The following is a 134805-nucleotide window of genomic DNA, read 5'->3' as shown; positions in this document are numbered from 1 at the left end:
ACAGAATGACACCCCCCTTGCACATAGTGCGAAACAACGAAAGAAGGAAGGAAAACGAGTTCTTCTTCAAGCTAAAGTCGATGAGTTGGAAGCTCAGAACAACAAGATAGCAATAAGGAATGAGGTCCTCCAGGAGCAATATGAGAAGCTCTTCGAGACACTCCACGAAGCTAGGCAAGCTCAGACACGCGAGCTTGTTGCCCCCGTGGAGGTCAACCATCAACTGGGTGCCCTCCAACATGGAGGGTCACATGCATTCGACATAGATATCCCTGATAGGGAACAGATTACCCCTCGACTTGATAATCAACATGAGGCTTCTCTTAACCCAGTTGCTTCGACCCGAACCATGAGAAGTGGAGGGAGACACCTCTTTACTGAAGGGGCAGAAGGATCGAAAGCAGTCTTTCGCGATTGTCGGGATTTCCTGAAGCAACGTCGAGAGAATTCCATCCATATAAGCTCAAAGATTAATGACCCAAGGATTTCTGAGAGACTCGGTCCCCTGCCACGGCCCAAGCCGGCCACCAATTTGGGGAAGGGGCAACAAGTCCCAGAGAGACATGAGGGTACAGGGGACTCAGAGGTGTTCCGACAGACATACCCTGGAAGCCAGTACAGCGAGTCCAGGGAAAAATCACATGCCCTTGATCAAACCTTCCTAATTCCAAGAGGAGATGGAGATTTACGAAAGAAAGCTCCAGTGACACATAACTCCGCTCAGGACCCCCTTGTCCTACAACTTCTTGAGGAAGTAAACAAGTTGAAGGCTGAACGTCAGGCTGAAATACCTGACTGGAACCAACCCAGGCCTGGCCCTCTTACAAGGAGGATCCTCAACACCCCCCTTCAAGCAAAGACAAAGCAAAAGCTTGGCTTGCAACTTTATACTGGAAAAGAGGACCCGATTGAGCACCTTAACCTCTTTGAGTCCACCATGGCATACCGGATGCACACCGACGAAGAGCGATGTCTTCTCTTCCCCTCCACCCTCTCTGGTGGAGCTCTAAATTGGTATTGTCGTCTTACACCTGAGACGGTAGACTCATTTGAGGAATTGAGGAAACTATTTGTTTCCCAACACATTTTCCAAACCGATCGCTTGCACTCTGCAGATGACTTGTACACTATCCGCCAGAAGCCAGACGAGTCATTACGTATGTATGCTGGCCGCTTCAGCCATGAATACTCCCGGTGTGCCGAGGCAGATGACAAGACTGCCCTCAAAGCCTTCACGGCAGGCCTACGTGATTGTTTCTTTAAATACATGATCAATGCCAATACTTGGAAGACTTACTCTGAGGTGATGGCGCAGGCTTATAACCATGCCTCCGCCGAGGCAAAGACATATCAGGGGAAACCCCCTACAACCATCCTTTATCAACAAGTGGGAGGTGGAAGCCAGACTCACCTAAATGAGAAGACCTCGACTTCCTAAACAGCAGTGGCACCTCCCCATGCCTTGCATAATGCTTCACCGAATCAACAGACATATCAATTTCAAGGCAAGAGGAAGGATTTCCATCCTCACCACTCTCCTTTCAGTAAAAAGAGTAAGGGACACTATCCCGATAACCAAGGGTATCGCCACAATAACGCTCGCCCCCAGGCAGTCAATGCAGTGGGTCAAACCCGCGTCAAGATACCCCCTACCCCAAGGTATGAGACATACACGCCCTTGAATGCCACATGCGCGGCCATTTACCCCAGCATAGCTCACCTGATACCAAAACCAAAGCCGAGGCACCCAGATTACACGCCCCCGAATAACGCGGGCACGTTTTGTTGCTACCATGAGCATAACGGCCATGATAGCGAGAAATGTATCATCCTCCGTGATCGTATTGAAGCTTTGGCACGAGAAGGAAAAATTGATCAATTCCTTCTTCACCCTCAAAGGGATAACCGTAACCAACGCCAGGTGAATGTCATATATTCCATAAGCGGCGGCACACCCATATCTGAATCTTCCAATAGGGCCATGAAAAACAGTGAACGAATTCTGAGGCCTGGTCACCAAGTGTTTCACGTGGAAGACATCAGGGGAGGGAAGTATCAAAAGCCTAACTGGGATCCGATATGTTTCTACCCTGAGGAAGAAAGAGGCATCATCTACCCTCATAACGACCCATTGATCGTGGAGGCTCACATAGCCAACTTTGATGTTCGACGAATCCTCGTAGACACAGGGGCTTCGGTCAATATCATGTTTGCCGAAGCTTTCAGGGCACTCAGTGTAGCTGAACACTTGCTCGATCGCTCGATTTCTCCTCTGATAAGCTTCTCCGGTGATATCGTGCAACCCTTAGGGAGCATACATTTACCCTTTACTATTGGTACAGGCCCTTACACGGCTACCATTACCACTAACTTCCTAGTGGTTGACTGCCCAACGGCATACAATGTCATATTTGGGCGCACAGGCATCAATGATCTCAAGGCTATGGTATCCACGCATATGCTGTTGATGAAATTTCCAACCCCCCATGGCAACGGCTACATCAGAGGAGATCAGCTTAGTGCACGATCATGTTACAACACTTCAGTTAAGCAACAACACTTGCCCGGACCCAAGGAAACCCTGTCTGTACATGACCAAGTCACAAAGACCAGCCTAGATGAAGCGAACTTGGATCTTCCTGATAGCAACAATCAACCCGATGATCCTCGAGATGACTCTTTCACCCAGCAAGCCCAACCTGCTGAAGAGTTGGAGAAGGTACCTATCTCAAGAGATTATCCAGATCGCATGGTGAAGATTGGCACCACATTGTCACCACCCCTTCGGTTAGCATTGATATCTTTTTTGAAAGAGAACACTGAAGTCTTCGCCTGGTCATACGAGGACATGCCAGGCATCTCTCCCGATGTCATCTGTCATCGTTTGAGTATTGACCCCAAGATCAAGCCGGTGAGACAGAAGCGAAGATCTTATGATGCTGAACGATACGAGGCAATGAAAGCAGAAGTTGAAAAACTCAAAGGCATAGGCTTTGTCCGCGAAGTCAATTACCCGACATGGGTAGCAAATGTGGTCCTTGTTAAGAAAAATTCGACCAAAGAAAGTCTTTTGCTTCAAAAGGTCTTGTGGAGAATGTGTGTTGACTACACCGACCTAAACAAAGGGTGTCCGAAAGATAGCTTCCCTCTTCCTCTTATTGACAGACTTATAGACTCTACGGCCGGGTGTGAACTCCTGAGCTTCATGGATGCTTACTCAGGATACAACCAAATCCTCATGAACCCTTCGGATCAAGAACACACAGCTTTCACTACCGACAGAGGACTATACTGCTATAAAGTCATGCCTTTCGGCCTAAAGAATGCAGGAGCGACTTATCAGAGACTAGTCAACTCAATGTTCGCCGAGCAGATTGGGAAGAGCATGGAAGTTTACGTTGATGATATGTTAGTCAAGAGCAAACATGCTGACCAACACATCACCAACCTATCTGAAACTTTCACTATTTTGAAGAGGTATCGAATGAGGTTAAACCCCAACAAATGTGCCTTCGGCGTAGGCTCTGGCAAATTCTTAGGTTTCATGATTAGCCAACGAGGCATTGAAGCTAATCCCGAGAAGATCAAAGCAATCCTCGACATGAAGGAACCGGTAACTTCAAAGGACATCCAGAGCCTTACTGGCAAGGTGGCAGCCTTAACCAGGTTCATTTCTAAGGCCACAGACAAATGTGCTCCCTTTTTTAAAGCACTTAAGGGAAGTAGGAAGTACATTACATGGACTGATGAATGTGCCGAGGCATTCAAAAACCTCAAGGAGTACATGAGTAAAGCCCCTCTACTCTCCAAGCCCGAGGTAGGAGACATTCTCATTATCTACCTATCGGTATCAGCTTCAGCCGTAAGTTCCGTTCTCATTCGAAAGGATGGGAATATTGAGCGACCTGTCTACTACGCTAGCAAAGCCTTACAAGATGCGGAGACACGGTACTCTAACATTGAGAAATTGGCTCTGGCATTGGTCATGTCTGCTCGAAAACTCCGCCCTTACTTCCAAGCGCACTCCATCATCGTGCTTACCAATTATCCTCTTCGACAGATACTCCAAAGTCCTGACACTTCAGGGCGAATGATCAAATGGGCAATAGCGTTGGGTGAGTTTGACATCTCCTACCAACCAAAGCCAGCTGAGAAGGGCCAAGCAGTGGCAGACTTCATTGCCGACTTCACATATCCGGTTGACATTGCTTCTACACCTGAAGCAGTGGCTTCATTACCCCCGGAAGCTCAGAAGATAGAACCAACAACCCCAGCATGGAGTCTGTATGTTGATGGCTCATCCAACCAACAGGGCTGTGGAGCGGGACTAGTCTTGACTACACCCGACAAAGTAGCAATGGAGTATGCTCTTCGTTTCAAATTCAAGGCATCAAATAATGAGGCCGAGTATGAAGCCCTTCTAGCAGGATTACGTTTGGCCAAACACCTCGGGGTTAAACAAATTGATATTTTCAGTGACTCCCAATTGGTGGTCAACCAGGTTACCAACAACTTTGATGCTAAGGACAGCTCCATGGCAGCATATCTTGCGCAAACACAACTTTTGCTCAAGCACTTCCACTACCAGATCACCCAAGTTCCTCGAGCGGCAAACAGTCATGCAGACGCCCTGGCTCGCCTCGCCTCGGCTGTGGAAGACAAGATTGGAAGAAAAATTCATGTCGAACTGTTGGCAACACCGAGCACCATGGCCGCAGAAGTATGCAACTTACAACAGGGGGATAGTTGGATCACCCCGATCTATAATTTCCTTGCTCATGGCACCCTCCCAAATGATAAAGTCCAGGCTAAGCAAATTCGATACAAGTCTACCCGCTACCTGATCATCAATGATCAACTCTATAAGCGAGGTTTTAGCCTGCCATACTTAAGGTGTCTTACGCCTGCCGAGGCGGAAATCGTCCTTCGGGAAATACATGAGGGAGTCTGTGGAGATCATGCTGGATCTCGGTCCCTAGCACACAAGACTTTTCGCCAAGGATATTACTGGCCAACACTCCACCAGGATGCTATCAAAGTATCCCGCTCATGTGACAAATGTCAACGATATGCGGCTATTCCTCATTCCCCTCCAGAGCCTCTTACTCCTATGATCAGCCCTTGGCCCTTCGCCCAGTGGGGACTTGATTTGATCGGCCCAATGCCGGCAGGGAAGGGCAAAGTCTGTTACGCAGTCGTTGCAGTGGACTACTTCACAAAGTGGGCCGAAGTAGAACCCTTGGCAACCATTACTGAGGCAAAGATAGAAGACTTCGTGTGGAAGAACATCCTTTGTAGATTCGGCATTCCCAATGCGATAGTCACTGACAATGGGCGACAGTTCGACAACAAGAAGTTCAGGTTGTTCTGCTCTAAGTTCAACATCAACTTATGCTTTGCCTCTCCAGCTCATCCCCAGTCTAATGGACAAGTTGAGGCCATCAACAAAATAATCAAGCGCACTTTGAAAACCAGCTTGGACAAAGCTAAAGGCTGTTGGCCAGAATTTGTACCCCAAGTTCTTTGGTCATATCGCACTTCATATCGGACTTCAACAGGAGAAACTCCATTCTCACTTGCCTTTGGCACAGAGGCGGTTGTCCCTGTTGAGCTCGAGCAAGCAACATTCCGAGTCCAGAACTACATTCAAAGTGAAAATGACAAACAACTCACCCTCAACTTGGATTTAGTCGAGGAACACAGAAACCAAGCTCACTTGAGGAATGTCGCCTACAAGCAGCGCATCTCCAACTATTATGACTCTAGGGTCAAGCCTCGTTCTTTCACAATAGGAGACTGGGTCTTAAAGAAAAGATTACTCTGCGACAGAGTCCCGAGTGAAGGCACACTTAGTCCAAACTGGGATGGACCGTATGAAGTCATTGGCATCAGTCGCCCTGGCTCTTACACACTTAGAAGCTCCGATGGCAAGACCCTTGGCCATCCATGGAACGCTGATCACTTGAAGTACTACTACAAATAGACTCACGATGTACAAGTGTTGAGCTATAGCCGTTTGGCATCCTATGTAATGAAGGCCATTTGGCAATGAATTCAATAAAGAGGTAATTTAGCCAACTCAGCCCTCACTCTTTTACATTCATAGCAAGCGATGCCGGAACCCTTCTCAATCAGAAAGCAATCCGTCTTCCACAGTCACTACAAAACAAGCAAATGAAGACCGTGTCAAGCGCCAAAAAAAAAAAAAAAAAAAAAAAAAAAAAAAAAAAAAAAAAAAACAGCTTCATCCAAAAAGCTTCACCCGAAAAGCTTCACCTCCAAAGCTTCACCTAAAAAGCTTCACCCGAAAAGCTTCACCTCCAAAGCTTCACCCACAAAGCTTCACCTAAAAAGCTTCACCCACAAAGCTTCACCTAAAAAGCTTCACCCGAACAGCTTCACTTAAAAAAGCTTCACCTACAAAGCTTCACCTAAAAAATCTTCACCTAGAAAGCTCCCTCTACATACTTTCACCATCAAAGGTTCACCCACAAAGCTTCACCCACAAAGTTTCACCTAAAAAGCTTCACCCAAAAAGCTTCACCATCAAAGCTTCACCTAAAAAGCTTCACCCAAAAAGCTTCACTTAAAAAGCTTCACCCAAAAAGCTTCACCATCAAAGCTTCACCTACAAAGCTTCACCTAAAAAGCTTCACCCAACAAGCTTCACCCGAAAAGCTTCACCTCCAAAGCTTCACCCACAAAGCTTCAACACCAAAGTTTCACCTACAAAGCTTCAACACAAAACCTTGCTCCAAATAAACAAATTTTGTTCACAAAACCCAAGATGCCCTTGAACTTGTACAAAAACACTTGGGTAAACATAAACATTTTTTGTTTTACACCCACAAGGGCCCAAAATTTTCCTTCTTATTTATTCACTTATATATGTTCTCAAACATATTATAATAGATCCAACAACAAGCCAAAGTCCCAAATTTCATAATGGACAAAAGTACAAGCAATTCATCAATAATGAAGGTGCTACAAAAATTGGAATCTGCCCCAAAATAGAAATCCAACCCAAGAGACTTTTTCTCTCTCTCCCTCTTCCGCCTCCTTTCATCTATCAAATTTCTGCAACCTCTGCTCTTCTCCAATGGAGCTGAATTTTGGACACCCTATAGTTCTTGAGCATATGAACAACTTTCAAGAAGGAACCATTTCTGTTTGAGCGACGGAAATTAAAGTGTTGAAGCTCCAAACATGATAGTCGGCTTCTTGCAGATTTCGAAGCTGTTGTGATGTTTCGAAGATCTGGAAATATTTAACCGTTAGTTCATCCTGAATTTTTGATATGTTATGAAAGAGTCGATGAGGAACAACTTCAATGAAGAAAGCATACCGATCTGAACAAGAGAAAATGGAGTTTCGAAGCTCACAACAAATCTGACGGGTTGACAGACAAATAATAACCAGTCATTCATCATACCTGAATTTCTTGAGTTATACAGCTCCGAGGGATCTCAAATTTGGATATGTTGTAGTTCACAAGCTGAGGAACACCTTCAATGAAGAAAGCATACCGATCTGAACAAGAGAAAATGGAGTTTCGAAGCTCACAACAAATCTGACGGGTTGACAGAAAAATAATAACCAGTCATTCATCATACCTGAGTTTCTTGAGTTATACAGCTCCGAGGGATCTCAAATTTGGATATGTTGTAGTTCACAAGCTGAGGAACAACTTCAATGAAGAAAGCATGCTGATCTGAGCAAGAGAAAATAGAGTTTCAAAGCTCACAACAAATCTGACGGGTTGACAGACAAATGATAAACAGTCACTCATCATACCTGGATTTCTGGAGTTGTACTGCTCCGATGGCTCTCCAATTTGGATATGTTGTAGTTAAGGAATTAACGAACAACTTTCATGAAGACAACTTTGTGATTCGACCTACAGATGATGGTGTTATGTTGAAAAACAATTCCGGTTGTTAGGGGAAATGAAAAACAATTCCACCAAAGAAACATCATTATGATGTTTCATCATTATGGTGTTTTCATCATTATGATGCTTTCATCATTGTGATGCTTCCATCATTGTGATGCTTCCATTATGATGTTAATGCACCAACGGTTACACCTTCTGCAATTCCACTTATTCGGGCCTAGCAACCTTCATAAACAAAATCTATGAAGAAAAAGTCCGGGGCTACCACTTAGAAAACAAAAGAATGAAGTTTTGGTACTTACGACATGGACTATTAGCAAGACACCTCATTCGTCAACTCCCTCGACTAGAGACTTGGGGGACTCCCACCATATGCTACTACGCCTTGGTACTCAAAAGTTCGTGACTACTCAGTGACTTGGATTTTTCAAGTCTCCAACCGAGAAGTTTTCCTCACTCGGGAAATTAAGGGAACACTACCTCAAACTACATGCTTCACTCACAAAGCTTCAACAATACAGGTTTCAACAAAAGCAAAAATTCAAAGAACTTTATGAAGAAGGCTTTGGTGTATTTAACACAATATGTTGAAATGAAGCAAAGCTTATTTATTAATATTTTCGATAAGCCACAAATATGTACATATACATGAGTCAAAATAAACAAACAAAAGGGAGCATTCACAAAGGTTGCTTAGGGGAAGTCTCAGCAGTCGGTAGAGCCCCAGAAAGAGAAAGCACCGGAGGGTGGTTATCCGGAGCCTCAGTACTTGACAAAACCCCAGAAGGAGGAGGCATTGGAGGTTCATCATTTGAAGCTTCATTACCAGGTACAGCCCCAGAGGACGAAGGCAATAAATGCCTTTGGAACAAACCCACAAACCGCTGATGATCAAGTAAAACCTTACCATCAGATTCCTTCATCTGGTCAAGCTTCCTCTTCATGTTTGTAGCATAGTCATGGGCGAGCCGGTGCAACTGCTTATTCTCATGCTTGAGCCCTCTAATCTCCTGTTTGAGACTCATCACTTCAGCAGCCAATGATTCAACTTGGCGGGTTCTAGCAAATAGGCGTTGGGCCATATTAGACACAGAACCTGCACACTGAACACTAAGAGCCAGAGAGTCCTTAACAGCCAACTCATCAGACCGTTTGGAAAGTAGTCTATTATCTTTGGGAGTGAGAAGGTTCCTGGCCACCACTGCAGCGGTCATATCATTCTTCATCACAGAATCCCCAACGGTAAGAGGACCAGTAGGGGATATGAAGGATGGGCGCCATATGTTGTCTGGAGAAGGCGTGGCTGTCTCTTCTCCAAGGTTCAAGTCAAAACGACGGTCGGAGGGTCCAGACATTTTCAAATGTGTTGAAGAAGGAAGAGGTCAGACAAATCAAGATCTTAGAAGTGCAAGAAATGAGCTTCTACTGGTAGAGATTCAAGTGTGCTGTGGAACTTAATGCCAGCCTCTATAAAAATCTGCACTCGACGGAGCTTCATAAATCGAAGAGGCGTTTGCTTTCTCAAAAGCTGGGCTGCTCAGAGACCACGAGGGCCGATCTCAGAAATCGAAGAGGCGTTTGCTTTCTCAAAAGCTGGGCTGCTCAGAGACCACGAGGGCCGATCTCAGAAATCGAAGAAGCACCTGCTTTTTCAGCCTCGTCAGCACCTGTCACATGCACACTCAGCTTTGCGGAAATTACGGGCAATCTGTCGAAGATTTCTGGTGAAGTAGAAAGCACGTGAATCTTACTGTTCAATCACCGCTCTCCATATGCACCATCAACTCCTCGGGTACCACATATAACTTTGTCAAAGATCTCTGACAAAGTTTAGGCACGAGAATTTCGAAGTTCCAGCTACCCTACTATTACCCATAAGGGTAAAGGAACAGCACCACTGCTTGACAACTGGAAAGTCCCTATGTGTGTCGACCTCCGGGTTTTGCGGCAAGACAGGTTGGCAAGAACGTCCAACCTTTACTCACATTCGAGAAAAGACTCCCAACATAATTACTTTCTAAAAAACCGGAGTAGCACCGCTTTCCGAATCTCGAGAGTCAGATCCTCGACGGGATTGCTTGTTCGAAAACCGAAGAGGCACAACTCTCAGAACTTCGAGAGCCAGATTTCCTTAGATAAAGCTTGTCTGTAATCTTCACACGTAACATCAGCTTTCCAGATACCACATACCACTTTTTCAAAGTGCTCTGACAAAATTAAAACACGTGAAGCTGGCAGCTCCCACTACATTGCTGTGACCAAGAAGGGTAAAGGAATAGCATTACTACTTGTTATTGGGAAATCCCTATATACATTGACCTCCCTCCTCAACGGACAGGCAAACCTGCAAAAATGCTCAACCCTTTCTCGCATTCGAAAAGGCACCCTCAACATAACCTCTCGAAATACTCAGCTTTATTTCCCCCCGATAATACCTCAGCAAATAAGCCACACCAAGAACAAGAGTATCTCATATCATCAGGGTCGAAAGCAAGAGTATCCCATATCATGCTTTCTCCCTATCTTTGTCTTTGTCCTTGTCCACACCTGCAGGACAAGGAGAAAGAGAGCAGTCAGTCGGAACCTGAAATCAAACCTCCAATTTGGAACTGACTGCCTGGAGCCTTTGCCTGGTTGCTTACTTAGCATTGCTCTCGAGTACTCATCCTCAACTGCTGTCAAGGTCACGAATTCCACCGGCAAATACCTCATGACAGTTGATCAGATATTGGCTCTTTACACTGAAGCTGCCAAGCGTGGATGAGTCACTATGAAGGAATGTTCTGAAGGACCATTTAAATGCAAAGGTTGCACACCACTTCTGCCATGCAAAAGATTGAAGCAGAAGGTTCAACGGTGAGCTGAAACAGATCACTACAGCACGACACCTTTCCATACCACATTCATTATTCCGTCAACAGCAAAAGTATCCCATATCATCAAGGTCGAACGTACTCTAGATTTGATGGACTTGTTTTGACCCTCAAATTTTTGAGTCGGCCTTATACTCTGAAGGGCACCAGAAAACCCTCCAGCACAGTTCAAGAATAAGCCTGTGGAAAGTTACTTCTTCAAAAGCAAAAGTATCTCATATCATCTCTTATCCATTTGCTTCTCCTTATCCTGGCAGTTGAATGAGAGACAAGGAGAATGAGAACAATCAACCGGAAGCCGAAGTCAAACCTCTGATCCTGGGTTGCTTACTTGGAAGTTTGACTGCTTACCTTGTCTGTCACCTCTTTCGGCAGATCTCCTAGCTCGGCGACTTGGGGGACTCCTACTATAGGGTTTGTATCACACTTGACTAAGCCCGAAACTACAACTAAGCTTCAAGTGAAATTGATACATTACCTTGTGCGTCAACATCAGCTAAATACACCATTCCCGGATGGAGGAAAAGTACTTCCAGAGAAGGGCAGATGAAGATCAGACCACACTTCGGTACTTAGAAGTTTCGTGATTACTCAAGGGATTGGATCTTGCAAGTCCCCAACCGAGGAGTTTCCCTCACTCGGGAACTTAGGGGAGCACTGTTTGTACCATACTTGACCAATCCCGAAACTACCGAGCACCGGCCAACGCTATACTGTCAAGGACCCAGAAGAGTTCCCCTCCGACCAGGAGGCCAATCACTACTCGACACGTGTCAAGATTAGAAGCCAATCAGAGCGCAGCACGTGTCAACATCAAGAACCAATCATAACATGACACATGTCAATGTGACAAAGCTACAAGTTTTTCTATAAATAGGGGTCATTCCCCCACAATATGGCCTAATGCCATTTTGTGTTAAATCATTCACAAGAACTCACTAAATTGAGAGCTTGATCCTTTGTACTTGTGTAAGCCCTTCACTACTAATAAGAACTCCTCTACTCCGTGGACGTAGCCAATCTGGGTGAACCACGTACATCTTGTGTTTGCTTCTCTGTCTCTATTCATTTACGTACTTATCCTCACTAGTGACTGAAGCAACCAAGCAACCAAGCGAAGGTCACAAAACCTGACACTTTCTGTTGTTCCAAGACCTCCGGTTTTGTGCATCAACAATATTAGTTCACGAAGAAATTCGAATTCATACCGTCATGCAAGCGCTCAACTCATTTTCACCATTATGCACTATGATAAATGACATATCGCTTTGGTGTGTGAAATTTCAACATGCATTAATTTTTTTTGGTCCGGTAGACTCTAGCACGTTAAAAGCTCGGGTAAAGAGCAAGCACTGTATGATCAAAATATAAAGAAAAGAAGATACAATACTTCTACTTTTCTCAAGGTTATTGCCTGTCTTTTCTACGCTCATTTTCGACTAACATCAGGAAAAAAAAAATAAACTAAGTGGTACATAGATCTCATTCCCCTTCAATCTTTATCAAAAGTTTTCTCTCAGTTTTACTTATTTATAACACGTTATCAGCATAACGCCCTAATTAGTTTTTCATTTTCCTCAAAATGTTTCCCATAAGAATTTTATGGTTTCTCTTTCTTTTCTTCATCACATGTTGAGTGCTTCATCGCCACCACGATGAACATCTGAAACCTCCATGCGTTGTTCTAATCCTCATGTTACTAATTCTGTTACTAACTTGAATGTCGTAGTATAATCGTCCCCTGCATTACATTATTCCAATAAAGTGATGCACCACAATCGCACTCCTCATCAACTTTTTTGTGGTGGTAATACTAGATACTAATGGCAGTGTCTGTGTAGCAAGTATCACTAATTATCTAACCATTTTTAATTAATATCCTTATAAGTTATCCTGGAATCTGAGTTTCAATTGCTTATCAGTTTGTTCTGGAGTTCAAAAATGAAAATTTTGTAAGAACCAAAAGTTTGTCATAATTGACATCACTAGAAAGAACCACCTTACATTGGTTGTAGATGCAAAGATCCATCTTGAGGCGGGAAATTTTGGGGACACCATTAGGGAAGAAAACACTACAACCTCCCAAGATCGGGCGAAAGCCATGATATTTATTTGTCGCCACATCCATGAAGGATTGAAGAGCAAACACCTGGCGGTTGAAGAGCCATTGGCTCTTTGGAATGCCTTGATATTGATATAATCACTAGAAAATGGTGACTCTCTCTATAGCTCGTTATGATAGGACACACTTGTGAACCTAGGATTTTAAGTTGGTTGCTGAGTATAATTCTGCAATTTTTAGAATTAGCTCCCAAATGAAACTTTATGAGGGAAATGTCACTAAAGCATACACGCCAAAAAAACATTCAGTACTTTACAACCTCTAATTTGTTCCCGCGGTAGCAATATAAAGAGTGCGGGTTTACATAGTACAATCAGCCGATATCAGTACTCTTTGTGATTGAGCAGAACAATATGTGTTTTGATAAAATAAAATAAAAATCATTAGTCCCAACCAATTGGATTGACGCCATGCTTAGAAGTGAATGATGCTTCCCTTGAAGCAAACACTTGAGCTATTTTGTGAACTAATATTGGTTTCTTATCTGATACGCATAAAGCCCGCTCACAAACTGGAGATGTGTTCACTTTTAAAAATACTGCAATATCATGGCGCTTAACAAAACAAACTCTAGTTGCTACATCTTCCAATCACCCAAAAATACTTCCTTGTTAATATCAATGATCCATAACATTCGGAACTCATGTGGTCTATCTTCAAAAGGAAACACTTCAACTATCATTCATGAAGATAATGTATCGTGTATTGCTCAAATGAAGGAATGATTCATCAAAGACAATAAGACTAAACACATATCTTTAAAGTTTTTCAATACACATGAGTTTCAGAAGGTTAAAGTTATGAAGTCAAACAAACTCGTTCTAACAATAATCTAGCAGACCAATTCATCAAATTTCTACCAAAGTGTACATTCCAGAAGCTGGTGCATGATATTTTTTTAGGGGTATTTTGATATGGGTCCAAAGTAAATAAAAATTGGACATATTTCAAAAATCAAAAGTCACTAAAAATTAGACATATTTCAAAAGTAGGCCTATAAAATTGGACTTATTTCAAATTTTCCCTTTTTTTTTTTAAATTGCATTTTGTAAACCACATTTAATTGTTGATGGTTGATCTCCATTTTTTAATTCTTTAAATATGTCACCAATAGAAAATAAGTATGTTAATTAACACTTAATAATCTAATCATCAACATCTACATAATTTGGTTTACAAAATTTGATTTAAAAATTTGGTTTCCCGATTACCCTTTCTTAATTGGGTAATGCTAGAGAGAATAAACTTTATAAACTAAATAACATAAGTATTGATGATTGGATTATTACTTAACGGGTAATACTAGGAAGATTAAATTTGTAAACAAAATGACATGGAAATTGATGATTGGATTATTGTTAAGCATTAATAAACATGCTCATCTATATTGATGATAAATAATTTAGTTTGCAATTTTTGTCTACAACATTACCCTTACTTAACTGTTGGTACTGTGGTGACTTTGTGATTTTATCCATAAAAAAGATGACATGTGATTCTTTCCTTTGTTTTTAAAAGTCAAAGATAAATACTTTCTCCTCCATCCTCGTCGGAATTCCCAAACCAGACAAGAAGAAAATAGTGTACTTATTCATTTTTTTACGTGGAACCATCAATGTCATCCATGGAGACTTACCTTTCCCTTCCCCATCTGTAGCAAACCCTCCCTTCCCGTCCCTTCCGAATGATTACTTTTGTTTGTTGAATTCTGTTGAATTTTCATTCTTCTGGGTATCGGCGTTGGCATTGGGCATTGCATAATAATGGATCCACACACAAGTGAAGGAGGCACCCTTTGAAGAAGAAGAAGAAGAAGATTTTTCAGCACATCTCCAACCCCGTCATTGCAAAAATGATACAGGTAATACAAAGCATGCCTTTCTTTACACAACTAATCTTAAATTGTTTGCAATCAATAAGTTTTGCTATATATATATATATAGAAGGAATTTGAGATATTTCAATTGGCCAGCACCCAGCAGGCAGCAGATTTTCATTCTTCTTATTATCATTACCTGGAAAATGGAAATCATGATCGTAATTGATATGAATTGTAAAGAGTAGATAAGCATTATGAATAACAGATATTGATCTTTGAACGCGTTTAGGAGAATATAATGTCAAGAGTAATGTAATTTACTTGTATGTGAAAATCAAAGGATTTGGTTTTTTGTTTTGAATTTGAGGATGAAGAATTCGACTTCAAAATCGTTCGTTGAACATTCTGATGGAAAATAGAACTTACTGGTTAATTTGGTGTATTAAGGGCTGAAATTGTTTGTAGGAATTGTCAACCATTGATGATCTGCCTGCGAGTAATGTGGAACTCAAACCGGAAAAGATTGAAGAAGGGAAGGATGGAGGTCCTTCGTTTCATTGTGATCTTTACGACACAGAATTAGTTTACAAGATAGCTCAAGTGTTCATCCCTGGATTAGCTACAGCTTGTGTTGACAACACATCTGGTGATATCTTCAGGACCGCTGGTTCAGTGGCTGCTGATCTCAGAAAGGAAATGGTGGAGTATATTACTCAGAGAAGCGAAAATTTTGTAGCGGAGTCTGTTATCTTAGAAGGTGGGACGGATGCACAAGTCTCTGATCATCCGTATGACATCATTTCTGATTTTGTTGATGACTTTGCAAGTTCCAAGAGAAATCTGTTTAGTCGGGTTACAGGATGGCTGCTAAGTGAAAAAAGAGAAGATAACATAGATGATTTCGTTCAAGAGATGGAAATAAACGGGTTTTGGTTGATTGATAAAAGAGAAGCAATAGCACAGACTCTGCTTAAGAATGTCGACTTTAAGAATGAACATCACTGCAACATGAAGTTTAACTCTCAAGAAGCGGTTGCCGAGCATGCTTCAAGCTGCAGTTTTAGGTCTATGACTTGCACAAATGAAGGGTGTACTATTGTATTTTGTGCAAGTCACATGGAGAAACACGATTCCGTTTGCCCGTTCAAGATAATTCCATGTGAACAAAACTGCTCCAGTACCATCATGAGACGCGAGATGGACAGACATTGTATTACCGTCTGTCCAATGAAGCTTGTTAGTTGTCCTTTCTATGCAGTGGGTTGTCAATCTCCCGTACCACACTGTAAAGTTGAGCAACATCGTTCGGATGATCGCCATTCTCACTTGCTTTTCATTCTTCAAACTATTCACAAGGAAGCATCTGCAGAGGATCTAAAGAAACGGGTGGAGCAAATAGAAAAGGTGAGTTTCTTCGTATTTTGGTTGCATTTTTGTTGGACATAAATTTTAATGGAGATTAAAAACAATCATCTACTAAGTAAGATGAGCACATTTCATGTTTACATGGCAGGCATCTTCATCGAGTCAATTAGCTGATGCTCGAGATGTGAGATCGTTAACATCTGCAGTCAAGGGTATTGAAGAGAAACTTGGTCCAATGGAGATGAGCAGCAAACACCCAGAGGATGTTGAAGCAAAGCCAGGACCAGCAGAATTGAACGGCGAACATCCAGAGGATGTTGAAGCAAAGTTAGGGCCAACGGAAGTGACCAGCAAACCCACCGAGGATCTTGAAGCAAGACTTCAGCCGCACGAAGTGAACAAAAGAACCCCAGAGGTTGTTGAAACAAAACTAGGGCCAAAGGAAGTGAGCAGCAAACCCCAAGAGGATCCTCAAACTAAACTAGGGTCAAAAGAAATGAGCAGCAATACCTCCAAGGATCTTGAAGCAAACCAAGGGTCAAAGGAAGTGAGCAGCAAAACCTCTGAGGATCCTGAAGCAAAGCTTGGGACAAAGGAACCGAGCAGAAAAGTTGAAAAAAAACAAGCGCCAAAGGAAGTGGACAGCAAACCCCCAGAGGATCATGAAGCAAAAATTGGGACAAATGAAGTGAGCAGCCAACCCCGAGAGGACCATGAAACAAGCCAAGGGTCAAAGGAAGTGAGCAGTAAACCCCCAGAGGATCCTGAAGTAAAGCTTGGGTCAAAGGAACTGAGCAGAAAATCCCCGGAGGATGTTGAAAAAAAACTTGCGCCAAAGGAATTGGACAGCACACTACCAGAGGATCACGAACCAAAAACCAGGACAAAGGATGTGGACAATGAATCCCCGAAGGATATTGAAGCAAAACGTGGGCCAAAGGAAGTGAACAACGAATCCCCGAAGGATATTGAAGCAAAAGTAGGGCAGGATTTTGAAGCAAAAGTAACTCCTAGTGAAAGCAGCAGCAAACCACCAGAGGATCTTGAAGCAAAACTGGGGCCAAAAGAAGCGAGCGGCAAACACAAGGATAGTGAAGAGAGTAGAGAAACCTCAACTTCGAAAAATGTCTTGGAGGAAGCTCAAACATGAAACCTAAGTTACCTAACCTGCCAAGTATCCTGTTTTATGTAACCTTATTCGCGTTTGATGGAGCCATCGCGTTGCCAGAAACTGACAACATCTGTACCTGTCCACTTGTTTCCCGACCAGTAAGTTTGATCATTACGTAGATACTTTTATGATCAGCTTATTTTTTGCCTCATTGTTCATTCTTTGTTTACCTTAATCATTCTTTGTTTGTGAAAAAGTTTATACGTTTAACCATGGGATTTGCTTTAATTATTTTGACTTTTGGCAAAATGTTGTAAACAGTTTTGTAAATGAGAGTTTGAATGCAATAATTTCTCAATCTTTTTGCCTGTGATCTAAAGCTGAATATACCTGGACGGCTTCGAATCGTTTAGTGTTTGATCGTGCAATCTTCTTCTCGGGTTAGTGATACATTAGGTGATATGACTGTGATGTTATTTTTATTTATCAATGGTCTGTTTGGCTGGGGAGAAAGTGGAAGAAAATGGAATGAAAAAATGGTTCAATTCATTAAGCCGCCGAGTTAAAACATCGGTGGCGGCGACATCTCTTTCTGTCCAACTTTCGTATTCTGGAATGAGAAATATTACAGAAACAAGAGGGAATACTCATAGTATAGCAAGAAATGTTAAATCTTTCCAACAGCTTAAGTTGACAAATACTCACAATTTCTTCGACTATTTCAAGACGAAAGTAGAGCTGCAAATTTAAACTCGAAAGACCAAATGCAAACAGAGGCCACGCAAGGGAAAACAATGACATTATAAAGAGTAGGTTCATTCGATAGATAAATGGAGTTTGTGGAGTTTTATCTAACTCGTCTACTGAACCTTCAAGAATGATCCAGCTTGAAGTTTACAACTCGGAGAAAGAAACATGGCTCCGGTACTCCGTTATTCTTTGCCAACACAAGGCATTTGCTCTCACGGATAGAGTTACCGGCAAATCTATGCATACAGATCAACGCCCCAAAACTTGGCAGGTTGATTTGTCCGGTGTTTCCTGTCTACCTTCCCAATCAGGTCCATGTCCTCTTTGGTAAGCTCAAAGTCGAAAACTTGGATATTCTCTTTCAATCTCTCAAGTTTTGATGTCTTCGGGATGACAACCGTGTTGCGTTGGATGCCCCACCTTAGAACAACTTGGGCGACAGTCTTTTTGTATTTCTCAGCCAGATTCTGACAAAAGAGGAATGTGATTGAGAGGAAACTAATCTTACTATTAGCAAAGAAAATTAATTTATTTTCCTCGTAATTTGAAAATAAACCTAGTAATACAAGTGATAAAAAAGAAAAAAGCAAGCTTACCTTGATAACTGGATCATCCAGACATGAAACTGAACCAAACCATTCGATGTTGGCGGCAGCACCTCCAAGAGGAGTGTGGGCAGTGACACAGATGCCATGCTTCTGACAGAATTTGACAAGAGATTCACGCTGGAAGTATGGGTGAGTCTCAATCTGATTCACGGCCGGCTTCACTTTGGAATAAACTAAGCAATCTCTCGTTAGAAAGATATCATAGTTACTGCAATTAATTGTTTCATCAGAGCACAATTCATAAACAAAAGAATTGACAAATGAATGAAATTTAAAAACCAGAATATAAAAATAGGAATCTTCCACTAGGGCCAGTGCACATTGCAATAAGCTGATCAAGGAGATAAAGAAAGTTGCAAACAGGGCCACAACTCAGAGAATGCCGGTTTATTGACATAAACCTAGTGATATTGCGACATAACTTATAATCTTCTAACTGCACATCATGTGTAAGTTTGTAACATGCAGCAACAAGCAATAAGACACAATAGTTAACCTCTTCCTGAACTCGACTATATAATCTCCACTGAAGCTCTAATTGTAAAAATTTATTACCATTTTAACGTGCACACACACAAGGTTTCAATTTTCTTCAGCACATTCACTTACATTTTCCTAAGTTGTATAGCTAAAACAATAATAATCCATATGGAATAATAGGGAAAGCTACTCTAAAGACACAATATCATTAATTTTGATTCATGTAGTCGTTGAATGAGCTAAGCTTTTAAGATCACCTAATTCCAATGCTACGAACTAAACCCATAGAGACCAGCTCTTCCATAGCATGCCAGGTAGTTTCCAAAGATACAGTGGTGTCTATTTCTAGCACCCCATCCTCATCCAAAGCACTGCCAGTCGTACCAACTCCTGCATGTATGTAAATTAATAGACAGATGAATTCAATAATCAATTTAAGGATGAATAAATTTGAAAACTAAAAGAAAACAGTTCATATGCTAATTCAAGATGGGAATGAACATATATATTTTTATCTTAATCATCAAGCCGCCATTTTAACTCAATAGAGTTTTTTGAAATAGTAAGTCATTTGTAAGCCAGCATGCATGAAGAAGAAACTAAGGTCGTGTCTGGTACTCTTGATTCTTGAATTGGTTCTCCAACATATGGAAAGCCCATTTCCCCAATATAATAGAATGAGCACCCACTAACATTTCTCCCCCACATCAATTCCATTCCTATTTAACACGATAGAAAAGAAAAGCCTAATAACTTCATCAACTCCTTTCCACGACCTTTCATGCCTCACTTGCCCCTCAATGTCTGATTCTCTCTTCACTCTCCTCACATACCATAATCAGTTTATCCTTTCTGTCCCTCCCAAATCACTCACATTCACTTTGGCTCTCAGCCCTCAGCGAGTCATTGAGTTTAGAATTATTCCTTAAACCCTGGTTTGGTTTGGATTAGTGAATTGGAATAGTATTGCTTTCTGTTTCTTACTGAGCTCTTTTAGCCTGCAGTGAGTTTGGCTAGATAACTTAGATAACTCAGGAAAGGTTATACCCTGAATTTTCTTTCCACTTATCAATCATGTCCTTGACCATCCAAGCTGTAGAGACATCAGTTGGTAACATGTAAACTGTTTTCACTTTTTAGTAATCCACAGTTTTCAATCACGCACTATTATTGTCAACAAGATTTCAAAAATAGTGGAGTACATATACATAATACAGAGAATTTTTGCATAAAGCATGAGAAAAGCAAGAATAAATACCGGTATGCTTGGTGGCAACAGGAAAGTGAACAAGGTACAGATCTAGATAATCCAACCGAAGTTTCTTCAGACTATCTTTACAGGCCTCTACCACATGTCCATGATCTGAATTCCAAAGCTGCATTAAGGATGAAGAAACAGGGAGAAAAATAAATGCCATAGTCTGGACAATGAAGAATATGGACTAGTGAACTGGAGCAGAAAAAGAAATCTTGATTGAAAAATCAACTAGCCTTGGTGGTGATGAAGAGATCCTCTCGCTTAACAAGCCCAGTCGAAAGTGCTTCTGCAAGTGCCTCCCCAACTTCTGGTTCATTCTTGTAATCAGCTGAAAGCAGCATTAACTCATCAATGTATATTACAACCACACAGGTAAGTTGTGCTACAAGCTACAAATAATTACCGCCCATATAGGGCAAAAATGAGTAGAACCTAGATTCAAATGTTTTAGCAAGCACAAGAAAAGCCAAACCCAAAACCTGAACAATAAACTGTTTCATGACTTCTTGTACTCGGTGGGCGCAATATCACAGTGAAGAGGCCAAATACGGTTCAGACACAAATTGGTAACTGGCAACCACCCCATGGAGAATGCTAATAAGCGCTATAAGCCTAATAGCTTCAATTTTACTATGCAATCTTCTTAAATTTGGTGAACTTCGAATGCATGCATCATGCATGTTTATCATCAGTCATCATACACACGCGCACTGATGGAGGAGCCAAGTTAAAAATTCAATAAACTAGTCTCTTTACTTTCTTTTGTAATCAATGCGGTTCAGTCTGCAAGTTCTTTGCGTTTGGGTCTCTCTATGTTACAATGTTAATAGTTATGTGCCATAAGTTAGTCTTTAGAATTCCTACGTATATTAATATGGATTTTTCCAACTTCATATGCCAACTAGCCTATAAAAAGGGCTACTTTGTAAGCTTTTAAGATTAGTGTTGGTGACAGAAATTCTGGAAATTCCGGTTTCTTACTTGTGCGCAAGGCACAACAACCTTGGAGTGATTCCAAGGAACCTTCAGCATGAGGCTGAAGGGCATTGTGATGCCGGAATTTTTCTAATTTCCCTATCGGAGTGATTCCAATACACCTTTGGTTTAGTGTGATGCCAAAGGCCGGTAGTGAGTCCGGACTACATCAAGCAAACACACTGCTTTTACTCTACCAGAAGTAGTTGATGCAACTAAAACCCAAATCACAAATTAATTGAGCTACATCACAATCTAATTCATAATTTCATATCGAAACCGAAGTACCAATAATCTAAGGAACCCTCTTGACATGGTGTAATTTGAGCATTTTGAACGAACCCAGATCACAAATTATGAAATGAAAGGAACGAAATCAAACCCATATGAACAAACAAGAAAATGAATGAGAGAGATATGGGATGATGGATACCAGCGCAATCGAAATGGCGATAGCCTAGGTTGAGGGCATTGAAAACGAGGTCTCTGATTTCTTTTCCTTCCATGCGCCAAACACCCAGCCCCACTACTGGCATCTTGAATCCACTGTTGAGTGTTATCGCCATTTTTCGACCTTCCTTTCTTTCTTTCTTTCGAGTTTGCCTCTGCCTCTGCCTCTGCCTCCTCTGCCTCACTGTGCTAGTATAGCTGCTAATCCTCCGTAAGAATGGGATTGAAAGAGGATAATGATATTCACACAATTGCTTAATGTTTAGCCATTGATTTTTAGGAAAATTAAGAAAAAGTTCAAAAAAAACTTCTTTTTTAAGGAAAAACTCTTTTGACAGTGAATAGTATCAGTTAACGGTAAAAATGTGGTTTTTCGTTAAAAGTGAACAGTACCAAAAGTGTTTTGTTAATACTCCCTTGATTTTTTAGGGTGTTTTACCAAAACACACGGTACTATTTATTTTTAATTAAAAACCACATTTATACATTCTCCTGATATTATTCACTATTTTTCATTAAAAGGGAAGTTTTTGTATTTTTCGTTAATTTTATTTTTTTTGGAAGTTTTAACAAAAAACTCCCGGTCCTGTTCATTTTTAACGAAAAACCACATTTATATCTTTTCTGGTACTATTCACTATACTTTTAAAAATAACTTTTCATTAAAAGGAAAGTTTTTCTGGATTTTTCGTTAGTTTTATTGGCACCCCATATTTTGTTGATTACACTTCACGTACTAAAAACACCCCACATCTACATTTTAAATTAAAAAAATATCTTAATACACCTCACATTCTATCCCAAGCTACCCTCACACTCTAAACTCCTCACATACACCCCACATCAAACCCGCGTATTCGTCTTCACAAACTTGTTTCCTCCAATTTTCTTTTCAATTTTCATATCAGTAACCTATATAATTCTTCAATCTTTCTTTTAGTCGAAATGAGTTTTCATTAAAGCAAAGACAAAAGGACACAAGCCTCACCCAAACTGACTTGAGGGCAAAAGGGTTTAAGTCTTGCAGTTGTATGTATATAATATTGAAGTGATGGAGTTTCACATTGAGTTTTTAAACTTTTACGGAAAACCTGTTCATTTTTTTTTGGAAAAAATAGTCATATTGCTTATGTGAGAGCATAGAAGTAAATTTTAGGCATAACTAAAAAAAAGAACTTAGGGTGTATTTAGAATATTCTTTTTAAATTTTAGAACATTTTAGGGCTTAAATAGTATTTTTATGAGCAATTTAATATTAAATTATTATGTGGGGTGTAGTCAACAAAATATGAGGTGCTAATAAAAAAATTCCTTTTAAATTCATTTAATTTGATGACTGAAAATTGAAACGAATGTGTAAGAATTAAAAATAGATATGTAGATAGGAATACATTTAAAGATGGGAAATGACTAAGGATGTAAGGAAATTAGATGTAATAGAAAGATTTTAAATTTAGAGTTCTAAAATAGAAAAAACGATATGAATGACATGAATGACATAAATAAAAACATTGAAAATGTCTAAATACCCTTGTTTATATTTCAATAACGTTGACTAAATGACTAAGGGACATGTATTCAGTTAGAAGTTTAAAAGATTTAAAAGACTTTACAAATTCATATGTATTTAATCAAGATTTAAATGAATTATGGAAGTCCACGAGTATTCAAAAAAGATTTTAAAGGGTCCCTTTATAAAATTCTACAGAAATCAAAGTGTATTTATTCTGAATATCAAAGTAATTCATAAAACTCTATGGGCTCGTTTAGATGCGTTTTTAAAATGACTGAAAGCATTTTTGGTGAAAATATTTATAGAATCAATCTTTAGTAAAAATGCAAGTAAATCATAGATGAAGCACATAAGCACTTCAAGTGCTTTTGAGACTCAAAAATATTTTCTCTAAAAACGTTTACAGTCATTTTAAAAGCACATCCAAACAAACCACATATGTATTCAATTATGATTGGATTTTAAGTATTCTGAAAGATGAAATTTTAATGGATTCAAAGAGATTTTATAGTGTTTGTTTCCTAGGCATTAGGAAATCTTGCCTTCCCTAAGATTTCTAATGATTTCATCCATCACATGGAGTGTATGAAACTAATTAAACTCCATGGATTTAAAACCCTGTTTTAAATATTTCAAAATCTCAATTCAATAATCCAAGAGACTAAAGGGGTTGCATCCAATTGAAATTTTAAAGGTTTTTAATGGAGCTATAAATCCCTGAAGTTTGATGAAGGTCTAGTGGAGTTTCATGCACGTGTAAGATTTCAAAATCTTAGGAAGAGAAACCTGATGTTAATGCGTTATTCGACAAGGGCGCAATAATGAAAATGAAAACGTTCCATATAAATCGCTCTCTAACTTTAGGGCCACATGTAGTATTTCTATTCTCCGAGGTGGGTTTGGTTTTCTTAAATTCATGTCTTTGTTAATCATTTTACTCTAAGGGTAATATTGTCCTTTACCACTAGGGTAAACTTTGAAATCTGAAGAGTAAATTGTAGTTATAGTCGCTTAACTTTAATTTAATTGGAGCAATGGTCCCTCAACTAAAAATTAATTAACATTGGTCCTTCAACTCATCAAAACGTGCAGCTATGATCCCTCAACTAAAAATTCATTATCATTGATCGCTCAACTTTAATTTAACTGGAAAAATAGTCCCTTAACTTTAACCCAATTGTAGCAATGGTCCTTCCAACATAACTCGTTGACACAAATTTTGACGTAGTTGACAAAAATGACCATAATCACACATTTTGATGAGTTGAGGAACCCTAATTATATAAATGATTATTCCTACATAACTTATTTTGACAAAATTTTGACAAAATTGATGAAAATGACTATTGCTACATATTTTGATAAATTGAGGGACCAATAGTAATGGATTTTTAGTTAAGGAACCGTTGCTCCAATTTGATTAAAGTTAAAAAATCATTGCTACAATTTACTCATCTGAAAATAGTTAAAAGGGTAGGTTAAGCAAGGACACCCTTACCAGACGACCGATATCGATATCCATTAAACATAACTATTGCAATTTAAAGGACATCACAACTGTGGAGAAACTTTGTTTAGGGTTTAGCGCTACTAAATTGGTCACCCTTCTCACCAGAATCCGGTCACCAAACTTGTGGCTTAGCTTACCTGTACTGCTGTACATACATATTACCGCCACAACGCCGGCCAACACAAAACGATTGTATAGCGCCACAAAAACCGGCTAGAACAAAACGATTGTTTAGCGCCACAAAAACCGGCTAGAACACAATGATTGATTAGCGCCACAAAAACCGGCCAGAACAGAACGATTGATTAGCGCCACAACACCAGCCAAAACCAAAAAAAAAAAGGGTTGGCGCTACAAGTTGATCCTCAAATTGCTAAGAGCTATTCACCTGTTAAGGTTAGCAGTTAGCCATGTACGGCAGCTTCAACTTCTACGTCCTCAGGCTCCCCGTCCGTTGCTGACATTAACGAAGCAGACTGAATCTTTCCAGCATGATCAAGCCGCATTAAAATAACTCCCCTGCAAACATGTATATCGATATAAAATATGTGAACTAGCACAATTTCAACCATGGCCACAATAAGAGAGAACAAGGGTTTGACATTTTAACACATGCAAATCCTATTGTTCCATCATACTGGTATTTCAATCTAAATTTCAGAATACAAGGAAAGAAAATACCGAAGTTGAAGTTTACCTCGCATAGCGGGACTGTATTGAAATATCCTGCACCTTAATTCTGTTGACTGTGCCGCTTTGGCTTACTAGAACCACTTGTTCATCGCTTTCTCCATCTTCTGTTAATTTACATTTAAGTTAAAAACAGCTCAAGAGAACACTCGTAGCCATCGGAAAATAGACTACAAAGTAATTTACAAACATCACCTGCCACAGAGAACCCGACCACAAAAACTGCTGCCAAGCAATCCTCTAAGGCAAACTATTTAAGAGCAGTGAGAAAGGAATGAGCCCAAAAGCTGAAGACAAAGAACAGATCACAAAGCTTTCAACAAAAAATTTTATATGATCATAAGCATACCTTGTACCCTATCAGACCAACCCTATTCAAGCGGGAGGAGTGAAACCTGCTCAAGGGAACACGCTTTCCAAATCCACTCTCAGAAACAAATAATAACCACGGGCCCTTCAGACTTCTAGTACTGTGGAAAAAATCAACACAAAACATAAGATTAATGTATCAGATAATTCTGGTTACACTGCCTCTGGAGAATAATTGATTCCAATAACTAGGGTCAACTTTCCTTCAGGTGATGATAATTATATCATTGGTTACAGCTTTAACCCATGCTACTTTTAACCTCCTTCCAGCCATTTTTGTTTGCTCAATTTAAACTATTGGTTCTTGGTAATTATCCCACTAGTGGTCTATAGTACAAAATACCAACTCATGTCGAATGACTCTAACCCCGATTTTTTGCTAATCAACCCCTACCATAAATTAGGTTTACTTTACATCTTAATCTAACTACAGATTGGGTAAGTAACCCAATCATCCAGGAAAAAGCACTTTATTACTAGGTTTTGGTCAGTCAAGCTAACCCAGCACCCCTAAAGTCAAGTATCAAGCTGATCAACAATTAGTTAATGACAAGCGAGAAACAACTCATTTTACTGGTAAAGGAATTACGTGTCTTGGGGAGCTTCAGACACCCTCTCCAAGTCTTTCCACATAGCTGCTGGTATAATGTCCACGCTAGCCATCTTATCCCCCTCTCTAAGTCTCATGGCCACTGCACCCCTAGTGTTTCTCCCTTGTGCTCGAATCTGGTACAGAACATGAAAAGATGCAAAATGGTAAGTAAAGATATCCTTCAGGGATTTTTACATCAATTGTTAGATAAACTTTGTGATAAATCGGATCGGAGCACAGATAGTACTACCCATGTACTAGTTCCAATGATTTGGGACCTGCAAGATGATGGACACTTAAACATAAAAAGGGAACAAAAGTACAAGGGAGATACAAGATGACCCCAGGAAAGAGAATATAAATGCGAAAGTACAAGGGAGATAAACAAACTGATAAATCCTTGATCTTCTCTTCAAGAGTGTTCACATTAGACACCACGAGAAATTCCCCAGATAAAAACTCTTACAACTTCCCTAACCTCTATTTGAACTAAGCAACAGTAATGGCACAGCCTTGGCATCACTTGTCATCCGGTATAAAGAAAGAAAAAAAAAGAAAGATATAAAGCTATCCATGAAGGCTAAATTAAAACACTGATAAAAGAACCGAACTCCAAATTCAGCTGCTATAAACTATAAAGCACTTGACGTAACATATGGATGACTTAGATCAAAGGTAATCACGATGCAGATGCATCTACAAAAACAATCATAGGGACACTGGTTTACTTGAATCTCTTGAAAGTAGCATAAGCATGACTGATATGAAACAACTTTTAAACCGAGTTTTTTACTAGGATATCCAGAAGTAGCATAATTATGACTCACATAAGTCTTCTAGAAACTGTTTACACCATCCTAGCATTGAAATTCTGAAATCATTTAGGTACTTTCTTTTTTGGTAAAGAATTTTAAAGTATTTTCTCACTTTCAAAACATATACAATTTTGGTAAGCACATAAATTATCAAATTTGCACTCCACTTCTGCGGTCTTTTGTATCATTGCTTTCTGTACATACAAACAAACTACAGGAATTGATATAACAATACTGATATGTGAATAAGAAAACAAAATCAATCAAGGGTAACATTTTTTCAGAACTCTATTGGGAACCGCATGTATATCCTCGTATTTCTTCCTGTACCTTTCTTTCTAAAAGATTATATGATGTGATGAATCTTACTTAACATTACCTATCATATCCAAACTTATTTTAAAGTAGTGTAAATTAACCATATTGTTTTACCCTTGCTCGACCACATAGGGGTGCAATAGGAATATCCGATTCCGACCAATTCCGAGCCAAAATATTCTGTCCGATTCATATCCAAAACTGAAATTCCGAAAAAAAAATCCAAAAATTTCAAAAAAGATGGGTTTTGGCCTGTTTTGTTTATCTATAAAAAAAAAAAAAAATGACTTCTTCGACTTGTCTTCCAGCTCAAACTAGCCAAGACTCCTAAGCCATTTCCTTTTATGCTACCAATTTCTTTTATGCTACGCTACTCGAAACTTGCATAACTCTATTGCATACACTTAATTATGTACTTAATTGACTTTGGATTTGTAATGCAATGTACTCAAATATGTAACTATTTTTTCAATTACAACTCCCTTGAATATATTAATACAAAAAAAGAGAATTTGAGAACTATAAAATTTTATACTATGTAGAGAGAGCCATGGAGATGACATATTTTTTTCTCTTGGTAATAGATGAAATCAGACAACTCCCATAATTTTGAAATTGCGAAATAATATGATTTTCGAAAAATACTGGATTCGGCATGAGTTTATGAACTTCCGAAATTCTCATATATTCCGATCCGATCTGACCGAAAATCAGGCCTATGACCTCCTTCTATAAGTAGCAGTTTTGCATCAAAATAAAATAACAATTAGCAGTTTTGCAAGCTCCCATTTTTGCTGTCGCAATGTGGCAAATCATGTTTCATGCAAACAATGATCAGAAATAAGTCCTGGACTTAAATAAAAAAAGAAATGATCTTCTTTCACTGGTCATGAATAACTACAGTGCCGCCTCATAGAGACGGAAAAAAAAAAAGTTGTAGTAGTACTAGTAATTATAAAATAGTAGTTAATAGTTTTAGTAGTAGTTGTAAAAGTAAAAATAATGTTATAGAGGTTTGAACTGCAAATGAATGTATGAACGAGATGGAAATTGCTGTATACTTACTATACCAGAGGAACTTAAGATGACCATTCCATTCTGAGAGGCCATCGCTACAAGGTCATCGTTTGTGCAGCAACGAACCCATTTTAGTTCATCACCAGGAACCTGTCATATAAATGATGAGCTGTGAGCCAAAAGAAAATTTTATGGATGACCAGTAATCAAGTCAAAAGCAGAGAAAGAGAACGAACCAATTGGATTGCTATGATTCCTGTTGACCTGATTGACGAAAAAGAACTCAAAGAGACCTTCTTGATGTATCCATTCACTGTAAGCATAAGTAGAAACTGATCTCCAGCAAATTCACTCACAGGAATAACAGAAGTAATCCTTTCACCATCTGACAGTGCTAAGATCTGGCTCCAGTGTAAAAACAATGATAATAATAAGTAACTTTTAAATGAATGTCTAGAAAAGAGGGATTGATTAGTAAAAGCCAAAGGTAAAAGGTAAATTACCTGAACCAATGGCGTCCCAGCAGCTGTGCGAGTGCATTCAGGAATTTTATATGCACGACCAGAGTAAACTGTTCCTTTATCACTGCAAATAACTTTCGTAAGTCATCCATCACCAAAATGTATCACAACTCTAATTCTGGAACCAGATGGACAACAGCAGATTCTTTGATAACTTTCATTGGGCAGGCCATAGGGCATGACACCAAGAACTAGGTTTGCAGTCTTTTAGGATTAGGAGCTCCCAAATCAAATACAACTACCTATAAAGAAAAGATTTCACTCAAGTGACACCCTTACAAGCACCAGTAAAAGCATTTAACGTTACAGAATGTCAAATCTACATTATTGATTGTCCATTGTTGATTTATCAATATATTTTCAACAACTTGATATTTTCTGGGGTTCAGCATAAAGTAGGCTATAATTAGTAAATGCATACGGAACAAGTTGGAAACCTCTGAAAATCATTACTGTTTTTTAACTTCTGATATCCTATGTGACGACAGTAAACAATTAGATGCATAGGGGAATGTCATGATGCCCCTGACATAACCATACAAGGAACTAATCCATACTTAAAATCAAACCAGATGGGGAACTAACACAAACATAGAGTATTGCGATATGAAGTGCAAGACAATAAAAACATGGTTAGAGGGAAATAATAAGGAGACTAGACATGCCAAAAATGAGTATATTAAATGGGCTAGAACCCAAGCTAAAGACGGATGCATGTCTCACAATCTATATACAATCAGCTTTCTCAGTTCTAGCCTTCTAGGTTAACTGGAATGCTGTAGGTTGTGATTAATAATCTGTTTCATGATTTAACATGTTTTATGCAACATCTTGTGTGTGTAGATTTTAATCCCTCTTAGTTGATCTTGTTTATCAATAGTCTCCAGTGTTATGCAAACTTATAAGATGATGCTATGCGAATATATGAGCCATGAAGTAAACACGCCACACACAAACAAAAAGAATTTAGCGCGGCTCGGCGAACTTTGCCTACTCCGATCTCTCTTGAGAAATCACTTGCACTACGGAGAATAACAACTCAATTGCAAGAATTTAGTGAAAATCTTAAGCTAAAGCCCATAACCTTGCTTTAGATCTCTCTACCCTTGTATTCTCTTTAATGTTCTTGTGAATAAAACAGCCCCCAACAAGCCTATTTAGAGTACATAGACCGATGGTTACAAGCCTTACGAGTATAGGATTCCTAAATCCTTATAGAATAGGGAAAACTAACTTATTTCCTAATACTAACCTGACTGGACAAAGACATTGTTGAGAAACCGATGGCTTTTCCCGGATGAAATGAAAATTGGATTCATGTAACAAGAGAAAGATTTCCCATTCCTTAGCCGGAAAGATATGGATTACAAAGAAAACCTATTTCCCAATTCTTATGCGAAAAAACCCGTGCATATTCCTTTTTATCCTTTCCCAACACTGATTGGAAACATAATTATGAATAATCTAGGGAATGAGATCAGTATGCATTTTAAGTATGTTTCGTGTGCATGATACCTAAGTTCCTATGTGGTGGCATTGTGGTAATGAAGAAAAGTCATGTGCATGATTCGGCAACTATTCATGATTCCTAAGCTCCTACATGGTGGCAGTGAAGAAAATTCCAGTTGGTACAACAAAGGATATAGGGCCTTATAGTGTCTCATCATGTTGAATGATGTGAACCAACCATTGTGATATATAACATTGGTAATAATAAGGACAATTGGATCTAATTTTACTTCTCCAAATACCCCTTTAGCAAAGGAAGTATTATGTTTTCAACGTCAACTGCACCACATTATGATGCTCAATGTACCACTTTACAAGTCCTCGAGTACACATAGAGAGTATGTTAATCCTTCAAATCATTAGACAAAGTTAGGGAGAGAAGTACCTAAAGTATAGAACATGATCGTGCGCGCGACAAACAATAAAGTCTGACATTGCATCATTTACCCTCAATTTCCCAACAGATTTACCAATGGTTCCTCTATTTTGAAGATTGAAAGTGTTAGGTTTCATCCGCTTAACATAGCCCTTTTCACTGAAGGCCTGAAAATTATATGCCAAGAAAACTTGAAGAAAGAAATAAATGGTTTATTTTATTTTATATTTTTTTTCTTTGGAAAAAGGGCCAAAATATAAATTCCATGAAAAAGATGATATTAGCATGTACCAAAAGCATTTCTTCATTAGGAATAACATCTATGTCATCAACGTGGCCACCATCACTGTCCTCTAGCACGGAACGCCTCGGACTGGAAAACTTGCTTTTTAACTCGTTTGCTTCTTGTTCAATCAACTAATTGAAAGAAAGAAAGAAAAAAGCATTGTAATTCAATCTGAACCATAAAGCTTTCATACATGTTTCTTTTTTTCAGTGCAGAATGCTTCATAAATGTTTCATAATAATGGGGACAAGATGAGTCCAACTGGGCCATAAACTTAGCCTAATTAGGCAGAGGTACGGCACAGGAGGTTAGCAATAAGAGGAAAATCAATAACATCCTATTACTATGTGACTGAAAAATAAGTAAATGCATAAACACCTTTGCAATACACGCAACCAATTGGAATTATATTTTTACCTGTAACATGGATTTCTTGCTTGACAATAGTTGTTCTAATTTTGAAATTTGCTCCTTTAATGATTCACTTTCATTTACAAACTTTTTCCTCTGCACAATATGAAGAATAGGATACGGAATTAAGAAGCAATGCATCTCATTAAGCAATCAAAAAATGCATTTGAATAGCACAACTGTTATGCACCTCAAGCTGGGTAATTCTTCTTAGGCTAATATCTAATATGGCTTCAGCTTGTTTCTCAGAAAGATTGAACTCTGTATAAGAGAATACGAGAAAAATATTAGTGCTTTCACACCTACTGCTGAAAAGCAGCCATCACAATTAAGTAAATGATATGAAAACAAACTGAAAAAGATATTCACCGTTAGTGAGAATAGGAAACTTGGAAACCAGCTAAGGTGTAAGTTGACATATATTGCAGTTAACACATATATTGCAGTTAGACATGTATATGGCTTCACGAATTATTGGGCACTTTTAAAACTAGCGCATCCAACCCAAAATCAATTGGCAATGGACTGAGACTCAGAATTTTGTGGCTTCAGCTTGGGAAGTAGATTTTACCCACAGTTGATTAAGCTAGATATCCATTTGAGAAAAATGAAAAGAACATATCAGGTTATGGACCGAATACGGATTAAAGAGTACGCATTCCAGAGATGATAGAACTCCAAATATCAAAGAAAATAAATGCCAAACCCCAGACATCAAGGAAACGTGAAATAACAAAATTGAAAAACATGATTAGATTAACTGTTGCTGAATTGGAATTCTAGCCTATTACAGAAAAAGTCTCACTAAGTGAGGCACAAATGAAAATTTACCCCTAAAACCCAAGTTAGACAAAAATAAAAGCTCATTGAAAGGTTCTGACTGGTTAAACCATCACTTTCCATAACTTTTGTTGCACTAAACCCCAAATAAGTGCCAAAAAATTATCATCTTAGCAAGGGTAAGTCTCACCACAGAAGCAAGAAAACATAAATACCGCAAAAATTATAAATCCAAAAAACATAAGTTCAATGACAATGACAGAATATCATGTCTCAGTTCTTTTCAAGCATAACTTATCTACTTAAGTTGATGACAAGAGAACACCCAAAAACATAGGGGAACTAACCAGTCCTTAAACCAGCTGATGCAATTGCATTGCTCGAAGCTTCCCTTAGTATACGAATTACTGCATCCAAATTATCAAGGCCCACAACAATGCCCTATTTAAACAAGAACATACATATGAACAATGAGTCTGTAGTGTTGTGGCATAAATATGGATATATCAAAGTAGAGTCACAATAACACAGCAGTGCCTAAAGATAAGCTAGAATAATATGAATGAAGTCTTCTCCAAGTTCTCACCTGTGGTTTAAAACACACATACATGGATGTCCAAAAATCCCTTTATTATCATTATGACAACTTAAGAATAAAATTCATTAGAATTAGGAAAAAGAACAGCATACCTCAACAATATGTCTTCTGTCCTGTGCTTGTGAAAGTTTGAACTTAGCACGTCTCTCAACAACAAAGCATCTGAAGTCTAAGAATGCCTGTCAACATTTAATAAACAAAGTAACACTGAGCACAGCCTTAACATTTAAGAAATTGAGAACCTTGTATCAGGACAAGTACCAATATCTTAAATCTAGAATATGATACTCTCTAAAAGACAATGATTGAAAATAGATTAATCTTCAACACTTAGGAGTTAGGAGTGATGAGCCAAATTAGGAGAGGTTCCATCATAAAACCAATTGGCAATATGGGGAGTAACCCAACCTCTTATAAACCCTTGCATGGTTTGGTCCCTCACCAATGTGGAACTTTGTCCTCACATTCTCACATGATGAACCAAATATCAACCATTAGTTGCATGCTTTAGAACCAAAAAGAATAAAGGTAAATGAAAAACAGTAACAAGATAGGTTTGAGTTAAGAAAATTTATCCAAGCAGTTACAATAAAATCATTGCAAATCAAATCAGACATCTAAATTTCCCAATGACTGCTGTGCTGACTAGATTTATAATAGGAGCAGGGGAACTAAATGGCTAACTAGAAAAACCTGGAGCCTCAAGGATCTGAACTACCCAACCCGTACAAGTGAAATATTTCTGAATTTTGAGAACCTTTGCCTTTAATGCAAGTATAGTTTGTCGAGGAACCAGCCCACCTACTATGTACTGAATTCAGTTACAATTTGGAGATAGTTTAAATATAAGGAATAGGAATTTGAATCACTTTGATTCCTTAGTTACCACTGTTTACTAAAATATGGTTAAGGGAATCATTTTCATTCCTAAATTTTTCCCTGCATGTACTTACACGCAAGGAATCGGAAAAGTTCAAGTTTTCCTTAAAATCCGTAATCAAATACCTAAACATAAGGAATTAGATCGACTAGGAAGGACTCGTTGATCTGATTCCCTTTCCTTGCTTCTTCTATTTTTAAGCTCTCCTATTAGTTCATTTTTCCATTTCCGTTAAGTAAGCATGCCCTCGGTGCAAAACCATGAAACCGAAATAAATTCAACTATCAAGTATCCACTAATGAAACAACATCAGCCCCTATCCTAATGAAACAACATCAGCCCAATTAGCATTAATGAATTCTTAAGGGGAAAAAGGAATCAACATTTTCTTAAAAGAATTTACCACAATAAACCAAAACAGTCAGGTTTTCCAAGAGAAATTTTGAAGAAAATTTTTGTTTAAGCATTATATTTTCTATGATATTATTATATGCATGAGTGAGAAAATGGAACAGTGCTTGGGCATGCATGCTATAGAGTCCAAACATACGTACCTGCAGCAATTCCTTTAGACCCATCTGCTTAGGTTGCCCATTATGAATACTGTGAATGGTAAAAAATACTAAATGAAAATCCAAGTAATGTGATGAATCATGTGCGCAGAAAAGTTTAATAAGAAAAATACAATGTAATTTTCAAAAAGAGAAAACAGAAGTTCACGAACACCAGAATCATTTAGAAGGAAGAAATTCAGCCCATCGGATTGTTTATTAATATATTGTGTGACATTGCAATAAAGGCTACATTGGACACTTCGCCAGTTTGGTTCTAAACAACTTCCCTATGATACAAGAATAGATGAAGTCAAATCCAAAGATATGACATCGATATGAAAATTGAAAATATTTGGCAATATTTCGCTGATAGTTCTGCTTTACAATGAAGAACTAATGGCAGTTTACAGCCATCCGATGCAAGCATAGTCGACAAGTGTTCCACAACTTCACAGATTTAATTACCTTGTGTTTGTCTGATTCTATTCCCAAAGCCTGCTTCAATCTCAAACTCAATGGCCTAAAGTCTAAAATCATTACTTTGGATTGAACCCTTCTCATTTTGCAATAAGACATGTGTAGTTGGTTGTTGCAATTATCACCCCATCCTTTTGAACATTACAAAAGCTTTCATTAAATTTGCCTCCAAGAGATCCCGAGTTCTGACTCCCAACAACATTAGAACAAATACAATGACAACCCATAAGGCCCTGGGCCTTGAAAATGATGGCTTTGTGAGTAATGTGATCAGACAGCCTTGTACACCACTACAACATTTGAGAATTTTTTTTTACAGGTTTTAACTGAAATAACTTAATCCAACAACAATAGACTAATTTCATTTTCCTTACGAAATTAGTGTACAAATAGGAGTTCCAACCATGTATCTTGGTTCCTTGAAGTCATAACATTTGAGTAAAAATCAGTTAGTTTCAATTTTAGCTCAAAAAATCAGCTAGAGCTGTTTAGGAAAAAAGGGGAATTGTTATTGGCACTCCAAAATCTCATTTTGCACTCCAAACTTTCTATTATTTACACCAGTCAAGAACCAAGAGCCAGAAATTTTAACTCTCTACCTGCATTCGTAGTTATTGAGAAAAGAAACCACTCACCCCACCATGTTACAACTAAAACTGCATTGAAGAGATGTGAGGCGATAGAGATTATTTAAAACAATTGATGGGTCGGATCCTCGCTTGAGCTGAAAAAAGGATGTAAACAGATCACTATCAATTGCAGAATAATTGTTTTTGTATTTGACAAGAACTGCAGACCCATTTTACAAACTAAATTTCCCAAAGTATGTGAGTTCTTAAGCATGTTTGTATTTAAAATCTACAAACTACACAGAGCAACACACGGCATAAAACTAATTTCATACCTCAATGACTACACGCATTCCAGAACGATCACTTTCGTCCCTAATATCACTTATGCCTTCTAAAATCTGAAGGGAGAAAAAGAAAAAAAAAATTAAGAAAAGGGAAACATCAGAAGAAATAAAAAGGCAATAACAGTTAACAACAATGTATGACCTTTTTACTTTAAGTGAAGAATTCAGAACTTTTGAAATGATCGTTTGCTACTTGCAAGAATCACCTTATTTTCCACAAGTTCCGCTATCTTCTCCACAAGAGCTGCTTTGTTGGTTTGGTAAGGGATCTGATTTATTCACAGAGCACAATCAACAAAACAAGTAACTCTTTGATGAAAACTAAGACTGCATATTTAGTGCAAACTATACAATGACCAAGATGGTTACCTCTTTTATGATAACTGCATTTCTCTTTGTTTTAGAATCAAGCAATTCAACATCAGTTTTCCCTCTTACAACAATACGTCCTTTTCCGGTTCGATATGCATCTAAGATTCTTCAAGAAATAAGCATATATCCAAAATTAATGAATGCATAAGGAAGCAGCCAGCTAAGAAGAAGTGATAATTATGCCACCATGGCATTCCTATATTTCTCTCATAAACTTATTTGATATCTTCAATCACAGTAGGTACACTATTCTTCTCTATGTCATTCAGAAAATGTAATAAAACTGTCTGCATACAAACTACAAACATAGCCATATCCATGAAAATAACAGCACGTGTGATATCACCACTTCCATCAAACTATTCAAACGAAAACGTTGAAAATGATAAGAACTAGTAAAAACCAAGGAAAGAGCTATTAAAAGGAGGATGCTATCCATATTTCATATGCTATCCATACTTCATCTGAGCATATTACAATAGATCGTGTTTCTAATTGCAAATTATTAACTGGTTCCCACTTACCCAAGGTTGCCCATAATCAGTCCTCCAGTTGGAAAATCGGGTCCTGGCATGTATTCTAGTAATTCTTGCAACTACCACAGGGAAAACAAAGTGTCAAAAATTCAAAAGCCAAAATGAAAGGGAAAATAAAGAAAAAACAAAAACAAAATAGAATTAGTGGAAATTAAAGATCTCTTTAGTTAAATCGAGGGTTCAGAATATCCCCAATCAAATCTCTTACTTCAATGAAGAAAAGTGACAGCAATGCAATAGTCATACTTAAACGTTAATGTGTATGGCACAATAATGAGATGCTTTAATATCAAAGTTTCAAATCATCCTAATAAATGGCTTAACTTCAAGAGCAATTCGAAAGATATCAAAGCCCACTGTAGCCCATGGTTATATTCATAATTGCTGCATTTCTACAAATCAAAAGAAGTACTTTTGAATGGAGAATAGGTTATAAGTCTGTTTGACAGAACAAGGGTTCCTGCACCTATATAGGATGAAAGTATATCCATCAACCTCGTCAATGGAATAGGAGCTGCCACTGTGTGAGGAAAAGATAGAAACAATAATGTGGCTGGAGATAAAAGAAGAGATGGTCGAGCTCTGTTACAGTTGGCTTTTGTTAACGGACTCAATTTTGTTATTTACAATGAAAGTCTTTTCAGGAATAACAAATTGTGATAGTCATTTGAAGGATACAGCACATTTTTATAAGTATTATCAACATGCACTATGAACCAAATGAAAACTTAAAGTACAACAGAACTTCTATTTTCCAAAGGAATAACTGTAATATACGGTATACCTACACGTAAACATGAAAAAGATAAGAGAAAAAAAAAATTCACCACTTACCGTGGCTTCTGGATTGTGAATTAACACGCTAAGAACATCTACCAATTCCCCAAGATTATGCGGAGGAATGTTTGTTGCCATGCCGACCTGAAAATATATTTACCGATGCGAATATAGAATTACTGAAGAAGAACAAAACAGAGGCAGCAGCTTTTGATTATGAAGGACAATGTAATCTTAAAAAAATTACCGCAATCCCAGAAGCACCATTCAGTAATAAAGTTGGAAGTCGAGCAGGTAAAACTGATGGCTCTTTTTGTGAATTATCAAAATTTGGAGTAAAATCAACCTGCACCACGTTATTCACATTGTGCACAAACATATTAATGATGTAAGTATATTAGCTGTATGACTAGATAATGAACGGCTCTGACCGTATTTTGATCTAAGTCTGCCAATAGCATTGCTTCTGTCAGTGCCTGCAAAAATAAGCATATTAATGACGATTTCTAAAGATGAATACATTCCTTACAAACGCAAATCCTATAGGAGAAAGGGGACTGATTGAACGACTAATGCACCCTAAATATCAGCATGCCTGCTACAATATCATGTCATAACTTTAATGGTTATCCGTAACAGATTTTTTAGGGCCTGAATAATGACTTTTAAGCAAGAGTATTACTGATGATGGAAACTATTCATGATGGTTGATGACACATTTACTTGGACAACCAGCTATGTAGCAAGAGAGGTGGTCATGGAAAAAGCAAAAACAAAAAAAGCAAATGAGATGGGGAGGGGGACACGAGAGAGAGAGATAGAGAGAAAAAAACGGAGAGAGAGGTTGACCGATTGCTGAAGTAAACATGTATGATAAAGATCTTAATATTCATTCCAATATCATAAATATAAGAATAGCCTGTAAGAACCAATATGGTATTCAAGGTAACTACAGCATATGAACATACTTCCAATCTGCATTCCGTGTAACGCATGGCAGCTGCAGGATCAGCATCAATAGAACCAAAATTCCCATGCCCTTGGATTAGTGGGAATCGTAAGGAGAAATCCTGGAAAATTATGATTCAAGGAAATTAGAACACTTGAATTAACTAATTACGGTTTGATCACATCAGAATTCAGCAAAGAAAAAGAAAATTAAAGAGAAAATTCAGCATAATCCAGAAGCTGGAATTTCTGGAAACGAGGTTTCCTTAAGTAATGGCATTTTACTGTAATGACATTAAGGGGACATTCCCAAGTGTACTAGCATACAGACATTAATATCCATAAAGAGAGAAAATCAAAAGATGCAGCAAAGGATGGTGTAGCCTTTCTTGTGCATTCAAAGAGTTATCAATGACGTTGTGCTTCTGTTCTCCAAATTGATTATTCTACCGTCAACATCTATATTTCTTTCCAGCCATAAATACCAAAGATGTGCAAGTTTGTTGGTAAGAAAAAAAAATTCATAAGCAATCCACCAAGAGCAGAAGGAAAAATAACCCACAGAGCTACATCTGTATGAAGAAATTAAGATTGAACAAGGCACCGCACGCTTCCAATTTAGTGTAAATGGCCAATAGGGGAAAAAACTCTATTAAAAAACAAAATAACATATACTGGACAGGTTATCCACCAAAACAACACGTCAACATAACCTGAACAACAAAGGAAACAGTACACTTTCTCTCATAATCGGAACAAAAAACTACAAATTGCAAGCCTGATTTCCATTCAGTTACATAATAAAATAACGTAGAACAAAACTCAATGACACAGAAGCCAAAAGTGAGGACCAAAATCTGACTTTTTTCCCAATAACACCTCAATCCCCACTTCACTATAATTCTCCAAATCCTCTTTTCCATCAAACATTGAGCAAAGTTGTTTCTCAATATATATTGTGATTACACTTTTCAATAAACTTACAATGTCATCCAGAAAGAAATATTAAAAAAAAAAACAAGACAGGCACACAAAGAACCCCAAAATGAAGAAAGAACATATTCAAACGTTTCGGAATAGTTCTATAGAAACTAACTCCTAAAGTTGAGAAAACTCAAAATTTGTAATAAATGAGAAAAATGAAACACTACAAGGAGGCTATCCAGAAAAAATAGAGCACATAAGTTGCGGTATTTTGTACATCCACAACTAGCTTTTCCATTTTAACTTTAGCAATGTATTCACTTGTGGGTTAATAGGAAATGCTATAGTTACCTGAGCCATTCGCACCAACGAATCGTACACAGCAGTGTCTCCATGGGGATGGAATTTTCCTAGAACCTGCATTAAAGCGTGATGATATATGTTAAGCGTAAATGTAAAGATACCGGGCTTCAAATAAAAGAAACAAAAAGGTCTCGGAATGTCAATAACCTCTCCAACAACTCTAGCACATTTCTTGAAGGGTTTCCGCGACACAATCCCCAATTCGTGCATTGCATACCTGTAGTTTGAGAGATATGCAGAATATGAGGCATCAATCTGAGTCTCTGACTAATAATTAGTTAAGATGCCAAAAATTACTAGGGTTATTAACCATTTCCTTTCCCTACAACTTCTCTCAGAAACCAGACAAAGTATAATCAAACAACACTTACAAAATCCGGCGGTGCACGGGCTTCAAACCATCACGAACATCAGGCAGGGCGCGGCCGAGCAGGACAGACATAGCGTAGGCCATGTAGGCTTCAGTGGCCTCCTTGTGGAGCTCAACACGGACAATCCTTTCGCTATTCTCGCCTGTGTCCTTGACCAGCACACTCCCGTTCCCATCTTGCCCCTCGCCAGGGTCCTCCTTTTGGGGTTCGTCAAGGAGCGTCGCTTTAATTGGGCGGACGCGGGTCCTGGGGCGGGAGGATGATGCTGAAAGGAAGCGGAGCTCCGAGAGGTTGTGGCGGAGACCGGAAAGTCGGGTCGGGTTGAGCGGGGCGGCGAGGCGGTAGCGGAGGATGGAGGAAGACAAGCGGAGACCGGAAGCTAGGGCCATGGTAGGGGGGTGGAGGGAGACTGAGGGTTTCATAGAGATAGGGCAGAAGGCGCCATTTGGGTTTTGGGGGGTTTTAGACTCTAATCTAAAACCCTGGCTTTGCGAAATGCTTTTGGAATTTCGAGGTTCTTGCGCGCCAAGATGGATGGGGTTTCGATTGGGAAGCATGCACGTGGCTTTCTAGCCGGAAAAGTTTTAGGCTAATACGTACATTTTCTTCCTTGGTAACATAACCGTCAATTAAGATGAGCATGGGGTGGATTAGTCGAGTTAGATCTCAAGTCTCAACTCGTTGGCCAACTCAATAGGCTCGTGTTGGCTTTGATGAAATTCAATTTCAATCAAGAAAATAAACAAACTAACCCACCTAAATCACTCTTAAGCTAATTAGGTCGAGTGAGTTCAACTAGGGGTGGGCATCAGATGACTCGGCTCAGTTTCGACCTTAAATCATTGGCTGACCCAATATCTTCGGTTTGAAATTATTTCAAGAGTAAATTGTAGTTATGGTCCCTTAATTTTAACTCAATTGGAGCAATGGTCCCTCAACTAAAAATTTGTTACCATTGGTCCCTCAACTAAAAATTTATTATCATTGGTCATTCAACTCATCAAAACGTGCCGCTATGGTCCCTCAACTTTAATTCAATTGGATAAATTGTCCCTTAAAGTTAACCCAATTGTAGCAATGATCATTCCAACATAACTCGTTTTGACAAAAATTTTGATGTAGTTGACGAAAATGATCATAATTACACACTTGGATGAGTTGAGGGACCCTAATTGTATAAATGGTCATTCCAACATAATTTTTTTTGACAAAATTTTGATGAAATTGATGATCCTTCCAACATAACTCGTTTTGAAAAAAAATTTGACGTAGTTGACGAAAATGACCATAATTACACACTTTGATGAGTTGAGGGATTCTAATTGTATAAATGGTCATTCCAACATAATTTTTTTTTAACAAAATTTTGATGAAATTGATGAAAATGACTATAGCTACACATTTTGATAAGTTGAGGGACTAATGGTAATGAATTTTTAGTTGAGAGACCATTACTTCAATTTAATTAAAGTTGATGAACCATTACTATAATTTACTCTTATTTCAAACCATTTTCGTCCAAGACAATAGACAGACCAACCCACCTAATTCCTTCTCGGTCGGGTTGGGGGTTGAATTTAACGGGTTGAGTTTCTAGATGCAGTGCATTTTACAGATGAATTTAACGGGTTGGATTTTGAAAGGGAGGAAAGATGCAATGATGTTTGTGGGCCAATTAAATTTAGACACGTACGCAACATAACTATGAATGTATTACACTGGTGGGTTGGTATCCGTCTGTGGGATTTTTCAAACCGTCCATCAACCGGTTCATATGCGGGTGGCCGGGCCACAACCCATTATTCATCTTTTAAATTCTAATCGACTCAAACTCATCCAATTCAGTTGGGTTGATCGGTTTGGACGGTTGATCTGTAAAAGTGCCCATGGGTCGTGATTCGGGTCAGATAACCCGATATCTTTTTCATTTTATTTTTGTGAAAAATTAGGAATATTTAGGGGATTTGTAGAATGATCATAATGCCCCTTCCCCTAATGTTTTCAACTTCTTTGTTCAAACTCGAAATCATGGGATATAGATCTATTTAATTAGTTGAAAATCACAATCAAAAGGTCAATAATACAATCCTATTTAGGTCAAACCAACTATAATCTGGTTGTTGATGTAAATTTTGTACCTTAATTAGGGCAAACGTATTTATTACCAAATAGCGCTTAGAACATTTACAAGGAAATACCAACTGAGTATCAAACTAAAACTTACTCTATCGCGTAGAAAAACATCCCTCCTATGGAGATAGCAACCCGTTTAGCATAATAAAAAAGTAGTAACTGACCTTGTGTAGGTCAGTTGTTACTTTTTCAAGTTAGGAAATTGGATATTGTAATATATTTTATTCGTAAGTATGGTTTAGTAAAGAATTTGGACCCCACAAAATAAGATAAAGTTAAAATATTAATATGTTATAGTGAAAGATAAAATTTGAATAGATTGTAGTTATATGTTTTTGTAACTGACAATATTATCTATATTAAGAGAGTGAGTTAAGCCTCACAATGAGTTAGCAATAATATGGGTCAAATTCGTCTTTGATGAGAATCGAACCGAAAACCTCTCACTTATAAATGAAGAGAAATATCACTATACCACAATACTAAGCGATTGTAGTGATAAATTTTTAAATAGCATGAAAGTGCCAAATGAACAAAGAACTCATCGAAAATTACTCTTTTGGAGATACTGTGCAGTTGCCGAAAAGGGTAGATAACTTCTTCAAATCTATACATCCGGAGCCCATGGATCAAATAGTCATGGCCTTAAAATTTGATCATACGACCAAAAGCATAAAAGTCAGTGAAATTTTTTAAAAACTACAATAATTTTTTGTCACATGATCAAAATTTAAAAGTCGAAATAATTTGATCCTTGATGTATAGATCCATAGATGATCTATTTCCTGCCCAAAGGGCCAAACCCATGAAAGTAACTAACTATACATACACGGCAGATACTTCAACTTCTAAAAGTCTGAGGATACATACATACATACACAACTCGCAGATAGAGAGAGATAGATTCTCTTTTGAAAGCTTAATAGGATGGAAGAAGGGCCAGCCAGCGTGGAGAGCAATTTGGGAATGGTAGCATGGCTGACTGCAGATGCCAAGTGTAGGGTGTTTAATTAACTCTTGAGTTAACTTAACCCACCCCCCAACTTTAACCCCTGGTTAACCTAACTTCACTTAAACCCAACAAAACCAACAGATTAGCATGAGGTGGATTAGTCGATAAGGATGAGCATGTGGTGGATTGGTCGACTAGGGCAATGTATTCATTACCAAATAACGCTTAAAGCATCTACAAGGAAGTATCAACTGGGTGTCAAACTAAAACTTACTCTGTCACGTAGAAAACGCACCTCCTATGGAGATAGCAACCCATTTAGCAAAATAAAGAAGTAAAAACTGACTTGGTATATTTACAAAGTCAATTGTTACTTTTTCAAGTTAGGAAATTGGGTCTTGTAATATATTTTATTGGGAAGTATTGTTTAGTAAAGAATTTGAACTCTACAAGATAAGATAAAGTTAAAATATGAATATTTGATGGTAAAAGATAAAATTTGAATAGATTGTAGTGAAATTTTTTTTTAACTAACAATATTATTTATACTAAGGGGTGGGATAATGGGCTAAGCCTCACAATATGCTAGTAATAATGTGAGTTAAATTCATTTTTAATGAGAATCGAACCGAAGACCTCTTACTTATAAGTGAAGAGAAACACCACTATACCACAATACTAATCGAATGTATTGATAAATTTTTAAATAGCATAAAAGTGCCAAATGAACAAAGTTCTCTTTCATTGAAAAATTTGCTAACTCTTTTGGAGATACTGTTAAAGAAGGCTGCCGAAAGGGGAAGATATCTTCTATGGATCTATACATCCATAGCCCATGGTTCAAATGATCATGACATTAAAATTTGATCCTACGACCAAAAGTAAAGAAGTTAGTGAAAAATTTTAAAAGCTACAATAATTTTTTACCGTAAGATTAAATTTTAAAGATCAGGATCATTTGATCCCTAATATATAAATCCGTTGATGATCTCTTTCCTGCCCAAAGGGCCAAACCAAGTAACTAACATACATATACGATAGATACTTTTACCTTTTAAAAGTATGAGGATACATACATGCATCAATAATGTTATTTTTACCATATTTTTGTACCATAATTGTATACCACCTTAGGTGACATCTGATGTGGACAACCACATCATCTAAATTAATTAGCATTTAATTTCAAAATGTTAATCAATAATTAATGAAAATATTGTTAATTAAATGAAGATTGTGGTATACAGACGAGTTTTCTTCTGACACCTAAGATTATTTAAATGTTTTAATTAATAAAAAAAATTAAAATTAAATGATGTAACTTGTCCAACTCATCTGCCACCTAAGATGGTAAATAAATATGCTAAGAATAACATTACTCTACATACATACACAACACGCAGAGAGAGAGAGAGAGAGAGAGAGAGAGAGAGAGAGAGAGAGAGAGAGGGAGAGAGAGAGATTCTCTTTTGAAAGCTTAATAGGATGGGAGAAGGGGCCAGCCAGCGTTGAGAGGAAGATCGGATTGGTAGCATGGCTGACGGCAGATGCCAAGTGTAGGGTGTTTAATTAACTCCTGAGTTAACTTAACCCACCCACATCTTTAACCCCTGGTTAACCTAACTTCACTTAAACCCCACAAAGCCATCAAATGACTAATTAGTCCTTCTGCTTCTTTACTTCCACAGTATCTCCTCCCTCCCCGCTCCCTTTTTTGGTAAACCACTTTTGAGCTTTGGCTACCAAAATGCCACTTCTTCTCATGCTTCTCAAAGCACTCCTCCTCCTCCCCCCTCCAACATTCTCACCATAAAACCCCTCCCATGCTTTTATTTATACCATCACCCCCAATCCCAACACTTCTTTCTCCATAAGTCCTTCAACATTCCTCATAAATTCTCCTCCTTTCTTTTCTTCAAGTCCTCAGAATCTCCAGATGAAGAGGTCCTCCAGTTTCTCCTGCTCTTCTTCTTCTTCTTCGTCCTGCGCCGGGCCGGAGATTCCGAACCACTGCGTCCAGCCGGAGATTCAGAAACCGAAACCGAAACCGAAACGCGTTCGGAAGAAGAGAAAAACCTCCGGAGCAGCAGCGGAAGAGAAATGCCAGAATGCCAACGCCCCGAATTCAGGAACGGCAGGCGGAAGAAGCTCCGTTTACAGAGGGGTCACCAGGTAAACCCATCTTTTTTAATTAATTAATTTTCCAATTTCTGCGCTGAAATTGCATGACAAATTCTCAATTTGCATGTAGGAAATTATATTACATTTTTTTTTTAAATTTTGGTTCGGTGCAGGCACAGATGGACCGGGCGGTTTGAAGCTCATCTGTGGGACAAGAGTTCATGGAACAACGTCCAGAATAAGAAAGGACGGCAAGGTAGTAATTTTAATTTCTAAATCCGGATTGGATCAATTTTTCTTGGTGTTTTTTTTCTTTCAATTTAATATAAAAAAAATTTCTTTTTATTTATTTTTTTCTTCTGTTTCTGACTATGTTTTTATTCCTGTAAATCTCTGTCAATGCAACGTTCATCCGCACCACTTTTGCCGCTGCTTATTTAGTTTATTTGGGTAAGTCAGACTCTTTCTTACTTACTCACTTGCTCTTCTGTTACATTATTTTCCAATCTTAATTTTTTATTTTTTTTTATTTACCCTTTATCTTTCCATTTTTTTATTTTAATTTTTTCTTATTTAAGAAATCCAAAATGATTTATGCATAATTCTTCATTTTGATTACTGAAATTTAAAATTGATTAAAAGTGGTTTTTGAGATCGTCCATCATCAATTGTTTTGGTGCTCTTGTGAGATATGTATTAAATTGAATGGGTTTTTGCCAAATCAACATCTCCCCTTAAAATGATAGTTTCTTCAATTAATGGAGATTTTTCATAGAAGAACCAAAATAATTGATTGTAGATATCATTTTTATTGATTTTAGTTAAAAAAACAAAAAAACAAAGATTATTCTCTTAAGTAATCCTTAATTATATGGCCATGGTGGCTGCCGGTGTGGTCTTTAATAAAATTTGTTAAACTTCCTCTGCCTATGCCTGCCTTTTGACGTACCCACTATTTTTATGTATTATTTTGTTAATAATATATATATATATATATATATATATATAAACATTTAAAGTTATATATAATTTTATATAAATTTATTAATGTGATTGGTGTTTTGCATACAGGGGCCTATGATAGTGAAGAGGCTGCTGCTCATACCTATGATCTAGCTGCCCTTAAATATTGGGGTCCTGGTACAATACTCAACTTCCCGGTACATTTATTCTCCCACCCTCTCTTTCTTTTCCAAATAACGCAACTCTTCTTTCACATTAAAACGTAACACACGTAATTCATCTATGGTGTGACTGTTGAGCGTTAAAGATTGTATTCATTACTACATAATAACGTCTACTAATCTTACCGCTGATTAATGATTGAATGTGAATTTATGTTGCAGCAAGAAACATACACTAAGGAAATTGAAGAAATGCAAAAGGCCACCAGGGAAGAATACCTAGCATCATTGCGCCGGCGGAGCAGTGGATTTTCAAGAGGAGTTTCAAAGTACCGTGGGGTAGCGAGGTAAGTAAATTCGCACTTGCACGGCGAAAATTGGCCAAAATGCAGCTAGCGTTGCTCGAGATCACGATCTTACTTGTTGAAATCAATGTTTAATTTCTCGCAGGCATCATCATAACGGGAGATGGGAGGCGAGAATCGGAAGAGTATTCGGAAACAAGTACTTATACCTCGGAACATATGGTATGTACTTATAACCCCCATCTTTTTTCTTTTATTATGTTTTCTGCACTTTTAGATGCAGTTTCCAAATTGCTTCATTTTTCATTCACTTTGCATGCCTTCTCGTTTTGTTTGTCACACGCATAAATATCCGGCCTTCTGTGCAATTTTCAGAACACAAAATTTCAGACCAGTCAGTCGGTCCAGCTTAATTTTAATTTGGATCTTTCTGAAAAACTAGATGCTGCCAACTGCTCTACTGACTTTCTGTGTGAGTTTGTGTGTCTATATATATATATATATATATATATATATATATATATATATATATATATATATATATATATATATATATATATATATATATATAAGCTTTTGGGTCAGTCAATTTTCACAGAAGTGATACGTGGATTTAGGTTTTCATTCCGGTCCAAAACTTAAAATATACATGTCAAACTCAACCTGTGTTTCTTTTCTGTACAAATAATACTAATAATAAATTATCTTCTGTTTTCTTTTCTGTACTAATAATACTAAAAATAATAATTAATTAAACAGAATAGTTACTATTTTGTAACTAAAAAATCAGCGTTCGAGTTGTCGAAACAGCTTATTTGATAGACGCTCGCAAAGCGGAAAACCTAAGCTGAGGTCACCCATGTCTTCTAATTTATGGGTTTTATTAATAGTTTGGAAAATAAAAACTAACCTTAAAAATGCAGTTTGGTAATAAATGTTAATTAATTAGTAACTTTAGATTGCTACTTAGTATTACGATCTGGTGATATTTCAATTCTCTTGGAAGTGAGAGGTCTTAGGTTTGAATATCGTGGATAGAGAATTCGATACTAAATTAGGTTATCTATTATGTGATTTAACCGAACTTTCTCTCTTTTTAATGTAAAAAATATCGATGTACCAAAAATAAACTAGTAACTTTGGATTGAATTACAGAACTTTATAGGTTGCCAGATACAGAAGGTAGGTAGTCCTAGGAACGTCCCACAAGTAAATTCCACAGGTGAGACGGGCCCACTAATTTTGCTACAAAATTGTTTTAGCCGAATTTGGTAGATCTGCCCCTAAATAGTAGTACTTTGTGTTGTGGGGTTTTGGGTTTAGCACGGCACCGATCTGGTACACCCGGAACTACAGTAGCAGGCGACACGCAAGCATTTGACTAGATCTGGGTTTTAGCGGCAAAAAGAGTGAATTGGCAGCAGTGGTGGCGGCACGTGACTTCCTTTTGTGAGGAAAATAAATTAATTAATTAATTAAAAGTCGACTGTTTTCCTCTTTCTTCAAAAGACAGGATCAGATTTCAGACTTTTTATTTATTTATTTATTATTTTTTCTTTTCTTTTTCATTTTTAACTTTCGGTTTTGATCCGAAAAACATTTTAAAAAGCGACAGGCACGGGTGGTCACGTGTCTTATTGCTCCCCTTGTGGCTCTCTCTGTGTGTGCCAAGTCTTCCGGGACCTGCGTTTGCTTTCCTGCCAGATCCTAACCGTCCAAATCTTGTCTGTGTTGAGTGTCTGCTTCCCATTTGTCCCATCTTTATTTCTTGGAGAAAAAGAAAACTAGAAACCTTGTGTCCATTCTCATTCGCGTGTGGGCGATTTTCAACCGTTGATGGATGCAGCTCTCGTTGTGTGGATAAAATCCGTTAACGGATGGCAGTTGCGCACGCGCACAAGGGGAACAAATTTAGGGTTTGAAATTCAAGATAAAACATATTTTAAAGCATGAATTATGCAGTGTTAGGGAACATAGATTCATTGCTTTAGGTTCGGTGTATCTTATTTTCTCTGTATTTTTCAAATTTGTTTTCCAATTTTTATTTTGTTGTTTGAATTGAGACCCCAAAGGAAAATTAACAAAAATAAATAAATAAAAAGGAGAAGGAATTTGAGAAACTTAGATGTGAAAGTGTACTAGTTGTCTTCACCTAATTCCTACCTTCTTTTTGGCTTTTTAATGCATCAAAAATTAGGTATTGTGGGGCATATAAATTCTCAATAGATTAACTGCATGTTGCAATTGTACGGATGAATCTTCACGTATATGTAATTTTTACTAAAATATTGTCGTTAGAAAATTATAACGCTACTTATGTATTGCACTGTAGACTGCGTCACTGGTAGAGATGGGTATGTTGCACAAATATATGGAATTACGTTTCTCGCCTCTGTTTGGGGTTGTGGACTACAATGTAGTTCACGGATGTAGTTTTATTAGTCGTTTAATGCTCGTTAACTGTTCGTTTTTTCGAAGATACACAAGAGGAGGCAGCAGCTGCATATGATAAGGCGGCGATAGAGTACAGAGGAGCAAATGCAGTGACCAATTTTGATATCAGCAACTACATTGACAGAGTCAAGAAGAAAATCCATCCTCTGGATCATCAAGAATCAGAGGGTCAACCGCCTTCCACATGCTCGAACATTGGACCACCCCAAGAAGAAGAAGAAGAAGAAGTCGACCGCAAAGTGCACCCATTACTACCACAACAGCAGCAGCAGCAGCAGCAACAAGAACAATGCAAAGTGCACCAATTGCAACCGCAACAGGAGCAGCAGCAGCAAGAAAAACAAGAGCTAAAACAAGAACGAATGATCTCGCCGCAACTTCATTACCCTCATCTGCTGCATTGCATCGAAAGCAATACAATGGAGCAAGTAATGGATCCTGAGCATGCAAAGGAGCACCAGTTTAGTTGGAACTTTTTGGACACCGGAATGATAACTCAGCAGCTTCCAGTTCCCGAAGACATCCACCTCGACAAGTCGTTGGAGTTACCGGACTTGTTCGAGGACTTGGGGTTCGAAGAGAACTTTGACTTGATATTTGGTGCAGCTGGGGATGGCAGCTTGGGTGGCTTGATGGAATCTGCTGGGAGCGGGGTGGATCAGGTGGGTGTCCAAAGAAACTTGGAGGACAATGGGTCTTCTTTTTCTCCATCATCAACAACTACCTCTCTTTCTTTTATAACTTAATTGTGTTTGAAGTTTGAAGGGTGTTGGTCAATGTGGGAGGGTTGGGGTTGGTCTCAGTTTGTTGTGATTCCATGTGGGTGGGTGGACAGGGAAGATTGTGGACCAACAAAAATTATAAAACAAGAGAATGGTTCTGGCTTTTTTGTGTCTTTGGTTTTGGGAGAAAGAAAGAAATTTTCTTTATTTTATACAAGTAGATAATCGCAAAGGGAACAAAAAGTGGGAATCTTGATAAAGATTTTCTCTCTTTTTAACCCTAAAAAATTAGATTCGTATGTTTTGGTGCGGAATTTCAGAGTAACGAGATTGAAAGTCAAAATATAAAGAAAATGCTCACAAAAATGTTGGGTAGGGGTATTTAAGAAATGCACTTTTGAACGTTACAAGGGCATGGAGGAGAAGAGAAATGCATTTTCTAATCTCTCTTACCCAACATTTTGCGATATTTTCCTTTGTTAAATGGTTTATACTTAAAAAATCTGTGTTATTGCCAATCAGTATTACAGTCTGGTGGTATTCATCTTCACTTAGAGGTGAAATGTCTTAAGCTCGAATCTTGTGGATGATGAATTTGATACCAAATTAGGTTGTTTATTGTGTAGCTTAGCCGAACTCTCTCTTCATCTAATGTAAAAATATCGATGTACTAAAAAAAAATCTGTGTTACTAGCACTTTACAATTTATAATACTTATTGGTGTCAGCTAAAAAGTTTGACCTGACTTTGAGAGCAAAGAGTTACAAGAGGCTCTCTTCAAGTAGCAAATCGGTAGTTACAGATGGAGGTTCAGTCATTGAATCATTATTTACAGGAAAAACCAGTTCAGTTTGAAAAAACTAACGGGCACGGCAATGAGCTGCAACGTTTGCTTGGAATCGAATCTTCCACAATTTTTCCAACGATCAACATATTAGGAGAGCTTTCGTTCGAAGTAGAGACAATTTGGAAAGAATCACTCTCAAAAATAAAATTGTGGAAATTGAACCTCATTTCCTGCACCAAGCCATGCATGCCTTCTACAATTATATTTGTACGCGTGTTGTACGAGTTGTTTTAAGGCATTCATCTAACAAAAAGTACACAAGCGCTAACTTGTAACTATCCTCTACGTCCATGTAATTCAAAACTTTCATTTCTAATCTCTCATTGTAATTTTGACCAAAAAAAAAAAAAAAAAAAATCTCTCAATGTAATTAATAACTTCCCACCAAAATGACTATAACCATCCTATTAGGATTTTGACATAAAATATCTATACTCTAACAATGTGATTAAGAGTATCACTTTAGAAAAAAATCGAATTGCCTTCTAATTCTAACTAACAGGTTTCCGATATGTTGTATATTGGCTTGAGTAGTCATGACACACAACTAGGTGTCACTCATGGCTTATGAGGTCTTCTTAATGACTAGTCATATTGTGCGACATAAGAATTAAAATAAGGATTTAATTGTATTAGTATTAATCACCTCACAAATTAGAACCTTATGGATCCCACACCGAGGCTAGTGTATTGAGATAAGTACAATAGAATGATGGAACTAATTAAGGGTGAGATTAATTAGATAGTCTTAATTAATCACATTAACGATTAGCCGTTGACTACAAGCCTTGAAATAGTTTGCATTTCTAGGGTCAATTAGCTTATATTTGGACATAAAGATGACTTAAGTGTAAAAGGCCCAAATAAAGGCCCACTACACTAGCTTCTTTCGATCATTGGTTCCACCTTGTAGCTTCTCCTATTAGAATCCAAAGTAGAAGCCCTTTACTTTTCGAAATCTTCTTCATACGTGAGAATACCACTAGACTGTAGTATTAAATGCCTTGTTTACTTGTTTAATCCCAATTGCAAAAGGCTCTCTTATGGCTCACTAACTAAACCTGAAATTTATAGGATAATGTTATCCAGACATCCGTTTTTACTTCTCACACACAACTCTTAATTTTCGACCTTAGGGATCGAATGAATAAAAGAAGGGTATATGAAAAGTACAAATAAGTGTGTGAATAGCACTATCTGTTTTTTTATATTGATACACAATATTATTGGAACAATAGCATTTCTTTCTCTTTGCTTCCAAAACCCTAGATATTCATACCTTTGCACCATATATTCTCATCAAGTTCATCCCACTCTTTTGGTTCACCCTCCTAGAGAAGATAAATAAGTCCTCGAGGACTCTCGACTATGAGTGAGATCTAGATGTGTATCATTGCTCTCTCTTTTTCGTCAATAGAGGTTTTAATCTGGAGAACAACTTACATAAAATGAATTCACTATCACGTGGCGTCTCGATTCAATAATACATTGTTATGTAGAGAAAAGCCTGCACATAACAATGTATTATTAGACAAAAAACAAAAAAATCATAGTAACAACAAACCGGTTCCATACGAGTTCTTATTAGTTTGAATTATTTCTTAGTTACGATTTTTTTTAATAAACGATATTATCTTACGCAAAGTGAAAGAGGGAGTGGGCTAAGCCTCCAATATGCTAGCAATAATGTAGTTTAAATTCGTATTTAACGAAAAACGAATATAAAATTTCTCAGTTACAAGTAAATATAAATATCACTACATCATAATACTAAACGACAATTACGAATATGATATCTAGTTAAAAAAAGTTCTGTAGCACTCAAGTATCGCTGTTGGCAAGAGTACACGTGCACCAGACGTACACGTAATAATTACCAAACAGTGAAAAAAAACATAAGAGATGGACAGTGAAAATGTCAACCCGAACAAAAAAAAAAAGAAAAAAACGAAGGCGGAGAGTGCAGCAGTGACGAGGACGACGGCGACACCCTCTTTCTTTTCTGGGTTTTTGGTTTGGGGCTTATGCTTTATGCGCTCGCACTCTGCGACTCCTTTAACACAAACAATTGGAGCTCTACGCTCTTATACTCTTGCAGGTACTTTAGCCCCAATTTGACAAACCCTAATTTCCAACACTCTGTGGAAATTCAAGCGGCAATGGCACTTCAATTCCCAGTCCCAAAATTGAGGCTCGAAGAAACCAGGTGAAACTCTGGTTTTATTTATTTAATTATTCTTCAATTTTTTCTGTGCTTCGTTTGATCCCATTATCTGTTCGCAGAAATATCCAATTGAAAACGTTTTTGGTTTTGTTTTTGAAATGATATCTGAACTGAATGTTGCTTTACTTACTGTTTTGTTTGAATTAGAAAGGTAATGAATTACTGTGAATGATTTTTGTTTTTTGCTGTTAAATTTATCTTTTTTCTGTAAACTCAAGAAATCAGGAATCAATGCAACACCGTGACCCGATTATTTTCGGTTTTGTTTCAGTTTTAATAGATTTAATTTGAATAGCAAAGATTTTTGCACCTCAAATCGTTCTCGAAATTGTGTTGTGAGCATATCATGGTAGAAGTGGTACATTGGCGAGAATTCTTATTAAACACCTAAATTGGATTGGAGTGGGAAAAGTGAAGTAATTTATGAGGATATTCATTAAAGTTTGGTTATTTGCAGCTAGTTTCTGCTCTTCTCATCCCAAGGAGTGTTCCCAGCCAGGATATTTGTGAACAACCACTTACTCCTTGGCGTTTGGATCTCAGTAATCTTTAACCTTTTCATTTGTTTTGATGTTTTTATATATAATAACTACCTTCTGTTGATATATAATTTTTTGTATAATTAATCAGCTTGTTTTATTGTCCCTTCAGTTGGCGTAACTGTGAGGATTCTTCATAGTTAAAGCTAAGGGAATGATATATATGTTCATATCATTCAGACAACTGTAATGGAAACTGAAGTGCTGGTAGATGCTGAGGGAGAAAACTTGGAACATCATATGGCAGAAAACAATGAACCTGATAAAGGTCAAAAGCAGAATGTGAAAGAAAATTTTTCAGGGAGAGAGGTAAATATTCAGGATGATTCTAAGCCACATGTGGGAATGGAATTCGAGTCCGAGGACGCTGCCAAGATTCTGTATGATGCATATGCGAGGAATGTGGGCTTTAGCACCCATGTTGGCCAGTTTACTCGTGCTAAGCCTGATGGACCTATAGTGACATGGGACTTTGCATGTTCGAGAGAGGTATTCAAACGAAAGAATGTAGAAAGCTGCAATGCCATGCTACGTATAGAGAGAAAGGATGCAAACAGTTGGGTTACTACAAAGTTTGTTGAGGACCACAACCATTCTATGGTAAGTCCTAGTAAGGTCCATTACCTTCGACCCCGTAGACACTTTGCTGGTGCTACGAAGAATACATCTGAGACTTTGGATGCCACTACTGATTCATACTTTTCCATGGATGGTAATCATGTCTCTTATGAACCAAATCGTGGAGGCAGGAGCGTCTCCCCTGTAGAACCAAACCACTCAGCAAGGAACCTTCGGCCTGTTAACTGTATAAGGCCGTGTAGCCGAAAGAGAACACTCGGGCGAGATGCTCAAAATCTTCTAAACTATTTCAAGAAGATGCAAGCTGAAAACCCTGGCTTCTTCTATGCTATACAGCTTGATGATGAAAACCGCATGACCAATGTCTTTTGGGTCGATGCAAGATCTAGGACAGCTTATAACCACTTTGGCGATGCTGTAATTTTTGATACAATGTATCGACCAAATCATTACCAAGTCCCCTTTGCTCCTTTCACTGGTGTAAATCATCATGGTCAGAAGGTCTTGTTTGGTTGTGCATTACTTCTAGATGAGTCCGAGTCTAACTTTACATGGCTGTTTAGGACATGGCTTTCTGCCATGAATGATCGGCCTCCTGTTTCTATAACTACAGACCAAGACAGAGCCATACAAGTAGCAGTTGCTCAGGTTTTTCCAGAAACGCGGCACTGTATATGCAAGTGGCATATTTTAAGGGAAGGCCAAGAAAGATTGGCTCATGTATATCTTGCCCATCCTTCCTTCTACGGAGAACTATATAGTTGCATCAACTTTTCGGAGACAATTGAGGATTTTGAATCATCGTGGGCATCCCTTCTTGATAGATATGATCTACTGAGAAATGATTGGCTGCAGGCAGTGTATAATGCTCGAAAGCAATGGGCCCCAGTTTATTTTCATGGAACTTTCTTTGCTGCAATTTCCTCAAACCAAGGTATTAGTTCTTTTTTTGATGGCTATGTGAATCAACAAATGAGTATACCTATGTTTTTTAAGCAGTATGAAAGGGCTCTTGAGCATTCGTTAGAAAAAGAAATAGAGGCGGATATTGATACAATGTGCACTACACCTGTACTGAAAACACCTTCACCAATGGAACAGCAGGCAGCTAACTTGTATACCAAAAAAGTTTTTGCGAAGTTTCAAGAGGAATTGGTTGAAACTTTTGTTTATACTGCAAATAAGATTGAGGGCGATGGGATAGTCAGTAAATACAGGGTTGCAAAATATGAACATGATGATAAGGCATATATGGTCATATTAAATGTCTCCGAAATAAAAGCAAGCTGCAGCTGTCAAATGTTTGAATATTCAGGCATCCTATGTAGACATATTTTGACCGTCTTCACAGTAACAAATGTTCTTACCCTTCCATCACATTACATATTGAAGCGATGGACAAGAAATGCTAAATCTTGGGTTGGACCAGATGAACAAAGTTCAGATCTGCAAGGTATTGAGACATTGACTATGCGCTTTAACAATCTATGTCGGGAAGCCATTAAGTATGCAGAAGAAGGGGCAGTTGGTCTAGAGACTTACAATGCGGCAATGAGTGCTCTACGAGAGGGTGGGAAAAAGATTGCTGTTGTAAAGAAAAATGTTGCCAAAGTCACGCCTCCTAGCTCTCAGGCTAGTGGAAATGCACAGGAAGACAGTTTGAAGACAAGCCAATTGCCACCTGGTGAAATTGCCCCCTCTTTGTGGCCTTGGCAAGAAGCATTGCCACATCGCTTTAATCTTAATGATGGAGGAGTTCCTGCTGCTGATTTGAACCAGCCCAGCATGGCTCCTGTCTCCATTCACCCTGATGGTGGCAGTCTTGATAGCACGGTATGAATCTAGGAGGTTTATTGTTATTTAGTTTGTTTCCATTTATACCCTTTTCTCTGACTATGTGTTTATTTTATACCTGATATCTGGAGAGTCTTAGTTTTGAATACGTTCTCTAAAGATATAGGATTTTGACCCATTCAAAATTTTTAATTTGATGTAGTTGGTCGTTACTTGTTTCAAGTCCATGACATGGATCATAGAAAATAAGAATTCAACATCAGCTGGGAAAGTGGCTGTTATCAACTTGAAGGTATGCATATCCATTTTGTATATGTGAAGAATATTTCTAACTTTGCTTCTATAGGTTTGAGGTTTCTTCAATTTCACTCAAGAAGAGTATAACAATTTTCATTGGCTTATTCATTGAATTGCCGCCTGAAACCGCCATATGTCACTTTACCTCCTGAAACTGGATTTGTCTCACATTACCCCTTGAAACTGCCAAAATCGAATCATTTCACACCATTTATGTCCACATTGGCAGAGATTTGACAGTTTTAGAGGTTAAGGGCAGTCTAAAAATTCATACCATGCCAACCACAATAGCTCATCTCTGCCAGCATGGTATGCAATGTCCATAATGCCTTTCATTTATCCTTGAGACAGAATTAACGGAAATGGGGTGAAATGGTTTGATTTTGGCAGTTTCAAGGGGCAAAGTGAGACAAATCCAATTTCGGGGGTAAAGTGAGTCACTGAGACTAATAGGCAGTTTCATGAGGCAAATCAATATATAAGCCAGTTTCATTCTCATGATACCTTAATCATTAGAAGTGCTCAACTAAGGGATTTAAGTTGAGGAACAATGCACTAAAGGGGCTAGATTCAGTGAATTATTTATTTCAAAAGTTGTGTCAAATTTAACCATTGAATGCATTGCCCCTCATCATAAGTCATTTTAGGTGATAAACTTTTTCCTTAAAAAATGCTACTTTAGTTCAGAAATGATTTATCATCTTTTGAAAACCATTTAAATATTTGTGCTATTTCTGTTCAATCCATTTAATTATTCTTCTTGCTGTATTTTCAAATAACTTATGCATGCTGAATTTGGCTCCACTAGAGTAGCCTTCTTGGCTTGCTGTTCTAATTTCTTTTACTCCACCTGTAGCTACAAGATTATGGAAAGAATCCTGCAGGGGAGAAAGAGGTACAGTTTAGGCTAACAAGGGTTACACTAGAGCCTATGTTAAAATCGATGGCCTATATCAGTCAGCAGCTCTCTGCTCCAGCCAACAGAGTTGCTGTCATCAATTTGAAGGTATGAAAACTCAAAAATTTCAACCTATCTCCCATCAATTTTTCTGAGGAAGTTCAGTATGTTGAGATCTTATAATAGTTTTTTCTTTGTGTTAAGGTAATCACAATTTAATTTCTAGGCTTTCACCCTAGTTTTACAATTGGATTGGCATCACAGTTAGACTTTTGACACAGAGTTGTCGAATGTGAGACGGCTCTGATATCCAGGATTGGCATCACATCCTGCAAAAAATTGTGGGTTTAGTTCAACAAAGTTGAGTTACAGGAATTGTGCTGTAGCTTGGAGGTAAGATTTTGGGCTTCCAGAATAAGGATTTCCTGTCGGTAAAATGTTAGGGAAAGACAGACTTTTGGTTGTAAAAAGATATCCCTAAAGGGTCAAGGTAGGAAATGCCAAGCTCAGGGAGGTTTTTGGGGCTGTGAACAGTATCTTGAAAATATTGTTTCCTATTCCTTTTGTCTTTCTGCAAGCTAATTAATGTTGGGTAGTTTTGGGGGTTTTAGAATAGGATTTGTATGGGTTGATGCAGCTTCTTTGAGTCACATTAAACTCTGTTTCCATGAGGGGCAGGGAGCAGATTTTCCCTTAGAGCATTTGTTATCTGGAAAGAAACTCATCAAAATATTTGTGACATTATGGATACTTCGAGGACTAGAGGGATAATTTGGCTCATAGATGGTAGGGAGGTGGTTGGAACTCTGGGGTTTTCTGTTCCTGTATTTTTCAGTTGGGATTAGAATATTTGTTTTCGTTGTTTTGCTAATTTGACATCCAGCTCAATGCATATTTTTCAGTTTGGTAAATGATAAAAATTTAGGTGAATAGAAATAGAGTTTAAGTATAAGAGCTTGGTTGGAGTAAACAATAACTAACTAATTGGAAGTTACACTAAACAAGTACAATTATTATACTGTCTTTTTGTTTTTTAATGTATCGTCAAGTTCTTTTTCTTAGAGATTGTGAAGTTTGTTCTCGTAGAAGTTTATTGGAATTAATTTGATGAATACGAGATTGTTTGGTAAAAAGTTAAGGGTATGTTTGATAATTATTTTGTATTTAGTATTCAATTTTCGTGCTAGAGATGGAGAGAGAAATGAAGGAGATTATATGAAGCAAAAACTTGAAAGTGCATACAACTTAAAATTGTTTTCAATTTTTGGTTTTTAGTTTTCATTTTGTGTCATTCCATACAGATTTTTTTTCACTTATCTTTTACCATCCTTCCTTCACCCTTTTTTTGTTCGTCCTTTCACTGACATACTTGTCCTCTATCTATAGCACAAAATGGAAAATAAAAACTAAAAACTAAATGGTTATGAAATGAGCTCAATTGATGTATCACTGATCATGTGACATTTGGGGAAATATATCATCGTGGTTTCTAAATGTGTTAACATCTGAGACACATTAAACAAAAAAGGATAACCAGTTAAGTAGTTTTCCCAAGTGTTTCCTTTGTATTTCTGATACCATGAATGGATGTAATAGAACCTAAAAACCTAAATCTGACATTCAGTTTATACACAAATCCGTATCTAGTCACAACTGCCAAGTATAAACTGAAACCAAGTTCATCACTTCATCATTCAACGAACAACAAACAGAGAGGTGCGAGCGGAAGTGGCCAGAGGCGATAGCGGTCATTGGGGATTTGATGGTTGAGCTCTGACGAAGCTAAAAGGGTCCTTGTTTTTTGGTCAAAAGCTGATATGTCCTGGATGTTATCTCAGATTTTTTATGGGATTCATAATCCTATTATATTTAGGGTGGGCCTAGCCGGATTGCACATAATCCGGTCTACCAGGGCACTAAGTGGTCAACATATGATATTTTTAAGTAATCCAAATTTATACGAAATTATTCAGTTTCCTTAAATTTGTCAGCACAAGTGTTCATTGTACATTATTGTGGTTTCTCAGCTTCAAGATACAAAGACAACTTCTGGAGAAATGGAGGTCAAGTTTCAAGTTTCCAGAGACACACTAGGCTCCATGTTGAGATCAATGGCTTGCATACGTGAGCAGCTATGACAAATGTAAGCATACTATTTGAAGTACTATTTTGGTTTTATATTATGAAATGATTGAATGACTTATTTTGATGCATTCTAGTTTCCATTTCTTTTGAGGCGTTGTTCTGTCCCTTTCCCTTTCTGCCATATTGTTACAAGTTGATTGGAGAATACTTTTTAATGTCTTTTTCTTACATCCGTACTACCAAAACATCTAGAAAAATTGATATCTAATCCTTGTTTATATTTATATGTATAACCTAAACCTTTCAAATAGGAGAAGCACATAATATAAGTTGTTTAGCTTTCCAACCGAGACCTAAACATTAAAATATTTCTTTTCAACGTTGCCTGGCCTATGCAAATCCACAATGTCAAATAGGTTCTTAGTCTGCTTCGCCCAAAACCTTACAGGAAATACCTTGTGATAATCACATTAGATAAATAGACAGCGCAATACTCTACACAACTTTAAAAAAGTTCCCCAGTATTATATTGTCTTTCAGTGTATTTCTACAGCATGGAATATATCAGTAGGAAGGTTAATTTCCACAGATAATCAGTAAAAATAATTTACTACCTCCTCCTCAGCACCAGAAGCAGTGGGTTGAAAGGGAAGTTCCTTACCACCAGGGCAATCCACCACTTGAAAACCTTACCAAAATTGAATTAACATTCGACGAAATGTGCTTCATGGAGTTTACTCTCCTTGCACAAAGCATTAATAAAGACAGAGAGAGTATACGCACTTGGACACACATTTTTCCCATTTATCTCCTGCTAAAGCTGAACATCTTTTCCAGAGCATAAGACAAATCTTGATATGTAGAGTAGGTTCTCAAAACCCCAAAGTAACATAAAACCAAACCAAATTCAACAAAATTGGATGAATCTATGAACCTGCGGGCGTATTCCCCTTGCCGAACAATGTAGGGCAGAGTCACCAGCTCTCCCGTCGTGTACACGACTGTACACGGTGCAGTTGCCTTTCCCATTGCCGTTCACGGTGGCCTCCTTGGCCCGGCGGTTCTTGTGTAATGCTTAAAGTTCAAGGAATTCAAAATCAAACTGTCTATAGCTCCCTGTTAACACAGAGGGATTTCCAATTCCATCTCTCGTGTTTGCACTATCTGGGAACTAGGAAGGTGGAGTATTCCGCTATGACATCTAACAGCAGTAGAAACTATTATCTGCTCTCAAGCTTCCATCGCTCTCTGTGATGCTGAAATTTTCTGAGGTTTGAAGGGTAAAGATTTCCGTTGAAGCTTGAAGTTTAAAAAATAAAAATAAAAAGTAAAATAAAGGATGTGGTCAGCTCTCAGTGTCGAGACCTTGATTGTTGTGGTCACTCGGGGCTTTTGAAATCCAAAGGCTCGTACGAGTTCTGTTCACTTGTCCTCTTTGAGTTGTCAACTGGAAAGGCTGGTCCGGCAGAGAAAAACAGTATCTGAAAATCCAACTTCCTAACAACAATCTGAGAATCAAGGATGATTGGTCTTACAACCTACCTAGGGTTAGCCTGGAGTAATCTTGTTTGCTAGGTTTGTTAAATAGGAACCTCTATGAGCGCTCACCCCACTACGAGTCTAACTGACTGTCTTCATGCTGCTGCAGCTGCTCAAGGTTTTCGTACTGTCGAGACCATCATGATATCTTCAAAACCACACTAGGATACTTTAGCAATTTAGCATTTACATATCATTTCCTACTTATTGTATTTATTCGGTATGATGAAGTAATTTTTGGGAGAATGGATTTGTTCAATTTTGGTACAAGTGTTATAATTGGTGACTGTATCATGAATCTGTGTTGAAAACAGAGAGCTGCATTCTGATGTGAAAGTCTATAAACAAGAGTTATTTCATCTGCTTTGAAGATGCCTTTGCCAAGCCCCGAAGCCAATAACCGTATCACAGTTATCGTTGCTTGAAAGGCGGCACTAGAGATAGACAAGTGAGGATGTATTGCCCCATAACCAACGGATCCGTGTTGATTGAGTGTTGGATGAAGAAATTTGGTTTAGTTGTAGTTAGTTGGAGTCTTGTTTAGTTTTAGAGTCTTGTTTAGTTTTAGGTAGGAGGTATATAAATTGTTTCCATGTAACCATGTTTTCGTTATATTTATATGTACATTGTTAGTTGTGACTGTCCAGATGCAATTGAGCCTCGAATGCTTTCGTTATATTTATATGCACATTGTTAGTTGTGAATGTCCAGATGCAATTGATCCTCGAATGTTTTCGTTATATTTATATGCACATTGTTAGTTGTGACTGTCCAGATGCAATTGAGCCTCGGATGCTTTCGTTACAGATGCAATTGAGCCTCGAATGTTTTCGTTATATTTATATGCACGTTGTTGGTTGTGACTGCCCAGGTGCAATTGAGCCTCGGTGTATATTTTGGGAAAAGGATCCGGCGGGGATCCTTTTCCTGGGGATGCTAGGGATCCCGTGATCATGATTGTTCATCGTATATCGTGTGGTCAGTTTTCGTTAGATACTATTTATATTTAATTTTAAAATTTAAATATTGAAATGATTTTTAACCGTACGATATACGATGAAGGATCACAGCAGATCATTTTCCTATATTTTGTATCTCAAGTTTTGGACGGGTGCTTCAGTGTTGTAACTTAGAGAATTGGTCTTTGGACTTAAACCTTAGTTTAGATCTTGTCCCTAAATTAAAAATCCGTTAATTTAGATTCGTGAATTTTATTTAGAGTAAAACGAGGCATCTGTTAGATTTTTTGTCCAAATCTTTTTTTTTTATTATTATGAAAATTCTCCACATTTTGTGAAATTTAAGGACTTAATTAACGATTTCTTAGTTTAGGGATCAAAGGTTTGAGCGACCGATTCTATAATTTACTCATGTGGCATTACTAGAAAGATTAGATTAAGATTTATGTCTCTTTTAGTTGCCGATCAACGAATTGAATCGAATCGAATATGTAGGGATTAGTTTGCCTACTAATCTTGTCTGAGATTAGTTGGTTGTGACCATGTGATATCGAGTTTAAATCATCAAATTAAACAGTTTCATACTTAGCATCCATGTGTTTGAAAATATGAACGTGCAGCATTGATCGTTATGGCCGAGGCCGAAACCCCTTCCGTCCAATAACATGACGCGAATTTGAGCATCGTTTTGGAGGTTTATAGGTCAAAACAAGGACTAAAGAGTGAAAATCTTCATCTACTTTACCATCGTTGTGGTCAGCGATTTCCCTCCCATCCAACCTCTGACTTCATGTGATAGTGATACAGTACTTTATTTAAGAAAGAGTTTTTATCACTAACCGTCCTGAAATTTACCTATTCCATCAAGATGATCTCTAAAATTGAAAATCGATTAATGTAGTTTCTGAAAATTGATGTCGTAAATCAACGTGATCCTACAATTATAATTTTATATTAAAATTTCTGTTATGTGCTATGGCACATAACTAGGTTCCACAATAATTAAACATGGCCATTAAAAATATTTAAATAATATAATTTTTTTTTTATTTTATTTTATATAATTAAAAACTTTAAAAAAACCAAATGAAACAAATCATCTTATCCGGAGCCTATCCCCTCCACTGAGCGACCAGGCCCACCCCACCCCACCCCACCCCGTCGTGCGCACCCCGAGCAACCACTTCTTTCCCTCATACATTGCCACAAAATGCAACATCCCAGGCCCCACCCTCATCCTCACTTTTCCCGGCAACGCAATCAGTCCGCAACCCGAATCGCTTCGGGGACATCCAATTTTCTTAAGCTTTGGTGCTGTCACACGTCAATAATGGCCTCGCCGGCGACTTGAGTCACTGGCTCCCTCACCAAGACCTACTCCCTGATTCGCAAGAAGAAGAAGACGGTGTGCTTTCCTCTACCGTTTTCGCGCGTCCGATCAGCCATCCTCGACCGCACTTATTCTGATTTCGGACGGATGGGCGTCTCGGGTGGTTGGTAGGAAGAAATTTTTAGTTGTGACGTGAACACTGATGGTACACCACGTGTTTTTATGCAAGTGGTGGAAAATTTTAATTTTTAAGTTGTTAACCTTTTAATACATATAACCCACAATTTCTATGAAGACACGTAATGTACCATCTTATGTGACGGTCACACTGAAAAATCTCTTGTTGGTAGGGAGGGGAAATCATTATCATTTTTTTTAAATTTCTAAAAATGAATTTTTTTATTTCAATAATTAAATAATAATATTTAATTAGATTTGTAGGGTCCAGTTATTTGTCACGTTAGTACGTAACATAATTTTTGACATAATTATAACGGAATGACCACATTGATTTATGACACCAATTTTCAGGGGCTACATTGATCGATTTTTAATTTTAAATACTATCTTTATGAGATGAGTCAATTTTTGAGACCATTTGTGATAAAAACCATTTAAGAAAAAGTTTGCATGTGTTCATAATATATAACCGGATACATTAACGGCTCAACCACATCTAACCCGTTAAGCTAATTAATCATTCAAACCCAATCTGTTAAGTTAATAGGTCTAAATGCAAAGTTAATAAGTCTTGCAATTGGCAATACACATAAGTGAAATCGAAATCCTTTAACACTATCCCCAAATTGAAAAACCTAATTTACATGTCGGTGTACTCTTCCCGCAAAATTTGATGGGCCAGAGAAGAATGGAGAGAAAGTAGAGAGCGAGAGGGAACCAAACGCAAGGGGCGAACATTAGCACAAATGGCGGATAATGTGCAACAGTGCGAGATAAAGAGAGTCAACACTTACGTCTTTATTGAAATTACACACATACACACTTAATTAACGGATGCTAATGAGTTTCTAACACTTTGACATGCTAATCTTCACATTGTGGCACGCCAAAACATCGCTACTATCCTCCCTTTAAATTATTCCGAAATAGTATGCAAAATGTTGGCAAAATGCATGTAAAAAAAAGGATCTAGGAAAGAGTAGACCCGGAGCCTTAAATTATTTTTTTGGAAATTACTATTACATAGTAGGCAATTATATACGAAGAGTTCTTATTGGTAAGAACACATTCACAGATTGAGTTGAAAATTTACAAAGATTATTACCGGTAAAAACGTTTGTAAATTTCAACTCTACTAATGAATGTGCTCTTACTGGTAAAAACAAGTGTTAATTTTTAGTTCTACCGATGAACATGTTCTTATGGTAAGACCACGTTCATATATGACTAGCGTCCTACTTTGTACTAATTTCTAAAAAAATAATTTTAGGCTGCAGGGTCTACTCTTTCCTAGATCCTTTTTTTTTATTTTTTTATTTTTTTTATAACATTATTATGAAATAGTAGGCATAGTGTTAGAAAAATTCATGTCATAACAAGCCTCGCAAGTTGTCTCTAGAATGCAGGGCATGACATGTCTTGACAAGTCATGGCTTGTCTTGACATGCTAACCCTCCTATTGTGCCACGGCATAACACACAGCTTAAATTGTCGACTAAATGCATGGCGTGCCTTGACATGCATTCTGCCGACAATTGGCGACGCTTGTCATGTCGGGGCCAACAACGATGTTTTGGCGTTCAACAATGCAAGGGTTTGCATGGCATGCCATGCATTTTTCTAAACTTAACATGCTAACCCTCGCATCATGGCATGCCAAAACATCGTTGTTGGCATACAATGACAAGTCACATGTCAAGACAAGCCATGACTTGTCTTGACATGCTAACCCTCTCATTGTGGCATGACATAACAAGTCTCGTGAATTGTTGACATAATGCATGGCATGTCATGACATGCATTCTGTCGACAATTCGCGACGCTTGTCATATCGGGGTAAACAAAGATGTTTTGGCATGCCATAATGCGAGGGTTAGCATGTCATGCCATGCATTTTTCAATCTAGTTTTGTTCAGATTTGACTTGTTTAAGAAACGAGTTACATTGTAAGTAATGGATGTCATGATGATTAATTCCTTTTCTTTTTCAAATCACTACATCCCCGCGTTCAAACTCTTCACATCTCCATAGTGCAGTAGAATATCTTTGTACTAAAGAAGAAACAAGTTACGTTTGAGCTTATATATTTGCCCCGAGTATCAAGCCAGTCAGAGCAAAAAAGTACCATTTATGGAGTTTGTTATAGATGCTAAGGTCCTTCCTCTCTCTCGCGCGCACACACAGACACGCACACAAATTAATTACGTACTCTTTGAGGGAAATGATATACACACTTGGGAACTTAGGATTTGTTCAAACATGTTTGTTGTTTTCATTTGATTTATTCAATTCGATGACAACAAAAAAATAGGGGTGTGTGAGAACTTCTTTGTTTCTTCTTCTAATGGTGTTGATGTGATGCAAATTTATAAATCTCAGATGCACCTTCTTCGAAAGTATTTGCTATGTGTGTTATCTGCCTTGTTTGGTGTGCAGATGCACTGTTTTCTTCTTTGAAAGGAAAACACAGCTTAGATTTGTTCTTTCAAGTCGGATAATGTAAGTTTCACTTAACTCTGGTACATGCTTTGATAACATAAAACACCTAAATGCTAAACAAAAACTCAGCCCTAAACAGAATATCTTCTACGGCTTGTAGAACGTAAACGATAAAATGAACTTGGAGCGGCTTTCGTCATTGATGCTACTGAAATTTTCTCCTCAGTTTACCAGGCTAAGTAGAATACCTTGGATTTTCTATTTTCCTTGCACTGTAAGTTAAAGCAGCAAGGTGCTCCTATTTTGCATGGCAGAAGTTGGCATACAGTTTAGTTTCAGCTTTCTGGTCACTGGTCTTCCAAACACATTCCACAGTTTACTGAAAAAGTTAACGGCGACAAATGTGGATAGTGGGAAAACTATATTGGTCGAAGATGGGAGAGGACTACATCTTGGAGAGAGCTATCTCTCTGCATGGCAGCTTTGAACTCATCAAAGGTAACTTTTCCATCACTGTTTGCATCCATCCGATCAAATATTTCATCTAGTTTTCCAGGTTCGGTGATATCAGCTGGAAGGCAGTCATCTGGTAAAGCCTGCGAGGTATAGTTTTATTTGGTCATAATCTTACAACAAACAAGCAGGATACACCGTGTGATATGAATTGAAGTGATAGGGAAAGAGACTTTACCCTGAGCATAGATGCTACTTCTTCTTTGCTGATGCATCCAGACCGATCCGTATCATACATCTGGTTGTGAATCAGAATAGTTGGACTATTAAAATATGGTTCATTGAATAATGACAGTGAATTAGGCAGAGCAATAGAGAAGAACTATGGATCATAATATATATATATATATATATATATATATATATGATTTTCGATTAGTAGTAGTTTCTTTAAGTGAGAAAGGGTTAATTTTCTCAGGAAACCTTATGGTCCAAACTAGTTGGTTAGAGTGAGTTTTCATTTATGTACTTGTACTAGATGAAAACACAGAAGAAGTGCACCTGGAAGCACAGGCGGAGAGCATCGTCTCCTTGTGAGTTCTTGAGATTAGAGAACCCACACAGTATCTCTCGCATGTCAATGGTGCCATCACGATTGTTGTCAAATAGGTCAAAGATTCGGGGTGCTAGAGGCATTAGAGACGACATTTTCATTGCTTTCAGTACCTCCTCGAATTCAGAAAGAGTAGCATTGTCACCTTTTACACATCTGTACTTTGAAATATTAGTTTATCATAATTTATAAATATTGGATTACAGGAGAACTAAGCTTAGGCTCTAGCCAGTGTAGTTTAGGATTGCCCAAGTGAATTTATCACTTAAAAAGAATGCCATTTTTCGTTTGATTATCTCAATAAGTCTTAGTCATTAAACTGAACTTACGTAGAGAAGTGATCCATATAACTGCTATTACTATATATGCAAACTTTTGGCAGAAACTGGATGCTAAGTACTGATAATTCTCGATCTGACCTACATTTTAATACCACATTCATAGACAATATAGGAAGGTGCAAAATGTGCTTTTAACTACTCACATTTTCTTAAAATGTGAACTCAGATTCTTGATTTCCTCTGGTTTAAGGTCATAGGATCCTAGTAACGATTTTAGCTTCTTTGTCCTTAAGAAAATCGAGCTTGTCCACACGCTTGCTATTGCTGCAGCACGGAGTTTGCGCCGAGCATTAAAACTCTGCAGTCGTGATACAATCTCAGCATCCATTTGATCCTCTCTGGCTGAAAGACCGACAACCCATGGATGGTCCAGAAGCTGTTCAACACAAGAAATAAATTAGTTAGGCTAACAAATCTAGGAGACTGCATTTTGGTGCTACCAAGAACTACTATAAGAGTTCATATAGTCTCTATATAGCTCAGACCGATGTTGACATTCTCTCGATATTTTAGTTTTTTGTTGATGCTTAATCTCTTGCATAGATTTCCAAGCATACCTCTTGAGCACTAGGTCTCTTGTCAGGGTCGACTTTGAGGAGGCTCGAAATCAATTGCTTTGCTGACAAAGAAATCCCCTTCCAGGTTTTCTCATAGAAACTGAATTCTCCCTGCAGGATCACAAGCATTTTCTCTTTTAATTTGAACGAACCTTCTGACAAATCAAAACATACTAACTTCTGTGTTCTAATAGAATGTCAATGCTAATTACTTACAGCCATAATCATCTGTTGCTTTTGCCGATTCGACTGAGCAATAAAAGGTGGGTACCTAAAAAGTAGATCATATTATTTGTGTTGTAATATGCTTCATACGCTACTAATGTTACCGTCTTCTGTTTGGTTGCCCAGAAAATCAAGAGAAAAATATGAACATACCCGGAGAGAAGGATATATAAGATTACACCAAGAGCCCACATATCGCTCTTGGAAGTTACTTGCCCCTGAGAAAGAGCCTCTGGTGACACATAATCTATGGAACCAAACAGTCCCACAACAGGGTCAGTGAACTCCTCCACAGAACTCAGCCCAAAATCCATAATCTTCAAAGGAGAATCAACGGTGTTGTCCAAGAAGAGGCAGTTTTCCGGCTTCAAATCCCGGTGAACAATATTCGAGCGGTGAAGAGCTGCCAAGCCTTGTGCAATCTGCCTCACCACAGCTGCAGCTCCAACCTCAGAATACCTTTCTTGCTTCACAATCCTATCAAACAGTTCCCCTCCAGAACATAGCTCCAGCACAAGGTGAACCCCGTTCTCATCCTCGTACACATCATAGAGGTCAATCACGTTCGGGTGCGGCGACACATTCTCAACAATCTTCCTCATCACCAGGATTTCATTCGTGAGCAGCACATTCGATATGGACACCTGCTTCCGGGTTTGGAAAGCGGCAGCAGCAAAGCTATTCTGGTCGTTCCGCCGGGCGTGGGGCGGCAGAGGAGGAGGGTTCGAGGGTGCAAACGGCCTTTTGAGTGTTTTGATTGCCACATCGGTTTTGTCACTGCTGCTGCTTGACTTTCTGCTGATGCCTTTTCTGACCACAGAGAATCCTCCTCTGCCTAAAATCTCTGATATCTCATACTCATCTGCAAGTCTTCTTGTTTCTTGTATCATGGTTACGATTCCGATGAAGACAAAGACAAACAAAGCTTGATGAAATCGAACAGGCAAAGCAGAGACCGAACCAAGAGGGAAGAGATGGAATCTTGGAAGCTGATGAGGAGGGAAGGAAGGAAGTAGTCTTGCAGAGACAAATGGTGTTTTTAATATTGTCGAAAGGACAAGTTGGTATCGTTTGACATCAGCTTGCGAGCAGTTTCTTCAACTTGTTTAATGCATAAAATATGGAAGGAATTATTCATACGGGGAGGGAGGGAATATATTGTCCAAGTTAATTGCTGAGGAAGAAAAGACAGACACAGTCAACTAATAATAACCATGTATGTCATGCGCGCATGTCATTTTTGTAGTAGGTTTTGTATGTATGTATGTATGTATGTATATCTATCTGTCTGTTCGATGTGATTTCAATGCTACATATCATATAATGGTACGAGTATTTTAGCTGTTAAATTTTACTTTTACAATTATTTAGATCTTTAATTTTTAATATTAGCTATTTAGTTTTCATATCATTAAATCGTATTGATTATGGAGTTTGCACTTATTAATTGTTCATATATATATATATATACAGGTCCTTCAACAAGAGGGATCTGGGAACACCCTCTTGACCGTTGGATTGACTTTAATGAAATTGTGTGGTTGAAATTAAATCATAGGCCATACAATCTCAACCACACAATTTCATTAAAGTCAAATCGAACGGTCAAGAGGGTGTCCCCATTTTTTTTAGAAAAATGAGGATCCCTCTTGTTAAAGAATTTCTGTATTTATATATACTAAAACTCAAACTCCCTTGGTACTGTTCTAGAGCAGTAAAATGGCGAGAATGCCCCTAATTTTTTCCTTCCTCTTCGTTTTAGTGCTGATTTTGTACAGTGATTTGACCGTTTTGTCCTTGCTGCATGCGCATCTCTCATTCCTCCGCCTCTGGTCTTTTTTTTTTTTTGCTGCATGTATTGAAAAATACATGCTTTCCATGTGTTGATCATCGGCAATGTTTCTATTGAGAGGATTTTTCCCTTTTTGTTTCGTTTTCACTCCTCTCTTTGTTTACTTTTTCCTTTCGTTTTTCTGCTTCTCTTTAGCCTCTTTTTGTTTCGTCTTCAGTTTTCTGTCTTCGTCTTCTCATCCTTGGTCCAGCGTTTCGCACGCCGCCTTCTTTGCGTTTCAAGTCTTGCCATTTTCTGGTTAGTTGTGTGTCTTTTTGGTTGCCCTTTTTTTTGTATTGTTAATTTTGTATTTAGAGTTAGGTCTTTTGTTTGAATTTGGGTTCAGTTGATTTTCAAGGTTTCGAGTTGGTTGCCCTTTTTTTGCCCTTTTTTGTTTTTAATTTGTATTTAGAGTTAGGTCTTTTGTTTGAATTTTGAAGGCTTAGAGTCAACTATTTCCTTTGAATTTTTTATGGGGGTGAGACTTACAGAATAATAGGGTTTTCTTTCTGTGTTGGGATTGTAAGTGTGACTGTGTGGTTTGATTCTCATTTTATTTTTAGCAAACGGTGTTCTGCTTTTTTTTGTTTCTATGTCGTGGTTGTGATCATGGGTGTATGATTTGGTTTTGTTTTGTATTTTCAGGAAAACGATGTTGTTCGTTCTCCTAGCTGTTGTGTTGGCGTTTTCATGCTGGTTGTGTTTCAGGTATGTCTTTTTTCTTTCTATTTTTTTCCGCTTAATTTTCCCTATTTTCTGTTCTGGGATGAATCTGGTGTTTAAATTAGAGCAGAGAAAATAGAGAATAATAAATAAAGAATCAAAGAGAAGGCTTTCTTGCGCTTAATATGTTTGTAAGAAATTGTTTAGCAAATTCATTAACAACAATACATTAAATGTTGCAGTACTTAAATATTTATTGGTGAGAATTTTATTAACTTAATGAAAAGTTGCAGTACTTAAATATTCATTCTGAGTATGGAACCAACCATCCTTGCATTATCCATTTCTGTGCCTGCATGCCTGCTAACTTTCCAGCTTGAATTTGACGATATTGGAGAGTTAGATCCATCAGGGAACATCTCTTGATAGTATTTATACAAGGTTTTGCATCCCATGTCACCCAGCATTCATTAATTTTTTGTATGTAAATGTTGGTTCCACTTGAGAGGTAGGTGCAAGTGTTAGAATCTAATCAATCACTGTAATATTTTTTGTCTATCTGTAAGGAAACAGGTTTTAATCTTTTGTATCTGGATTGGATTTGATATCATTCAGGTTTCATTCGTTCAACGGTCTTGATTGTTATTTTCAAGCCAACTAGTACATTTTCCAACAAATTTACAAAGAACAACCAAGTTGGATTACAGCCAGATTCCGTCAAATTATATCACTATTGGTATTGCAGCTGCCCACCTTACAGAAATTACAAGGTTTGCTCCACTCTATACTTTGAAACATTTCATTCAAATTCGTATATTTCGGTAAGAAACAAACTTTTATCTATTCATTGAGTTAGACAGAGTTGTAAATAGATTGAGTTAAGCAGAGTTGTAAATATAACTTTCTACATGTTGTATGCTATTTAAAAACCCGCAGCATCGCGCGGGCACCGTTACTAGTGTGTGTGTGTGTATATATACTGCAAAGTGGATGCTTCACAAAGATTGGGACAATGATTGAGAGAAACAAATAAATTTGGTGCAGGTTTTGTTTAACTAGATTTTCAAAATTGATTGAATTATAAATAAAATGACAAAAATATCTTTACACTAATTTGATTTTTTTACAAAACGATTTGGGCTTACAAGCCGCACTGTGCATATATCTGGAACAAGTGTGATTTATAGGAAGCCCATCTTAAACATATCTCTTGAGGCTCAAGTAAAAGAGACAGAGGCCAAACCCCAACAAATGAAAAGAAGTTACCTAAAGCTCACTCTGTCAAGCCACAAATCGAATAGATAGTCATTGCAATCCCGAGGCTGGGTGTGCGGATGTCGTGAATCGGGAAGAGGAAGAATGCGAATATGATGAACTATCGTCAACGAAACAGAAGGGAACGGAACGGCGGTGCCCGCAGATGCCTTGGCTGCTTGGGGTGAAGGATGATGTTTTATAGCAGCACCAGTAGTAACTGATTACTTTCTTTCTTGCTTGTTTTCTATGCGTATACGACTTGATCTAGACCTAAATAAGAATAGGGAGACTCAAGAGTCAATGAGAAGAGAATTCATCTTTCCTTTTCATGTTTTTACTATTGTCAATCGTTATCATTTATTTGGTGAAGAGAATCTAACAATTTGAATAAATAAAAAGGGAGATGTATCCAGAATGCTGATGTGACCGACAATATTCATAATCAATCACACAACGGTACATGAATAAGTTAAAGCAAATGACGACAACGACATTTAATAAGCTCAAGATACTTGGTTGCATGTGAGTCTCTCTGCGTGGTGCAATTTCAACGGTACATGAATAAGTTAAAGCAAATGATGACAACGACACTTAATAAGGTCAAGATACTTGGTTGCATGTGAGTCTCTCTGCATGGTGCAATTTCAGCATAGCCACCAATTCACCTCTCATCGCAATGTGTAAGTTTCTCTCACCATGATACGGGCATTGCTTATGCAACAAGACTACATAGGAATGTTTTAAAGCATGCAAATCTAGCCATCCAGCACCCACTAAAGCGATGCACTCCATACATCGATGCACTGTAGAAATTTCGACAATAAAGATTCGTCCAGTACATCAGTGTACGTGATGCAATGTACAGGAAGAATAGTTGATAGCACGCAAATCTAGCACATAGAATGAATACTGTTGATAGCAGAAGAAACAAAGCAAAAGGTACATAAAAACCACCACATATATAGATGTCTTCTGAGTATACATTACTTAACTACATGCCAACATTGACTTTCAGAAACCGGAAAAATGTTTCCAACCACAGAACATCAGATTGCGTTTTCCGGTCCTTTATTGGGTCTACTCAATACTGCAACTAGATAACCTATACTTAAATGAGAAAGTTGCAGTACGAGAACCCCCGAGTTTTTGAGGGTTATAAACATCTAAGGAGTTCCGACAGACGTATAAGCAACTAAACATGAAAAGAAGCTTCGTCTATTCGTTCCAGAACAAATGACCCCACCCCCATAGATTGGAACAGTCTAAAAGAACCTAACAAGTCCGACATACAAGAAGAGCAACTAAACTTAAAAAAGAAACTTCACCTATTTGGTCCGCAACTGTGCAACTCCAACACATATATTGGAGCAGTCAATATGAGAGAATCCCACTTCATTGGAACCAAAGGGATGCATCTTGCTTCGGCGGCTGGTCCATAACATTATAATCAGCCGGTGCCAAGTGCAAGGGGGACTCAAATCTTATGTCAACATTTTCATTGGTATTGTTACCAAATGGAGAATCAAATGCCAGGCACTGATCAAACTGAACTTCCGGGGATGCAAAACCTGGATGAAGCATAGGCATAGGGGCCAGTTCAGACATGTTGATGTTGCGTCCTACATCCATCCCTTGACCAAAAAAGTTATCATTCATTGGAAACTGATATTTTGACTGCTGCTGGTTGCGGTTATCTACGATATGGAGGTTTGCAGGATTGCAGTTCTTATTCTGATGAATATTACTATCATAAAATGACATAAGCTCAGATTTCTGACCATTATCGACAAGTCCAAGTCCCGAAGCATTAAACCTACTTGCCTGGTTCACTGGTGGTTGACTTGCTGGTGCAGGTGGTTGAGCAATGGGTTGAGAGAATCCCACAGGTTTCTCATTGTGAAGCTGAAAGCTTGACATTCCGCTTGACATTCCAAACACTTGTGTAGAATTACTCCCGAATGAACAATTCAACTGGTGATTGTTTCTTGCAGTTATATCGAGAAAGCCTAGGCGATAATCATGATACGGGCACTGCATATATTCGCAGGTGAAAATCTTCTGATTTAACATCATTTGTGGTTCTTCAGACAGCTGCTTCCTCTTTTGACCAAAATCCGAGTTGATCTCAATCAGCTCTCCCTTAATCTGAGGCACCAGCCTCTCTCTTTGACCAGCAGTTCCAATGTTGAAGTGATTAAGAAGAGGTTTGCAATCCTCTATTTCAACATTTTCGTCATCATCAACACCCTCAACGTCATAATCACTGGTACCACTGATTGCAAGAGACCCGCCACCACCAGCCGGTGGAGGTGGACATCTATCAGGATATAACCTTCGCGCCAAAGCTTCCTCCTGGTGTATAATGGCTAGCCAAGTGGCGCTCTCCTTAGCAGTCATTTTGTCTTGCAAACACTTGGACTGACGAACAAGCTTGCGGATCTTGGCGATATCGGGTGACATGTGCTTTATCACAGCCGTAAGAACACTCACCTTCCAAGCCTTCTTCAGATCATGAGGCTTCTTGTATGGGGGAGGACCCTGATCCTTGGGAACATTTAAATGAGGCCACCATTCCTCATTACCAGTAGGCCACCAAGGTGGGGCAACACCTTTCTCCAAGGGGAAACGTCTTTGGGGTGGATCGCAGTGCTGCATCAAAGCCGACAAAAGTGAACCAAGAGTGGTGTCTTGCAACTCCTGTAGAGTGTGAGGAGTAGATACCACTGCACTGCAGTCTTCATTCTTCCCAGGGATTGAATGATCTGCCTGATACTTAGAAATTGCAGCCGGACCATTACGATCAAATCTTACTTTTTCCTTCCACCATGCTCGCAGATTGTCAGAGGCGCCACTCACTGGTTTTCCCTTTTCAGGGATAATTCCATAAACAAAACCCTGAGCTTTGCAAACTTCCATCATTTTCAGCATATATTTCAGGATTCCATCTTGTGCCCGTGACATCTTCTTCCTTCGAGCTTGTTCCTGTGACTGACGCTGTCTTGCATTGTCAACCCTTTCCTTTCCCTTAGTTTGTTCTCTCAACCTCTTCAATAGCATTCGATCTCTCCACATCCTCCTCTCAAGCTCATCAACATCCATTTCTTCATCACTATAATCCTCCTCCACTGCTGCCTCTGGTTCATGCTCTGGAGCTGCATCACCTTCCCCAGATGGCGCCGTAAGAAAGTCAAGATTACCACAGAAACCCATTTCCTCAAAGATCCCCATTAGGACCGACACAGTCCTTATAAGATTTCCTCTTGCGCACAGTTATTAGCTTTAAATTTCTGAAAGCCAAGATTTGCCGATCAAGGATGCTAAACCCCGAAATGTCAATGCTGCAACTACAATAAATTACAATAAATCAGTTAACCCCACAATTGTCGCAAATCATAAATCAGGTACATAGAACTAAAAGTAATGATAATTCAATTAAAGTACATAATATTATGAATACGATTAAGCACAAACCAGTAACACAACAAAGAAGTCGGATCCACTTACACAATCATGCCATAAATTAAATGGGTATCAAACCAAACAACTAAAGCAGCAAGCAAACAAAGGAACGTAACGGATCTCCTTGTTTTCACATGAAAAACGTAAGCAAAAAAAGAACCAAAAGATAATCCCAACACATGGTCCTCGTCACTACAAGCACCAAAAGTGGCACTCGAATAACCGAGCAAAAAGAGAAAACAACAAAAAGGAAAACAAGGTATCCATCATCATCACGAAAATCACGAGGTAGTCACAATAAAATCCAAATTTAAGTTACACGTAATACCCTGCAACTGCGAATACCGCTAACATGAAGAGAGCCAGGGATCTCCAGATCTACTATCATCCAGATTCATTTCCTTACAATAACACGTTATTGATGAGTATTGAAAGGACCAAGTTTTGGGTTTTTAAATTTTGTTTACACAAACTGATATAGCTTATAACACAGGTTTACAGCAAATTATCGCATATCTAAGCAACACAATTCACTTATTAATACTTTTTCATCATCATTTAATATAAATCCGAAAATTCAGATAAAAAATCCTAGGGTGCTCCAGAAAATGGATACTCGTGTTTTAATCATTAGATCTTGGTTTTTGTATTTTAAAACAAAGATCTAACAGTTAGAACACCCGGAGAGTCTAATACTCGATCAAAAGTCTGTTCAAACGCATCCCTCCATCCAGATTCAAACTGATCACATTCAAATTTTATGGAACAAAAGCTTAAAACAAAACAAAGCAGAAAAAACCCTGCAAATAAAAAGATCAAACAAAAAATACAAAAAACAATATATATATATATATATATATTTTTTTTTTGATATACGGTAAACGACTAAAACAAGACCCAGATAAAAACTATCACATGTAGATGCAAATGAATAACAGAAGAACCCTAGAGTGTGCTACATATCAGATACAGTAGAAGCAATCAGATCAACCATCATAAACCTTGAAAAGTCACAAGATTTAACAACAAACATATATTAATTAATGAATTAATTATGCAGATAAGAACATGTTAACATAAACCCAATAAGCACAACAATCAGAAATGAAACAACATAAAAAAAAAATAAAAAAAAATAAAAAAACAGAAAATGAAGGTACCTGATTCTGATTGATGGATATCATGAGGTGGTAGGAGGCACTGAAGCTCCTCAAGCACTCCCTGATTACTCAGAGAGAGAAAGACAGACAGAAAAAAAGAGAGAATTTTTTTCCTCTTCTGGTCAGAGGAGAGAGAGGGAGAGAGAGAGTTTAGTGGGTTTTCTTTTCCTTTGTTAATGGAAGAAGAACGTGAGAGGAAAAGATAGAGCGGTGGCTGGCTGGCTGGCTGTGTAGGGACAAGGATATGAACAGTGGCTTTCCTTTTTCGAAGGTGAACTTATTTAATTAGGATTAGGTTACGTTTTAACCGTGGTTAAGACGTGGGGTAAACCTTTTGGGTTTTTTATTTTTTTATTTATTTTTTATAAACAAACGACATTATTTACATTTAAAAAAAATTGTGAGCTTAAAGAATATTTTATGGATCTTTTGTCACTTCATATTTAACATCAATTTTCGTATTAACATTATAAAACATGTGTAAAAAATATAAAGTGATAGAAAGTACGAATAGTTCAACTTTTCTGATAACCTCTTTTAAGATTTCTCATTTAGTAAATTATACAACTTTACTGACATAATTATATACTTTCTCTCCCTTAAGTCACTTGATGCCTTTACGAAACGTGCGCATTCAAATAGTCAAGTCATTGATATTTATGTTTGGTCAAAGCAAACTTTACTTTATGTTTAGTAGATTAACAAGCTTGTATTTATATTTTGAAACTCATCGCACAAGAGTAGACTTTTTACTTATGTATACATTTTTATTTTATTTTTTTAATATAATACTAAGTGGATATTATACATTACTATTATCTATCTATCTATTATGTATTAAGCGAGAGCCCCAATTTGTGGTCACACATGACGACAAAATTTTGAGGTCACTCTATTCGACAAAAATTTTAGAACAAAATTGTCCCTCAACCAAAAAAATCCAAAAGCAGCACAATATAATATATCAACTAATGTAGGGTATTTGGTAATTTGGTCATCATAAAATATAATATAAATATAAGTGGGAAGAGAGAAAAGAATAAAAAAAATGAAAGGATAAGTGAAAGTTGATAGTACCCATGTGAAGGGGAAATAAAAATATAATAAAAAATAAGAAAAATCATGAATATTGTGTTTAAAACATTTTAAGAGACTCGTAGTGCTGGTGATAAATTAGTAAAGTTTTTTTTTAATTTTTATTTTTAAATTAGTATATTACAATAGGCCAGCAATAATGTGATTCAATCAAATATTATGAATAGTGATTTTGGTGTCACCAAGCCGTTCAAAACATCTTAAAAGGCGTGTAATGCTGGTTATAAAAAAAAATCTTTCACATGTTGATAATAATGTGATTATATTACATTAAATTAGTTGCCAAATGATTTTTTTTTTAAACAAACGATATTATCTACACAAGGGGAGGGGGTGGACTTAGCCTCACAATGAGCTATCAATAATGTAATTCAATTAGTTGTTCATTCAATATTATTTTCTCTATTTTTAAACGCGTTCAAAACATCTTAAGACGCGTGTAATGCCAGTTATAAAAAATGTCTTTCACAATCGGATAATAATGTGATTAAATTAGTTATCAAATGATTGTTTTTTTTTTTTTTAACAAACGATGTTATCTACACTAAGGGGGAAGGGGTGAGCTTAGCCTCACAATGGGCTAACAATAATGTGATTTAATCAAATGTTTATTAAATATTATTTTCTCCATTCTTAATGTAAATTCTATAGAAACCGATTTTATTATGTGAATTCAGCTGCTTTAATTGATTTATGAAAGGTTTCTTCTAGCACGATCTAAAATTATTAATTTACTTCAAATATTTAACTTTCCTTTTGTCAATTTACGCATATAAATACATTTAAAACGTGTAAATAGCGAGTAGCACGCCGTGATTCAAAAAATGCATTCTGCACGCGCGTGAGGGCTATTTATATATTAAGCGAAAGCCCGGGTCACACATGGTGACAAAATTTTGGGGTCACCCCATTCGACAAAAAAATTAGGACAAAATTGCCCCTCAACCAAAAAAATCCAAAAGCAGCCCAATATAATATATCAAATAATGCAGGGGTAATTCGGTAATTTCGTCATCATAAAATATAATATAAATATAAGTGGGAAGAGAGAAAAGAATAAAAAAAATGAAAGGATAAGTGAAAGTTGATAGTACCCATGTGAAGGAGAAAGAAAAATATAATAAAAAATAAGAAAAATCATGAATATTGTGTTTAAAACATTTTAAAAGACGCGTAGTGCTGGTGATAAATTAGTAAAGTTTTTTTTTTAATTTTTATTTTTAAATTAGTATCTTACAATAGGCCAGCAATAATGTGATTCAATCAAATATTATGAATAGTGATTTTGGTGTCACCAAGCCGTTCAAAACATCTTAAAAGGCGTGTAATGCTGGTTATAAAAAAAAATCTTTCACATGCTGATAATAATGTGATTATATTACATTAAATTAGTTGCCAAATGATTTTTTTTTAAACAAACGATATTATCTACACTAAAGGGGAGGGGGTGGACTTAGCCTCACAATGAGCTATCAATAATGTAATTCAATTAGTTGTTCATTCAATATTATTTTATCTATTTTTAAACGCGTTCAAAACATCTTAAGACGAGTGTAATGCCAGTTATAAAAAATGTCTTTCGCAATCGGATAATAATGTGATTAAATTAGTTATCAAATGATTGTTTTTTTTTTTTAACAAACGATGTTATCTACACGAAGGGGGAATGGGTGAGCTTAGCCTCACAATGGGCTAACAATAATGTGATTTAATCAAATATTTATTAAATATTATTTTCTCTATTCTTAATGTAAATTCTATAGAAACCGATTTTATTATGTGAATTCAGCTGCTTTAATTGATTTATGAAAGGTTTCTTCTAGCACGATCTAAAATTATTCATTTACTTCAAATATTTAACTTTCATTTTGTTAATTTACGCATATAAATACATTTAAAACATGTAAATAGCGAGTAGCACGCCGTGATTCAAAAAATGCATTCTGCACGCGCGTGAGGGCTAGTTATATATTAAGCGAGAGCCCCAATCTGGGGTCACACATGGTGACAAAATTTTGGGGTCACCCCATTCGACAAAAAAATTAGGACAAAATTGCCCCTCAACCAAAAAAATCCAAAAGCAGCCCAATATAATATATCAAATAATGCAGGGGTAATTCGGTAATTTCATCATCATAAATATAATATAAATATAAGTGTGAAGATAGAAAAGAATAAAAAAAATGAAAGGATAAGTGAAAGTTGATGGTGCCCATGTGAATGGGAAAGAAAAATATAATAAAAAAAATAAGGAAAATCATGAATATTGTGTTTAAAACATTTTATGAGATGTGTAGTGCTGGTGATAAATTAGTAAAGTTTTTTATTTTTATTTTTTTTATTTTTTTAAAATAGGCTAGCAATAATGTGATTCAATCATATGTTGTGAATAGTAACACACCCCGACCCGGAATGTCCACTAGGACTTCGAATCGAGCTGCGCTGGCCGACACCTGGAAGGTGACGAAGTCATAAAGTGCGAAGATGTGAGAAAATGTGTATAAATTTAAACCTAAGAGTGCCTAAATACCAAAGTGCGCTGGTAAGCGGGAATAAACCCACTTCACACGTGACGTTAGATCATATGTAAATACAATAAAATGGATTAAGAATCGTACCCTCGAGAGAATCTCCAATACTAAGAACGCCACAAATCTTCAATGATAAGAAAGCTCAGCTAATAAAACCTGGAGGGTGAAAACAAAACAAGGGTGAGTGGCCCTAGAAATGAAATTTAAATAGAAACCATCTACAACATTATAACTCATCGCTGCAACATCTGTATAATTTCCAAAAAATCATACCACGTATCAATGTGAAATCAAAAGTATATCAACAGTAAACCATAAATATACCACAATGCAGCATCTCATCAACAATATCAATAATCATGTGATTAATAATTCATACTAGCACGCAAGTCGGAGTCACCTATGGTGACCTGTACGATTGCACCCATATCTTATTAATCAATGCTAACTCATAAGTCGAAGTCATCTATAGTGACATGTACTACTTATCCATATCTCATCACATATGTTAGCTTATAAGTCGGGAGTCACCTCTAGTGACCTGTACGACTTATCCATATCTCATCACATATGTTAGCTCATAAGTCAGGAGTCACCCATAGTGACTTGTACGACTTATCCATATCTCATAACATATGCTAGCTCATAAATCGGGAGTCACCTCTAATGACCTGTACGACTTATCCATATCTCATCACATAAGCTAGCTCATAAGTCGGGAGTCACCTATAGTAACCTGTACGACTTATCCATATCTCATCACATATGCTAACTCATAAGTCGGGAGTCACCTATAGTGACTTGTACGACTTATCCATATCTCATAAGTATACCTGCACACGAGTCGGAACCACTTAAGGTGGTCTGTACGACAGGACTGGGTGTAAATAAATACGCTCAAGTGCTACGATCACGTGAAGACTGCGAATAATTACAGATCACCTACGAGTCGGAACCATCTATAGTGGTCTATACGACAGGCATGTGCATCTACCTTAGATCCAAGGTAAACGTAAGGTGCGGGAGCTGAACATCACGTGAAGGACTGTGTCCTGGCCACAGACGGGAGCACTAACACCGGGGTGCAGGTTTATGAGCTCTAAATGCATCTCATGTGATATATACATCTCATAGGCAACTTGTACGACAATGTCGGAGTTGCCTAAAACATAATGTGATCATGCCATAACTCAATCATTTCAACTAATACCATAACTCACCTAAACTTACATGTGGGTTCCGCATTCATCTTCGTACTTCAAAGCATTCATAATAATTTTGTGCAGGTAGTATACACATGGATATGCCATAATGCAATCTAAAACTCAACCATATCATAGTATTTTTCCAATATATATATATATAATGTGGCACAAAATGCATAATCTATAACGCCCTACTCCCGAATTATTTATTTTCAGAAATGATTATCGGGGATAGGTCCAACTAAACACTAGTTTAATTAACTATCATTACTTACGTTTCCTTGATTCCTTCCACATTGATTTATGATCAACATCCAATCACTAAAAACATAAGGTTAAGTCTCATATTTTCACCAATTTCCTTCATATTGCTCAACTCGCAAACAAGGTTTTTGTTTCAAATATTGTATGGCTGCATCTAACGTCTCGTTAGACTGCCTACGTACCTTAAACAGGGATCAAGTCATTCGTAGTTCGCATAGTACTTCAAAGCATTCACAGTAATCATAAGCAATAATCAATTTATAAACATTTATGGAATTGTCAATCATATATATACATATATATAATACGCGATAGAATGGAAAAGACCCACTCACCTGAGGTCCGTGCCACGACTCCCTAGCACGCATGTCGAGACATCACGAACCATCGTCGCCTATGACCAATTATCAAATCACATCTCAGAGTTCTAACCGATAAATTATTCAATTCGGAAGATCTGCATCACAGATTTCTGATCCGTAGTCGGATTCCCGATCCATAAGTTTTATGAACTTACAAATCCAATTCGGGAAGATCCGTAGTCGGATTCCCGATCCATAAGTTTTTATGGTTCTCAAATATTACATACTATAACATATTAAAGTTTGGTAACGATCCAACAGTCAAATCGTCGATTTATAGAATGACCTATTAATGTAACGTAGAGAATTTAGATTCTAACAATCAACCTATGTCATACAATTACCAAAAATGAACTCAAAGCATCTAGTTAGCCTAAGAATAACATCGACGGCCCCCTGGCCACGCTCAGCCAGCCGCACGCGTAGCCACACGTGGCGGTCGGTAGCCCCGACTCGCCGGAAAATCCAACTATTTCCAAAAATTACCAAAATTTACAGGAATGAATATCTCAATGAGTAGAGTTAACTTTATACATGCGGCCAAGTCTAATTTGGCCGGGAAAAGCTCCAATTTAGCTAAAATCCGTCGGAACCCTAAGTGTGGGTGTGCTTCGATTCTTCCTCCTTGACGATCCGCCGCCCCTACAACTGATTGGGCTTTGTTACATACCTCAAGGGAAGTTTAATGGTGGTAGAGATGGGTGTGATTAGTTTCAGATTTAGGTAAATTGAACCCAAACCCGCTGCACCATTCCGTGCGGTTTCTCCCAATTTCAAAGCCAAAACCCTTGATTTTAGGGGTGTAATAGGAAGATGGAAGGTCATGGAGGGTTTTACAAGGGTTGGTTTGGTGCAATTCGTAGGAAAAATGGGCCAAAACTCGTCGGAAATGGCAAGAACACCAACCGGGTCGGGTTACCCATTCGCGGGTCGTGATTCCCCGTTTCTCTTTTCTTTCCTTTCTCCTTCTTTCTTCTCTTCCTGATTGGTTAGACTCTCCTTACTCTTCTCCTGGTTGGTCTATCCACCCTCCTAGGTCTCCTTCTTCCCTTCCCTTTTTCGATTGGGCAACAACCCTTTTTCCTCTCTCTTTTTCTTTTACAGCCACTCACGTGGCTCCCAAAAACCAAGTCACAAAAATATTTCCCAATTATGAAATTTATCTATTTGACTTCGGTACTCGAAGTCTCATAAAATTTTATCCATAGTTCTGCTTTTGCTTCCGCTTACACCTACGTGTTCGTATCGTCGAGTACTTCGAAAGTACGACAAATAATAACACATACGAGTTACTAAAAGATGGTCAACTACAGTCAATGACCTCGCTTCTAGGGTATTTTCATCAATTCCCTCGATTAAAATAAATAGAAAACGAAATTTTTGGAACGGGTTGTCACAAATAGTGATTTTGGTGTTACCAAGCCGTTCAAAACATCTTAAGAGACGTGCAATGCTGATTATAAAAAAAATCTTTCACATGCTGATAATAATGTGATTAAATTACATTAAATTAGTTGCCAAATAAATTTTTTTAAACAAACGATATTATCTACACTAAGGGGGAAATGGTGAGCTTAGCCTCACAATGGGCTATCAATAATATGATTCAATCAGTTGTTCATTCAATATTATTTTCTCTATTTTTAAACGCGTTCAAAACATCTTAAGATGCGTGTAATGCCAGTTATAAAAAAGGTATTTCGCAAACGAATAATAATGTGATTAAATTAGTTGTCAAATGATTGTTTTTTTTTTTAACAAACGATATTATTTACACTAAGGGGAAGGGGTGGACTTAGCCTCACAATGGGCTAGTAATAATGTGATTCAATCAATTGTTTATTAAATATTATTTTCTCTATTCTTAATGTAAAGTATATAGAGACCGATTTTATTATGTGAATTCAACTGCTTTAATTGGTTTATGAGGAATATTAAATTAATTGTCAAATGATTTTTTTAACAAATGATATTATCTACACTAAGAGGATGGGGGTGGGCTTAGCCTCACAATTGGCTAGCAATAATGTGATTCAATCAATTATTTATTAAATATTATTTTCTCTATTCTTAATGTAAATTATATAGAAATCGATCTTATTATGTGAATTCAACTGCTTTAATTGGTTTATAAGGGGTTTCTTCTAGCATGATCTAAAATGATTCATTTACTTCAAATATTTAACTTTCCTTTTGTCAATTTATGCATATAAATACATTTAAAACGTGTAAGTCGCGCGACGCTGTACTTCAAAAAACGTCTTCTGCACGCGTGTGAGCGCGAGCGTGAAGGCTAGTATAAATAAAAGAGAAGACAAAAATAGTGAATTTTCATAATACCTAAATTACCCTTATCTCATTAATATTTCAAAATATAACAAGTTCACAAACCCCACGTAGTGGGACTATGAGTGATTACGCACATTATTTTTTTAAATACATTTTAATATAAACAATAATTTATTAAATAAGTAAAATAAAAGAAACAAAAGTAAAACAATAAAAAAAGTTAATTGCCACAAGGAAAAGCCATAAAGTTATAAATCATTACATCACATGCTCTTTTGTACGTTAATTTGTCCAGTTAATTGTGATTCTTTACAGATATTCAATGGGAATATCATTTCCTTACATGGTTACCAGGTTGATGACATTTGGGCCAGTTTTCATTTTTCTATATATTTAGAAGGTTATAGTTTTCTTTTAAAAATTTCTTATTTATTGTCCATACGTATTTGTTAATAATTTACCTCTATGTAAAGCAAAAATGTGCTAATTTTGTACTATGTATGTAGTAACCAAATTTCACCGGTCCCAAAATGAAAACCACGTGTACTAGGCTAGACCAGATTGACAGAAGTACCCTTAAGGCGTTGCCAACATTCAACCCTCGTGTGGGTTAAGCATTAAATCACACCTTGCATATGACAGATTTGATAGGTTAATGTGCGCACCATGCCTCACTTGATGGACTCATGTAAAACAATGTGCTATGTTACCTCCACTCAGCAGAGTTGATGGGTTTATTAAGCCAAGAAAGACCTAAGGAAGAGTATGCAAGTCCAGAAGGGCTAATAGATAAGATCATTCCAGAAGGGACTAAAAAGAAAAGATCAAGCAGGATATTAAGAGATTATGATCCATACAATCATGGCACCAGCTGCTTAGTTTCTTGGACACATACTTAGGCTACAATTAGATTGCAATGCATGAGCTTAACAAGGAGAATACCGTATTCCTGATAAAGCAGGGCACATACTACTACAAGGTTATGCCTTTTGGCCTCAAGAACACAGAAGCTACTTACCAATGACTAGTAAACATGATGTTCAATAAGCAAATTGGACTAACTATGGAGGTCTACGTCGATGATATCATGGTGAAAGGTAAGCAGCGGTCAGACTATATCGATAACTTGACGAATACATTCAACATCCTCAAGGAGTACAAGATGAAACTCAACCCTGACAAATGCACGTTCGGAGTATCCTCATGTAGATTCTTAGGGGTACCTTGTGACCCAACGAGGAATCGAAGCGCACCCAAAGCAGATCCGAGCGATCCTAGATATGAAGTCCCTCACTGCCTTGAAAGATCCAAAGTCTGGCTGGACGAGCGGTCGCACTCAACCGTTTCCTCTTGCAGTCCACCAATCGATGCAAGCCTTTTTTCAAGGCAATGAAGAAGGCATAACGAGACAAGTAAGACGACAAGTTTGAGAAAGCATTTTAGGACTTGTGCAAGTACCTGGCATCACCTCCCCTACTATCCAAGCTGGAAGTATTAGCGGACTTATACATCTATTTGGCAGTGTCAAAGGTAGCAATGAGCTCTACCCTCATACAAGAAAAGCTAGAAGGCCCAACTGCCAGTATTTTACATTTTTAAAGCTCTCTCAGGAAGACACCGTAGTAGTTGACCAGAACGAGGAGAGAGGGAGAGAATGTGGTGGTTTGGTGGTGTGATTTCACTAGATTGAGGATAGAAAGCAACCAATGTGGGCATGAAAGTAGAGAGCAAATGAAGCGGATGGAGGTCTTAACAGTCTCATGGTTATTGGGGGTCTTACTAAGACCTCTTAGCGAATAGGTTTGTCCCTGCGAGTCCTCTTTAGTCTCATTAATCTTAATCCTAGCACAGAATAAACACAGAATTGGGATTTCTTATATTATAAGAAAGAAGGTAGCACCTTTGTGAATCAAGGAAAATATGCCCAGGACAGGAACCACAGATTTACAAATATTATTAACCACAGAATTTAGTGAGCGGCGCCAAATCTTTCTATGGATTGCTTCTTTCGCCTCTTTCGCCGTCAAAGTACCTATGGTAAGATTATAATATAAAGGTCTCATCGGTCCTTATTTTTATTTAATAGTTCGATTCCCGGCCCCGGTTATCTTTCTTCTAGCTTTTTGTAGACTAATAATTAATCTAGTCTAGTCTAATGATTGTTTGTAAAGCCAAACAAACACAAGTGAATTTGAGCTACAAGTTTCTTACACTTGAAATTGACATTTTAGCTATGGTATATGGTAGTATGGTGTGAGTGAATGCAGAGTAGAATTGTCTGTAAAACCAATAAAAGTCACAATGGAAAAGGGAAGCGTCCAAACATGCTAGAAAGCAATTGCTTGAGCGAGCCCCCGATTGGACGGTTTGGGCTCTAATGGAAACCCTTTCTTTCCAAGAAGGTCCAAACAACCAATTAGATAGATTACTTTAAACAATTTACTTAATCATAACTAGCAGATAAGCATACACTTTGTGTGTGTGAACAATTTCATTTTATTTTTTGTCTTCCTTCGCTGCAGGTTCGTGCTTATTGCCACTTTCCCACTTCGCAGGCTCACACTTGTTGTTTTTACAGGTCTCCAGAGGCTTATGGCTTTCTACTCTGGTTTGAAATCCTCGTGATGGGTGTCTCTTCATGGTTTCTGCACAATAGAAAAACAAAAGCCAAAACCAAGAAAGATAAAAAAGAGTTTTAAACCAGAATATGGTATCCTTCATGTTAAGGCAGCTAATTACGATTTTACCTTACAGGCAGCATCAACGTCACCGTACGCAAAGCAAACCTCAATCGGCTACCTCTCGCGGCCGGAGCTTGGGGTCTGGATGTCACCTGTTAGATCATCGGTCTTGTTGGTGTATCGATGTGAATGCTATCGTCGTTTGGCCGCTTTCCAACTCCCCCCACCTATCAACAATTAATATCATCACCATCACTATCATAAATTATTAAATTTCTTCATGATTATTTACAAAACCGCTGTATATGCAGTTAATAGGTACATGACAGACAATTGAAAAGAAAAATGATGTGAGAAAATAATTTCCCTAAAAACATGTATGTACCTGTTGGAGTCGTCCAAGCGACGAATATCGTAGCCAAAGGCTTTGGAATAAAAGGTTGTGGATTTGGCAACATCCTTCACGTAAACCAACGTGTAGGCAAACACTGTGTTTGTCTTCGACGCCATCGCCATTTTTTGTTTTTTGATCGAGTTTTGTTTCTTTGATGTGTTTGAGCTTGTATTCAGGGGCTTTCATCAGTTTTTCTTTCCTCCTTGCCATCAACCCTTCTGTGCTCCTCTCCTCTTTCTTTCTTTTTTGTTTCGCTTTTACTTTCTTGCCTTGCTGCCTTTTGTTCTTCCCTATCTCTCCCCTCATTTTTCGCACTTTGAAGAGGAAGTGGGGCAGTCAATTTCACACTTTGCCAACTACCGTTAACCTCTCTTTTTATGGATATTATTGTCTTTTTGTCAAAAGGTACAAAATTACTATTTTGCCCTCCTCATCTCAACATTGTGTATTCAAAAGTGAGGGGCAAAATTGGAAAAAGTGGGCAAAAATGTTGACAATGAGGGTTCTCTTAATAATAATATAGATTAACGGAGAGGCTTTTACCATAAAAGCCTTGATGACTTTTCAAATCACAATTTGGGTTAATCATTCCCATCCACGTATGTACGAGACAACTAATTTGGGAGGTGATATTGGACTTGGATTGTCTGCCCTCCTATTTCGGTGCCCTTCCCGTGCCCTCCTGTTTTGTGTGGTCACGGTTAAGCCACGTCAATATTTTATATTATTTTTTTATAAAAATAATAAAACAAAAAGAAATAGTAATATAAAATGTTGACGTGGCTTAACCGTGACCACAAAAACAGGAGGGCACGGGGAGGGCACCACAATTAGAGGGCAGACAATCCAAGTCCGGTGATATTTGCTGTTATCAAAGTTTGTGTCCCCTCCTTGTCTTCTTCCTTCCATCCTTTTACCTCCAATCCACTAACCAAGCAGTCGTCAGCCACGTTAACCACCCATTTAAAATCTGAAAACTACAAACCACGTGTTGACTTTCTTCCTCCTACTTTAAGTTGTGGCGAATTTGATATCATATTATTATCACGTGACTCAGTCCAAATTATCATCTTCTTGATCTAAAATATTGTTGTATTACATGAAACATAGTTAGTAAATTAAAGTATAGATATAGTACGTTGAAAATACATCTTTATATATAAGGCCAACAACTCCTTTTAGAATCACAAGCTTCACAAAAAAAATTTGGACAAAATGCCTCCTAAACAAAAAATTTCAAAAGCAACCCAAAATAATGCACCAAATAATGCAGTGGTATTTTCATCATTGTAACAGTGTTTTTTTTAATAATTAATTCTTTTTGTACAATTTTTTTTAATTAGTACCTTACAACAGGTTAGTAATAATATGATTCAATTAGTTATTCATTAAATATTATTTTATCTATTTTTAAACACGTTCAAAACATCTTAAGAGGCGTGTAATACCAGTTATAAAAAAAGGTCTTTTGTACGCACATAATAATGTGATTAAATTAGTTGTCAAATGATTGTTTTTTTTTTTGAACAAACGATATTATCTACACTAAGGGGGAGGGGGTGGGCTTAAGCTCTTAGCCTCACAATGGGCTAGCAATAATGTGATTCAATCAGTCGTTTATTAAATATTATTTTTTCTATTCTTAATGTAAATTCAATAGAATTAGATGGAAATTGAAAGACCGATTTTATTATGTGAATTCAGCTGCTTTGATTGGTTTGTGAGGGGTTTTTTTTCTAGCATGATCTAACTTGACTTTTCTTTTGTCAATTTATACATATAAATACATTTAAAACGCGTAAGTCGCGCGTAGCACGTTGTGATTCAAAAAATGTCTTCTGCACGCGCTCACGCGCGTGCATGAAGGCTAGTATATATTATTCGACAACTTTGTCAGAATGATACATTGAAAATTTTGATATTATTTATTTATTTTTATTTTTAATATGTTAAAATATATCTAGAATACGTGAATTTTATGTGTATTATTCAAAAATATGTTTAATTACTATGTACCAAATGTAAAAAGTTGTACAAAATAACAAAACAAAATAGCGAGCCAATTTTCATAAATTTCATCGTAGATATGAAATAGTTAAACAAATAAAATACTATCAAAATGGGGGAGAGATAAAAAAGATGCAATGCTTCATAAAAAAATTATGTTTAAAGCTTGGCAGACCTTCGCTTCTTTAGAAACTTGACCCGTACCCTCTTTCCTTCTCACGCAGAGCCCTAATAAAGTAACTTGCATCAGGATAGTGCGGTTTAATATGTATATTATACGTTAGAGTTGTAAAACAACATAAAATATAGAATCATTAAAATGCGTACAAAAAAATGAAAATATTTTAATAAATACGTATGTACATTAAAATAATAATACACAAATTTATTAACCATTGTGTGAAATATGTATACGATGGAAGCCTTTAAGGGAAGGGACACCCAATTTCTTTTAAAATATAGATTAATTGTTGGGCTCACACCACATCGAACTTCAACGATCTGAATTGTCTATTCTTAAAATTACATCTCTTGGATCATCCTTACAAAATATTAGCCAAATCGGAAATATTTGAGACACCTAATGGACTTTAAAGAAATTGACGAACACTTTGTTCTATAAAAAATAATGAAATTGCATTGTGATGTTTCAGATTTAATTGAATTTTTGTAAAGATGATACGTGAATCGAAACTTACAAAATAGACGGTCCGGATCGTTGAAATTCAATGTAGAATGGGTGCCACAATTAATTCTCATTTTTTGAAAAAAATAGAAATTTCTTCCCTTAAAGAGCCTGTGTATATGATAACATAATATTTACAATATGTATAATTACGTGTGCCGATATAGACGTAGTTTAGCCAACACATGGTGTAAAATAGAGACCACCTTTCAAAATATTTTGCCTAACTTTGACCCGTTTTATGTCTCTTAGTGATTTGTTTTTCCTAGTCCCAGCACTCCTAACATCAAAAGACCATTGTGATTGATACGACAAAAACATCGTGGCTTGGAGGGGCCAACTTCATTCGTCTCATAGAATGAATGATACGAGGACAATTCATATAAAAATGACTTACATGACATGTATGTAACGTATAACACTAAAACACGTATGTACCGTCACAAGACACCTAACATATCTTTTATTTAATGACACATGACCCTGTCATAACTGTGTACCTCATGTACGTCCTTGTCCAAGGAGAAACAAATTTAAGTTGGGCACCTAATTTAAGTACACAAGCAAGAATGAAAATTGTTGGTATAAGACCAACATATATTAGAGAGTGACCAAGATGAAATGGTTTTACTGCCACGTGATGTTCTAATCCAATAATACAATGTTAGTGTTAAAAAACTCACACATTTCATTGTTTTATTAGAATCGGATGTCACTGTGACAGTGAATCTGTTTCGTGTAAGTCTTTCTCCATACATAAATGTATGTACAGATTGCATTAAATAAATAAATGCCAACGATGACTTTATCAACCCAAAACTGTGTCTAAACCATTTCAACTGATGTACTGCACTGAGAACAACTATGTATCCTATACTTGGATGTCAAATTTGCAGTTAGAGAAACTCCCCAAAGTTGTTGAGGGTATAAACATCTAAAGAGTCCGACCGATGAAACTAAACAACTAACTTGAGAACTTTCACCCAATCGGATGCTAAACTGTGTCTAGAAAACCTAAAGAAAACCTGAATTATCTCGAGATAACCTGAACTGTGTCGAGATAATCTGAACTGTGTCTAGAAAACCTGAACTGTGCTGAGAAAACCTCCCTCTCCCGCCCACTAACATATGAACATCCTTATTCATATATTGGAGCAGTCAAAGTAAGAAAACCCAGCTTCAACACATCCAAAATGGACCTTGCTCCAGCAGCGAGTCAACATTATAGTCACCTTGCGGCAAGTTGGTGCCAAATCCTAAGTTGTCAGCATTATAGGGATGGTTACCAAATGGATAATCAAATAAGTTGCACGGATCAAACTGAGTTTTTGTGAATTGGGCTGGAGGAGCTGGAGTAGCTGGAGTAAGCATTGGCATAGGCGACGCTTCAGACATGTTGGGTCCCATAACAACCCCTTGATCAAAGAAGAGAGCTGGAGGAGCTGGAGTAGCTGGATGCAGCATAGGCATAGGCAACGCTCCAGACATGTTGGGTCCCATAACCACCCCTTGATCAAGGAAGAGAGCTGGAGGAGCTGGAGTAGCTGGAGGAAGCATAGGTATAGGTGACGCTTCAGACATGTTGGGTCTCATAACCACCCCTTGATCAAAGAAGAGAGCTGGAGGAGTTGGATAAAGCATAGGCATAGGCAACGCTTCAGATATGTTGGGTCCCATAACCCCCCCTTGATCAAAGAAGAGAGCTGGAGGAGCTGGAGGAGCTGGAGAAGCTCGAGTAGCTGGAGGAAGCATAGGCATAGATGACGCTTCAGATGTGTTGGGTCCCATAACCTCCCCTTGATCAAAGAAGAGAGCTGGAGGAGCTTGGGTAGATGGAGTAGCTGGAGGAAACATAGGCATAGGCGACGCTTCAGACATGTTGGGTCCCATATCCACCCCTTGATCAAAGAAGAGATTGGGTCCCATATCCACCCCTTGATCAAAGAAGAGAGCTGGAGTAGCTGGAGGAAGCATAGGTATAGGTGACGGTTCAGACATGTTGGGTCCCATAACCACCCCCTGATCAAAGAAGTTATCATTCATCGGAAATTGATAATTCACCTGATGCTGGTTGTTGTCTTCTATACCATTGAGACTTCCAGGATCCGAGTTCTTGCTCTGCTGAATATTACTATCATAGAATGACACATGCTCATATATCATTTTCTGCCCATCCCCAGCAACTCCATGTCCCGAAGCATTCAAACAACTTGTCTGGTTCACTTGTTGTTGAATAGCTGGAATAGGTTGGGAAGCGGGTAGAGAGCCCCCAAGTTTGTCACTGTTACAATTAAAGTTTGACATTCCAAACACTTGTGAAGAATTATTCCTGTGTGAACAAGTCAACTGGTGATTATTTCTTGCAGTTATGTCGAGAAAGCCTAAGCGATAATCATGATACGGGCAATGCAGATATTCGCAGGTGTAAATCTGATGATTTAGAATCATGTGTGGCTCTTCAGGCAGCTGCTTCCTCTTTTGACCAAAGTTCGAATTGGTCTCAACCAGCTCTCCCTTAATATGATGCATCGGTACATCTCTTTGTCCAGCGGTTTCAGTATTGAAGTGATTAAAAAGAGGTTGGCAATCCTCTACTTCATTATTCTGTTCGTCATCAACCACTTCAACATCATAATCACTGGTACAACTGATTGCGAAAGACTCACTCCAAAGAGGCAATGGAGGTGGAAATCTATCAGGATATAACATCTGGGCCAAATTTTCCTCCTGGTTAATGATGGCGAGCCAAGTAGTGCTCTCCTTAGCAGTCATTTTGTCCTGCAAACATCTAGACTGATGAACAAGCTTCTGGATCTTGGCAATATCGGGCGACATGTGCTTTATCACAGCTGTGAGAACACTCACCTTCCAAGCCTTCTTCAGATCATGAGGCTTCTTGTATGGTGGAGGACCCTGATCCTTGGGCAGATTCAATTGAGTCCACCATTCCTCATTGCCAGTGGGCCACCAAGGTGGGGCAACACCCTTGTCCAAGGGGAAACGTCTTTGGGGTGGATTGCAGTGCTGAAGCAAAGCCGACAAAAGTGAACCAAGAGTGCCATCTTGGAGCTCCTGTAAGGTGTGATGAGTTGATGCCACTGCATTGGAGTCTTCATTCTTCCCAGGGATTGAATGTTCAGCCAGATACTTAGAAATTGCAGCAGGGCCATTACGACCAAATCTTACTTTTCCCTTCCACCATTCACGAAGATTGTCAGAAGCACCAGTCACTGGTTTACCTTTTTTGGGGACAATCCCATAAACAAAACCCTCGGCTTTGCAAACTTCCATCATTCTTAACATATATTTCAGGATTGCATCTTGTGCCCGTGACATCTTCTTCCTCTGAGATTGTTCCTTTGGTTGGCACTGCCTTGCATTGTCAGCTCCTTCTGTTCCTTTATCTTGTTCCTTAAGCCGCTTCAGTTGCATTCTATATTTCCACACCCTCTTCTCAAGCTCATCAACCCCCAATTCTTCATCGCTGCTATCCTCCTCCACTGTTGCCTCTGGGTCATGCTCTGGGGCTGCCTCATCTTCCTCGAGGGGAGCCGAAAGAAAGTCAAGATCACCACTTAACCCCAATTCCTCAAAGATCTCCATCCAGCACCAACACAAAGAACAACGATGATTGTATACAAATATATAGCAACCGGGTAATTAAATGGAGTCCACGTCAACTTCACCACCCTTTTACTCTTTAAATGATACTCAACCCTGAAAAGAAATAAAATCTTCTGCAAATGATAATTACGAATAAGTAAGTTAAACCTGCAATTGTCGCATATGGTAGATCAAGAACAGAACTAGCAATAACAACTTTTATTCAATGCAAGAAAAAACAAGGTAAAGTACATAATTTCACGAATACGATTAACTGCAAACATAACAAGTAATACATTAAAGAAGTCAGAACCACTTAGACAAGCAAAGCATATATGTTAAATGATCATGAATCAAAAAAGTAAATTAACAGACAAAGAAACGCAATGGATCTCCATGTTTTCGCTTTCAACACAAAAAAAGACGGAAAAATCCAAAGCCAAACCCTAATACAAGGGCCTTATGCATGAAAGCAACAACATCAGTCACAAACCAAAAACAAAAGATGATGTTTCGAATAACCAAGAAAATATAGTCAAAAACAAAAAGGCAAATGAAAAAAAAAAATCAATAAGCGACATGAGTAACATGAGATCATTACAACAAAAACTAAATGTTAGAAGTGCATACCCTGCAACTGCAAACAACTTCCAAAGGACAAAGAACAGAGCTAAGTAACAACAGATCACAACTATTCAGTTTCATTTTTTTTCACAAAACCATGTTACTGATTTTCTTGATTTAACTCAAAATGCTATAGCTAGATTATAATGCAGGTTTGCAGCACATATTCCACCTATCTAAGCAACATATTAATTCACTTGTTAAACCGTTTAATCATTATTTAACATAGATACAGAAATTCGGGGTGGCAGCTTTTCGGATCATAAGTGGATTGCCCCGTGGTTTAGGCCTTCCTCCTCAACCCACTGCGTTTCGGGTTCAACCCGCCCCTCCCCTTAGTGTAGTTTACTCTTAGAAAAAATAAAACAAACCATACAAATACAAAATTCTAGAAGAAAAAAAAATTCAAAGAAATACACGAAAAATAAAAAGGATCAAACAGAAAAAGAATGGTAAATTCTCACACCAGGGCCTGCAACTAAAGGAACTGCAGTATAACATACACCCCAGGAGAATAACCAGATAGCATTAGCACAGAGATCAACCATAAAAAATCCATGAAAAATCATAAGATGAATAAAATAAAAATATATCAATTCTACTATAAATTTAATTGTATAGACAAGAAGACTGAGAAATGAAACATGCAGTTTAAATATATAAATAAAAAAAAGCAGAAAATTAAGGTACCTAATTGATGGGTAGGTCGGGGCGGAGGGATGGAAGCTCCTCCTCCTCAACACCCTCTGATTCCTCAGAGAGTGTGAGAGAGAGGTGGTGTACTGGCCAGAAGAGACAGAAATGGAAGAGGAAAAAGAGAGACAAAGTTAAGAAGTGAAAGTGATTTTTTTGTCGGAGGGTGTGCTATTTAACTAGAGCCAGCATCCGTTATAACCGCGTTTAACACTTGGCACTGAGAATTTTTTTTACGAGAATAGCTTGCATGGTACGAATAATCCCGTTGTTTATGTTGATAAAATTAATATATATATATATATATATATATATATTTATTTATTTTATAACGGAAATGTTTCTCTTCTTTGAACTAAAACTCGCACTAAAGACTAAACATAAATTTTAGCTTACATGTCGTCACGTGTGAGTATATTATTATTATATAATCATTATTTTTTCGTCATTGAAATGTGACAATTTCATAATATTACAAACCCAGTATACACATTCCATTAATTGTAATCGCACGCCTTTTTTAATCGGAGCTCAAAAATCATGCAGTTTAAAAACTTCTCATATTATTTATCTCATGTTTTTATAAATCCTAATAGAGAAATGATAAGCGCACATTTTGATTTTTTTTTTTACCTTTTTACTCACTCCACGTCAAATGTCTAAATTTCACTTGAAGAAAGAGAAAAGTTGGAGGTTTAAGATAAGGGTAGCTTTGTATTTTCACTTCATCTTTTAACTAGATTATTACAAGTTAAAAATGTTGTCTAAAATTCTATATCGAGAAAACCATGGACTAGATTTTCAAATTTTCCAAAAATGGCCATCCACCTGTTTTGATACTTATCACATGTCTTTGACTTGACGCGGGATAAGATATGTAAGCTTAATTAATATGGCTGATATGGATACCTAATTAGCTTAATTATTAAACACAATTAATATTCCATTATATATGATTAACAACCGAGATATACATTGCCATATTAGGGGTTTTTGAACGTTAATTCTTAAAAAGAATTAGATTTAATAAAGATCTAGTATTATATTAGATATTGCTTTTGGTCCCTTAATGTGGATTTTATTTAATATCTTTTATTAAATATTTGGATTTAATTAATATGCATATTTGGATTTATTAATTTTGTTTAACTTCGTTCAGTTATATCCTTATAAATTTACCTAATTGAGAAAACATTTAATGACACATAAAACAAATATGTAAATACATAAAGATACCGAAAATATATAAAAAAGAATTAGTATCCCTAAATGTTTATATCGAGATATAATATATTAATTCAACCAAAAAAAAATATAATATACTAATTAAATGTTGTACCGGAATGAAATACCAAATATATCGATTGAATTAATGTGCTTAAATGAAGAACATTAAGTGTATTAGAATATTTTATAAAAAAAATTAGTTTATCTAAATGTCTACAACAAATTATATTATGATGAATAAAATAAAAATTAGGATTAAATATAATTACTACATTAAAATTAGAAAGAAAATGAGAAATAAAAAAAATTAAACATAATTAATAAATGAGGCAATTAAGTGTATTAAGAGATTAAAAATAGATTTTAATCCTACACAAGATTTTAATCTAAAAGTCATGTTTTCCAAGAATTACAATGTAGTTTAGCTATTACATACATAATAATCTTACATAAGCTTTTAATCTCAGCAGTTGGTAAAGATCTAAAAGATAGAATTCAATGTGTTTTTTTTTACTTATAGATTGTTGATATAATTTATGTTTGTACCATACTTGACCAATCCCGAAACTACCGAGCATCGATCAACGTTATACCGTCAAGGACCCAAAAGAGTTTCCCTTCAACCAGGAGGCCAATCACAGAGTGACACGTGTCGACATAGGAAGCCAATCATAGCGCGACACGTGTCAACATCAGAAGTCAATCACAACACAACACGTGTCAATGTCAGAACAAAGCTAGAAACTCTCTTCTATAAAAGGAGATCATTCTCCCACAATATTTCCTAATGTCATTTGTACTAAATCATTCACTTGTACTCACTAAAGGAGAGCTTGAACCTATGTACTTGTGTAAATCCTTCACAATTAATGAGAACTCCTCTACTCCGTGGACGTAGCCAATCTGGGTGAACCACGTACATCTTGTGTTTGCTTCCCTGTCCCTATCCATTTACATACTTATCCACACTAGTGACCGGAACAATCTAGCAAATGGCACAAACTTAACACTTTCTATTGTACTAAAGTCCTCACTGATTTTGTGCATCAACAATTTATATACTTTTCGACATAAAATGCTAAAAAAATCATAGCTACACAAAGAACTAAAAGGAGTGATGCTGAACCACCATATTATTATATTTCTCCATCCACATTATGATAAAAAATTTAATAACGAATAGGGGCATTTAGTATTTCGGCTCTATTACAATTAAAAGAGGCAAATATATATTTCCATCCCAAATGAAGATTAATAGGGGCATATCCTTCTATCCCCTCCAATCCGCTGCTCCTAATAATCACTATTCTTGTACTATGTCATTGTCAACAAGCAAGACCACATAAAAACCATCGTTGACAAGCAATGCAACATCACTCGCTAGGCAAGACATCACCCGCTAGATGTAGTGCAAACAAACCTGCACTAATTAGAGAACAAAATCCACCGGTTGGCTCATCTCCACTTATAACTTTACCCTTTCTAGTGAGATTCGCTGCTAAGCAAAGGCAGAGCCTCAACAAATCTGATCATGGAAGGCGATGCCACCACGAATTAGTCTAGATGATCAACATCCGAGCCGCACCCCTGAAGTTGTAATTCAGGTTTGTGAAAATTGCGGGTCACATAAAGAGAGAGTACGTGACTCCTTACAAAAGCGTCACATGGACATTATGTGATGTTGTATAGTACATGTGGCTGGACAAAGGTTTTTTTTTTTTTTTGAACAAACACTATTGTCACTAAGACGTAACAAAGTTTATTAAAACTGAACATAATTAGTAGAAGAAACTTTCATCATTATTGTTGTACTAAATGAAAGCGTTGTCATAATTCAAACGGCATGCACCTTAACAAAACAAACTTATAAATAACGGGGTCGTAAACATCAACTCCATCCACATCCAAGAGCTCATTCTCATTCTGAGAAATTGAAATTTATTAAATTCCATAAAGTACTATGGCCGGACTAAATATGTTTCCAATTTTAGTAGTTTTTCTTTTGGCGAGCCCATTTGGAATGGTTTTTGCTTTCTCAACCTTGGATGAATGCTCATAACATGTCACAGAAAAATGTGGTTATGAAGTGGGCAACAGTGTTTTCGAAGGTTCATCTGTAAGCGATGCTTATTGTCGCGGTCTTGTGTCTTTGGGAAAAACATGTCAGGATCTCTTCGTCGCCAACGCTCTTGACTCTTTATCCAATGCTAAAAAACCTCAGTTTTTGGCAAATAGTATCAAAGTTTGGAACCTATGTGTTGCAGTCGCACTTTCTCCTTCGTCTTCTATATACCCCGTGAAGGTTTCAAACCAGAAGGCCTTGGATGTTGGGAAAAATTTAGAGTACACAACTCTAACACAAGTGTTGGAAAGACAACACAAGTAAACAAATTACTTGTATTACACACACAAAATATTACAACATTCAAAAGGACACAAAGACACACTTTAGAAGCAATGACACTCACTCACTTTCTAGAGACAAACTCTAGATCACTCACACTCCTCCTCACAAGACTACTCTTACTTCTCACTCTCACTTGGTTGCTTGCTTGCTTGATTACTTCTTTCTTGTTGGTTGATTGCTTTCACAACATCACACACCTATTTATAGGTGATGTTTGCCGACTACAATTCCCCATTGCCTTTGGGCTTTGCATGGCAGCCACACAACTTGTACAAGCTGCTAGAGCTTTCTAGCACATGATTATACACACACATCCACCTGACTTAATAAGATAATGCTAGAATTATCTAGCATATTGACATGTCTGCATGCTGCACCGACTTTGGTACTTGGATTTGTGTGGAATGGGCTGGGGTTGGGCTCTTTTAACATTGGATAAGTGTAGAATACATTTCAGCAAAAACTGTGGGTTGGAACTTGTCAACCATATTTCCAAAGGTGAAACTATCAGCGATAATTGTTGCTGGCATATTGTGCATGCGAAAAAACCATGCCATCAACTGTTTCTCGACTGGTCTCTAAGGTCTCAACCTAATGTAGACAGATCTCGAGTTTTAGAAAAGAGTAACGAAATTTGGAACAGATGTGTTGCAATCACAGTTTCTCCTTCATTGTCTGCCTCGCCAGTTGAGAACTAAATTTTCTCATCAAATTTGTACGACATACGTGTTATGAAATAATAAATTTTAATTTATTTTAAGCTTATGCCATTATTGTTAGATCCCACATCGCTAAGAGGAGTGGATCCTCTATGCCTTATATGTACATGCTCATCTCCATATAACACGAGACATTTTGGGAACTCATTGGCTTCGGATTTCGTAGGAACTCCGAATTTAAGCGAGAAAGGGGTCAAGCATTCCCAGGATGGGTGACATACTAGGAAGTTCTGCTCGCGTGAGTTTCCAGAAACAAAATCGTGAGGGCGTGGTCGAGGTCCAAAGCGGACAATATCATGCTACGACGGAGCCGAGTCCGAGATGTGATGGAGCCCGGGTCGGGGTGTGACAATTTGGTATCAGAGTCAATTCTTGGCCGGAAGTGTGTTGACGAGGACGTCGGGCCCCTAAGAGGGTGGATTGTTAGATCCTACATCGTCCAGTTGAGTGGATCCTCTATGCCTTATATGTATATGCTCACCTCCATATATTATATGTACATGCTCACCTTCATATAACATGAGGCCTTTTGGGAACTCACTAACTTCTCGTTCCGTAAGAACTTCGAAGTTAAGCGAAAAAGGGGCTAGAGCATTCCCAGGATGGATGACCCACTGGGAAGTTCTGCTCGTGTGAATTCCCAGAAACAAAACTGTTAGGGCGTGGTCGGGGCCCAAAGCGGATAATATCGTGTTACGGCGGAGCCGAACCCGAATCGGGGTGTGACAATTATTCACAAGTACACAATATTCAAGTGTATGAAAAGATGTTCAACTATGATGGAGCAAACAATTAACTAGCCTCAATATATACAAAAGTTTACAGAAATTTTTTGAGACATTGTAATCTCAAATTTATGATTTCCGCAAAATACTACATACGAAATTTTAGCAATATTGTTAGTATTATCAAGTGTATGGTCGTTGCTAAGCTTAATAATTTTTTGCATGACCTATTAATTCAATGCGACACAACACAAAATACTAAGTTTTGGATCAACCTTTTAACGAGTCAGATCATTATCGGGTAATCTGTTAATGAGTTGGATCGTTATCGGATAACTCGTTAATAACTCGATAAGATATCGTTTGCCAGATCTTAAGCATTAGGCATGACAGTTTCTTGCATAACCCGTTAACCCAACACAAAACGACACGATTTATCAACGAATCGGGTTGTTATCAGGTCACCTATTGAGAACTCTATTAGGATAACAAGTTTTCCTTGATACGCCTGTTAAAATAACTGGTATGACACGAAAATAATACAAACACGACCAACCCATTTCCCAAGCCTAGTCGTTGCAACCATCACAATAATTGGGATTTTCATCTTGTTATCCTTTGACTTTTCTTTTGATGAAAGTTATGAAGCACTCGACTATTTTAATTAAAATTGGAAGTTAGATTCGATTAGTTGTAAGTATTGTTGGCAAATCCTACGGTACAACCATGCGGTACATGCATGTACAGTGCAAGATCACAATACTTGTATTTCCTATGCAATCTAATAGCAAGTTTATAAATAACGCTTATATACATATCTAAGAAGTAAGATGTTGATGCACAAAATCAGCGAAGACTTTGGTACAACAGAAAGTGTCAGGTTTTGTGACCTTCGCTTGGTTGCTTCGGTCACTAGTGAGGATAAGTACGTAAATGAATAGAGACAGAGAAGCAAACACAGGATGTACGTGGTTCACCCAGATTGGCTACGTCCACGGAGTAGAGGAGTTCTTATTAGTAGTGAAGGGCTTACACAAGTACAAGGGATCAAGCTCTCAATTTAGTGAGTTCTTGTGAATGATTTAACACAAATGGCATTAGGCAATATTGTGGGGGAATGACCCCTATTTATAGAAAAACTTGTAGCTTTGTCACATTGACATGTGTCATGTTATGATTGGTTCTTGATGTTGACACGTGCTGCGCTCTGATTGGCTTCTAATCTTGACACGTGTCGAGTAGTGATTGGCCTCCTGGTCGGAGGGGAACTCTTCTGGGTCCTTGACAGTATAGCGTTGGCCGGTGCTCGGTAGTTTCGGGATTGGTCAAGTATGGTACAAACAGTGCTCCCCTAAGTTCCCGAGTGAGGGAAACTCCTCGGTTGGGGACTTGCAAGATCCAATCCCTTGAGTAATCACGAAACTTCTAAGTACCGAAGTGTGGTCTGATCTTCATCTGCCCTTCTCTGGAAGTACTTTTCCTCCATCCGGGAATGGTGTATTTAGCTGATGTTGACGCACAAGGTAATGTATCAATTTCACTTGAAGCTTAGTTGTAGTTTCGGGCTTAGTCAAGTGTGATACAAACCCTATAGTAGGAGTCCCCCAAGTCGCCGAGCTAGGAGATCTGCCGAAAGAGGTGACAGACAAGGTAAGCAGTCAAACTTCCAAGTAAGCAACCCAGGATCAGAGGTTTGACGTCGGCTTCCGGTTGATTGTTCTCATTCTCCTTGTCTCTCATTCAACTGCCAGGATAAGGAGAAGCAAATGAATAAGAGATGATATGAGATACTTTTGCTTTTGAAGAAGTAACTTTCCACAGGCTTATTCTTGAACTGTGCTGGAGGGTTTTCTGGTGCCCTTCAGAGTATAAGGCCGCTTCGCTGAATTTGAGGGTCAAAACAAGTCCATCAAATCTAGAGTACGTTCGACCTTGATGATATGGGATACTTTTGCTGTTGACGGAATAATGAATGTGGTATGGAAAGGTGTCATGCTGTAGTGATCTGTTTCAGCTCACCGTTGAACCTTCTGCTTCAATCTTTTGCATGGCAGAAGTGGTGTGCAACCTTTGCATTTAAATGGTCCTTCAGAACATTCCTTCATAGTGACTCATCCACGCTTGGCAGCTTCAGTGTAAAGAGCCAATATCTGATCAACTGTCATGAGGTATTTGCCGGTGGAATTCGTGACCTTGACAGCAGTTGAGGATGAGTACTCGAGAGCAATGCTAAGTAAGCAACCAGGCAAAGGCTCCAGGCAGTCAGTTCCAAATTGGAGGTTTGATTTCAGGTTCTGACTGACTGCTCTCTTTCTCCTTGTCCTGCAGGTGTGGACAAGGACAAAGACAAAGACAGGGAGAAAGCATGATATGGGATACTCTTGCTTTCGACCCTGATGATATGAGATACTCTTGTTCTTGGTGTGGCTTATTTGCTGAGGTATTATCGGGGGGAAATAAAGCTGAGTATTTCGAGAGGTTATGTTGAGGGTGCCTTTTCGAATGCGAGAAAGGGTTGAGCATTTTTGCAGGTTTGCCTGTCCGTTGAGGAGGGAGGTCAATATATATAGGGATTTCCCAATAACAAGTAGTAATGCTATTCCTTTACCCTTCTTGGTCACAGCAATGTAGTGGGAGCTGCCAGCTTCACGTGTTTTAATTTTGTCAGAGCACTTTGAAAAAGTGGTATGTGGTATCTGGAAAGCTGATATTACGTGTGAAGATTACAGACAAGCTTTATCTAAGGAAATCTGGCTCTCAAAGTTCTGAGAGTTGTGCCTCTTCGGTTTTCGAACAAGCAATCCCGTCGAGGATCTGACTCTCGAGATTCGGAAAGCGGTGCTGCTCCGGTTTTTGAGAAAGTAATTATGTTGAGAGTCTTTTCTCGAATGTGAGTAAAGGTTGGACGTTCTTGCCAACCTGTCTTGCCGCAAAACACGGAGGTCGACACACATAGGGACTTTCCAGTTGTCAAGCAGTGGTGCTGTTCCTTTACCCTTATGGGTAATAGTAGGGTAGCTGGAACTTCGAAATTCTCGTGCCTAAACTTTGTCAGAGATCTTTGACAAAGTTATATGTGGTACCCGAGGAGTTGATGGTGCATATGGAGAGCGGTGATTGAACAGTAAGATTCACGTGCTTTCTACTTCACCAGAAATCTTCGACAGATTGCCCGTAATTTTCGCAAAGCTGATTGTGCATGTGACAGGTGCTGACGAGGCTGCAAAAGCAGGTGCTTCTTCGATTTCTGAGATCGGCCCTCGTGATCTCTGAGCAGCCCAGCTTTTGAGAAAGCAAACGCCTCTTCGATTTCTGAGATCGGCCCTCGTGGTCTCTGAGCAGCCCAGCTTTTGAGAAAGCAAACGCCTCTTCGATTTCTGAAGCTCCGTCGAGTGCAGATTTTTATAGAGGCTGGCATTAAGTTCCACAGCACACTTGAATCTCTACCAGTAGAAGCTCATTTCTTGCACTTCTAAGATCTTGATTTGTCTGACCTCTTCCTTCTTCAACACATTTGAAAATGTCTGGACCCTCCGACCGTCGTTTTGACTTGAACCTTGGAGAAGAGACAGCCACGCCTTCTCCAGACAACATATGGCGCCCATCCTTCATATCCCCTACTGGTCCTCTTACCGTTGGGGATTCTGTGATGAAGAATGATATGACCGCTGCAGTGGTGGCCAGGAACCTTCTCACTCCCAAAGATAACAGACTACTTTCCAAACGGTCTGATGAGTTGGCTGTTAAGGACTCTCTGGCTCTTAGTGTTCAGTGTGCAGGTTCTGTGTCTAATATGGCCCAACGCCTATTTGCTAGAACCCGCAAAGTTGAATCATTGGCTGCTGAAGTGATGAGTCTCAAACAGGAGATTAGAGGGCTCAAGCATGAGAATAAGCAGTTGCACCGGCTCGCCCATGACTATGCTACAAACATGAAGAGGAAGCTTGACCAGATGAAGGAATCTGATGGTAAGGTTTTACTTGATCATCAGCGGTTTGTGGGTTTGTTCCAAAGGCATTTATTGCCTTCGTCCTCTGGGGCTGTACCTGGTAATGAAGCTTCAAATGATGAACCTCCAATGCCTCCTCCTTCTGGGGTTTTGTCAAGTACTGAGGCTCCGGATAACCACCCTCCGGTGCTTTCTCTTTCTGGGGCTCTACCGACTGCTGAGACTTCCCCTAAGCAACCTTTGTGAAGGCTCCCTTTTGTTTGTTTATTTTGACTCATGTATATGTACATATTTGTGGCTTATCGAAAATATTAATAAATAAGCTTTGCTTCATTTTAACATATTGTGTTAAATACACCAAAGCCTTCTTCATAAAGTTCTTTGAATTTTTGCTTTTGTTGAAACCTGTATTGTTGAAGCTTTGTGAGTGAAGCATGTAGTTTGAGGTAGTGTTCCCTTAATTTCCCGAGTGAGGAAAACTTCTCGGTTGGAGACTTGAAAAATCCAAGTCACTGAGTAGTCACGAACTTTTGAGTACCAAGGCGTAGTAGCATATGGTGGGAGTCCCCCAAGTCTCTAGTCGAGGGAGTGGACGAATGAGGTGTCTTGCTAATAGTCCATGTCGTAAGTACCAAAACTTCATTCTTTTGTTTTCTAAGTGGTAGCCCCGGACTTTTTCTTCATATATTTTGTTTATGAAGGTTGCGAGGCCCGAATAAGTGGAATTGCAGAAGGTGTAACGGTTGGTAGCTGTTTTATGGAAAGCCATCTGACTACGATAGTCTTGCACATGATGACTATAGGGAGATACACACACATACTGCTATGATAGAGGGTGTAACCGTTGGTGCATTACAATCATAATGGAAGCATCACAATGATGGAAGCATCACAATGATGAAAGCATCATAATGATGAAAACACCATAATGATGAAACATCATAATGATGTTTCTTTGGTGGAATTGTTTTTCATTTCCCCTAACACCCTGAATTGGTTTTCAATATAAGACCATCATCTGTAGCTCGAATCACAAAGTTGTCTTCATGAAAGTTGTTCTTTAATTCCTGAACTACAACATATCCAAATTTGAGAGCCATCAGATCAGTACAACTCTAGAAATTCAGGTACGACGAGTGATTGTTCATCATTTGTCTGTCAACACGTCAGACCTGTTGTGAGCTTCAAAAACTCCATTTTCGCTTGCTTAGATCAACATACTTTCTTCATCGAAGTTGTTCCTTAACTTGTGAACTACAACATATCCAAAATTGAGATCCCTCGGAGCTGTATAACTCAAGAAATTCAGGTATGATGAATGACTGGTTATTATTTTTCTGTCAACCCGTCAGATTTGTTGTGAGCTTCGAAACTCCATTTTCGATTGTTCAGATCAGCATGCTTTCTTCATTGAAGTTGTTCCTCATCGTCTCTTTCATAACATATCAAAAATTCAGAATGAACTAATGGTTAAATATTTCCAGATCTTCGAAACATCACAGCAGCTTCGAAATCTGCAAGAATCCGACTGTCATGCTTGGAGCTTCAACACTTTAATTTCCGTGGCTCAAACAGAAATGGTTCCTTCTTGAAAGTTGTTCATCTGCTCAAGAACTAGAGGGTGTCCAAAATTCAGCTCCATTGGAGAAAAGCAGCAGCTGCAAAAATTTGATAGAGAAAAGGAGGCGAAGCTTTGTTGGATTTCTAGGCTGGGGAAGATTCCAGTTTTTGTAGCAACTTCAGTACTGGTGAATTGCTTGTATTTTTGTCCATAACTAAATTTTGGACTTTGAATTATTATTTGATCTATCATAATATGTTTGGGAACATATATAAGTGAATAAATAAGAAGGAAAATTTTGGGCCCTTGTGGGTGTAAAACAAAAAATGTTTATGTTTACCCAAGTGTTTTTGTACAAGTTCAAGGGCATCTTGGGTTTTGTGAACAAAATTTGTTTATTTGGAGCAAGGTTTTGTGTTGAAGCTTTCTAGGTGAAGCTTTGATGGTGAAAGTATGTAGAGGGAGCTTTCTAGGTGAAGCTTTTTTAGGTGAAGCTGTGTAGGTGAAGCTTTTTTAAGTGAAGCTTTTCGGGTGAAGTTTTTTGGGTGAAGCTTTGTGGGTGAAGCTTTTTAGGTGAAGCTTTGTGGGTGAAGCTTTTGTAGGTGAAGCTTTGATGGTGAAGCTTTGTAGATGAAGCTTTCTAGGTGAAGCTTTGATGGTGAAAGTATGTAGAGGGAGCTTTCTAGGTGAAGCTTTTTTAGGTGAAGCTGTGTAGGTGAAGCTTTTTTAAGTGAAGCTTTTCGGGTGAAGTTTTTTGGGTGAAGCTTTGTGGGTGAAGCTTTTTAGGTGAAGCTTTGTGGGTGAAGCTTTTGTAGGTGAAGCTGTGATGGTGAAGCTTTGTAGATGAAGCTTTCTAGGTGAAGCTTTGATGGTGAAAGTATGTAGAGGGAGCTTTCTAGGTGAAGCTTTTTTAGGTGAAGCTGTGTAGGTGAAGCTTTTTTAAGTGAAGCTTTTCGGGTGAAGTTTTTTGGGTGAAGCTTTGTGGGTGAAGCTTTTTAGGTGAAGCTTTGTGGGTGAAGCTTTTGTAGGTGAAGCTTTGATGGTGAAGCTTTGTAGATGAAGCTTTCTAGGTGAAGCTTTGATGGTGAAAGTATGTAGAGGGAGCTGTTTTTTTTTTTTTTTTTTTTTTTTTTTTGGGCGCTTGACACGGTCTTCATTTGCTTGTTTTGTAGTGACTGTGGAAGACGGATTGCTTTCTGATTGAGAAGGGTTCCGACATCGCTTTGCACCATCTTCATGTGGGTAATATAGGAACTTCCTTATGTTTTGATCATGCATGTAGTGATAGAATTTGTTTCTTCTTATTGTAGATGTCAGAGCCTGGAAGTTCTAGTGATGAGGGCTCTTCTAGCTTTAGCTCTAAGTCTGAGTCTGCAATGTCGGAGTCTTCAGGGTCTTTGTTAGAGTCCTGTACTAGAGAAACATTGGATGATCTTCCCAACCGTCGAACTTTAGCTATTGCTAGTTCTTCCTCCATGGCGTTGGGTGAGGGGGTTGTTTTTGATGCCATACCCATAGTTCGCTCTGAGTTCACAGCAGACCATCTAAAGAATAACTTGTTAAATAATGAGAAGCAGGTTGAGGCGCTAAGGCAGTCATGTAATATCCCTCGTAGTGTAGGGATACGCTTGGTACATGATGAAGAATGGCCTTCTGAGCCTCCCCAGGGTCATGTTATGTTCTACACCCAGATATTACTGACTTTAGGGGTGAGACTACCTTTACATCCGTGGTTGCAAAAGATGTTATCTTTGATCGGATATGCACCTGGGCAACTCAATCCTGGTTTCTGGGATACTTTGATTGGATTTTATATCATTTGGATGGAGTGTGGGTTGTGTGAGCCTTCCTTCCATCAGTGGCGTTACTGTTACAAGATGCGCCCAGCAAAATCATGCACTGGTTATGCCGAGTGTGCATGTCGGAGTGAGAGAGAGCGTATTGTGTATGGTAAGAAAAAGGCATACTACACATGGAAAAACCGTTGGTGCTTTCTGTATAATGATTGGGAGTATGATAAGGGTGTCACGCCTGAGCGACGTGTGCTTACTCACTTCCAGACTGTAGGTTGTAACGTATCAACCGTTCGTACTATTTGCTATTTGTTGTGGTCTTTTCTTGCTTCTAACACTTTGTTTCATGTAGTGACGCGGGGCACCATCCAACTGTTTGGGCATGAGCTATCTGACATAGAGAAGGTGTTGAGGGTGCCCAAAGAGGATAGACACTTAAGCAAGCTACGACCCTTATTTCGTCGGTACGGTTTCCAACCCTTAGTTTCCGAGAGCCAGGGACGATCGAGTAAGTTGTATCCTTCATGTAAACTTAGCTCAATTCCTTACTTTATTTGGAAAGTTGTATTTCTTATTTTGATTTTCCTTATGCAGTGGAGAAGGTAAGCAAGAAAACAGGGACTAGCACCCATAAAAGGAGAGCACCAGTGTTAGTTCATTCGGAAGACATCCTACCGCATAAGAAAATTCATAAGTTCCGAGGGGAACCATCCGTTAGACCTAAGTCCCAAGATGGGGTCCTTAAGGGGCCTGCCTTTAGGAAGACTGGAGTCGAGGCCGTTGAAAATGCTGCTGCCGTAGTTGTAGGAGAAGGGAGCCGACTGTTGCCTCCTCCTCTTACTATGGAGCACACTGTCCAGGAAAATGATCCCGGTTCCCGCCATGAGGGGAAAGGCAAGGAAAGAGCTGGCAGTGTCCCGTGGAAGGACTTGAGGGTTGCCACGCGGCCAAAGGATTTTGGGGATATCAACAATTGCTTGGCAGGGCGTCGATTCGCCTTCGATGAGCTCGGAGAGCCCTTAGCTAAGGATGAATCGGATTGCGACCGGATGTTGAAGCTGTCTTCATATGTGAGTGTTACTTTGTCATTTCCTTACTTTTTCCTCTTTATTATCATTATTTAGGTAGTGATGATCGTCTTGCCATGCAGGTCATGGCCGAGTATCACGACAGACTGCAAGAGGTTGAGCGGTACAAGGCAAAACTGAAGGAGAATAAGCAGCTTGTGGACGAGGCCCGAAGGAATAAGGGACTTTTGACTCAGGCTCTCCAACTGAAGGACGAAACCATGGAGAGCTTGAAAAGGCGAAATGGTGAGAACCTAAGGCTTAAGAAATTGTTTGAGGCAACTAAAAAACAGTTGGAGGTGGCTACCTTGGAGGTATCCAAGGTTAGGGGAGAATTGGATGGTGCCTTAGTTGAGATTTCTGAACTGGAGAAGAGCATTCCAACTGAAAGGGAGGCTGCTGTGCAAGAATACTTAAGTTCTTCGACCTTTCATCTTGCTATTAAACCCCACTGTGCTCAAGAAGCTCGCTTTGAAAAAAGGAAATGGATGGCCGTCCTTGATCGTTATGATGATGGGAGCATTCTTCGAAAATACCACGAAGATATAGATGAGCATCATCGAAAGGGCGAGACATTTGTCCTTGCTGTTGATCCTAGCAGCGAAGATGAGTCTGATAATGAAGGTAGTGCTGATGCACAGACTCAGCATGGTGAAGAGGGTCTTGGGGATGCAGAGGATGATGGTAGGACGCGGAGTGATACTGCCAAGGGTTCGGCTTCAGATGAGAATGAATAGCAGTGTCTTTACTATCTGCATGTATTCTGGATGTAGTAGTCTGATGTGTGTATAACATGTGCCCATGTTATAAGCTTGAGAGTTTTGGATTTTAGGTGTTTATGAGTGTTTGCACTATTATTAATGCATGTTTGGCTATGTATGAATAGATCTATTGTTTGGATATAAGCCCTTGTTTGGTTGTTCCTTTCTTTGTATAGTCTTGTCGACACATACTTAGATTTTGTTTCGTGCTGGATATATTTGCTTTGAGGTTTCAACACTTGAGTGTTCCATTGCTAGGAATGTAAAAGAGTGAGGGCTGAGTTGGCTAAATTACCTCTTTATTGAATTCATTGCCAAATGGCCTTCATTACATAGGATGCCGAACGGCTATAGCTCAACACTTGTACATCGTGAGTCTATTTGTAGTAGTACTTCAAGTGATCAGCGTTCCATGGATGGCCAAGGGTCTTGCCATCGGAGCTTCTAAGTGTGTAAGAGCCAGGGCAACTGATGCCAATGACTTCATACGGTCCATCCCAGTTTGGACTAAGTGTGCCTTCACTCGGGACTCTGTCGCAGAGTAATCTTTTCTTTAAGACCCAGTCTCCTATTTTGAAAGAACGAGGCTTGACCCTAGAGTCATAATAGTTGGAGATGCGCTGCTTGTAGGCGACATTCCTCAAGTGAGCTTGGTTTCTGTGTTCCTCGACTAAATCCAAGTTGAGGGTGAGTTGTTTGTCATTTTCACTTTGAATGTAGTTCTGGACTCGGAATGTTGCTTGCTCGAGCTCAACAGGGACAACCGCCTCTGTGCCAAAGGCAAGTGAGAATGGAGTTTCTCCTGTTGAAGTCCGATATGAAGTGCGATATGACCAAAGAACTTGGGGTACAAATTCTGGCCAACAGCCTTTAGCTTTGTCCAAGCTGGTTTTCAAAGTGCGCTTGATTATTTTGTTGATGGCCTCAACTTGTCCATTAGACTGGGGATGAGCTGGAGAGGCAAAGCATAAGTTGATGTTGAACTTAGAGCAGAACAACCTGAACTTCTTGTTGTCAAACTGTCGCCCATTGTCAGTGACTATCGCATTGGGAATGCCGAATCTACAAAGGATGTTCTTCCACACGAAGTCTTCTATCTTTGCCTCAGTAATGGTTGCCAAGGGTTCTACTTCGGCCCACTTTGTGAAGTAGTCCACTGCAACGACTGCGTAACAGACTTTGCCCTTCCCTGCCGGCATTGGGCCGATCAAATCAAGTCCCCACTGGGCGAAGGGCCAAGGGCTGATCATAGGAGTAAGAGGCTCTGGAGGGGAATGAGGAATAGCCGCATATCGTTGACATTTGTCACATGAGCGGGATACTTTGATGGCATCCTGGTGGAGTGTTGGCCAGTAATATCCTTGGCGAAAAGTCTTGTGTGCTAGGGACCGAGATCCAGCATGATCTCCACAGACTCCCTCATGTATTTCCCGAATGACGATTTCCGCCTCGGCAGGCGTAAGACACCTTAAGTATGGCAGGCTAAAACCTCGCTTATAGAGTTGATCATTGATGATCAGGTAGCGGGTAGACTTGTATCGAATTTGCTTAGCCTGGACTTTATCATTTGGGAGGGTGCCATGAGCAAGGAAATTATAGATCGGGGTGATCCAACTATCCCCCTGTTGTAAGTTGCATACTTCTGCGGCCATGGTGCTTGGTGTTGCCAACAGTTCGACATGAATTTTTCTTCCAATCTTGTCTTCCACAGCTGAGGCGAGGCGAGCCAGGGCGTCTGCATGACTGTTTGCCGCTTGAGGAACTTGGGTGATCTGGTAGTGGAAGTGCTTGAGCAAAAGTTGTGTTTGCGCAAGATATGCTGCCATTGAGCTGTCCTTAGCATCAAAGTTGTTGGTAACCTGGTTGACCACTAATTGGGAGTCACTGAAAATATCAATTTGTTTAACCCCGAGGTGTTTGGCCAAACGTAATCCTGCCAGAAGGGCTTCATACTCGGCCTCATTGTTTGATGCCTTGAATTTGAAACGAAGAGCATACTCCATTGCTACTTTGTCGGGCGTAGTCAAGACTAGTCCCGCTCCACAGCCCTGTTGGTTGGATGAGCCATCAACATACAGACTCCATGCTGAGGTCGTTGATTCTACTTTCTGAGCTTCCGATGGTAATGAAGCTACTGCTTCAGGTGTAGAAGCAATGTCAACAGGATATGTGAAGTCGGCGATGAAATCTGCTACTGCTTGACCTTTTTCGGCTGGTTTTGGTTGGTAGGAGATGTCAAACTCACCCAATGCTATCGCCCATTTGATCATTCGCCCAGACGTGTCAGGACTCTGGAGTATCTGTCGAAGAGGGTGATTGGTAAGCACGATGATGGCGTGTGCTTGGAAATAAGGGCGAAGTTTCCGAGCAGACATGACCAATGCTAGAGCTAATTTCTCAATGTTGGAGTATCGTGTCTCCGCATCTTGTAGGGCCTTGCTAGCGTAGTAGACGGGCCGTTCGACACCACTGTCCATTCGAATAAGAACAGAACTGACTGCTGAAGCCGAAACCGATAGATAGATGATGAGAGTGTCACCAACTTCTGGTTTGGAGAGCAGAGGGGCTTTACTCATGTACTCTTTGAGGTTCCTGAATGCCTTGGCACATTCCTCCGTCCATGTAATGTACTTCTTATTTCCCTTGAGTGCTTTGAAGAAAGGAGCACATCTGTCTGTGGCCTTAGAGATGAATCTGGTTAAGGCTGCCACCTTGCCAGTAAGGCTTTGGATGTCTTTTGAAGTTATTGGCTCTTTCATGTCGAGGATTGCTTTGATCTTTTCAGGGTTAGCTTCAATGCCTCGTTGGCTAATCATGAAGCCTAAGAATTTGCCAGAGCCCACGCCGAAGGCACATTTGTTGGGGTTCAACCTCATTCGATACCTCTTTAGAATGGTGAAAGTTTCAGATAGATCGGTGATGTGTTGGTCAGCATGTTTGCTTTTGACTAGCATATCATCAACGTAAACTTCCATGTTCTTCCCAATTTGTTCGGCGAACATTGAATTGACCAGTCTCTGATAAGTTGCTCCTGCATTCTTTAGGCCGAAAGGCATGACTTTATAGCAATATAGTCCCCTGTCAGTAGTGAAGGCCGTGTGTTCTTGGTCTGAGGGGTTCATGAGGATTTGGTTGTATCCTGAATAAGCGTCCATAAAGCTCAAGAGCTCACACCCTGCCGTAGAGTCTATAAGCCTGTCAATAAGAGGAAGAGGGAAACTATCTTTCGGACACCCTTTGTTTAGGTCGGTGTAGTCAACACACATCCTCCACAAGACCTTTTGAAGCGAAAGACTTTCTTTGGTCGGATTTTTCCTAACAAGGACCACATTTGCTACCCATGTCGGGTAATTGACTTCGCGGACAAAGCCTATGCCTTTGAGTTTTTCAACTTCTGCTTTCATTGCCTCGTATCGTTCAGCGTCATAAGATCTTCGCTTCTATCTCACCGGCTTGATCTTGGGGTCAATACTCAAACGATGACAGATGACATCGGGAGAGATGCCTGGCATGTCCTCGTATGACCAGGCGAAGACTTCAGTGTTCTCTTTCAAAAAAGATATCAATGCTAACCGAAGGGGTGGTGACAATGTGGTGCCAATATTCACCATGCGGTCTGGATGATCTCTTGAGATAGGTACCTTCTCCAACTCTTCAGCAGGTTGGGCTTGCTGGGTGAAAGAGTCATCTCGAGGATCATCGGGTTGATTGTTGCTATCAGGAAGATCCAAGGTCGCTTCATCTAGGCTGGTCTTTGTGACTTGGTCATGTACAGACAGGGTTTCCTTGGGTCCGGGCAAGTGTTGTTGCTTAACTGAAGTGTTGTAACATGATCGTGCACTAAGCTGATCTCCTCTGATGTAGCCGTTGCCATGGGGGGTTGGAAATTTCATCAACAGCATATGCGTGGATACCATAGCCTTGAGATCATTGATGCCTGTGCGCCCAAAGATGACATTGTATGCCGTTGGGCAGTCAACCACTAGGAAGTTAGTGGTAATGGTAGCCGTGTAAAGGCCTGTACCAATAGTAAAGGGTAAATGTATGCTCCCTAAGGGTTGCACGATATCACCGGAGAAGCTTATCAGAGGAGAAATCGAGCGATCGAGCAAGTGTTCAGCTACACTGAGTGCCCTGAAAGCTTCGGCAAACATGATATTGACCGAAGCCCCTGTGTCTACGAGGATTCGTCGAACATCAAAGTTGGCTATGTGAGCCTCCACGATCAATGGGTCGTTATGAGGGTAGATGATGCCTCTTTCTTCCTCAGGGTAGAAACATATCGGATCCCAGTTAGGTTTTTGATACTTCCCTCCCCTGATGTCTTCCACGTGAAACACTTGGTGACCAGGCCTCAGACTTCGTTCACTGTTTTTCATGGCCCTATTGGAAGATTCAGATATGGGTGTGCCGCCGCTTATGGAATATATGACATTCACCTGGCGTTGGTTACGGTTATCCCTTTGAGGGTGAAGAAGGAATTGATCAATTTTTCCTTCTCGTGCCAAAGCTTCAATACGATCACGGAGGATGATACATTTCTCGCTATCATGGCCGTTATGCTCATGGTAGCAACAAAACGTGCCCGCGTTATTCGGGGGCGTGTAATCTGGGTGCCTCGGCTTTGGCTTTGGTATCAGGTGAGCTATGCTGGGGTAAATGGCCGCGCATGTGGCATTCAAGGGCGTGTATGTCTCATACCTTGGGGTAGGGGGTATCTTGACGCGGGTTTGACCCACTGCATTGACTGCATGGGGGCGAGCGTTATTGTGGCGATACCCTTGGTTATCGGGATAGTGTCCCTTACTCTTTTTACTGAAAGGAGAGTGGTGAGGATGGAAATCCTTCCTCTTGCCTTGAAATTGATATGTCTGTTGATTCGGTGAAGCATTATGCAAGGCATGGGGAGGTGCCACTGCTGTTTGGGAAGTCGAGGTCTTCTCATTTAGGTGAATCTGGCTTCCACCTCCCACTTGTTGATAAAGGATGGTTGTAGGGGGTTTCTCCTGATATGTCTTTGCCTCGGCGGAGGCATGGTTATAAGCCTGCGCCATCACCTCAGAGTAAGTCTTCCAAGTATTGGCATTGATCATGTATTTAAAGAAACAATCACGTAGGCCTGCCGTGAAGGCTTTGAGGGCAGTCTTGTCGTCTGCCTCGGCACACCGAGAGTATTCATGGCTGAAGCGGCCAGCATACATACGTAATGACTCGTCTGGCTTCTGGCGGATAGTGTACAAGTAATCTGCAGAGTGCAAGCGATCAGTTTGGAAAATGTGTTGGGAAACAAATAGTTTCCTCAATTCCTCAAATGAGTCTACCGTCTCAGGTGTAAGACGACAATACCAATTTAGAGCTCCGCCAGAGAGGGTGGAGGGGAAGAGAAGACATCGCTCTTCGTCGGTGTGCATCCGGTATGCCATGGTGGACTCAAAGAGGTTAAGGTGCTCAATCGGGTCCTCTTTCCCAGTATAAAGTTGCAAGCCAAGCTTCTGCTTTGTCTTTGCTTGAAGGGGGGTGTTGAGGATCCTCCTTGTAAGAGGGCCAGGCCTGGGTTGGTTCCAGTCAGGTATTTCAGCCTGACGTTCAGCCTTCAACTTATTTACTTCCTCAAGAAGTTGTAGGACAAGGGGGTCCTGAGCGGAGTTATGTGCCATTGGAGCTTTCTTTCGTAAATCTCTATCTCCTCTTGGAATTAGGAAGGTTTGATCAAGGGCATGTGATTTTTCCCTGGACTCGCTGTACTGGCTTCCAGGGTATGTCTGTCGGAACACCTCTGAGTCCCCTGTACCCTCATGTCTCTCTAGGACTTGTTGCCCATTCCCTAAGTTGGTGGCCGGCTCGGGCCGTGGTAGGGGACCGAGTCTCTCAGAAATCCTTGGGTCATTGATCTTTGAGCTTATATGGATGGAATTCTCTCGACGTTGCTTCAGGAAATCCCGACAATCGCGAAAGACGGCTTTCGATCCTTCTGCCCCTTCAGCAAAGAGGTGTCTCCCTCCGCTTCTCATGGTTCGGGTCGAAGCAACTGGGTTAAGAGAAGCCTCATGTTGATTATCAAATCGAGGGGTAATTTGTTCCCTATCAGGGATATCTATGTCGAATGCATGTGACCCTCCATGCTGGAGGGCACCCAGTTGATGGTTGACTTCCACGGGGGCAACAAGCTCGCGTGTCTGAGCTTGCCTAGCTTCGTGAAGTGTCTCGAAGAGCTTCTCATATTGCTCCTGGAGGACCTCATTCCTCATTGCTATCTTGTTGTTCTGAGCTTCCAACTCATCGACTTTAGCTTGAAGAAGAACTCGTTTTCCTTCCTTCTTTCGTTGTTTCGCACTATGTGCAAGGGGGGTGTCATTCTGTGTGCTGTGGCTTCCTTCGCTTCCCATGCTGGAGAGGGATGCTTGATCAAAAGAAAGTGTACGAATGATAGAAACCAGCTTGACACAGCTGAAGAGAGTAGGAATAAGTGTCGTTTCCCACAGACGGCGCCAAATGTTGATGCACAAAATCAGTGAAGACTTTGGTACAACAGAAAGTGTCAGGTTTTGTGACCTTCGCTTGGTTGCTTCGGTCACTAGTGAGGATAAGTACGTAAATGAATAGAGACAGAGAAGCAAACACAGGATGTACGTGGTTCACCCAGATTGGCTACGTCCACGGAGTAGAGGAGTTCTTATTAGTAGTGAAGGGCTTACACAAGTACAAGGGATCAAGCTCTCAATTTAGTGAGTTCTTGTGAATGATTTAACACAAATGGCATTAGGCAATATTGTGGGGGAATGACCCCTATTTATAGAAAAACTTGTAGCTTTGTCACATTGACATGTGTCATGTTATGATTGGTTCTTGATGTTGACACGTGCTGCGCTCTGATTGGCTTCTAATCTTGACACGTGTCGAGTAGTGATTGGCCTCCTGGTCGGAGGGGAACTCTTCTGGGTCCTTGACAGTATAGCGTTGGCCGGTGCTCGGTAGTTTCGGGATTGGTCAAGTATGGTACAAACATAAGATAAAGTCAAAAACACCATATTCATTTAATAATTTTCGATGTGTTCGGCGGAGGAAAACCGAGTGCACGAAAAATACTTCTACTAGGCAAATCTATGAATGTATGACTTGAGCCTCCAATAACATGTCAAGCACTCCACCGGTTGATTGCTATCAAAAATAGTATAGTGCAAAGCACGTAGCACCGCGTTAGGCTACCAATTTGTTTATTTAAACCCTCCATATATATAAATACACCCAGCCCACCATCCCTCATGCAAATCTCAACCACATAGAAAAATAATTAAGCATTATGTCTTCCTTCAAATCCTATGGAAAGGTTGATGAATCCGAGCAAGCCCGGCTCGACGCTTGTCGGAAAACTCGAAAAAGAGTAGCCATCATAAGCCTATCATCCATGGTTCTTGTCTGTATCGTTGTTGCTGCTGTGGTTGGAACCACCGTTCATAATAAATCTGGTGGGAATTCTAAGGGCTCGGGCATCTCCACTTCTGTCAAGGCTGTTTGCGATGTGACCTTGTACCAGGACTCGTGTTACAGCAGTCTTAGTCCTCTGGTTAACTCCAACAATGTTAAGCCTGAGGAGCTTTTCAAGTTGGCTGTTCAGGTGGCTATCAATGAATTGACGAAAGCCGCTAGTCATTTTTCGGCTGGTGGGGTTCTTAATGCGACTGCCAAGGACAGAAAGTCCGTGGCAGCTTTGAAAGATTGTCAAGACCTTTTGAGTCTGGCATTGGATCATCTCAACGACACATTGTCCGATGCTAACTCGTTGGTTGATGTGTTTGATGATCTCACGACTTGGCTGAGCTCTTCAGGCACATATCAGCAGACTTGCATTGAAGGTTTTGATGAAGTAAAAGGAGAACTCAAGGATAAAGTTATCGGCTACTTGAAGAACTCCACTGAGTTAACTAGCAACAGTCTTGCCATAGTCTCTTGGATTTCCAAAATCCTTAACTCGGTGAAGCTAAGGCGACTGCTGACACACCCTGACCCCACAGATAGCTACAGCCAGGGTGTGCCAGAGTGGCTGCATCGGAAGGACCGCAAGCTGCTTCAGAGTTCGGATTTGAGGAAGAAGGCAGACATTGTCGTGGCGCGTGATGGCAGTGGCAAGTACAAAACAATTCACGATGCACTGAAGGCTGTTCCGAATAAAAGCAAGAAGAGAACAATCATCTACGTGAAGAAGGGGGTTTATTACGGGAATGTGAGAGTTGAGAAATCCAAGTGGAATGTTTTGGTGGTCGGTGATGGTTCGACTGCAACTATTGTATCTGCCAAACTCAACGTTGTGGATGGAACTCCCACATTTTCCACTGCCACATTCGGTAAACTTTCATTTGACTTTCATTTACAGTTCGATAAATATTTTTGCACAGCTCGCATACTTACTGAACACATTACTGACATGTCTCTTTTAAATATTGAGACCTATGTCGGGACTCTACTCGTGCAAATGAGTCTCCGCTAGGTGAGAGATATGATCAGTAATGTTGCCGGTAAATGTTTTATTTCATAATGGTAACAGAAACATTTTTATTTGTTTGCAGCCGTTTTTGGAAGGGGATTCATTGCTCGGGACATTGGATTTCGCAACACTGCCGGACCAGCCAAGCACCAGGCAGTAGCCTTGATGTCAACCGCCGATCAGTCAGTCTTCTATAGGTGCCACATTGATGCGTTCCAGGACACTCTCTATGCTCACTCCAATCGCCAGTTCTACCGCGAATGCAACATTTATGGAACGGTTGACTTCATTTTCGGGAACTCAGCAGTTGTGCTCCAGAACTGCAACATAATGCCCAAAGTTCCCATGCCAGGCCAGCAGAACACCATCACAGCTCAAGGGAAAATTGATCCCAATCAAAATACAGGAATTTCAATTCACAATTGCAGCATATTGCCCTTCGGAGACTTGTCCAGGGTCAAAACTTACCTCGGGAGGCCATGGAAGAATCACTCCACAACTGTGTACATGCAAACATACATGGGAAGCCTCATCAACCCTAATGGATGGATGCCATGGGTGGGCACAAGCGCTCCGGATACCATATTTTACTCGGAATTTCAAAATTTTGGACCTGGTTCTTCCACAGAGAATAGAGTTAAATGGAAGGGTTTGAGATCCATCAACCAAAAAGCAGCCAGCAAATTTACAGTGCATTCATTTCTCCAAGGAACTAAGTGGATCTCTGATGCTGGTGTTACCTACAAAGCGAGCCTCTGACCAATATATTTGATAATTCCATGAACAAAAGTTGTTTTTTCCCAATTTATTATTTTCCATTTCCCTTTTTTATCATGATTGTTTTGTCTGTCTTCTTATACTTTTTCATTGCTTTAGCACAGCAAATTGTGATATACAATTTATTTTTTTGATGCAATTGTTGAAATTAATATATATATAAATACACACACATAAATATAAAGTCCAACATGTTTGACATTTCATAATTCATATTTCCTTATAGTTCTATTAGCATCTGTTTGTAGAACACTAGCTACCTAGAAGCCGGAATTATGAACCGAGGATATATATGTTGAACATGAATGAATGCCATGAAATTAAGATAATGAATGATTAGAATGTTTTAACGGTACTGAATACAATAATCAGTAGAAACTAGAAAGATTAATTTTCATTTGGAAGTTGAGAAGTTGAGAAGTTTTAAGTACACACTAATTCAGCAATCCTCCATAGAAGGGTATATCGGTGTCGGGCAACCAAGTATCACCCAAAGTGAAATTAAGGACAGTGAAATTCACAGCTTGAGTAACATTCATCAGACTGTAACCAGGCCATTGTACTCTCCCCGTCGTGTTTGCCCCCGGCCCGTGATTCTGAAACTCACCGTAAAACAGCGTGTCCAATCCAACGGTCCCATTCCATTCCAACCATCCAACTGAGCTGATCAGAGGGCCAATGTAAGACTGCATGATAACAGTCCTAGAGAACACCTTCCAAGGCCTTCCTAGAAAATTCAATGTGGAGTTGAGGTCCGCTGCCAAGTCCGGCGCAGCTTCAATTGTGCAGTTGTGGATGGAGATTCCGGTGTTTTGATTTGGATCAGTTCGTCCCTGCGCTGTGAAGGCGTTCTTCTGGTTAGGCATCGGTTTTCGAGCGTATAAGTTGCAACTCTGGAAGACGGCTGCAGCATTTCCAAAAATAAAATCTACAGTTCCGTATATGTCACATTCCTTGTAGAACTGCCTTAGGGAATGTACATATAGTGTGTCCTGATAGCCTTCGAAACTGCATCTGTAAAATGTGGAGAGGTCAGCATTGTTTCTTACAGCTACCGCTTGGTGCTTTTCTGGACCTGCAGTGTTCCTGAATGTAATATCTATGGCTACAAATCGCTCGGCAGAAACAGCTGCAACAGAACAAAATTGAGTGTCAGACTTAAGTATAATGAAGTAAAACAAATGTAATAGCTTCAAAATAATGACCCATGCATGTAGAGTTGTTCTCGAGTATATTGGCACAATAATTAAAAGGTCGTACCCAGTGCACAAGGCCCCGCTTTACGCAGGGTCTGGGAGAGGTGAATGTCGGCTAGCCTTACCCCCATTTATGGAGAGGATGAGTTCAAAAAATTATGTGTTTAAGATACACAAACTTATCATCAAATTTTGATACATGTCATGTTTCAACTGAGATTATTTTGTCACTCAGCATTGTCACGTGACGAGAACAGCTCCACTAAAAGTTTTTCTCGAGTCCCTACTCGAGTTTTGATGGGATGAATGTGATTCAAAATAGTTTTGATACGTACTTTAATATCAGGAGGGCCGGAAGAGAGAGCTAACAGAAATGTAATTCGTACCAAAGGTTGAGGAGTTGAAGGTAGTCCAACCATCAACGAAACTATGGTTTCCGGTAATGACAGTGTTATTAATACCATCTCCGAGCAGCATTATGTTAGTCTTGCGTTTGGTGATGACAATGTACTCTTGATAGTATCCTCCTCTAACATAGATCACAAAGTAGCCATCTTCAGCCTGTAAGTTCTTGGGAGCAGAAGTAATGGCATCTCCAATCGATGTGAAGTTGTCCGTACCATATGGACTCACAATCACTGTGTTATTAACCAGAATACCACTACTCTCCATTTCTTCAAGAATCCTCTCACCTCTTTCGGGAGTCGTCGATTTTTTTCCAGAACTTTTCCGAAGTGCCTGCCATTTAATTACTGATTCAAATTAATTCTTCCTTAGTTACTCACTAATCTCTACGTAATCACTTGTTCTTTTATAGATAACTGAGGTTCTGTTTAACATGCCGTCTTTGGACACCAAGTATTTTTGAAGACGCATAGCTAAAATTTAAGCATTTTTGGAACACCAAAACATAATTAACACAATATCAAGACCAACCTTTGAAATATACTTATTACCGAAGTCACTTATCAATATACTTATTACCTTGATAACATGTGTTAAGAGTATTTTATGTCATATGAGATGGGAGGTGAGTCACCAGAAAATAAAAGGATGGGTGGTGGTGGTGGTGGCGGCAGCGTGCTGGATTTGATGGGGGACGCCATTGGCGGTGCAAATGCCTTGCGATATGCAGAAACCACGTTACTTGCTTACAAGTCCCGTACAATAATTGACAAAGGGCACTTGGCCAAGCCCTCTTATTTAGTTGACTCCATTACTCCAGATCTAGCTACTTCAATCACACGAAAGACCTAGTTGACTTGAATAAACAATTAAGAGTAATACTATTCATACCATATTTTTGTATCACATTTTCATACCACTTTAGATGGCATTTGATGTGGACAGCCACATCATTTGAATTAATCAGATTTTTAAATTTACTTCATTATTTAATATACTAATAATTAAGAAAAAACTAGTTAATTAAATGATGATTGTGGTATACAAGGAGTCTTTCTCCTTCATTTCCTTGGGTTTTGCAAATTTTTCAAATGATGTGGCTGTCTACATCAGATGTCACCTAAGGTCATAGAGAAATATGGTATAAAAACATGATATAAATAGCATTACTCAACAATTAATACCCTAAACTGAGATCTTTGTGGACCACTGGATAGTAAATATGCACATTCAACTTAATACACATTATTTTAATACTATTTGAAGAAGGTTGGGTGTAGCTTAACTGGTTTAAATTATGAGAAATGATACACACACATTGTTTTTAATCTTTTATACGCCCATGTTTAATTATGACTATTAATTTAGTAGGATTTATTCAATCTAATGGTTAGAAATAAAAAATGGTGTGAAAATCACTTTTCTAAAATATATCGTCCATTAAACAATCAGAAAAGGTTGAATAAAAAATATACAAGTTAATTAAAAAAACTCAATTGTTCTTTTTATTAGGAAAACTCTAATATATAGTGTAACAATGGGTTTACAACTTCATTATAATTATTTAAATGAAAAGTGGAAATTTAATATATTCACCTTTGTGTAAATGTCAATATTACAGTGTTATGTAAGTATAACTTGTTCATTTTAGAACTAACATAAGATTCATCTAACCCCACAATAATAAAAATTTAAGTATTTTGCCCATTTGTAAATAAAAAATTCCTACTTTACTCTATAATTTTTTTCCGACCCTACAATGTTATGTAATATGTCTTGCTTTGTTTGTTGGCATCTGGTGTCACATCCCAGATCCGGAAAGAGATCATTTCCAGATCATTTCCTTTAAAGTTCACACATTAAGTGATATGGGTTCTTAAAATTTGATCCAATGCTAAATAGAGAAGTTAGTAAAAAATTTTAAAATTTATAATAATTTTTTACTTTTGGATCAGATTTCAAAGGTCCAAATCAATTGATCCATGAGTTTTGAAAGAAGAGATCCGGAGAGGATCTCCTTCCACCAGATCCTATATATTGTATCTGCCATTGTGGCACCTTTTATAAATAGTTTAATCACATGTTAACTTGGTTCCGAATTACAATTGTATATAGTTCCACTTCATGCATAGATCTTGAACAAGATTTTATTACCCAATATTCCAACAAAACTATAAGCATGTAGCCTCTGACTATCAGATATGCTACAATATTTTATCCAATTAAATATCAAAACATCAAAATTAAAACCTTAGCTCGTATAATCAAATATTAAAATTATCACACAAAAAAAAAATGCTAGAAAATGAATTCAAAAGCTTTACCTTAATGAAAGTTTCAAGTGGTTCATGGAATTTGAGCACATTTTTGGTGCCGGAGCCGTTGCTGCCTTTCTTATGCTTTTTGAGATTACGAGCCAAGGAATACGTGACCAACCCAAGCGACACACTATAGAGCTGCGTAACATTAGAGAAAGCCACGGCCAAAGCAGAATTGTTTCCCAAAACGGTGCTCTTGGACACCAGAAGCCCATCGTAACAAGTCTGCTGGTTGGTCACAATGCCGCTCAGCAGCGTCTGCACCTTGTTCACCAGCTCCTCGTTCAGCGACTCGGCGGACTTGAGCTCCGTCGAGGTCGCCTCCAAGTACTCCACGTTCAGCTCCGAGAACTGCTGGCAGTCCTCCAGGGCGTTCACCTCGCTGTCGTTTATGAAAAAGGACTTGTGCTTGGTTTTGCCAAGGAAGTGGTTGATTATTTTGGAGGTTTTGCGTGCCTGTTTCAGGCATTGTTTGATGGAGAACTTGCCGTAGTTGTAGGGATCGGAGGGTGAGTAGCGGATGGTAGAGAGGATGGAACGGCAGAGCTTTGGGTAGAGGGTGGACTTGCATGCTGAAGAGGCTGATGAGGGGGATGATGCAGCAGCAGCAGTTAGCAACAGTAGTGAAAAGAGGAGAAGAGAAGAAAGGAGGAAGAAAGGAGAGAAGGGTAGCCTCGGCATTTTGAGTGTGAAAATGTTTTGCTTTTCGGGGGGCTCTAGGTTGAGTTGAGTGCATGAAAATGTGTGTGTTGGGATCTCATATCTAGATATAAAGAGCGAGAGAGAGACAGACAGAGATGTGAATTGTGGACTGTGGAGTGCCAGAGAAATGCGCGTTGTCGGTTTTGACAATTTAGAGGTCGGCAATTTTAATGCAGAGGTATGCAATGCAGTTGAGGCCCTTGAGGGAGATATTTTTTTACATTACCTGTTATACAAATGGTAGAAAATTTTATTTTTCAAATTATTAAGTTTTTAACACATATATTTTACTATTTGTATAATAATATGTGATGTATCATCTCGTGTTTTTGTCACATTGAAAATCTCTCTAGTTGAGGTGGCAATTCATGAGAACGTGCAAGGAAGGACACACTACTACTGAAGATCCAACCTTTCTGCGCTCAAAATAGGTGTGATCTCTGTGTGGCTCTAATCATTGTTTAATAAATATAAAATTTATAACAAAAAAGCTAAGAAAAATTAAATTTATAAACACGTGTCAAACAATAATTGAGACTATAGAGAAACCACATCCTTTCCTTTTGGTGTAAGATATTTGATCTCCAACTACTCTAGATCCATCGTATTTTTAGGGCTAACTATATTCTTTTCTTTTTTGGGGGGTCATGAAGGGCTACTCGCTACATTCTATATTCTTAAGGTTTGAGCTAGAGTAGTTGTGGATGGAGATTCCGGTGTTTGCTTCCTTGGGCGAGTAGAAAGCCATATTGTTATATAGCTTGCACGCATGCAAGATTGGATTAGGCTTTAGAAGTACAAAAGAAATGAACCCAAAATCGACTGAGATCAATAAAATTAATTGGTTGTGAATGTTGGAGAACAGAGTCTTATATCGATAATATAATAAAGTAATATATATTTTATATATAAAATACTCCATAAAACCCCATACTTAGCTAGCAATACTCGGTTAAGTTGAGGACAATATCGATGATGTTGGTAGATCATACTTCGCCTAAAATTTTATCATTAAATTAGAACATGTTTATTTCTCAACACATTCTGGACCTGATTTACTTGGCTTGAATTATGACTAAGCCTTCAAAAGTCATGTGTTGCTTCTAGTGAATGAATATTGCATACAACATACTAACTAATGAATATAACGTTGAGAACAATATCAATGATGATGGTGGACAACATTGGGCCTAAAAGTCTATCAGTAAAATGGTAAAAGGGATATAAATAGAATCAACTGTATGTCTGGAAAGTTCCCAAGTTATGTGCACGAAACTTTGCCAATTAAAACTTGGGCTTTAAACCCTCAGATCAATTTTTTAACCTAAGTTTGTTAACTATTTATTTGGATCAACTGGACTTGGACTTCTGATTGCATCGGGCCCAAACTAAAATTGGACAAGACTAAGGAGCTTTCCAGATTTATGGAAGATTGATTCGAGTATATTGTCTAATCAGTCAGCCACTAAAACCCCAACCCCATATTGATCCGCTGGCGGTGAATTGATCTGGTTAATAGGATCTTTATTTTTTAATTCATTGTGCTTCAGATTGAAACTCTCTCTTCTTGTTGTCTAACTTAAAATCGTAATATCGCTTGTACTAAGAAAAATCAACAATATACTGCACCATTTACTGGTATATCTCTGTGTATTTGCAGCAAATAAAAATATGGGTACATTCATAATGCTAAATTGCTAATTCAAAATATTGTTGCCAAAAGCATTGAGTTACTCAAAGTAGATAATCTATACTTGCTAAAATTTGATAAAATTGGGTCATATCTAAACATTTTCATAAGCCTTCTTACTTGGTTTTAACTGTTCTTAATCACTTCTGCTAATCCTAGCAAAAATAATAATAACAATAATTATTAAGAGCTACAAAAAGTACACTCTCACAGAGCTAAAAAAGAGATTCTAAAATAAACAACAAATTAATTTAATTTCTTCATGTAGAGCAACATCTATATCTTTGAGCTGTTCATGCAACTGTAATGTTTCAGCCCTTCCTAGGCTTCAACCTGGCACACAAACATTGTCTTGGAGTCAATGCATTTCCAGATGAAAGCATAAGAAGTAATTGCTAATTAACAAGAGCAAAGAAGGAAATTAAGGGAATTAATTGATGAAGATTACTTGTTCTGAGTAGGATTTGGAATGCTGGGAGGTATTCTTCGGAGGCTATCGACTACCGGCTCGACGGTGACGGGCATTTTCTTGTCTGCGTGTGCATGTAGGAGAGCTTGAGAGGATGGTGGATGAACTCTTGCTAGAGCTGTATTACTACAAACTAAATACATGAGTAACAACACAGCAATGATAACCTCAGCCAATGATTTACAGCAGGATTTCATGGTTTTTGTTGACTCAGAGGATGTCTTCTTGCCAGTGCTTGCTCCAATAATTGAGTTTAAGGTTATTTATAACCTCATGAGATCTAGAGAGAGAGAGAGAGAGAGAGAGAGAGAGAGAGAGAGAGAGAGAGAGAGTAGTTTCCCTTAACAAGATTTGGTAAATGATTTCCACATCCTTATCTCTCTTCTGTACACCTAACACCTCATTTTATTTTTGTTGTTTGATTATCTTCTGACTTATTTAATTTAATGGCCATAACTAAACAGACGATGAGCAGAAAAAAAAATAATGTGGAAATCACCTCCCGAACATTTGATGTGCTACTGTTAAGTTATATTATTAAATGGAGATTGGATACAGGAGGGTCATGTGATGAATCTTTGACTAGCTTCAGCTTCCAAGTTCCAAAGTTAAATCTCCCGAAGAAAATTTTGCCCATAACTTTTACTTAAAGAGAGCAGTCATGTGATCAGGCACGTGATTAAATTACAGATAATTGGTTGGCAAGCTTTGGATTCTGCCTTTCTGATGAGTTAATTTCAATAATCTGACTTACATTGGCCTTAAATATTTGACACTGAACTTAAAACTAAAAGGGTTCGATTACCAAGGCAATGCCAATTTGAATTCATAGTTTGAAACTGACTGCTGCTTAATATTATAATCCTGTACTTCAACTACCATATGCTGTATTCTCACCTTCACCAGCACCAATCTAAAATGTTTCGCGCAGTTAAATGCGTTGAGATCCTGCTACAGGCTTGTAGCTTTAGTGGTTAGAGCGGTTTTTTCTGTATCTGAGGTTTAGTGTTCAATTCTCATGCACTCTTAATATTGCTCGTATTAAACACAATGAGATAGTGTATTAAACCAGGTAGCTTGTGAGTCAAGCAATTTTGTATTATCTGCTCCATTCTCTTTTGACCCAAATTTAGGCAAAGAGAAATGGGGATGTCTACGAATAAATAATTGTAACTACACTTCGATAAATGATAAGAACAAAGACACCAGAAATTCATACAATAATCTGTCACCTATGCATCTCTGCCCTTCAACTTGTTAGGAAATCCGAATATCAAAAGCCGAGCATCTTCGCTGTGAGAGAACATCCTTCATATTGCACGCCGGAGAAGTCAACCATTTCAGTACAGTACATATATCACTTGTTGGAGAATTATTTACACCTTAGTACTGCAAAAAAACTCTGCATCATCAAACCTACTTCATTTCATTTGATAAATTAAACTGGGTATTTCTTCAAACTTTCAGCGAGTTACGGTTAGCTGTTTAGTACCTGACAATACAAGAGGATAGTCAGGGCAAAGACCTTTAACAGTGGACAATCAAAGAAACTACCAAATTTAGCTATGACTTGCATGTTGTTCAGGTATCTCGCAGTTGGTAAGAGCTCTTCAATTTCGATTTTCATATTAGAGCTAGGCGATCCGTTCTTCGTTTCATTCTCATTAACTACAGCATCCACAAAAAATGTTGCACACACTGGTCGATGGTCAGAGAACCGGGACTCTCCCCTTATGTAAGAAAGTTGTCTAATCCCATTTCCATGCCATAGTATTCTGTCACACCTGCAATTCTAAACTCGTCAAATAAACTTCTTAGTTAAATGTCAATTGGGTTCTGTAAGTACATTCTTCCAATCGACATACCAGGCTGGTGTTCTTCTTTTCTTTTTCGATGTTTTTATCTCTCCGAAATAAGTGTCTGAGTTATAAAAGTATTTGTAAGTAGGTGCAAAGTAGATTTTTCCCTCCTTCCATCCTTTGAATACTCGCCCTGCTTCTCTCTCAATTTTGAGCTATATATGCAACCAAAAACAAATAAAAAATATGAGTATACCATAAGACAATTAGAATGTGACCTGATATGATAGTAAGATCATTTACCTGATCTTTGTCAAGAAGTGCATCCCAGTCATTGTCCACCAAAAGCTTTCGGGTTTCAGAGTAGCTCAAAGCAATGCGGTAATTCAAGTCTCCTAACCATATGACCATACTAGATCCATTTGCAAAGAGATTAATCAGATAATCAGTGCAATAAGTGTGAGAAAGTAGTGTTGGATTATGAAAAGGATTCAGTACTAAATAACAAGGTTGAAAGATACTTACTCATGTCCTAGAATTTTATCTGGCATCCTACTATGAGCCGTTTTGCAAATCTTCGGAAACTGAGTGCTTTTAAGTATCTCTAATACATCCAAATTTCTCCTAAGCTCGTCGCCCTCCTTCTCACCAGATGCCAAATGACTGCAGACAAAGCAAAAGCTTGTCTGATGGAATAAAAAGCTCACAGATATACAGCCCTGAAACCAGTGAACAGATAATTAATGTACTGCAAAAAAGTTATTTGATATCTTCAATCATGTATAACCGACATCTGATGCTTGTAAAAGATTTTAAAGAATACCTTGTTTCCAAGGCATCCCATGATCCCACGACTGATGCAAGAGATTCTCAAGTGGCTAACATATTGTATACACTCTTTCCTTGCCCAAATAGTCACGAAAATTCCTACCATTTGTTTACTTGCTATAAGGCTGTACTTCATTTGGTTGGTAGTAGAGGCCATGGAAATTTCTGATATATCAAAGACATTAGATCCGTCCTCATCCGGTTCTGAAGAAAGGTCGTCTTCGTTTATGTTTGGTTGTTGGCATCTAAAACAAAAATCTTTACTATATTTCCTCTCCAGTTCAAAGGGGCAGTTGCAACTCTTCAACCTCCGTTTGCTCTCTGTCCTAAAAGCCTTACTGACCTTTTTAAGGGAAGGCTTTGATGAAAATCGTGAACCACCTAGGCTGGATTTGCTTGTTGAACACCCCTCAGGTGATTTGTTTAGTGACTGATTAATTAAAGCAAGCCATTTTGCTGCAGGTTCATTATCTTCTAGAACTAGCACATTTCCAGCATTTAACGGAACAATTTCTTGAAAACTGAAGGTAGAAAGCAAAAAATTAATCACACAAACTATCAATATCTTCTACAGAAGAACTTAAACAATATGGAAATACATTTGCACTTTAAAGGTTCTATAAAATTGATATGACAAAACAGAAACTACACGCAGAGCATGAAGTCACAAGTTTCTTTTCACAGCGTGTGCGCACGCGTGTCTGTTTGACACACCATCATATGCTAAATATTAGAACAGGCACGGAGACTCAAAAAACAAGTCCCCAATTATACTATTTCATTTGAAAAAAAAAAATTGATAATTTATCAATTTGAAACTAAGAAAAATCAGAAGGGAAACACAAAGTAGACGAAAGCAAGAAGAAATGAAGAGACCATATACCCCAAGACATATATGTCTGATTCATTATAAACTTGAAGAAAATCATCCAGATTAAGGCCAATATGAGGAGATTTTCCTCCTACATTCCATGTCGCTACAAAAACCCTGAAACAAACAAAAATAAGCGAGAAAACGAAAGCCAAAAGTTAGCGCATATGCATTCTTGTCAAAGGGATAGAAAGATGTTAGCAAGAACTAGTTGTAGAAAATATTCCAATTACCGAAGGGACTGAACGTATTGACCAGCAGGCATTTGAGACCCTGTGTCACTTGTAGATTGAATGTCAACTGCTGGAGTAGACTGCTGTGCTTCTGAAAGAGAAAACAATTACGAAAAGACTTCACGGTAAGATGTCAAATTTATAAGAATTGTAGGTTAAGCAAGACAGAAACTTCCTTTGAAAATTAAACAGGAAGCAGAGACAGAGAGGGTGTGAGAGGGACACTTTTTATGCTTGCTACCTTTCTTACACTAGATTAGATTTCAAACATGAATATATTCTACGTTCAAACCTCCATCACGCTCTCCCTCTCTCTTAACCATCGATATCTTTCTTACCAAAAACGCCATTTTTAGTCCCCCGAATGTCTATATGGTTGGAGTTGGACCACTTAATCGTCCCTATCTTACCCGAAAAAGTTAAAAGAAGAACAAAACCCTTCAAAAAAGAAAAGTAAAATCAAATTCTTCAAAAAACAGATGGGATTCTCTATCTGCTTTCTGTATCCAAAAAGAAAGATAACATCAACTACAATATGAGTCCCCAACTGCAAGGAGTATCCTCTCTCTCTCTCTCTCTCTCTAGATTTTCTCCAATAGAAAACAATGGGGATAAGTGATTGGATTGAAACCAGAAAGAAATTCATTAGTCTCACCGAAGAAATCCGATGAGCCGCTTCCTTCTCTCTCCTTTGTGGTGAAAATTTTATGAATGAAAGACTGAAACAAAAGGGTTAAACACAAAATTCAATTAATTAACAAAATCTGATTAAAAACACCATTTTCTTTGCAAAAAGATCCAAAAATATTTATCTACAAAATAGAAAAGAAGAAGAATTTGGAAACAAAAATAAGAAAGGGAACCTTCTTTTTCACGTAATGTTTGCTGACAGTCATTTCTGAAACTGCAAGTTTTTCATCAACTGTGATTCACAGACCTTCACAAACATACAGATAACAGATAATACTGCAATCAGATCAAAACCCTAGAAAAACCGGATAATTAGATTCCTCGCATTTCTTTTTAAATGCCAAAAAAAAGGAATTTCATGAATTGGAGAAAGAAAGATAAATTACAGATTAAAAACAAAGAGGACAGCGTGAGAATTATTGATAAAATATTAAGATTGAACATACAAAAATAAACTCGCTGAAAAGAAGAATCTAATTACCTAAACATCCAAAAAATAGCATCAAACACAAACACCAAAATGCAATTCAGTTTCAGAGGACAGAAAAAAAACACATAAATTACCAAACTTTGGGGAAGGAGGAGGGAAGAGATCTCTGTAAACTTATATAATATATATATATATATATATATATATAATTATTATTATAAAGAAAGAGTAGCAATGGCAACAAGAACAACCAACCCATGAAACAAGTTGACAGGCAACATGGGTTTTCTGGAGAAAGTAAACTGGACAAAGCAATTCCCTATTCCTTTCCTTGATAAAATATCTGGATTTGTTTGTTTAAGTTCTGTTTTCCAGAAAAATAGAAGGACATGGAGAATTGAAGGTGATAAGGAGGAGACCTGTATATTCCGTATGTTGTTGTTTGTGTGATATTTTGCAGTGGATGGCTTCAAACTTCCACTACTTGTTCTTCTACAGTTAGTTTTTCAAGAAAAGTACCCTCCCCATGTTGGTGGACAATACAAAGACAAATACACCAAACTTCACGAGCCAAACTCGTTTGGGTTTTAATATATTCTTTTAGAAAAATATATTTTATATTTACAAAGTTACAAAAAATTAAATTTTGCTAATTTTATGAACTCTTTAAATTTTGATTGAAAACTGATGAACTTTCATGCGTAAATTTCATCTTGTGGCTAATTTCGGCATAACCCTTGAAATAAATTTGAACGTTAAGATGATTGTATGTCAAATTGCAATCCACAAGATGTTAAACATTATTATTTTTCCCTTATGAAAAACAATAAATATAAAAGTCACTCAATATTACAATATGATGATATTCCTCTTTATTTGTAAATAAGATATATTAGGTTTGAATCTTGTGAATGAGAAATTCGATACTAAAGTAGGTTGTTTATTGTGTGATTTAGCCGAACTCTCTCTTTCCTTAATGTAAAATATATAATATACTTAGTGTAAATTATATTATTGTACTAAAAAAACAATAAATATAAAAGACAAACAATGACGAGGGCAAAAGATAAAGGGCAGAGAAGAATGTGAAATGTCCCATCGAACAAAGTCCAAAGACGATGAGTTGGGAAATGGAATTGGGAATTGTGAAGAAAACGTTGAGTTTATTATGTCAGTTTGTACTTTGTTTTCTTCTCCGGAAGGATGCTGGTTTTGGAAGTATTTTCCTACTTTGGCCTTCAATTTTGGCAGATTATGATCATGATTTTCGTGCCTCCCACTTTCAGCTTCATTAACATTTGATGGGAGAGAAAAACAAAAGAAAGGAGATTTTTTAAGATGCTACGAAGTACTTGGTATTTTAAATGTTTTTTTAAGTGATTAGTTGGTGGTTTTATTATACTGAAAAAGATTCTCGTTTGATTCTTTTTTTGGGAATTCGGAGGATCTCATGATCTTATTCATTTATTATATATCGTGTGGTCAGTTTTTGTTACGACACCCCGACCTGGAATGTCCACTTGGACTCCGAATCGAGCTGTGTTGGCCGACACCTAGAATGTGACGAAGCCATAAAGTATAGTGATGTGGAAAATGTAAATAAATTTAAACCTAAAAGTGTCTAAAGATGAGTGCGATGTAAGCGGAAATGAGCTCATTTCACACGCGACGTCAGAGCATAAGTAAAGTACAGTAGTGTGGGTAAGGATCTTACCCTCGGAGGTAGCCACCTATATTGAGATTTGCCAAGAATCCTTGTCAATACGGACATTTAGCAGCTAAAACCTGAAAGGGTGCAAAAACAAGGGTGAGTGAACCTAAAAATAAAGTTTTTAATAAAAACCTTTTGAAAACGTTATAACCCATCGCCGTAAAACTCGTATAATTTCTCAAAAAATAATAATACATACGTATATAGAAATCATGCTCGAGAGCAGTGAAAACCGAGTTTATGCCATGTCAAGTATTTCAGCAATGAAATAAGTAAGTCAGGTGAAATAAGTCAATGTATAATGATATGCCAGCCGGAGTCACCTAACGTGATCTGTATGACTGAACCTATAGCTCATTAGATATGCTTGCACACGAGTCAGAACCACCTATTATGGTTTGTACGATAGGGCTGGGTGTAAATAAGTACGCTCAAGTGCTACGATCACGCGAAGGTTGTGCGAATAATCAATGGTCACTTATGAGTCGGAACCACCTAATGTGGTCTGTACGACAGAGCTATGCACCAAACTTGGATCCAAGGTGAGTGTGCGATGCAAGAGGTGAACATCACGTGAAGGAATATGCCATGGCCACGGGCGGGAGCACTAACACCGGGGTGCAAGATAATGAGCTCTAAATGCATCTACGTATAACCATAAACAATGCCACCACTAACATCATACAGTACTCACATGAAACTTACTTGGCCTCTGTAGCGTCATACAATAGTATGCATATACATACCAATGCATACAATAAAATGAAATGCAAGCATGACATGGCCTTTAAATGAATACGCTCATTTCAAAACAGTTTCTGGGAAAATGTAAAGCATATATACGTATATATATAGAAAACCAAAAACCCACTCACCTGGAGTCCGCGCTACAATTCCCTAGCACAAACATCAAGGCGTCACGAACAATCGGAGCTTAAAACAATTATCAAATCATATCTTAGAATTTTTATCAATAGAACATGTAACTTACATATCCTATTTGGGAAGATCCGTACGTCGGATTCCCTATCCGTAAGTTTCTAATACCCTCAAATATTACGTATTATAACGTATCAAAGTTTGGTGACGATCCAACGATCGGATTGTCGATTGCCATAATAATCAAGCGGCAGACCTTAATGGAACTACGTTCAAATGACAGAAATTCGTCAATCGGACATCACCAATGGAATCAAGGTATTCAATTTAGCCTAGGAAGGTCAGGGGACATCTCGGCCTACGCATCGCCGCACGCGGCAGTCGATCGTCCCGACTTGCCGGAAAATTCAACTATTTCTAAAAATTCTCAAACTTCACAGAAATGAAGATCTCAGTGAGTAAAGAAACTTTCATACCTGTAACTAAGACCAATTTGGCCGGGAAAAGCCTCAATTTCATGAAAACCCATCGGAACCCTAGGTTTAGGTGTATTTTGATTCGACCTCCAAACTCACGCCAATGCTCCAACCAAGGCTTGGGCTTTGTTCTTGGGCTCAAGGGAAGTTGTTTGATGGTGGGGATCGATGAGATTGCATTCAGGAATGGCGGATTGCCTCCTAAAGACTCACGGGTTGCCATCGGAGTCGACGGCTTCGAACTTCATAATTTAGAGCCCAATTCCTTTAATTTTTGGGTGGAATGTGAAGAAGAGATGTTGTGGGGTTGATCCTAGGTTGTGGCGACGGTCAATTCACCTTGAAATCGCCGAAATCACCATTGGGTTGAGCAGGATTGTTGGGTCAAGGGAGAACCGGTTCGGTTCCCTTCCTTCTTCTCCTCCCTCATTTCCCCCCTTTCTCTCTTCTCTGGTTAGTCACTCATTTCTTTCTCCTTTTCCGATTAGTCTCACATCCCCCTCATTTCACTCATTTCTTTTCTCTCTCAACCATCCATTTCTTCTTTCTTTTAAATCTCGGCCACCTACGTGGCTTTCCAGATTAAGTTCCAAAATCTGGAGCTTTCTAGAAAATAACCAATTTACTAAAATGCCCCTAATTTTAAACGTTAATATCTCCTTCATTATAACTCCAAATCACAATATGTTTGCACCCACGTGTTCGTAGTGATGATTACTACGATGATACGCCAAGAAAATGAATTTTACGTAACTCGACAAGGCAGTCAACAAAAGTCAATGCATTTGCCATGAAGGGCATTTTCGTAAATTCACTTTATAAAATCCTAATAATTGGGGATGGGTCGTTACACGTTAGGTACTATTTATATTTAATTTTAAATTTTAAATGATTTCTGACCGCACGATGTACGATGAATGGATACGATCACGAGATCCCCCGGATCCCCAGGAAAATGATCCTCGTTGGATCTGGATCCTTTTCCTTATTATACAATCTATTTTTTTGGAGGTAATGAAGACTTACAGAGATATTTTAGTCTTCTCCAGCACAATCGTGCAATTTATCAGCACAAAAAATTGAACCTGAAACGGGTCATGCCAAATACGCGTGTGAAATTCATCTCCAACCACTGAATCACCCCAAGTAATTGGTACTTTAAATGTTTTAATTCTTAAATTTTTATTTTAAAAAATTTTAAATTTAGCAGTCTCAAAATTTTTTGAAAGAGATTTATTCAACAAAATAATAAAAATAAGGGGAGTTTTTTTATATATTGATTCATTTGATTCGTGCTCGAGCTAGATGATAAAAATTATCATGTTTAGTTCTTTTAGGGGATGATCTAGAGTAATTCACATATCCTCATAACAAAAAAAAAAACTGACTTGAATGATCTTGTGTTAAGAGCTAAATTGGCTAAAGGGATGTGTCATAATTATTACGGAGAGTCTACCGACTCCTACTATCGTCCATGTACGATCCATACTAGATCTTACCACTGCCCATCCTACCTTCTCTACGTTCTTGATAGCCCATCTTTGTCTCAGTAGAGTTTTTCAGTGGCATGTTTCAGTCATCTTCTCCATTACTTGAAAAAAATGAGTCATCAATTCAAGTACAAGATACTATCATTACCACATGAACAATTAAATATCCATGCAACGATCCACTTGCAAGAACGGAACTCTACCAAGCTATATCTCCGGAGCCAAGTGAAAGAGATTTTATTCAACAAAATAATAAAAATGAGGGGAGTTATATATATATAATTTTTTTGTGTGACAGGGTTGGAGGACAGAGATACTTTGGCTTTGGAAGAGGAAAAAGACGCCACACGTGTGTATGTGTGTGTCTCTGTCATACAGTCAAAGCTGGGGATGCTTTCTTTGTGGGTGCTGGTTTCTTGACGGTACGGCAGGCGCTGCTCCCGCTGGTACCAATCTAATATTATGCACTCGCCCGGTCCCCGGTTTCGGCTTTTGGGCTTATCACCACT

The 134805-nt window shown here is 38.4% G+C and overlaps 12 protein-coding genes and 3 long non-coding RNA genes across 22 annotated transcripts; 6 read left to right on the top strand and 9 right to left on the bottom strand.

Annotated features, from left to right (window-relative positions):
* Positions 1–6852: 6852 nt before the first annotated feature.
* Positions 6853–8003, bottom strand: LOC139197321 (uncharacterized). The gene is made up of 4 exons (XR_011582602.1): positions 7795–8003; positions 7614–7711; positions 7433–7530; positions 6853–7257 (listed from the first exon to the last, which is right to left on the bottom strand). It is a non-coding gene; the product is annotated as an uncharacterized lncRNA (long non-coding RNA).
* Positions 8004–14431: 6428 nt separating this feature from the next.
* Positions 14432–17542, top strand: LOC103428421 (uncharacterized). Its single transcript, XM_008366526.4, has 3 exons — positions 14432–14750; positions 15174–16112; positions 16222–17542. The coding sequence occupies exons 1-3, from the start codon at positions 14742–14744 to the stop codon at positions 17221–17223; spliced, it is 1950 nt and encodes a 649-aa protein (XP_008364748.2). The 5' UTR covers positions 14432–14741; the 3' UTR covers positions 17224–17542.
* A 297-nt stretch (positions 17543–17839) lies between these two features.
* On the bottom strand, positions 17840–21978 carry LOC103420525 (NADP-dependent D-sorbitol-6-phosphate dehydrogenase-like). The gene is made up of 6 exons (XM_008358583.4): positions 21689–21978; positions 20514–20608; positions 20281–20398; positions 19280–19412; positions 18531–18750; positions 17840–18401 (listed from the first exon to the last, which is right to left on the bottom strand). Exons 1-6 carry the CDS (start codon positions 21819–21821, stop codon positions 18171–18173), a joined length of 930 nt encoding a protein of 309 aa, XP_008356805.2. The 5' UTR covers positions 21822–21978; the 3' UTR covers positions 17840–18170.
* A 2734-nt stretch (positions 21979–24712) lies between these two features.
* On the bottom strand, positions 24713–40769 carry LOC103410033 (DNA gyrase subunit A, chloroplastic/mitochondrial-like). Of its 2 annotated transcripts, XM_029105235.2 has the most exons (28): positions 40129–40769; positions 39905–39974; positions 39746–39811; positions 38491–38592; positions 37954–37998; positions 37770–37868; positions 37580–37666; positions 36734–36804; positions 36207–36315; positions 36044–36106; positions 35826–35891; positions 35557–35645; positions 34445–34493; positions 33103–33189; positions 32760–32853; positions 31823–31893; positions 31639–31728; positions 31227–31352; positions 30945–31102; positions 29033–29114; positions 28766–28930; positions 28578–28679; positions 26377–26513; positions 25768–25888; positions 25614–25668; positions 25426–25525; positions 25117–25247; positions 24713–24978 (listed from the first exon to the last, which is right to left on the bottom strand). In XM_029105235.2, the coding sequence occupies exons 1-27, from the start codon at positions 40683–40685 to the stop codon at positions 25133–25135; spliced, it is 2976 nt and encodes a 991-aa protein (XP_028961068.1). In that variant the 5' UTR covers positions 40686–40769; the 3' UTR covers positions 24713–24978; positions 25117–25132. The 2 variants fall into 2 exon arrangements, with proteins under 2 accessions (XP_028961068.1, XP_028961067.1); XM_029105234.2 differs by having other exon boundaries at positions 24713–25247.
* Positions 40770–44922: 4153 nt separating this feature from the next.
* Positions 44923–50156, top strand: LOC103438747 (ethylene-responsive transcription factor WRI1-like). The gene is made up of 7 exons (XM_029105233.2): positions 44923–45385; positions 45508–45590; positions 45776–45784; positions 46406–46494; positions 46681–46805; positions 46909–46985; positions 49242–50156. Exons 1-7 carry the CDS (start codon positions 45150–45152, stop codon positions 49961–49963), a joined length of 1341 nt encoding a protein of 446 aa, XP_028961066.1. The 5' UTR covers positions 44923–45149; the 3' UTR covers positions 49964–50156.
* A 2527-nt stretch (positions 50157–52683) lies between these two features.
* LOC103438655 (protein FAR1-RELATED SEQUENCE 3-like) lies at positions 52684–61445 on the top strand. The gene is made up of 7 exons (XM_008377195.4): positions 52684–52992; positions 53468–53552; positions 53662–55961; positions 56125–56214; positions 57076–57225; positions 59145–59260; positions 61056–61445. Exons 3-6 carry the CDS (start codon positions 53739–53741, stop codon positions 59253–59255), a joined length of 2574 nt encoding a protein of 857 aa, XP_008375417.2. The 5' UTR covers positions 52684–52992; positions 53468–53552; positions 53662–53738; the 3' UTR covers positions 59256–59260; positions 61056–61445.
* A 4241-nt stretch (positions 61446–65686) lies between these two features.
* Positions 65687–71759, bottom strand: LOC103438654 (calcium/calmodulin-dependent serine/threonine-protein kinase-like). Of its 2 annotated transcripts, none has more exons than XM_029105231.2 (8): positions 71599–71759; positions 67992–69012; positions 67830–67884; positions 67614–67724; positions 67200–67432; positions 66664–66871; positions 66341–66400; positions 65687–66245 (listed from the first exon to the last, which is right to left on the bottom strand). In XM_029105231.2, exons 2-8 carry the CDS (start codon positions 68726–68728, stop codon positions 66069–66071), a joined length of 1581 nt encoding a protein of 526 aa, XP_028961064.1. In that variant the 5' UTR covers positions 68729–69012; positions 71599–71759; the 3' UTR covers positions 65687–66068. The 2 variants fall into 2 exon arrangements, with proteins under 2 accessions (XP_028961064.1, XP_070680590.1); XM_070824489.1 differs by lacking the exon at positions 71599–71759 and adding an exon at positions 70659–70832.
* On the top strand, positions 69766–71294 carry LOC139197320 (uncharacterized). The gene is made up of 2 exons (XR_011582601.1): positions 69766–70377; positions 70948–71294. It is a non-coding gene; the product is annotated as an uncharacterized lncRNA (long non-coding RNA).
* A 728-nt stretch (positions 71760–72487) lies between the features above and the next one.
* On the bottom strand, positions 72488–76412 carry LOC103428420 (ETHYLENE INSENSITIVE 3-like 1 protein). Of its 2 annotated transcripts, none has more exons than NM_001328892.2 (2): positions 76209–76412; positions 72488–74933 (listed from the first exon to the last, which is right to left on the bottom strand). In NM_001328892.2, exon 2 carries the CDS (start codon positions 74815–74817, stop codon positions 72982–72984), a length of 1836 nt encoding a protein of 611 aa, NP_001315821.1. In that variant the 5' UTR covers positions 74818–74933; positions 76209–76412; the 3' UTR covers positions 72488–72981. The 2 variants fall into 2 exon arrangements, with proteins under 2 accessions (NP_001315821.1, NP_001391911.1); NM_001404982.1 differs by having other exon boundaries at positions 72488–74927.
* A 9796-nt stretch (positions 76413–86208) lies between these two features.
* On the bottom strand, positions 86209–87356 carry LOC103438650 (uncharacterized). Its single transcript, XR_529873.4, has 3 exons — positions 87021–87356; positions 86702–86862; positions 86209–86599 (listed from the first exon to the last, which is right to left on the bottom strand). It is a non-coding gene; the product is annotated as an uncharacterized lncRNA (long non-coding RNA).
* Positions 87357–90525: 3169 nt separating this feature from the next.
* Positions 90526–94769, bottom strand: LOC103438744 (ETHYLENE INSENSITIVE 3-like 1 protein). 2 transcript variants are annotated; one of them, XM_029105228.2, is made up of 2 exons: positions 94639–94769; positions 90526–93458 (listed from the first exon to the last, which is right to left on the bottom strand). In XM_029105228.2, exon 2 carries the CDS (start codon positions 93322–93324, stop codon positions 90901–90903), a length of 2424 nt encoding a protein of 807 aa, XP_028961061.1. In that variant the 5' UTR covers positions 93325–93458; positions 94639–94769; the 3' UTR covers positions 90526–90900. The 2 variants fall into 2 exon arrangements, with proteins under 2 accessions (XP_028961061.1, XP_070680589.1); XM_070824488.1 differs by having other exon boundaries at positions 90526–93438.
* Positions 94770–107742: 12973 nt separating this feature from the next.
* LOC139197319 (uncharacterized) lies at positions 107743–109019 on the top strand. Its single transcript, XM_070824487.1, has 2 exons — positions 107743–108092; positions 108173–109019. The coding sequence occupies exons 1-2, from the start codon at positions 107865–107867 to the stop codon at positions 108824–108826; spliced, it is 882 nt and encodes a 293-aa protein (XP_070680588.1). The 5' UTR covers positions 107743–107864; the 3' UTR covers positions 108827–109019.
* Positions 109020–116115: 7096 nt separating this feature from the next.
* LOC103420524 (putative pectinesterase/pectinesterase inhibitor 24) lies at positions 116116–118207 on the top strand. Its single transcript, XM_008358582.4, has 2 exons — positions 116116–117192; positions 117415–118207. The coding sequence occupies exons 1-2, from the start codon at positions 116151–116153 to the stop codon at positions 118089–118091; spliced, it is 1719 nt and encodes a 572-aa protein (XP_008356804.2). The 5' UTR covers positions 116116–116150; the 3' UTR covers positions 118092–118207.
* Positions 118208–118481: 274 nt separating this feature from the next.
* Positions 118482–122863, bottom strand: LOC103420523 (probable pectinesterase/pectinesterase inhibitor 47). Its single transcript, XM_008358581.4, has 3 exons — positions 122035–122863; positions 119692–120043; positions 118482–119238 (listed from the first exon to the last, which is right to left on the bottom strand). Exons 1-3 carry the CDS (start codon positions 122707–122709, stop codon positions 118544–118546), a joined length of 1722 nt encoding a protein of 573 aa, XP_008356803.2. The 5' UTR covers positions 122710–122863; the 3' UTR covers positions 118482–118543.
* A 3082-nt stretch (positions 122864–125945) lies between these two features.
* LOC103438651 (type I inositol polyphosphate 5-phosphatase 10) lies at positions 125946–130292 on the bottom strand. 4 transcript variants are annotated; one of them, XM_008377190.4, is made up of 11 exons: positions 130160–130292; positions 129484–129557; positions 129276–129339; positions 128621–128711; positions 128400–128504; positions 127512–128037; positions 127214–127407; positions 126992–127100; positions 126755–126903; positions 126382–126673; positions 125946–126278 (listed from the first exon to the last, which is right to left on the bottom strand). In XM_008377190.4, exons 2-11 carry the CDS (start codon positions 129514–129516, stop codon positions 126273–126275), a joined length of 1569 nt encoding a protein of 522 aa, XP_008375412.1. In that variant the 5' UTR covers positions 129517–129557; positions 130160–130292; the 3' UTR covers positions 125946–126272. The 4 variants fall into 4 exon arrangements, with proteins under 4 accessions (XP_008375412.1, XP_017188631.1, XP_017188630.1 ...); XM_017333142.3 differs by having other exon boundaries at positions 125946–126381; positions 126464–126673; XM_017333141.3 differs by having other exon boundaries at positions 125946–126673.
* Positions 130293–134805: the final 4513 nt, after the last annotated feature.

This window comes from Malus domestica, chromosome 07 (genome assembly GCF_042453785.1).
Source record: "Malus domestica chromosome 07, GDT2T_hap1".
Classification (NCBI taxonomy): domain Eukaryota; kingdom Viridiplantae; phylum Streptophyta; class Magnoliopsida; order Rosales; family Rosaceae; genus Malus; species Malus domestica.
The sequence above is the reverse complement of the archived record's forward strand: the minus strand, read 5'-3'. Positions and strand labels throughout refer to the sequence as shown.

What these genes read in the sequence shown, in the direction of transcription:
- LOC103428420 (NM_001328892.2), bottom strand. Translation starts at nt 74,817, where the DNA reads ATGGGGATCTTTGAGGAAATGGGTTTCTGTGGTAATCTTGACTTTCTT.
- LOC103438744 (XM_029105228.2), bottom strand. Translation starts at nt 93,324, where the DNA reads ATGGAGATCTTTGAGGAATTGGGGTTAAGTGGTGATCTTGACTTTCTT.
- LOC103438747 (XM_029105233.2), top strand. Translation starts at nt 45,150, where the DNA reads ATGAAGAGGTCCTCCAGTTTCTCCTGCTCTTCTTCTTCTTCTTCGTCC. An exon ending in GTTTACAGAGGGGTCACCAG is followed by an intron (nt 45,386 to 45,507) that starts GTAAACCCATCT and finishes GGTTCGGTGCAG; the next exon opens with GCACAGATGGACCGGGCGGT. An exon ending in GTACAATACTCAACTTCCCG is followed by an intron (nt 46,495 to 46,680) that starts GTACATTTATTC and finishes TTTATGTTGCAG; the next exon opens with CAAGAAACATACACTAAGGA.
- LOC103438655 (XM_008377195.4), top strand. Translation starts at nt 53,739, where the DNA reads ATGGAAACTGAAGTGCTGGTAGATGCTGAGGGAGAAAACTTGGAACAT. An exon ending in TGGCTGTTATCAACTTGAAG is followed by an intron (nt 56,215 to 57,075) that starts GTATGCATATCC and finishes CTCCACCTGTAG; the next exon opens with CTACAAGATTATGGAAAGAA. An exon ending in TTGCTGTCATCAATTTGAAG is followed by an intron (nt 57,226 to 59,144) that starts GTATGAAAACTC and finishes GTGGTTTCTCAG; the next exon opens with CTTCAAGATACAAAGACAAC.
- LOC103428421 (XM_008366526.4), top strand. An exon ending in GGGTGGAGCAAATAGAAAAG is followed by an intron (nt 16,113 to 16,221) that starts GTGAGTTTCTTC and finishes TTTACATGGCAG; the next exon opens with GCATCTTCATCGAGTCAATT.
- LOC103410033 (XM_029105234.2), bottom strand. Translation starts at nt 40,685, where the DNA reads ATGCTTCCCAATCGAAACCCCATCCATCTTGGCGCGCAAGAACCTCGA. An exon ending in TTCACAATCCAGAAGCCACG is followed by an intron (nt 36,805 to 37,579) that starts GTAAGTGGTGAA and finishes TCCCTGTGGTAG; the next exon opens with TTGCAAGAATTACTAGAATA. An exon ending in GATCATGTTCTATACTTTAG is followed by an intron (nt 29,115 to 30,944) that starts GTACTTCTCTCC and finishes AGTTATTTGCAG; the next exon opens with TGATAAAGGAACAGTTTACT.
- LOC103420524 (XM_008358582.4), top strand. Translation starts at nt 116,151, where the DNA reads ATGTCTTCCTTCAAATCCTATGGAAAGGTTGATGAATCCGAGCAAGCC. An exon ending in ATTTTCCACTGCCACATTCG is followed by an intron (nt 117,193 to 117,414) that starts GTAAACTTTCAT and finishes ATTTGTTTGCAG; the next exon opens with CCGTTTTTGGAAGGGGATTC.
- LOC103420525 (XM_008358583.4), bottom strand. Translation starts at nt 21,821, where the DNA reads ATGGCGATAACACTCAACAGTGGATTCAAGATGCCAGTAGTGGGGCTG. An exon ending in GTTCGTAGCATTGGAATTAG is followed by an intron (nt 18,751 to 19,279) that starts GTGATCTTAAAA and finishes AATTAATTGCAG; the next exon opens with TAACTATGATATCTTTCTAA. An exon ending in TGGATGATCCAGTTATCAAG is followed by an intron (nt 18,402 to 18,530) that starts GTAAGCTTGCTT and finishes CTCTTTTGTCAG; the next exon opens with AATCTGGCTGAGAAATACAA.
- LOC103438651 (XM_017333141.3), bottom strand. Translation starts at nt 129,516, where the DNA reads ATGACTGTCAGCAAACATTACGTGAAAAAGAAG. An exon ending in CGGCTCATCGGATTTCTTCG is followed by an intron (nt 128,712 to 129,275) that starts GTGAGACTAATG and finishes TTTCTCTTTCAG; the next exon opens with AAGCACAGCAGTCTACTCCA. An exon ending in TGGGATGCCTTGGAAACAAG is followed by an intron (nt 127,408 to 127,511) that starts GTATTCTTTAAA and finishes CACTGGTTTCAG; the next exon opens with GGCTGTATATCTGTGAGCTT.
- LOC139197319 (XM_070824487.1), top strand. Translation starts at nt 107,865, where the DNA reads ATGGAGCACACTGTCCAGGAAAATGATCCCGGTTCCCGCCATGAGGGG. An exon ending in TGTTGAAGCTGTCTTCATAT is followed by an intron (nt 108,093 to 108,172) that starts GTGAGTGTTACT and finishes CTTGCCATGCAG; the next exon opens with GTCATGGCCGAGTATCACGA.
- LOC103438654 (XM_029105231.2), bottom strand. Translation starts at nt 68,728, where the DNA reads ATGATACAAGAAACAAGAAGACTTGCAGATGAGTATGAGATATCAGAG. An exon ending in CTCTCCGCCTGTGCTTCCAG is followed by an intron (nt 66,401 to 66,663) that starts GTGCACTTCTTC and finishes ATTCACAACCAG; the next exon opens with ATGTATGATACGGATCGGTC. An exon ending in AAGTAGCATCTATGCTCAGG is followed by an intron (nt 66,246 to 66,340) that starts GTAAAGTCTCTT and finishes TATACCTCGCAG; the next exon opens with GCTTTACCAGATGACTGCCT.
- LOC103420523 (XM_008358581.4), bottom strand. Translation starts at nt 122,709, where the DNA reads ATGCCGAGGCTACCCTTCTCTCCTTTCTTCCTCCTTTCTTCTCTTCTC. An exon ending in CACTTGAAACTTTCATTAAG is followed by an intron (nt 120,044 to 122,034) that starts GTAAAGCTTTTG and finishes ATTAAATGGCAG; the next exon opens with GCACTTCGGAAAAGTTCTGG. An exon ending in CTTCAACTCCTCAACCTTTG is followed by an intron (nt 119,239 to 119,691) that starts GTACGAATTACA and finishes GTTCTGTTGCAG; the next exon opens with CTGTTTCTGCCGAGCGATTT.